This window comes from Lissotriton helveticus, chromosome 8 (assembly GCF_964261635.1).
Source record: "Lissotriton helveticus chromosome 8, aLisHel1.1, whole genome shotgun sequence".
NCBI classification, from domain to species: domain Eukaryota; kingdom Metazoa; phylum Chordata; class Amphibia; order Caudata; family Salamandridae; genus Lissotriton; species Lissotriton helveticus.
The window spans coordinates 928,278,078-928,422,256 of NC_136069.1; the positions used below are offsets into that span (position 1 = coordinate 928,278,078).

Consider the following 144,179-nt stretch of genomic DNA (forward strand, 5'->3'; position numbering starts at 1 on the left):
TGTCCTGCTCTAAGAGCACTTGCAGGAAACACTTATATCCCTTCAGATAGCGATAGCGCTTTAAGTAGGTGCTGAAGAGCTAGAGACGCCTTGTAATTACTTCCTTTTTTATGGTACTGAAATGTGTCATTGTTCGTCACTTGCGGTGTTTATTGTAACAGATACACTGGTCATTGTTCCTCATTTGCAAGCTGGAAGTAAACGTCAGCGGCCCGTCGTCTAGCGGGGTTTGAATGCAGTCTCTTTTACCGCTGCAGTAGACAGGAGAGGTGCTAGCAGTCTTTCGAAGACAAAAGTTTATAAATTCAATGTATGGTAACTTGAAGGAAGAAACTCATTTAGCGCGCTTGTCTCTGAAATCATTCTGCCTACAAGCTACGCACTCACTCTTGAACCGGGTTACAGAGCGGAGTCCTCCACTGCGGCTTCCGTAGAAAAGCTACGGGAACGGCTTGTTCCACATTCTAGTAAGTATATCACCTGCGTCAGATTTTCTTTATCATTGACTAATTAGCTGTTCTGCTACGCTCGAATAGTTATGTATGTATAACAACGACAATGAGATCTGTATCAAAAATGTAAACATGTTTTATCTTCCTGTCGAATAATAAACATTCTCATAGGGGAAGCGGTCGTGTTAATGGGAAATTGCCTCATGAAAGCTCGACGGCCTCAAATTAGCTCATATTCGGGAGGGAAGCTTTTATTTGTGTGGAAGGGGTAATGCGCGCTAAGAGGTGTATCACCTTGGCCAGAGGAGGGACAGTCACGGGCGGTTCTAGTATTTCTAGCCTCCCCTGGCAGGAACAGAATGTCCTAGGCCCCTCTAGTTTGCATACAATGACATCAGAGGACGAGTCATCAATCGAGTGTTAGTCTTTATGCATGGAAGCCACTTTGAAGAAGTTATTTTCATGGTGCAGCAGTAAAACATAAAAAATAGCACTAAAATAAGGACATATATTTTAAAGTTCCATTAAGTGGAAATACATATATTAATCCCAGTGGGTGGAAAGGGTTGGTGTTGGTTTCTCCAAAACATATGTCTTTAATTACATTTCAACAAGTTGTTTCCAGATCAGTGCATTGCTATGTATATATGTGGTATTTTTATAGTACAAAAATATCGGGAATGAAGCGGGTTGCTGTGTAGGGTGAAAACTTAAGTCAGTCAACAAGCATTAGAGGTAACTGGTCTGTGGACTTCCCTGCATTATGATGTAGTGTTCTTTAAAGAGTTGAGTACAAAGCAGTTTCTTACATTTCTTACATTTGAGCCATTGGGGGCTATCCAGATAGATATTGGATTCTCACTCTAGATCCTTGGTGCATAGATGAGGAAATACTTTTTTCTTTTCTTCATTTTTTGTACTTCTCCATCTTCCGCCTGAAGGTCTCCTTGCAGCAGCTGTGCAGAGAGTCACCGGAGAGGGTGAGTTTGTCATTCACTTAGACAGGTGTGCCAGTCGAATCTAGTGGTATTTATATGATACAAACCGGGCGAAAATGCTGCAGAGATCTGTAACAGGTCAAAAAAAACATAAAAGTCATTGGGTGATGAGAGAAGTAGCTGCTTTGTGAACTGTGTTAATCCATTACGATGGCCAGTCATGATGGCTTTGTAGATAATGCGGCTGGTTTTGAAGGTGGACCTGGCTGGCAAGGGGAAAGTACAGAGTTTCATCAGGTTGGTGGGTTGTGGTCATATTTCTTCTGTCCCTATTGAGATGTGCTGCAGCATATAGGATGCCCTTAAGGGGCAGCAGTGTGAATTAAAATTCCACAATAGTTTCTCAGGTACCTAGTGCAATAGGAGGTGTGTAGCACATAAGATGTTTGAGCAAGAAAGATATTAAGCGAACAAAATATTTGAAAATAGCTTGACTTCTGTTGAAGTCCTCACTCAAGTCAGTTAATGCTAGTTCGTTGAACATTACTGATTAGTTACTTCTTCACACCAAGAAAGCAGATCTTTGTTGAAATGGCAAGGCCACGTGCAATCTGAAAAGTCACTGTGCAACAAACTGTTGAAACCATTTTGCACACAGCTGGATTGGGATCTGGGGATATCAACAGCAGGTTGCATACAGGAAAGTAAATGGAAAAATATTCTTCGAACTTTGGAAAGCAACCCTAGGCCTCCCTTCTCCAGCCATCACAGTCTTGACCAAAGCGATGAGGTCCAAGGAAGGAAGAGCCCTCCCCTGTGTCACATATCCATTGTCCAGTGCTGCAAGGCTATGCTATGCCCCTCCCTGGTACTTTGCAGCACTTGGCTATGGCTGTGGGCTCAAGGGAGGCAGCACCTTGCCCTAGCATTCAGTCTATGGAATCAATTCTAACTTGTAAAAGTGAAGAACAGGCTCCACCCTAACCCACGCTATCACTAGGGTTCCCGCCTCAGTATCACATGCTAATTGTCCTGAAAAGAGATAATGAAAAATTGGCTGTTTATGGTTTCAGAAAGATGTTTATATAGCGGTTCATTTCAAGGGTTTCATCTCATTACACCCAGTCCTCAATCATCCCCTCTTCTCTTGAACTGATAAAGCATGTGATATTGAGAAAATGTTGTGTCTTGAAACATTCTGTCCAAAGTGGCAAACTTGGTTCTCCAACTTGACCAACCTGTTTGATCTCGGGCAAGTCATGTGCTTCCTTGATCTTTTTATTCTTATCTGCTATTCAGTGGCATCCGCTGCAAAACTCAAGTGGGGGCGCAGGGGGTGGGGCAGGGAGATTATCGAAGACAAAAATATGTACATACACAAACATCAATGTAAAAATATCGATAGTCAAAATATGGACATCCTATCTTTAAAATGTAAATAACGAAAATATCGAAAAAAATATAGATGTAAAAAATATCGATGCTCAAAATATCGTTTTTTTATATATAAAAATAATGATAAAACAAATATATTATAAAATAAAATAAAAAATAATTTACTTGGATATAATATACATTAAATAAATGTAATAAACACATTTAATTTAAAACAATTTAAATGTACATATATAAAATTTGATATATAAATGGATATTTTCTTGTAAAATAAATTAGTTATTAGTTTAATTATTTTCATTATGAATATATATATTAACTATTACATATATATATATATATATATATATATATATATATACACCTATAACATAAAATATAATAATAAAACATTAAATTATAAAATAAATTACTAAAATATTTATACATTTTCAAACTAACATTTTGCACTCCTTTGAGTGCAACAGTAGGAGCATTGTTGAATGGCGTAAAGGTAAACATTTACTATTCCCACTCCAGTGAGTACAACAGTAGGGAAAGTGTTAGATAGCGGAGGGATAACATTTACTATTCCCACTCCAGTCAGTGCAATAGTAGAGAAAGTGTTGGATAGCGGTGGGCTAAAAACGACTATTCGCACTCCAATAAATGTAACAGTAGGGAAAGTGTTGGATAGCGGAGGGGTAAAAATTACTTTTACCACTCCAATGAGTGCAATAGAAGGGAAAGTGTTGGATAGCAGAGGGGTAAACATTACTATTCCCACTCCAATGAGTGCAACAGAAGAGAAAGTGTTGGATAGCGGAGGGGTAAAAATTACTATTCCCACTCCAGTCAGTGTAAGAGTAGGGAAAGTGTTGGATAGTGGCAAGGTAAAATTTACTATTCTTTCTCGAATCAGTGCAACAGTAGGGAAAGTGTTGGATTGCGGAGGGGTACCAATTAATATTCTCACTCCAGCAAGTTCAAACTGTAAAAACAATCAAAATATTAACAACAAAACTATTTAGAAAACAAAATGAATAAAAAAATGCAGAAATGTTAGTCAAACTCAGGAAGCATCAATCATACAAATTGGGCAATCTACGTCAAGCGTTCGAAACCTGGCGCAGAAAAATAAAAATATGATTAATGTTCAACAGCTTAATGTGATTGAAAAAGTATTCTTAGAAAAGTTGTCATCAAGTGAGGCAATGCGGGCACAAAATACATAAAAGTGTTCTAATGCTCAAACAGGATTAACAAAAATGGCCAGAAAAAGGCTCAGAAAGGCCCAAAATAAATCTAAGTAATTAGTAACAACCACACAAGAAGATAAGATGAAAGTTTGCTCCTCAATCTTTAAATGTAAACTCCATAATAGTTGTTAAACACAGCCAAACATGGTAGCAATGGGTGTTGATTGTCCTGAAAGCCACATACAGATTGATACCATTCAGGCAAGTTGCATTATATCGTAACTTAGACAACAAATAGGAGGGAAACCATCCCAAGATGAGATGATAAAAGCTGTAACTCTACTAATTAATGATGTGGAATTTCAAATAAAAACATCTATGATTTTAATTTAAAATAATGGCCTGGAGAGCTTACAGAATAGCAACTATATCACATTGGCACCTATTCATGTTAATCATCAACAAATGTTATCTGTGGAACGGACCACCTTGTTGACTCCCTGTTTACTGTCAATCAATAGGGAAACCCAAGTAGTATAATGCCAAATGGTTTATTAATAGGTTCATGGCTCAAGACAATGGACTATATGAAGAAGCAAGATTATCCAAATATTCGACTAATCATCATGCCAAGATAATTTTTATCCCAGTGTACATTCTACAGGTCCTCATGACATTCTTCATCAAAGAAATGAAATGAAAAATTCCACTTATATAGCGCATAACCACCCGGAGGCCTCGCAGCAAAGTGCTCTTTTAAAACTGTTAGCATTGATCCTAACCTTATCTGGTCTTACGGCCGTAGATATTAAGGCAATCCAATTTAAGCAAGATCCTTCTAATACCTCTCAGGATATAACCCATGCCATGTGGTCAACCCCTGAAATTGCAAATAAAGTATTTGACTGTAGAGCGCAATTCGAAGAGTGGTGCATTGAAGACCAGAAATATGCCCTTTCATACTATGCAATCATTATAATTCCGTCTATGACTCCTAAGAGGGATGGGTATCCTATACCTCCCAACAATTCAAAACTACCTTCTTGCCTCCTACGTGGTGTTATTTGGCCCTTCTCAAATTGTCAAAAATGTCTTGTTTAACAATAACAAATTCAGCCCCCGAATCTCGCATTTGTGAACAATCAGTTAAGAGGAAAATGCTAAAGGATGACTGCACCTGGCTTCTTTCTGTATTATCAGGAACTACAGTCATCAATGGTGATTGATGTGAAGCTAACCTTGACAAACCACAATTGCCTGAGAGAATTTGCTCCTGGAATGTTCACAGCCTTACAAGACTTCTGGAAGTTCCAGAGGCAACATTATATCTGCAAAGCTTTGAAATACTGATGCTCCAAGAAACATGAAGAGAGCAAGGTGCACCAATCATCGGATTACAAGAATTTGCCACCAATGCCGCACGCACATTTCACAAGGTCAAGCTGAAGAAGGGCTAGCAATAGCTGTAGGAGCAGAATTAGAAGTTAAGACCCAAATAATTCCTTTGAACTGACATGGTTGCAATGTGTAAACTTAAAATGTTCCTCTTTGATCTTTCTATTAAACATTTACTTAAGCACAATGAGAAATAGTAAGATAGCCCATATGTCCATTTTGTGAGAAATTGTTAAATCATTGACTTTTCAATATCCAAATGCAAACTTAGTTATCTCTGGTGATCTCAATATCTGACTAAACTCTGGAAACGCTCTAACAACAAAATCATCCGGTAAGTCCAACTTCATTATTACTAAAATTTGCTGTGACCAATTCAAACAATTTGGCTTATTGATGCACAACAAAATAGTTCTGAAGGATGTATCACAGTTTCAATATTTAGCTCCTCCCATCACAGTTTTGTAATCAATTATACCACCATTTAGTCGTTTATGCTATAAGGTCCGACTTGAAAGTGACTAGAATCTGCAGTCCAATCAACAGGAAGAGATAATGCATCAATCAACCAATCAATCAATCAGGGAATTGTAAGCGCACTACTCACCCGTGACGGTCCCAAGGTGCTGAGAGGGTGGTCCAAAGATCTGTTTAGCTGTAGAGCCAGGTCCTGAGGGTCTTCCTGAAGGTGTTCAGGAAGGGGGTGCGTCTGATGTCTGCTGTAGCTCATTCCAGGTCTTGGCTGCAATGTGAGAGAAGGATCTTCCTCCTGCTCTGGATCTGTGGATGCGCAGGGTTTCGGCCAGTGCGAGGTTGGTAGATCGGAGATTTCTTTTGGGTAGGTGGAAGTTGATTCTGTTGTTGAGGTATTTGGGTTCGTTGTATAGGCATTTGTAGGTGTGAGTGAGGATTTTGAAAGTGACTTTTTTCTCCACAGGGAGCCAGTGGAGACTTGGTAGGTGTTGGCTGATGTGTTCGTGTCGGGGGATGCTGAGGACGAGTCTAGTGGAGGTGTTCTGTATTGTCTGGAGTTTGCGGAGTACGGACTTGTTGATGCTGGCGTAGAGTGCATTTCCATAGTCCAGTGTGCTGGTGATGAGTGCGTGGGTTTCTGTCTTCCTTGACTCAGGGGGGGGTCCACTTGAAGGTTTTGCGGAGGGTGTTGAAGCAGCTGGAGGTGACGGCGTTGACCTGTCAGTTCATGGTGAGTGATAACGATGCAGAGGTACTTGGTGTGGTCTGAGTAAGTGGATGGGCTTCTGAGGGCGGTTGGCCACCCAATGCTGTCCCATGCAGAAGGGGTGGTACAGAGGATGAGGACTTCTGTCTTCTTGGCGTTCAGCTTCAGGCAGCTGTTGGTCATCCAGACTGCGACATCTTGCATTCCTTTCTGGAAGTTAAGTTTGGTAGTGGTGGGGTCTTTGGTGAGGGAGAGGATGAGCTGGCTGTTGTAAGGGTAGGATATGATGTTGAGGCCATGTTGTGGGATGATGGGTGCAAGGGGAGCCATGTAGATTTTGAAGAGGGTGGGGCTCAGGGATGAACCCTGTGGGACTCTGCAGGTGATTTTCGTGGGGTCTGTGAGGAAGGGTGAGAGTCTGATCCTTTGGCTTCTTCCGGTGAGGAATGACCAGATCCAGTCAAGGGCTGTTCCTTGTATGCCTGCATCGTGTAGTCTGGTGACTAGTGTGCGATGGGAGACGGTGTCGGAGGCCACTGATAGGTTGAGTAGGATGAGGGCTGTGGAGTGGCCTTGGTCCAGGAGGGTGTGGATGTCATCTGTGGCGGCGAGTAGGGCGGTCTCTGTGCTGTGGTTGCTTAAGAATCCGGATTGGTACGGGTCGAGTTCGGGTTCTCTTCAATGAATTGTGTCAGTTTACTGTTGACTGTTTACTCTGCAACTTTGACTGCAAAGGGGAGGAGCGAGATGGGCGGATAGATCTTCAGGTTGTTGTGGTCAGCTGTGGGCTTCTTGGGCAGGGGTCTGACTTCTACGTGCCTCCAGTTGTCTAGGAAGGTGCCTGTTTTGAAGGCGGTGTTGATGGTGCCTTTTAGTTTGGGTGTGATGCGGGCCGTGGCTCTGTGGTAGATGTGAGGGGGGCAGGGGTGGGTGGGGGCCCCCAAGTGGATTCGTTTCATGGTCGAGGCGGTGTCTTCGGCCGTGATCAGTGTCCAGTTGGAGATGGTGGGTTAGCTGGTGTTTCTGGAGTTGTACAAAAGGGGGTGGTGATGGACGGAGCATCTGATCCAATCAAACACTCACACCCAGTCAACAGATCTGGGTTTAATCCATCACCGTTCTTTAGCCCACTCTGCCACCCCAGTTCAGACATGGCTGATGGATTGAGACTCAAGTTCTAAAAGAGATACTAGGAGCCACATGGAAGAAACATAATGTTTTGTGATTTGCAAACAGCGAATCTGTAGAAATCGCTATTAGGGTATCGCAACTTAGATGTATGTAACAGTGGAGTCCCCAGATAGTGATTTTTACAGATTTGAATTAATAAATTGATGAATTGAAAATCACTATTTAGGAAATAACAAAATTGAGATTTCCTAATTAAAAAATCGCAAATTAGGAGATGTTGAATTTTGGATGCCGAATGATGATGTCAGACCAGGAAGTTTACAAATACAGGGTGTGGCCACAACCCTGAATCCTAGCAAGGTGCTACTGGCTCACTACCAAAGTGTTTTTGGCAATATCTGTATAACACCATGTCCAAGGAAAATGGGGACAAGGATTCTGGCAGCAGGAAGAGGAAGGTCACATTTTATGAGAAGTTGGAGCTTCTAATAGAAGAATGTGTGGCACACATGGACCAGCTCTCTAGAGTGGTCCAGGCATTCTTGAACAGTAAACAAAGATATGGAACAGCATCCTGGAGAAGGTAAACTCCCTTGAGTTGACCCAGAGAACCATACGTGATATCAAGAAATGCTGAAATGATCTGAAGTCACATTCAAAAGAGAAGGTGGCCAGCACAATGGCTGAGGGTTCTGGCAAATGTGGTGGACCCTCCAAATATCCCTCTCCCCCCAGAAGGTGTGGGGGGAGTGTCAGACATTGACACCTCCCATCCTGCACACACCAGCCAGGGTAAGGGAACCCCTTTACTTACTTGACATAGCATAATGTTTGCAAATCCCCAATTAAACATCAAACATAAATAACTCAGATGCTTGCCTTATATTGGCAGTGCATCATGGGGGTTGTAGTACACCAAAGTTGCATGCTGCATTTTGTGCTGATGACTACACCATGCATATCTAAACCTCACAAACATGTCACAAACATATAATGCACAGTTGTAACAATGTAGTGAACAGACATTAAGCATTTATTCACACTAGCTATATACATGCATTTCCACAGACAACACCCAGGATGTGTCAGAAACAATGTTGGCTGAAAAAGCTAATGGCACACATGTGATAATGGAGGACGACACATTACCAGCTCCTATTCCCATCACTCCAACACCAACAGCTATGACAGCAACCGTTACACGACTGCCACACTTTGTGGATGGTGATAAGGAACAATTCAAAAACAGGTATACAACAACATTTGTGGACAGGACACACAGACAGCTTAGAAGCCTACCAGCAACAGTCCAAAAGGAGAATGTGTCAGATGACATGGCAGAGATGTTCTGTGTTTGGTGTCCTGGAGAAGTCCATCATCTCCGCACAGCACCTTTAAACCAAATAAAATAGGACTGTCAATAGTCATCTGCTAAGAATGTCAAGCTCCATTTAGCAATTGCCGAAAATGCAAGACCTGTGGATTGCTGCCATGGTGAAGGAGCACCATCTGCAGAGACAGAGGCACAGGAAGTACCTTGATACCTTCATCAATCTCATAAACCGATTGGCAGTAGCCACAACAACTCCAGCAAGGAGAACTTTGGATAATACAGACCGAAATGGGGCACTGCTGTTAGGATGTTGCGCTTGGGCTACTTCAAGTGATTACTTCCCTTGAAAATATAAAGACCAAAAACCTTTGTGTCCCCAACATTCTGCCTCCACCTGAGAGCGAAGAAGGCTCTAGCCTCAGTGGCACATATATGCAGGAGGCATGCAGTACCAGGCGTACACCCCCCATAACACTTTTGGGTCTTACATGTCCACACTTCCACAGGGCAATGTTGCTGACAAGGAACCCAATCCCAGAGGCTGGAAGAAGGGAATCCACTGAAGAGTCATAAGTCTACTATTTTGTTGTTTGCAATTACATAGTTTGTTGCCTAGTTGACACAGTGTTACATCCTCAATGGATACTATTGATGTAGGAGAGATACATTATGGTCACAACCTGAATAAAAGGTGTTCTTTCAGTTGTGCACCATGCATTACCATCATGTGTGATATCTATGTCTTAGGTGTTGTAATGACTCTTACCCCATAAATAGTTGTTGGTGGTCTGTGTGTGTGTGTGTGCATGTGTCCTATCCTGCTGCACCTTTAGTGATGGTAATTCTACATCTGAGCCAGATTCATCCTCAGTGGAGATGTAGTGCTGGCGCTTCCTCATTGAGATATTGTGCAGTATGGCACTTGTGGCAACTATCTTACAGCACATCTTGCGTCTCTACAGTAGTGCTACGCAGGTCTTGTGGAGGCAGCGGAACCTGGAATTCAGTATCCCAAAGTTCCTCTCAATGATGGAACATGTTGTATGTGTGCCCTGTTGTACTGCCTTTCACTTCTTGTATTGGAGTCAGGTAGGGTGTGAGAATTTAGGGACGGAAGGCATATACATTATCTCTTTCAGGTTATGAGAAGGAAAACCATTAGGTCACATTATACAATATAGGTCTGGCCACTGTATTCATTGAGCCAACAAATCTCTTGCCTAGTAAAAACACATCACAAAATTCACCCTGTAACAGTTGTTAATGTGGTGCCACAGTGGAATACAAAACCAAGTCATTGGTGCTTCCTGGGATTCTGGCCACAAGTTCTGTTATGATACTGGAGGCATTCCAAACTACCTGCATATTGAGTGAAATTGAGCATTTCCTGTTTCTGTATATCAATTAATTTCCTGAGGGGGCACATATGACAATACATGTGCCATAAGAACAATCAATGGCATTAGGAAACTGTGCTACCCGGTAGAACATTAATTTGGTCAATTACAATAATTGAGGGGTATTTGGGAAAAATATGTATTGGTTAACTTTGCTAACCATAATGTCTAGAAACCTTGAAAAGTCAATTCATGACCACTGGCCCCCACCACTGCTTGACCCTCTGGTAAAAGCCAAAAGCTAAGAGGTGTGGTCAACACAATACCTGTACATGTGGTGGGGTTGCATTTTTTTTTTTTTAGTGTTGGGATCCGAAGCAGAAGTTGTAATTCAGCCATTAAATCCAGGACTTCTTGAACTACGGAGTCTGTACTTCTTCAAAAATCTCCTCCTCTGTCTGTTCAAACAGGGTGACAGTGACCCTAAATATTCTCACCTGTCTCCTACTCCTCTGCCTGATGGTCAAAATCTTTATACTCATTGTCAAAACAAAGAGGGCCACCATTCTGAAAGAGCCAGATGCATTTTGGGTGCCATTTTATAGTTTTCATCTTTTTACCACCTGTCCAGATTGACATTAATTGCATTTCCTTAATGGCAATTTTGCGACTCATCACAATTAGGAAATCCTCTGTACATGCAGTTAGTGATTCATTATTGGAAAATCCCAATTAGCGATTTCCTGTTTAGCGATTACCTCACTACTAAGTGTGTACTTTCCAAACATTTGCTCCTGTCTGTTCAAACAGGGTGACTTTTATCCTAAATATCCTCACCTGTCGCCTCCTCCTTCTCTGCCTGCCAGCCAAAATCATTTTCCTTCTTGCCAAAACATAGAAGGAAGCCATTCTGAAATAGCCAGATGCATTTTGATTACCTTTTTATAGTTTTCATCTGGTTACCACCTGATCCGGATTTATGGTAATTGCATTACCTGAATGGCAATTTTGGGACTATTCACAATTAGGAAATCTTTTGTGCATGCAGTTAGTGAATCACTATTTGGAAATCCCTATTAGCGATTTCCAAAATATGATTTCTACTAGATAGAAATCGAATGTTGTACCACAGCAAATGCCTTTCGTACATACTAAAATACTATTTTGCATTTCCTAACAGCCCGAAATTGAAATTCGCACCATTAGGAAATGCAAAATGCCTTTCTACATATCTTAGGACCAGTTCAACAAGCAAGATTAGAAATCCCTCACAACCATTCTCTTTTTTTTTTAAATCTAGTGAAAGCAAGACTATTTGCCATCTTACAGTTTTGACTGCCATGTAAATATAAAGGTGTACAGTCATAATATCGAGTCAATTATTTCGACTGGACAGAATATCGAGTAAAAAATATAGAATGGACATAATATCGACTAGACATAATATAGACAACAAAAATATCGACTAGAGAAAATTAATATCGAATAGAATGGACATAATATCGAATCAAAAATATAGAATGGACATAATATCGACTAGACATAATATAGACAACAAAAATATCGAATTTAAGGTAAGTTAATAATAATTTTTATTTTTTGTGTAATATAAGTCTGTAGCGGGTTGTGGGTTTATAGGGGAATAGGGTGGGAAGTAATTTAATTCTAATTAATTAAATATGTTAATTTATTTATTGATATATATTTAGAATTAATTGTTAATTAATTATTAATTGGTAATTAATTAAAATATAATTGGTAATTAATTATAATTGATTAATTGATAAATATTTTAATTTTAGTAATTTATTTTCTGTAGCGGGTTGTGGGTTTATAGGGGAATAGGGTGGGAAGTAATTTAATTATAATTAATTAAATATGTTAATTTATTTATTGATAATAATTTAGAATTAATTGTTAATTAATTATTAATTGGTAAATAATTAAAATATAATTGGTAATTAATTATAATTGATTAATTGATGAATATTTTAATTTTAGTAATTTATTTTCTGTAGCGGGTTGTGGGTTTATAGGGGAATAGGGTGGGAAGTAATTTAATTATAATTAATTACATATGTTAATTTATTTATTGATATTTTTACAAATTAATTGTTAATTAATTATTAATTGGTAATTAATTAAAATATTATTGGTAATTAATTATAATTGATTAATTGATAAATATTTTAATTTTAGGGTTCAGGGTCAGTTGTCAGTTTTTGGGTAAAGGGGTATTTTTAGGGTTCAGGGTCAGTTTTCAGTTTTTGGGTAAAGGGGTATTTTTAGGGTTCAGGGTCAGTTTTCAGTTTTTGGGGTAAAGGGGTATTTTTAGGGTTCAGGGTCAGTTTTCAGTTTGTAGGTAAAGGGGTATTTTTAGGGTTCAGGGTCAGTTTTCAGTTTTTGGGTAAAGGGGTATTTTTAGGGTTCAGGGTCAGTTTTCAGTTTTTGGGTAAAGGGGTATTTTTAGGGTTCAGGGTCAGTTTTCAGTTTTTGGGTAAAGGGGTATTTTTAGGGTTCAGGGTCAGTTTTCAGTTTTTGGGGTAAAGGGGTATTTTTAGGGTTCAGGGTCAGTTTTCAGTTTGTAGGTAAAGGGGTATTTTTAGGGTTCAGGGTCAGTTTTCAGTTTTTGGGTAAAGGGGTATTTTTAGGGTTCAGGGTCAGTTTTCAGTTTTTGGGGTAAAGGGGTATTTTTAGGGTTCAGGGTCAGTTTTCAGTTTGTAGGTAAAGGGGTATTTTTAGGGTTCAGGGTCAGTTTTCAGTTTTTGGGTAAAGGGGTATTTTTAGGGTTCAGGGTCAGTTTTCAGTTTTTGGGGTAAAGGGGTATTTTTAGGGTTCAGGGTCAGTTTTCAGTTTGTAGGTAAAGGGGTATTTTTAGGGTTCAGGGTCAGTTTTCAGTTTTTGGGTAAAGGGGTATTTTTAGGGTTCAGGGTCAGTTTTCAGTTTTCGGGTAAAGGGGTATTTTTAGGGTTCAGGGTCAGTTTTCAGTTTATGGGTAAAGGGGTATTTTTAGGGTTCAGGGTCAGTTTTGGGTTTTTGGGGTACAGGGGTACTTTGTAAAAATAAGGTAAAATTACATTTAAATTACATTTATTTAATAAAAATTAAATTATATTAAATTATATTATAATATTTTTTATTAATTTATATTCAAAAAATTATTATATACTTACCAATACTTATGTTGTAATGGTATGCGTTGTAAAGGTATATGCGTTGTAAAATCTTGCGTTGTAAATGTATGCGTTGTAAAAGTTTTTGCGTTGTAAAAGTTTTGTTGTAATGGTAGGCGTTGTAAAAGTATGCGTTGTAACGTCATACATCCCTGGAGTGGGAATAGTAATTTTAACCTCTACGCTATCCAGCGCTTTCCCTACTGTTTCACCCACTGGAGTGGGAGTAGTAAATTTTACCTCTACGCTATCCAACACTTTTGCTAATGTTGAACTCACTATAGTTGTAACAATAAATTTTAAACATTTTCTAAAATGTTATATATGTTTATTTAATAATATGTTTAAATAAATATATATATATATATATATATATATATATATATATATATATATATATATATATATATATATATGTGTGTGTGTAATTTTTGGTGATATAATTTTTTTAATTATATAAATTATTTATTAAAATTATATTTTTTAAATAATTATTTCTAAGTTTATATTAAATATATTTATTACTATATTAGTTTTAACTTACTTTTAAGACATTTTAAAAAATCGATATTTTGACAGTCTATATTTTTGTAAGTCGATATTTTGGAGTCGATATTTTGGTACTTACCTGTTTGAAGATAGGGAGTCGATATTTTGTCAATCGATATTTTTGACTCGATATTTGTGTATCTCGATATTTGTGTCGTCGATATTATGTCAGTGATCCAAATATAAAATGAACAGATTAGACATTGAGGCCCAGATTTAAGAAGCCTTTGTGTCGCCTTTGTGTCACTTAAGGTGGAGCATGGCAACCCAGGGGCTTCAGTGAGATTTACTAAGCCATGCAAAGCCATCTGCTTGGCTTTGCATAGCTTAGTAAATCCAGAGTAATGCAACACAGCACACAATGCTGCCTTGCATTATTCTGTTTTGGGAAGGCATTCTGTGGGGGTTCCCACTCACCCACCAATGGATTTTGGTGCATTCTTAGATATGCTAATACTAGAAAACATGGGAATGCATCAAAATGCTATGCCTTCTCAACATATATGCAGCAAGGAGAAGTACCTTTATTTCTCCTCGTTATTTCCTCTTTCTATACACAAAAACAACCCTGCCTGCTATTCCAGCACCCTTGTACCACAGATTCCTCCTGAGGCGGAAAGTCGGGAGAGTTGCTAACGATATTTTTTTATTCATTTTAAACCATTATTGTGATACTGTGTCTGTACCTACCTGCTCTTGGCATTGAATCGCTGCAAAAAGCGAAGCACCCTCGCACAGCCGATTAAGCGCTGCAGCGGGTGAGTGTTTGTTTGGGTATTTTGCCGCCATTCCCCGATCCAGCTGACACGCCCACTCGCGCTGGCCACGCCCCCTGATCCTGGCTATTTAAACCTCGCGCTGACTACCAGCGCTTCTACCACAGATTCCTCCTGAGGCGGAAAGCCGGGAGAGTTGCTAACGATATTTTTTTATTCATTTTAAATCATTATTGTGATACTGTGTCTCTACCTACCTGCTCTTGGCATTGAATCGCTGCAAAAAGCGAAGCACCCTCGCACAGCCGATTAAGCGCTGCAGCGGGTGAGTGTTTGTTTGGGTATTTTGCCCTCATTCCCCGATCCAGCTGACACACCCACTCGCGCTGGCCACGCCCCCTGATCCTAGCTATTTAAACCTTGCGCTGACTACCAGCGCTTCTACCACAGATTCCTCCTGAGGCGGAAAGCCGGGAGAGTTGCTAACGATATTTTTTTATTCATTTTAAATCATTATTGTGATACTGTGTCTCTACCTACCTGCTCTTGGCATTGAATCGCTGCAAAAAGCGAAGCACCCTCACACAGCCGATTAAGCGCTGCAGCGGGTGAGTGTTTGTTTGGGTATTTTGCCGCCATTCCCCGATCCAGCTGACACGCCCACTTGCGCTGGCCACGCCCCCTGATCCTGGCTATTTAAACCTCGTGCTGACTACCAGCGCTTCTACCACAGATTCCTCCTGAGGCGGAAAGCCGGGAGAGTTGCTAACGATATTTTTTTATTCATTTTAAATCATTATTGTGATACTGTGTCTCTACCTACCTGCTCTTGGCATTGAATCTCTGCAAAAAGCGAAGCACCCTCGCACAGCCGCTTAAGCGCTGCAGCGGGTGAGTGTTTGTTTGGGTATTTTGCCGCCATTCCCCGATCCAGCTGACACGGCCACTCGCGCTGGCCACGCCCCCTGATCCTGGCAATTTAAACCTCGCGCTGACTACCAGCGCTTCTACCACAGATTCCTCCTGAGGCGGAAAGCCGGGAGAGTTGCTAACGATATATATATATATATATATTTTTTTTTTTATTCATTTTAAATCATTATTGTGATACTGTGTCTCTACCTACCTGCTCTTGGCATTGAATCACTGCAAAAAGCAAAGCACCCTCGCACAGCCGATTAAGCGCTGCAGCGGGTGAGTGTTTGTTTGGGTATTTTGCCGCCATTCCCCGATCCAGCTGACACGCCCACTCGCGCTGGCCACGCCCCTCTTGGCTCCTCCTCCTCCTCCATAAATTATGTGCATCTATAGGAAGCGCTGCGGGCGCGACGATTGCGCGCCGAAGGCGCGCTTAAGGCAAGCTCGTCTGCGCTCGTCCGCGCCAAAGTAGCGCTATGGGCCCCCTACGCTGCCAGTTTTGATCCTTCTCTTCAGGAGCATCTTCCTCCTGGGCCCCCTTACTCTAGAGAACAACTCATTCTACTGGGTCAGAGATATGCAGATAAAGGAATACTCTCCCTAGCACCTACGGCACATCCTCGAGCTGATGTACTACGTAACGATTTTTTTAATTGTGGCCTACTCAACGTCAGGTCCCTGCCTAAACATTGTACGGAGATCCAACTTCTAATGGACTCTCATGAACTAGACATCCTGTTCATGACAGAAACATGGACTCGTCCAGACTGTCTGGTTGACCCTGGCTTCGCCTGCCCTCCCGGTTTCAAATTCCTCCACTCCCCTAGGCCTGTGGGAACTGGCGGAGGGGTGGGAGTGATTTTTAGAGCCTCCTGCAGTATTAAGATTCTTAGCTTAGACCCAACTTTGGGTACTGAGATGCTGGGGCTCTCCATCCAGACCTGTTCAGGGACTACTGCCACTGGACTAGTCTGCTACCGCCCTCCAGGGACGTTTAACCTGCTACAGCAACAAGCTCTAATCACTACCCTGACCAATATCGCCCTATCTCACCGTAAGCTTCTTATTCTTGGTGATTTTAATCTTTGGCGTAATGGCACACTTGACTTAGCTCTTGGTAACCTTCTTCAAGCATGTGAAAGCTTTGGTCTCTGCCAACTGGTCTCCAAGGACACCCACATAGCTGGCCACCTCCTGGACCTGGTCTTTGCGGCACCTGATCTGGTGGTTATGGGGGAAACTCTACCAATGGACTGGACAGACCACTCTTTAGTTAAATTCTTTCTCTTCAAGAAGTTGAACTCACATAAGGCACCTGCCCCGTCCAGGGAAATCAAGTGTAGAGACTGGAAGGCACTCTCACGACTACACCCTTCTGGTGACGCGTTCCACCTGGACTCGCTTTTTGATGAGAATAAATGTGCTGATGACAACTACAATTCTTTTTACTCCAGCATTTCTCTGGCTGTTGACACCTTTGCTCCTCTAAAAACTCGGCTCATTAGGGGCAAAGACTCTGCCCAATGGTTTAACGACGACCTGAAAACTTTAAAATTGGAATGTGAACAAGCTGAGAGAAAGTGGAGACGCGACTATAGCGAAATCTCCAAAGTTTCGTGGAAGACTAAGATTCTGGCTTATAAAAATCTCATTAAAAAGTCTAAAGCTGACTATTATTCCTCTCTGATTTGCAACTCCACCTCTAACTCTAGGAGTATTTTTAACATCTTAAATAGCATCACCAATCCGGAGTCTTGCAAGAATGTGATTGTCCCGTCCCAAGATCTTTGTGACAATCTGGCCACATTCTTTAAAGAGAAAATAGAAATGATCCTGAAAGACTTGGACACCCCTCTTGACACGGACTCCCCTTCTGATCTTGGTCTGGCTCCTTCAGTAGACCAACTACCTGATTCGGCTCTGGTGCTAGAAATGTCACTGTGCAGGTTTCTGCCACTTACATTTGACTACTTTACCAAGGTAGCTAGAGGGATTGTTTCCGGCTCCCCTTTGGACCCGGTGCCTCCCAAAATCTGGAAGGAATTTGAAGATGAGTTTTTTCCCACACTCCATCTTATCTGCAATCAATCCCTGGTGACAGGCACCGTCCCTGCTCACTGGAAACGGGCGTTAGTCTCCCCCTTGTTAAAAAAACCTTCCTTGGACCCCGACTGCTCCAAAAACTATCGGCCCATTTCACTGCTGCCGTTCCCCGCCAAGATAGTTGAGCGGGTGGTTAGTAACACTCTCTCCACCCACCTGGAACATCATTTCCTACTTGACGAGGACCAATTCGGCTTTCGGCCTGCTCATGGAACCGAAACAGCCCTCATCACCGCTTTGGACGAACTGCAAAGGCGTGCAGACAGAAGACAGGCCTCTTTTTTGATCCTGCTCGATATGTCTGCCGCCTTTGACACAGTAAACCATAAGATCCTACTGAGGCGGTTGTCTGAGGTAGGAGTGAGAGACTCGGCACAGCAATGGTTCCACTCTTTTCTGCATGATAGGCAGCAGGCAGTTTCTATGCCTCCTTTCCAATCATCTCTTTCCCCGGTGCTGCACGGAGTTCCTCAGGGCTCTGCTATCAGCCCAATTCTTTTTAATGTGTACCTCAGGCCGCTAATTATTCTTATTAAAGGATTCGGCATTAGCATTATTAATTATGCCGATGACACGCAGATGATCCTCTCCTTGGAAGGAGAGGATTCTATCTCCGTGGAGGTCTTACACAATTGTCTACGGAACATGTCAAGTTGGTTAAAGGCTAACTCACTTCAGTTTAATGTCGGGAAAACCGAAGTACTTTTTAGCGCTGGAACGAGGATCCCACGCCCATTTCCTACCAACTTCTGGCCCCCGGAAACAGGCTCCATTGTACGGCCTGCGGAATCTGTCCGCAACCTAGGGGTCATGTTAAACCAGGGGCTCAGCATGGACACCCATGTACAGAAAACATCGGCTTGCTGCCTCGCCATCCTTCGCTCACTTAGGAAGGTTCTGCCCCTCTTACCCACTCATGATCACGCCCAAGTGGTCAGATGCACTATCCTGAGCAGGCTGGATTACTGTAATGCCATCCTGCTCGGGGCCCCTGAGTATCTACTGGACAGGCTTCAAAGGGTTCAATCTGCGGCCGCTAAACTGGACTTGGGGTTGCCTAGAAGATCGCATGGACCATTTGCCTTGGCAAAACTACACTGGCTTCCGCTTAGACAAAGAATCCAATTTAAAGCCCTCTGTATAGTTTTTAAGGCTCTTCACGGATGCGGTCCAGCACCTCTACAATCCAAGTTTGTTTGGTATACTCCTTCCAGACACCTTCGCTCATCGGATGCTAGACTGGTAGTCGTTCCCAGATTCAGGAAGGTCAGAGCTGGAGGTAGATCCTTCGAGGTGACGGCCGCCAGACTCTGGAACTCCCTCCCCATCGAGCTTAGGTCCACAAAGGAACTCCTGCAGTTTAGAAAAAAGGTGAAAACCTGGCTCTTCCCTTGCTAGCCTCTCCTACGGTATCTGATTTTCACCCCTCCCCGGTTTCTATCAGCGCCAGGATGCCTGCAATGGTGACAGCTTGCGCTTTATAAAATCTCAAAATAAATAAATAAATTGTACCATGGCACAAGGGTGCCTGCATTGGCAATAGGTTGCACTGTGTGTACCAACACAGAGAGCAAGCAGGAGTGTGCCACATATTAGTAATTATGGCACATTCCTGCTCTCTCCCAGTGCAGAGTTGTCTTGCTGCATTGCGTCAAATAATGGTAAATCTATGCTCACTATACACATGATGTCCCGGTTAGCAACCGATTTGACAACCTTCAAACCTTTGAGGAGGTAGACTGACTAAATATGATCGATCTAATTGTCTAATGTATTAAGGAATGTAGTCAAATCATAACAACAGAGTCACAAACGTGCTTGTCCAACTCCGGACTAATCCCTTAAGGAGGAATTAACTTAGATACTTTAAAAAAGTTCCCACCTTTCTTCTATCCAGTAGCTGGTACCATGTCCCCAACTGATGGTACAATAGCCACCCAAGAATAGTGTCGAAATCTCGTAACACTTCCCATTCCTACAGACCAACCGAATAATGATATTGACATGAATTACACAGGCAACAGCAACATGGATCTTGGTCATTTGTTATTTTGGAACATTGCTGGCATATGCTCAAAGCTTGCCAATCTGCTATGGCTGGACTTTATATGGAAATTTAACATAATGTGTTTTCAGGAATCTTGGACAGAGGACATTGTGCACATCAACAGCTATACACCCTTTCATACCGCCGCATTATCATCGTTACATGGGAGACCTAAGGGCGGGCTATCCACATGTGCATCCAGCAACATGACCTTAAGCAAAATTGAACTGAAGAGTATCAACCTATTATATTTCACATTTAATTGTTCTGTTAAATTTCTATAATAATGTGCCAAAAGATCAGATAGTGGGGGTAATGAGGAAATTAGGTAAAGATTTAAAACTAATTCGGAATGATGCTGTAAAAGATGTGTTTACAATATTGTGTGGGGACTTTAACTCTGCTTTGTGCCCACACAATGGGGTGGGATGTGTGTGGGTTTACGTCTGATGATGGGAACAGTTATAAGCACTTCCGCATACAAACTATGGGGGAACTTCTAAACAAAGTCATGTTTGCTTCAGATTTACGGGTTTCTAACAAGCTATGTACACCGCCAGTCCCCCTCAGCTTCACTTTTACCAGGCGAGGGTCTTACTCAACCATTGACTATCCGTTGATGTAAACTAGACATTTAACTAGACTTAAGTATTTTACTACCCATAGAAATGCCCTCAATACCCATTTCCCATTAAGCATAACCTTTATATTATCAAATACGGCATTAAACACCAAGGGTAAATAGCTCCATGTCGTTTAGAACATAGCTTTAAGCAAAATAAACAGCTACTCCCTGTGTTGGAACTATGGTGGATCCGTTCGAATTCACAAAGAAAGTAGTGACTAATTGCGAATCTGCCTTGATGGCTTGCCTTGACGAGACAACCCCGCATTGCGACAATTTTAAATCCTTCTCACAGATAACTGGACATATAACAAAGGCGTTATTTGTGGAGAATAACAACTTGCCTATTAGGAATCAAGGCTGGTTTGATGCCAAATACACCCAAGCATATTCTAGACTGAAACACAAGTTACATGAACCAACCAGATATACCCATGATATCAGAACGGCTAGGGGAGGGGAACACTAATGAGCACTTAAAGAGCACAAAGGTACGCTGAGAGAAGAGGCATGGTCAGCTTTGCATGAAGCCTCCCTAACTAAAGACAACACAGCATTTAGGAAGGCATCTTATAGATTTCCAGTTTACACTTGAAGAGGTCAACTGCGCGATTATGGCAAGTATAGGTGGGAAAGCCCCTGGACCTGACGGAGCCTCCGTAGATCTTTACAAATCTAATCTGTTGCTATGGGGCCCACTTTTAACTAAAGTAATAACAGCATGCTGCTCATCTCATTTGATAACGACCTAGCTCGAATCAATCCTTGTCCCAGTCTTTAAAAAAGGTGACCTCCAGAATCCCGCATGCTATCGGCCTATATCACTGTTAGATTCCCTAGTCAAGGTAGTGGGGCATATTATACTCAGTAGATTACACAACTGGGCTGAAGACAACAGAATAATTTCAGAACTACAGTTTGGTTTTCGTCACGGTCTAGGTACAGTCAAGCAGATTCTAAATTTAAACATCCTTCTCCGGAAGTACTCTCTGGCCAAGCAAGGTAGACTGTACTTTGTAGATCTTACAGCGGCCTTTGACTGTGTCATGGATGATGAGTTATGGAGGATCTTGGAGGACTTAGGCATGAAAAACCTCACTTATACATTTTTAAGGCAATTATATAGTGAAGCACAGGCAAGGGTGGGGTTTGGGGCCAGTGGGGAGTGCATGGCCATGTTCAAATTACCGAGAGGGGGAAGAGAAGGTTGTGTGTTGTCTCCCTTCCTATTTACACTTTATATCAACGAACTGGGTTAATCCATGTGAATGAGTGCGAGGACCTGCCACAAATTGGCAAGTGTCCCATACCTGCCCTATTGTATGCGGACGATGCCGTATTGAGGTCACACAAACAACTGGGGCTTCAAAGGGTAGTGACTAGTTTTTCCACATTTATGAATAATTTGGGTCTTAGAATGACCACCTCAAAAACTTTTATCATGAAATGCAGGGGTGGTAGTACAAAATGTAGAGACATTTATATAGACAACAAAAAAGTTGAATTTACAACAAAAAAAATCCTACCAAGGTATCCTTTTCGATCAGAAGGGGACATGGTCTCAGGAGGTCCAAGCAAGAAAATTAATGATCATAAAAGCCACTGCCGCACTAGCTAATTTCTTTAGAAAGCTGAGTAGACCGCCGCCTCTAGAGGTATTACATATCTACCAGGCAAAATGTATCTTTACCGCTATGTGCGGTTCAGGCGTCTGAGGCTATGTAGATTCACAGCTACTACAACTAGTCGAGAAGCAGAAGTTACTAATTGTGTAACGATATATCTGTAAGAGACATTAGTTAGTGATAGATTCCTTACCTTAGAAATATTCCTCAGGCGTCAGACTGGATCCAGAAATTTTCTCTGCTCAGCAGCACACCTGCCCGCAGGTAGGTGGCGTCGTGCGGCTCCGCATTAGTCACTGGCATTGAGAGCGCCGAGATGATGTCACAGAGACTACTTAGGTGCCACCCATGCGTGCTGACGTCAGTTCTGTACACGACTCTCCGCGCCGAAATGCAGTGCCATGCAAGAAACTGTCCATTGGTGCATAAAACTAGGGCCCTAAAAAGGGGACGACCTTAACCCTAGTAATCAGTTCGCAGAACGGGGAGGATGGGTGGGGCGGTAAGGAATCTATCACTAACTAATGTCTCTTACAGATATATCGTTACACAAGTAGCAACTTGTGCATCTGAAAGAGACACGTTAGTGATAGATTCCTTACCTTAGAATAGATACCCCAGCAATGCCAACCCCCGTAGGTGAGTCTGCGAACAGGATTACACCAAAAAGTCACGGAGCACAGAACGGCCAAAGAAGCCATCTCTCCGGACCGGACTGTCAAGGCAGTAGGGCTTTGTAAACGTGTGCAGCAAGGCCCACGTAGCTGCCTGACAAATGACCTGCAAGGGAACGCCGCGTCCCAAGGCAGTAGTGGCTGCAATTTCCCTAGTCGAATGGGCACCAGACCCACAGGAGGCTCCCTCTTGGCCAAGGAGTAACATGCTTTGATGCACAGAACGACCCACCTGGAAATGGTCCGTTTGTGCACAGCCCGACCTTTCTTGGCGCCCAAGTAACCAACAAAGAGTTGATCTTCCACCCGGAACTGTTGTGTACACTGCAGATAGAAAGCAAGTACACGTTTTGGGTGCAGACGGTAGAGCCTCTCCCCTTCCCTGGAAGGATGTGGAGGCGGAAAGAAAGTGGGCAATGTGATGGTCTGCCTGATGTGGAAGGTCGTGACAACCTTCGGCAAGAAAGAAGGACAGGACCTTAAAACCACAAACCATCAAAGGGAGCACACATCAGAAAAGTCAAGACAAGGTTCAAGTCCCACTGAGGCATTATGAAAAGCACAGGAGGAAGGTGTGCAACCTTTACAACGCAACTTTTACACCGCACTACCATTACAACGAAACTTTTACAACGCAAAATCCATTACAACGCATGCATTTACAACGTAGTCATTACAACGCATGACACTACAACGCACACCACTACAACGCATGACATTACAATGCAGTCATTACAACGCTTACCATTACAACGCATAGCATTACAACACATAGTACCCTTACACTATCCAACACTTACCCTACTGTTGCACCCCCTGGAGTTAGAATAGTAATTTTTACCCCTACACTATCCAACACTTACCCTACTGTTGCACCCCCTGGAGTTAGAATAGTAATTTTTACCCCTACACTATCCAACACTTACCTTACATGTAATGTAAAATAATGCGTTGTAATGGTATGCGTTGTAAATGTAGTATGCGTTGTAGTGGAATGCGTTGTAAAGGTAGTTTAAAAGAATTCGTTGTAATGGCATGCGTTGTAATGGTGTGCGTTGTAACGGATGTTGCGGTGTAAAAAATGCGTTGTAAAGGTAGGCGTTGTAAAAGTATGCGTTGTAACGTCATACATCCCAGGAGGAAACCTGTGTGTAATGCCTTTGAGGAAACGGTTAACAACTGGGGACTTGAAAAGAGAAGGCTGATCAGGAAGCCTCAGAAAGGTGGAGATGGCAGAAAGATAGCCTTTAATAGTTCCCAGAGTAGAGCCCTGCTGAGCCAAAGACAGAAGAAACAGAAAAACCCCAGAAAGAGGGGCAGAAAGGGGATCCGCAGCTTTTGCTGTGCACCATGCCACAAATCTGTTCCATTGGCAGGTGTATACCGTCTTATTGGAGGGACGCCTGGCTGCCAGAATGACATTACAGACCTCAGGAGGAAGGTCGAAAGCCATCAACTGTCGCCGCTCAATCTCCACGCATGGAGGTGGAGACAGCACAGGTTCAGGTGGAGGACCATCCCCTGCTGCTGCGACAGGAGATCCCCCCTGAAGAGGCAGACGGATCGGGGGATTGATGCTCATACTTAGTAGCTCCTGATACCATACTCTTCGAGCCCAGTCCGGAGCCACAAGAATAACTTGGGCCCGGTTGCGCCTTATCTTCCTCAGTACTCTGGGCAGAAGTGGTATAGGTGGAAAAGCGTACAGTAGACCGCAACTCCACTCGAGACGAAAAGCGTCTCCAAGCCAGTGCCGCCTTGGAAATTCCAACGTGCAGAACCAATGACATTCGCGTTCTCTTTGGTGGTGAATAGATCTAACCAAGGCTCTCCCCAATGCAGAAATAGACCTTGCGCCACGTTCGAGTTCAGACATCATTCGTGATCCATCATGCACCGGCGGCTGAGTTCGTCCACTCTGGCGTTCAGAGAACCTGCCAGGTGTTGAACCACCAAGGTAATGCCTTGATGTTCCAGCCATGTCCTGAGGCGCAGAGCTTCCTGACATAGGGCGGGGTGAGGTCGTGGACCCTGTTTGTTGAAGTACCACATGGCAGTGGTGTTGTCCATGAACACCTGCACAACACTTCCTCTGACAGAGGGAAGGAATGCCTTCAGCACAATTCGGATCGCCCGCAGTTAAAAAAAGGTTGTTATGGAGCCGGGACTCCACAGGAGACCAGAGGCCTCTGATCTCCGCCTCTCCCAAGTGGCCCAGAAGGGACGCATCCTTCACCACTGTGTGCTCCGGTTGGGGAAGGGAGATGGATCTGCCATTGACCCAATCGCGATTCGTGAGCCATCAATGCAATTGTTTTGCAGTGCCCTCCAAGGCCTGTACATGATCGGACAGGTTGTCCTGATGCTGTGCCCACTGGAACTTCAGGTCCCTATGCAGAGCCCGCATATGCCATCTGGCATGTTGCACTAACAGGATTCAGGATGCCATCAGGCCAAGAGCCGGAGGGTCATCCTGACTGAAACCCGGGATAGAGGCTTAAAGATCGGAATCATAGCCTGAATATCCCGGACTCATTGCTCGGGAGGATAAACCCGAAACTGCATCGAATCCAGAACCGCTCCGATGAAGGGGAGCATCTGAGAGGGACTCAGGTGCAACTTTGACACATTGATGGAAAATCCCAGCAAGTGCAGGAGGTCGGCCGAAGTCTGAATGTGGGTGATGACTGCCTGGAGCGAGCCCGCCTTTAACAACCAGTAATCAAGGTAGGGGAAGACTGACACCCCTGACCTGCGCATATGAGCTGTGACCACCGCCATCACTTTTGCGAACACCTGAGGGGCGCTGATAAGGACGAAGGGGTGCACGGTAAACTGAAAATGCTCCTGGTCTACCATGAACCGCAGGTAACGCTGGAGGGCCGTCAAGATGGGGATGTGAAAGTATGCGTCCTGCAAGTCCAACGCTACCATCCAGTCTCCAGGGTCGAGGGCAGCCAAGACCTGAGCCAGAGGGAGCATCTTGAATTTCTGCTTCTGGAGGAACTGATTGACGTCCCGAAGGTCCAAGATGGGGCGCAGGGTCCCTTTGTCCTTATTGGGGACCAGAAAGTAGTGGGAATAACAACCACAACCTACTTCTGGCCCAGGAGCGCACTCAATGGCCCCCTTGGCTAGGAGGGTCAAGATTTCCTGACGGAGAAGACTCAAATGATCGCCCGACATGCAGTGGTGCTGGGGCAGCATGGCAGGAGGGGAGGACAGAAAGGGGAGCGCATAACCGTGTTTTATTATCTGCGGCACCCACTTGTCCAACAGGAAAGGACAGCCTGGACCTCCTCAGAGCACTGAAGCAGAACTTCCGCCACCGAATCCCACACTGCGTGGGTGTAATGGCCCAATAAGCAGGCGGTATTTACCGACCTCAACTCCAAACTGGCTGAGGAGAACAACCTCTTGCCGTATTGGTCCAGCCTCTTAGAGTCCTTATCCGGCGGACCCGAGGAAAGGCACTCTGCGATGTTGAGGCCTGAATGATCAGGCTCTCAGGCATGGGGTGAGTGGTCAAGAAGGCGGGATCACCAGGTGCCGGGTGATGATGCCTAGCGACATTCTTATCCACTGGTGCCCCCGAGGCTGTCTGCAACCAAGTACCCAGCACTTCGGTAAGGGCCTCATTGAAAGGGAGCAGTGGCTCCAACGATGTAGACGCCTCTGTAGCACCTCCGTAAGGAGGTTGGTCTTAAGGGCGACCATAGGGAGGTTGAGATGGAGAGCCTCCGCGGCGCGACACAGCACCATAGTGTGGGAAGCACCTTTCTCCATAGTAGGGGTGTCAGAAGACACATCAAGTTCACCCGCATCTTGAAGGTCATCCAGCCAATCCTGCTCGCAGTCACATTGCCCCGCAAGGGGGTCTTCGGAGCCGTCCCAATCCTCATCTGGCTCTGGAGTATAAGGAGACGGCCGCTGCGGCAGGACCGGAGAAGGGGCAAGCGGCGCTGGTGGTGGCACCGGGAGTGGCAACAGGAACAGCGCAAGCCGGGGCCGAACTGGAGCCGCATCCCAATGTGGGTCCCAGGTCAGAACGAAATGGTCCGTGAACCGGGGCAGGGGCGGGATAAACAGCCCCCTGTGCGACCCCTGTGGCAGAGCCAGGGGCGGTGCTGGGGCCGGAGCCAAGGGCAGCGCCTGAGCCGAGCAAGCAGTGCTGCACCTTGTGGTGCCAGGGCCAGAACCGAGGGAGCTGGATCCAGTGGCTCTGAGGCTGGCGCCAGAGGCAGTGACGCCGGGCCAACAGGATCTGCACACGGGAGGTTGCGCCGGCGGAAGCCCGGGGCCTGTAGGTGGTCCAAGGCAGCAAGGAACTCTTGCATCTGTTCGGGAGTCGCCAACTGACCCGGGTATGGTGGGTAGGCCGCGGGACTCCTAAGCTCTGGAGGAGCCGCAGCAGAGCCCCTGTCCCCACGCCTGCCTCCGGGGAGCGACTGGGGGACGTCGGAGAGCGAACACGCTTCTTGGACTTCTTCTTATGATGTTGCTTACGGGAATCTGAAGGTGAAGTCTTAGAGTCCGAGGAGCGACGGTTCCGGTCCCGCGAGCGATACCGCGAAAGGCCCCTAACCGGGAGCGGCGGTGAGAGGCGTGCCGGACCTCCAGCAACTTCCTGCGCCGCTTCCGCAATGCCTTCGGGGCCATGGCACGGCAGACCCAACAATCCCGGGAGTCATGGTCGTTCTCCAGGCAGTAGAGGCAGACATCATGGGGGTCCACCACGACATATTACGGTGGCACAACTCACAAGACTTAAAGCCGGGCATCCCTACGTTCATAGTCTCAAAAAAGTGGTCAAAAAATGACCGAGGTACGGGCTCAATCTGGATCTGCCCTTTTGGCACTGATAAAGAAAGAACTGACGTCAGCGCGCATGGGTGGCGCCTAAGTAGTCTCTGTGACCTCATCTCAGCACTCGTGATACCAGTGACGGATGCGGAGCCGCACGACGCCACCTACTGACACACAGGAGTACTGCTAAGCAGAAAAACATTCCGGATCCAGTCTGACGCCTGGGAAATATTCTAAGGAAGGAATCTATCGCTAACATGTCTCTTTCAGATTGTCTTTGTAAAAAATTTTTGGGGCAGTTCCATGCAGTATTTTCCTACATATGCCATTCTGAACTAGGGTTGCCATTAATTTCTGACCTTATACAAACAGATCCCATCTTACTATCGCACAGGATCTGGATGATCACAAAACTACATTTAATCGGCACATTTTAAACAACAGTCTTAAGCTAGAGCAGGTTTTCACCATCCCATGGCAAAAGTACATTAAAAATTTCATGAACAACCTTGGTCATCCTGAATATTTTAATGACCCTACTACTATGACTGCTGTCACAAGAAAAATATCTTAAGGGGAACTGTCTGACATTATTGGACTTAATTCGATTTTACACAGAAATAGTGAAGCCAACTGTATTGGCGAACCAAATGATTCTAACCACCCATAGCATCCAACCTCATCTTTAAATCATGCACGGCGGATACATTATATTCCTACTGACCAGATTTAGATTTGGGATTATTCATAGATTAACAATCTTCCCTATTATAAAGGATTGGTCCAGAGTCATGAGCAGGTGTCCACGTGATGATGTTTCCCAACAATCAACTCTGCATGTCATTCTCTTTTGCAATTTTTACTCTGTACAAAGAAAAAGGTGTATTTTACCAATTTTCAAGTTACTCTGCCTTAGACAATGTCGCCCTGCATTTATAGCCCTGCAATTTTTAGAGAATAATTATTTTACAAGGACATTATCTGTTAAAAATATATATATATATTAAACATAGAAAAAACATTTTTATATGAATTTTTACAATACTCAACTTCTATTGTATGCATATAGAAAGCCAGCTCAACTTTTTGATTGTACTTTTTAAAACAGCTTTTAAATCGGTGTTGATAAAAATTATGTATATTATTATGTGCTTTTATGATTTTCTTTAAAGAAATCAAAAAAACCTTTGTTGAATTGAATTGGTAAATCGGTGCTAAATAATGGTAAATCTGGCCTGAAGTTGTCCCCATCACACCCTTTATACATGTCAAGAGATAAATCTTGTCTGCATACATTTTGAAATCAGAATTAAGGCTCAAGTGAGGATTTTTGTGGGAGAATGCAAAGTCCTTGCAGAAGGGTCTTTCATGATTTCATGTGGAACTTCAGAGGCAAGGAAGTGACACTTGAGTCTCATGTTGAATCCAAAGAAGGCAACTAGCGCACACTGATTCACTAGAGAAGAGTGAAGGCTCTGGATATGTTGGATGGAGGCTTTGTGGTCGACTGAACAATGGTAGGTTGTAGAGTGTAGTACACAGATTGGACTTTAAATGCTGAAGTTCTTCAGTAAATACAAAATCACTGGGCAATTAAAAGCTTTGTAGACCATTATAGCATATATCTCTACTTTGGGCTAAAAGCCAACCTGGCCTGGTGTCATTTAGGGCTGGATTGCAGAAGTTGAACAAAGTGCTTGTGGCAACGTGTTTCTTAACTTTGTACATGAGTGTGAATGCTGTTTGTAAAGAGATGTTTTACAGAATGCTGAATATGCTGAGGAGCTGCAGTAGGGTAGCAACTGAAATGGAGATAATGAAGGTGGGCAGGGTAATTTGGATTTCAAAGTGCAAACAGATGCCCAAGGGGGAGGGTATGCCAGTCCCCGGAGATGTGGAAATGTGGCGGCAAAGAAAAAGGAGAACTAGCTACTCACATATTTACTAAAGTTATTACTGTCTAGTAATATCTGTATGCAATTTTTAATACTAGAGTGAGGTTGAAGGTGGGACTACAGAATGTGTTCTGTGTGTCAGCAGTGAAGAGGTGGCATGAGAAACCATCAAACGATGATGTTGCCTAAACGTCTTGATGTACTTATACCAGAAGTAAGTTATGAGTAAATAATGGAGAACCAAGAGACAGTAAAGAAGGACTAAAAGAGATCAGATGTGGCTGAACCAGAGTGGGAAGAGCATCAAGGAATATGTAACAGTTTACTGTGTCAAGGAGGAGAATGAGGATAGACACAACTGGTTGTTATATGGGGGCAATAAGGAGATTAGAGGCTTGATTAACAGAGGTTCCAGCAGCATGGTAAGTATGGCAATTTGATTAGTGTCATTGGATTAGGCAATGGGGGGTAATAAAACAGTGTGAGTGGGAGCTGACCGAAGACCAGTAATTCCAAGGTTTTAAATAGGAAGGACACTGGTTAGACTGAGGAGCATATTTACAAGCCCCAATCACTGTGGGAACGTCACTGTTCACGACATTCCTGTGGCGATAGGGGCTTCACCTTATTTACAAGGTAGCCACGCCCACCGCCCACGGAGCATAACAGGCGGGATCTCCTACTAGCAAGCGGGACCCTTTTCCTTGCTGTTCGTTGTACCAAACTGCTTCTGCAACTGTCTTTAGCCTCAAGCCTTCCTGCCACAGGGACCTTTTTAATAACCTCGCCGGACCCGCTACGCGGGTCCCGCAGCGCGGTATCTGCAAAGGGGCTGCTGACTCTGGGCACTCTCCATCTGACCGGCAGGGCTGCGAGCACGAAGCAGGGACTCCGTGGACCAGGAGTCCCTGCGAGCCCTATTGACACCAGCTGGGCTGCTCTCCCTGCCGGCCACGCCCACCGCCCACAGAGCATAACAGGCGGGATCTCCTACTAGCAAGCGGGACCCTTTTCCTTGCTGTTCGTTGTACCAAACTGCTTCTGCAACTGTCTTTAGCCTCAAGCCTTCCTGCCACAGGGACCTTTTTAATAACCTTGCCGGACCCGCTACACGGGTCCCGCAGCGCGGTATCTGCAAAGGGGCTGCTGACTCTGGGCACTCTCCATCTGGCCGGCAGGGCTGCGAGCACGAAGCAGGGACTCCGTGGACCAGGAGTCCCTGCGAGCCCTATTGACACCAGCTGGGCTGCTCTCCCTGCCGGCCACGCCCACCGCCCACGGAGCATAACAGGCGGGATCTCCTACTAGCAAGCGGGACCCTTTTCCTTGCTGTTCGTTGTACCAAACTGCTTCTGCACTTGTCTTTAGCCTCAAGCCTTCCTGCCAGAGGGACCTTTTTAATAACCTCGCCGGACCCGCTACGCGGGTCCCGCAGCGCGGTATCTGCAAAGGGGCTGCTGACTCTGGGCACTCTCCATCTGACCGGCAGGGCTGCGAGCACGAAGCAGGGACTCCGTGGACCAGGAGTCCCTGCGAGCCCTATTGACACCAGCTGGGCTGCTCTCCCTGCCGGCTACGCCCACCGCCCATAACGCTAATTGGTATTTTAAGACCTCAGTATACCCTCTGCGCGGGAGCGTCCCGGGAGAAGCCCGGGACAAGGGCGGGGCCGTCTGTGGCCGTCAGGGGCCGAGGGAGGCCGGGCTGGGCCAGCCCTCTGACGTTCATATTCACGGTACTTAGCTTTTAACAGAGTTTTATGTAACTTGTATTGTTGTGTAAATTGTTCCCTGGTTCCTGTTCGTGGAAAAAGCCCAGGTGACCTCACATCATGCCCTTATCACTTACTAGCACCACTTTGGTGCCTGAAGCAGGGCCTGCTATCATGGGTCCATTGGATAAATATTTTAATCGATGTACCCAAGACATTGACAAGGACATTGCCATGGCGGAAAAACGCGCAGAACGTAGGTTATCCATCGAGCTTTTAAAAATTTCAGTAGAAAAACGTACCCCACAAAGCTTTCCGGCATTGGTTACCCCTCTATCTTCTACAACACTCCCTGTTGTATTGGAAACATCTTACCCCTTCCCTCCAATTATAGAGCCACTGGTCGTTTTGTCTTTGGAACCCGATACTTCCACTTTGCCCGAAATCCCTTTTAATATTTCTACTGATTCATCTATGGGTCAGCCAAATATGGCTCAATCCAGTGTACCATCTCATGCTGTAAAAACCAAACCCTGTTCCAAGAGGAAGAGGGGTATGGCTCCCAAGAAAAGTTATGTCCCAAAACCCCCGAGAAAAACTAGAAAGGTGGGAATATGTACCTCCCCTCCGAATCTAGTTGGAAGCAGCCCTGTTAGGGCAGTGACGGGACTAGGGGAAGTCGTTCCAGTAAGTCTAGCCCCCATAGCGATAGTGCCATCTGAGGCACTATCGTCCATTCCGCTACTGGTCTCTGAATTAGAGAGACTGTTAAAGTCTCTTCTCGCTCCTTTAGAGGATCGAGTTGCAAAACTAGCGGATCGTTTAGATCGTTTTGAGCAGGTTAGTTTGGATAACTTCTTCTCCACAAAATTATTAATTAAGTCTCAGTTAAGGATGGGAGAGAGTAGTAATATCCAGCACTCTGCAGGACAGGATGAAAGTATTCCCACGGTGGAATTGCATCCTTCCGTGGCTAGCACTGTAACTGGGCCCAAAGGAAAGGGAAAAAGTAGTAAGATTAATATTGAACTGCCATTGCCCCTATGTAGTACCACTGGGGGGAAAGCAAAGCTTCCAAATGTTGTGGCAAATGGTAGTAGGAAATGTCCTAAAAATACCACTCCCCTAAGTAATGGTGCTCAAAACTTAGCTAGTACTCAGACACTTGTTTCTGGCTCGGTGGTTGATAGTAATAACGGCCACGGAAGAAGCAATGGTGTACTGAATAACTCCCGGCCTGTACAAAATGTAACAAAACCCCGTCCTGTGGTTCCAGACATTAACCGCCCTACATTCCCAGTGATGAAGCCTCCCCCCAAGATACCCCCTATGAACCTTACCCCAGATTCCTACCCCTATGTGGCTGTCCTAACCAATGTTCCACCTTTATTGTCAGGACAAAGAGAAACCTACCAGATGTTGAAAAAGAAGGTCATGCACTGGTTGAGGGTTAATAGGCCATTGCCTGGGGAAGTTGATGGTTTGATCATTGGGGTAAGACGGATTAGTTGGATAGGTTGTACCCCTAAAAACCTGGTGGGGGAATGTATTGTAATAAATTTCCAAGATCCAAGGGTGGCAAGTTGGATAACAAAGCCAGGTTGGGGCACCACTAGTGGAGGGGTTGGCATCGTGGATCTTACCTTCTTTTATCTAAGATCAATGGAGGTAAAACATGTTGTGAATAATGACCAGGGTAGTTTTAGCTACTTTCCTCTGTTAGGGAGTGTTCCAAACCCTGTCCCAATGTTACGCCCTAATTTCTACAACGGTCCAACCTATAACTGAGGTACTGGGTTTTTAAGAACCGGTACAGAACCGGTAACCCAGCGGTGCCAGGGGATCAACACCCAGAGACCTCGGGTTCTCCTGAGTCAGACCTACAGAAACTCGGAGTCTTCTAGGTGAAGTCAAAGATTAGTTTATTGGCTGCAACCAAGGTAACAGGGTCCTAGAAGTATAATACGAGTATATTCTCAGGAGACTGCACACTTTCACGAAGTCAGGCTTCTCTTCTTATACGTAATTTTCAGCCTTGGGCAAAACATTCCTAGGATTCGTGGTATTTCATTTATAGTTACTGATTACAAAAGAATAGCAGAGTCATGATGACATGTACATATTTCACGTCGTGCTGCCCATAACAAATCATCCGGCAAGGCCCAACATTTCATCAGATATTGCTGGACCCCTAATAAAAACGGTCACCTCCCCATCATAAAGTAAGTGAAGAAAAGGAGTGGGGAAAGATGTGAGCGAGATATGGCAGGTGTGCGCGCTGAAATGGTTTTATGGCTGGTTGAGCCTAGATGCTATCTTGCTCGGCCACTGGGAGGGAACTGACCTAACGAGTTCGGCCTGGGGCAATGGTTCTAACTTGTACTGGGGTCAGGGAGAAGTCGATTAAGGAGTATGTGTCCTTGAGGAATCAAATTCAACTGGATTAAGGCCTATGAAAAGGGCAACATGTAGCTAAGGGTTTTAGAATGTAAATGACGATTTCGAGGTGAAATCGTCACTCGAATACGCCGAAAATACATGTACTTGATGTACTCGTCATTCTCGGACTTTTGATACCAAATTCGTCCTATTTCGACGAAGTTTTTATTCTCGAGTCCAGTACTATTATATGAATCCAGATTTTTCAGAACCACAGACCCTCCTTTTGCCCTTACATAGGCAATTAATCTATCCTTATGTTAATCTGAGTCCAGATCTATATTCCTAAAGTCATTGAGATGTTGCCGCAACATCATTCTAGTGCTGAGTTCATTTCTTGACACAGGCTTCCTTACACATGATGTAGCACAGAGGCCACATATTGCAGGAGCACACTGTATGCATAGACAGAACAGGAAAAGAATGGCTAAGACCATCCCAATGACCATCAGAATTTTCCATCCCCAGGCAGATATCAGTTCCCAGAACCATCCCATTAACGACCAATCTCCTTTATCCACATGAATAGATTCGGAAATCTTATGTAGTTTGGAGATGGCCCCGTACACTGTCGGAGCATTATCTGGAATAAAAATGCAACAACTGGACTGGATCAATTTGCATACTCCACCTCGGTCCGCAAGTATTACATCCAAAGCGACCCGGTTCTGAAGGGTCATAAGTCGATCCGACTGGAGCTCAGCAGTCAGGTTACTAAGGGGAACCAGCAGTTTCAATCACGGTGGATTCAACTACCCTTGTCAATTGCCTTATGTTTCTGCTGTTAGCCATGGCTCCCCAGAACGGCAGAAAACCCATTGCAAAGTCACCAAATTCTTGACCTGCAGTGTCTTCTTTACTCAAAACACCTCTAACTACCCTTGTCCGATGGTAATCAGCCGCTGCTGTGTAGGTGGGGGGTAACAGGAATGAAACAAAACATGAGCCCGAGAAGTCAGGGGGCAACCATGTATAGGCTCTATCATGGCAGATGAAATAAGTACCCATAGCGGCTAAAAAGGCAGGGGAAGTCTGAGATCCAAAAACATACGTTTCTGTACAGACACTCTTCCCTAACTGAGCTCTGGGATTCCTGCCAATACCTTGCAGACACAGGTGACCTTGATGCGGTACGATCCAGATAGGGGACGATCTTTTGGCTTGCTGTTTCTCACTTAATGTAGTGCCATATCCGGTCACATTCCAACCTACGTATGCAAGTATCTCATCATCCGGGGTATCTTCGTAAGAAGTTACTTCCTTGATCATGTCAACTATACCTTTGACTAGGGCGCTAGTCTTGAGATTGTCTTTTACAGAACGTAGGGGTTGGATTTCTCGTGCATATATGAACATTGTCCTATATGCCCATACTGACCCATTGCGACTAAATGGCAGGACCAAATAGGGGATACCTCTATCCGTGGTGTGGGGCATGAGACCACACACCCAACAGTTAGTTGTGTTCATTACAAGTTGGTGTTGGTGTAATAACTGAACGAAGGAGTTATTAATGAACTCTAATCTCCTATTTGATTCGTGGTCAGGCAAAGGGTGGAAAGAATGAGAGGAAACAGTAGGAGGAGGTATGGGTGATGTAGTGGGCGCAAATGTCACATGAAAAGAGAATAAAACATAGCTTATCAGAAAGACCATTACGCTAAATAGCATAAAAATACACATTATTATAAAAATTTTCTTCGTCATCGTTTTCAAAAGTCTCTGCTTAAAGTTCATTTGTTTGGCAGGCCTCTCCACATCAGGAAACTCCATCCTCTCTAAGGTGCTGCCCGCGGTGGTAGGTTGTTTCTGCTAAAGGATGCTTCCTTCAGTCTAGGGCAGCTCCCTTGGACCAACCGGAACCAGCGACCTAACGTCGTCAGCTGCACCCAAAAGTCTTTAATCAACCGCGACCCTAGCAGCGGAACCCGGATGGCGGTTCGAGAAAAACAAAAATAAGCAAGTTACCTAGATGGGAGAATCTGCACTTTCAAAAATAGGATTTGGGGAAAAACACATTTTTTATTAGTCCACAGGTTTTTCTCTCGGATCATAAAATAAATCACTTTTTACTTTAGTCTCTTTTTCTTGGTCGCAAATTGTAGCGTCTTTTCCCGGGTACTGTCTGGTCCAAAAATAGTAGTTCAGGTTCCACAGAGTTCAATTGTTCTGGTGGTGGTGCAGTTTCTTGAAAAATGTTCCCACTTTCACAATCAGGATTGGCTTCTCTTACACGTTCATCAGTTGTGCGCTCTGAGTCAGTGCCTCCTTTTCGGACCCATTGGTCATGTGGCAGAGGGAAGGGTATTTTCTTACAATGGATCCCGTGGACCCAATTGGCCTTCCCCTCCACCCTAACAGCCGACCTTGTAGACAGGAGGACGAGGTGAGGCCCAGTCCATCTGGGCTGGTCGTTTCTCGTTCTTTGGAAGTTTCTGACAAGCACCCAGGAACCGGGGTCAATGGAGTGACCCGGTGTCTCAGAGACCGGAGGCAAGGTGTTGTGGACCTGTTGATATAAAACACGCAATTTAGCCGTCAATTCATACAAATAGTCAAGCAAAATGGGGTGTTGCAGCTCGCTAAACTTCGTGGGCCTAGGCACTCCCCATATGTTGGCTGGCCGACCAAAGATTATTTCATAGGGGCTGAGTTTCACTCGCGAATGCACAGTCATTCTGGTGGATAGGAGTGCTAAGGGTAGAGCGTCAGGCCATTTAAGACCTGTGCTCGCTTGGAGTTTGGCCAATTTAAGTTTAAGCGTGCCATTGTAACATTCCACTAATCCAGCTGATTGGGGGTGATTTGCAGCGTGGAACCTCTGTCTAATGCCTAGCCCTTCACACACTTTTTTCATCACACAGCCCACAAATTCACTTCCGTTGTCAGACCAGACCATTCTAGGCATTCCGAACCTGGGGAAGAACTCTTTCACAAGGGCTTTCGCTGTGGACAAGGCAGTATTGTCCCTTAGGGGATAGGCTTCTACCCATTTTGAGAAGGCACAAACAACCACGAGCACGTATTTTAAGTTGTTGCACCTCTCCATATGTATGAAATCTAGCTGCAAAACCTCGAACGGATACGTAGGAGATGCAAAATGACCAGCTGGAGTTGGGGTTCCCCTACCAGGATTGTGCTTCAGACATACCATGCAATTCTTGACAACATTCTCTGCACACATGGGAATCCCTGAATTCTTCCACACTGGGGCCAACAACTCGCAAATCCCTTTCGCGCTGATATGGGCCATTCCATGAGCCATTGTAACCACTGCAGGCACATATGCATCGGGTAACAACCATCTCTGTTGCTCTGTCAATTCAATCCAACAACCATTTGCATCCATTCTCCCTGTACTTTCTCTCCACATGCTTAACTCTTTCTCCGTGGCCTCAGCTTGGATGGACTTCACACTTTCTATCGTGTCTTCACATATTCCAACATCACCAGTCCATCTTTCTGGGCTCGCAACATACATTCGGCTCATCACATTCTTTGCAGTTTCCTTAGCAGTTTCATCAGAGAATGCATTTCCACGACCAACATCATCAGTCACTTTCTTGTGAGCACTACATTTCACGATCGCTACTTTCAGGGGCAACGTCAGTGATTCAAGAACTCATTCACCAACTGACCATGCTGAATCTTAGCTCCATGCGAAGTCAGGAACCCACGTTCTCTCCACAATCGTCCAAAACTGTGAGCCACTCCAAAAGCATACTGGCTGTCGGTATAGACAGTCACTTTCATTCCTTTAGATAACACACATGCTCTCGTCAGTGCCACGAGTTCAGCGGCTTGAGCTGAACCATGTGGTATTCGCGCAGTTTCAATGACTGTGTGCAAAGTTGTGACAGCATATGCTGTAGTCACGTTACCATTTGGGAGTTTAAAGCATGAACCATCCACCCATAATGTACCATCACATTCAGCAAGAGGAGTGTCGAACAAATCAACTCTCCCTTTCGTCTCTTCCTCTGTTCTAAGGAAACAGTCGTGCTGTTCTGAAGCATCCGATTCCTCTGCAATTGGTAACAATGTGGCTAGGTTCAAGGTACTGCACCTTTTTATGTGCACATGGCTCGCTAGTAGTGTCAATTCATAACTGGACAGTCGAGCACTAGTTAAGTGCTGTGTCTTGGTCCTATTTAACAACGTGTCTACTGCATGCGGGACTATCACGATTAGTGTATTATTCATTACTAGACCTGCAGACTGTCGAATAGAAACAGCTGCTGCTGCTGTGGCCCTTAAACAACTTGGCAATGCTCGTGCTACCGGATCCAAAGTTGACGAAAAATAGGCGCATGGCCGCTGTCTATCTCCGTATAACTGAGTCAGCACAGACAATGCACAGCCCTCCTTCTCGTGGACATATAATGTGAAAGGCTTACTGTAGTTGGGGTTACCTAACACAGGGGCCGAACATAATGCTGTGCGTAATTCAAGAAAACTTTTCTGACACTCATCAGACCAAGGAATGGGATTGGGTGTATTTGTACACGTTAGTGCCAATAAGGGTTTGGCTAATAATGAAAAATTTGGAATCCACTGTCTACAGTACGATGTAATGCCCAAGAAAGCACGCACTTCTCTCTGTGTTCTTGGCACATTCAATTTAGCTATTGCCTGAATTCTTTCTGGGGTCAGTTTCCTTCCCTCCTTCGATAAGAGATGACCTAAGTAGGTCACTTCTTGTCGGCAATATTGAAGCTTGGAAAGTGACACCTTGTGATGCAGATCACATAGATGACGCAGTAATGTCAAAGTGGCCATTTTACAGATTTTCTCAGTATCCGCAGCGATGAGCAAATCGTCCACGTACTGTACGAGAGTGGCACCTTCGGGCAAAACCATTGTGTCAAGCTGACTTTTCAGAGCTTGACTGTATATTGAGGGGCTTTCACAGTAGCCTTGAGGGGGCGCGTTTAAAGCGGAAACTGCGACCTCCTAAACTAAAGGAAAAAATATCCCTGCTTTCCTCAGCAATCGGGATACTGAAGAAAGCATTCTTCAGATCAATCACCGAAAACCAAGAGGCAGAGACTGGAACCATAGTCAATAATGTTGTAATGTCGGGGACAACTGGGAATTGTGGCACCACTATCTTATTTACTTCTCTAAGATCAATCACGAATCTATACACAGGTGGCTGAGAAGGGTCAGTTCGTTTTAAAACAGGCAGAACAGGACTATTGCAAACATTGCCTCGTGTTTCTTCAATTACGTCTTTTTCAATCAATTCGTAAACAATCGCTAGCAAAGCTTTTTCGCCCTCATTGGATATTCTGTATTGGGGAATTCGTGGCATTTTGACATTCGACTTCAATGTTACAACATATGGTGGAATTTCTAAAAGACCTACATCATTCGGACCAGTAGCCCAAAGAATATCTGGGAGAAGTGCCAATTCTGCTGGAAGTGCATTCCTCGACAAATACATGGGAGAAACCACTTTCTGACCTAAAGTAAGTTGTACTCCTGAGGGAGAACGGTACAAAGTCGCATACAATCTTTTTAGCAAATCCAATCCTAGCAAATTTTCACCACAACCTGTTGTCAAAATAAGGGGTGCTTCGAATTCACAAGGACCAACAGAAAGAGATAAAGGGTCAGAAATCGGATTTCTAACCGGGGCGCCAAAAAAACCTATGGAAACGTTCATTTCGCCAGACAAAGGTGCGCCAGGGAGTTTGGAGTGCATAATAGAACTCTTTGTAGCACCAGTATCCAACAGAAAAGGTTCTGACACACCCGATGTAATCACCTCAACGTAAGGTCCACTCTGATCTACTGGAACTGAAACGACTCCCTCTCCTTGTCTAAGGCTGTCCTAGCAATCATTATTCTCCCACTGCTCATCTTCTGTGTAATACTCATCAACGTAGTATTGAGCTGTCCTGTCAGATACGTTATTTTGCTGGTCAAACCTGTTCATAGAGTTTTGTGGTGGAAGGGGACGTGCGTCCTGAGGGGCGTTTCCACGCCCTCTACCTCTAGGCGCTTGCTGACTGCCACGACCTCTTACGCTAGAAATTCCATTTGCACGTTGTGGTAGGGCAGGACAGTTATATTTGTAATGACCCTCTTGTTTGCAATATAAACACTGGTTGGGACCTACGCGGTTTTGATTGTGATCAAATCTTTGCAAGTTTCTCTGATATTGTTGAGGCTGCTGAAAAGTGTTCTGGTAGTGATTCTGACCATTATTATTTTGATTACCACCACCACTTGGCGGATAGGCTTGCTGTAGCAAAACCTTAGTTTTGAGTTCTCTAGTTTTCTTTTCTACTTTATCTTTCTCATCTTTGTCTCTATTCTCGTAGTACTGTGCGGTAGCTAATATCTGGGCTGAAGATGAGACTGCCCAAGAACTTTCCGAATCTTTTAATTTCCTACACAAATCTGGAAGCAGATTGTGCACAAATTTATCGACAAACAGTCTCTGACCACCTTCTGTGGTCATATCTTGACCGCTGTGGTCAATGAATGTTTCTTCAAATCTGGTGAAGAAATCTGAAACTGTTTCTTCTTTCTTTTGCTTGCATGCAGATAACTTATCCCAATTTACGCGTATTGCAGGCATTATCGTTTTCATGTAATCTACTATTCTACCAGGTAGTTCCGCTATCAGAGGCTCAGGCTTGGCACCACCAACTTGTCGTGCATCTGCAGCAGTAATATTAGCCCACGTGTCACCTAATTCCTGGTCATGATCTACATGACGAATTTTTCCCCATAAAGGCTGTGGAACAACGTTCCCGAACAACATATCGATATCGGCCAAGTTCATTATACATGACCCAGCAGTTTGCGACAATTCTTTATAGTACCCTGCAGGATTTTTACGCGGATCTGGTAATGTTTGTTTGAGTTCTAAAACTTCAGCTCGCTTCCATGGGACATGTACCCATACACGGTGAAAGTGTGGCAGGACAGGTGGGACAGCTGTCGCGTCACCCTCCCTCCACTGTGGGGGAACCTCTCTCATAGGGTATTGTCGTGCCTTTTTCCTACTAGATGCACTAGATTCCGATGGTGACCCAGAACTGCTTCCCTTACTTCGATATGATAATAGCATTTCAACTGCTTCTTCCACATCGGGACCTACAATCATACCCTCTCCAAATTTAAATCGTACACGACACATCTCTTGTGGGATGCATTCTTGATCATTGTCTTCTAAATCTTCGCCAAGAAAGACGCACATCTGTTCGAACACATATCTCTGTGTCGCTGCTTCCCATTGGTGGAAGACTTCCATGACAGACTGTACATCATATTTTGCAGTGTCCATGACCCATTTCCGAGCTAAACTATTCAGGGAATCTCTCTCTTGATAATCAGGCAGTTGACTTCGCAACTGTCTTCTTCCTATGTTAGGGGTCGTAGCGGGCGACCCGAAAAGAGGTAAAAGAAGATTAGTAACAGTGCTGGCCATTTTCTGCCGAATGGAAGGTGAAACTGAAGGACAAACAGATGAACAAACGGGGTGAGGTAAGGCGGGGGTAGAGATGGCAGAAGAGGTATCAGGAATAATAGATGTGGTACTAGGCAAAATCATAGAGGGGGCATTAGGAGATGTAGAAAGTACAGTAGGCAAAATCGTAGAAAACACAGATGAAACAGAAGTGGTCGGTGGGCCTGGAGGAGGCTGCACCGAAGAAGTAGGAGCCAGCTGAAGAGCAGCTGGTGGGTGCTGTGGAAGAGCCGGAGGCGCAGTTTGTGCAACTAAAGGTTGCGGGGTGCTGTGGCATTCTGCGCATAGGGGGGTGGTGAAGTTAATAATTGCGACATTAATGGGTCTTTTTCACGCTCTTTTCCTGTCCCTTGCTGAAAAGACGGCAAAACTGGATAACACTTATCTATTGCCATTTTACGTTGCCTGTGCAACTGCTCATTTATCTGCTCTTCCTCATTATCTTTAAACTGCACGGCAGCTTGCATTACTGAAAGTCCCCCTTCTCTCTTATTTTTCTTAACTAATTTAATTTATTTTTGCTTGGCTTCTTTGCGCCATAAGCGGAAAGAGTCAAACATCGCCGGCCGGGCTTTCTTTTTGAAGAGTTTAACTTCAAGGTTGTCTAAGATTTCAGAATCGAAGCTACCTTATTGGGGCCATTTTAAAACACCATCTTTCCTAGTGTATTTAATCCATACCTCGTTGTAAACGATGGGGCCTACCCCATGTTTAACGTATAGTTCGTAAGTTGGAGTTCCAACTGGAGGAACCGGACATGAGTCCTCCAATCGGGAGTCCCTATTATTACTACCAAGACAAAACCAATTCCCGAGTCTAAGACTAGGCATCCTCGCTCTCTAGTCTAGTTCCAAAACTTCAAAGGATTTATCGATTACGATATTTCTCGTGAATACACGAGTCCTTCGGTTATGGTGCTTGCAAGAACCAATAAAAACCTTTTGTATCTCCAAGATACCACAAAGTAAGTCCAACTAAGGACTGGGAGACGCTCCACTTATACTTAACTGAAAATATCGATGGCGTCACCAGAAGACTCGTCTCAGCGTTTCGCTCTACCGAAAATTTCAAGGGTCCAACATCAGGGCGATAGCCAGGGCAGCAGTCCTTGTAGCCGTCGGGAAGCGGGGAACCTCGCAGCAAAGACCTTCGGACCACGTCGACATGCAGGGGTCGATGAGGTGGTGGGCCCTCCTCCGGAATTTCCACACGAAGCTCCTCACGATCTTCAGGCTGACTGGTGCCACTGGAATCGCCCCAAACGCTGGGCGCCAACTGAGGTACTGGGTTTTTAAGAACCGGTACAGAACCGGTAACCCAGCGGTGCCAGGGGATCAACACCCAGAGACCTCGGGTTCTCCTGAGTCAGACCTACAGAAACTCGGAGTCTTCTAGGTGAAGTCAAAGATTAGTTTATTGGCTGCAACCAAGGTAACAGGGTCCTAGAAGTATAATACGAGTATATTCTCAGGAGACTGCACACTTTCACGAAGTCAGGCTTCTCTTCTTATACGTAATTTTCAGCCTTGGGCAAAACATTCCTAGGATTCGTGGTATTTCATTTATAGTTACTGATTACAAAAGAAAAGCAGAGTCATGATGACATGTACATATTTCACGTCGTGCTGCCCATAACAAATCATCCGGCAAGGCCCAACATTTCATCAGATATCGCTGGACCCCTAATAAAAACGGTCACCTCCCCATCATAAAGTAAGTGAAGAAAAGGAGTGGAGAAAGATGTGAGCGAGATATGGCAGGTGTGCGCGCTGAAATGGTTTTATGGCTGGTTGAGCCTAGATGCTATCTTGCTCGGCCACTGGGAGGGAACTGACCTAACGAGTTCGGCCTGGGGCAATGGTTCTAACTTGTACTGGGGTCAGGAAGAAGTCGATTAAGGAGTATGTGTCCTTGTGGAATCAAATTCAACTGGATTAAGGCCTATGAAAAGGGCAACATGTAGCTAAGGGTTTTAGAATGTAAATGACGATTTCGAGGTGAAATCGTCACTCGAATACACCGAAAATACATGTACTTGATGTACTCGTCATTCTCGGTCTTTTGATACCAAATTCGTCCTATTTCGACGAAGTTTTTATTCTCGAGTCCAGTACTATTATATGAATCCAGATTTTTCAGAACCACATAACTCCCATGATGAGATAAGAAATCTGGGTTGGGGCAGGTGACCGAAACCGGATTATTCCCTGAGTACCGGGGGAGATATGATACAAAAGGGGGATCTGTGTGGGAACTCAATTGCGCCTAGTTTGAACACAAGAATGTCTCTAAATGAGGTGAACACCGGTGGGAAGACTGTGAATCTGAGGGCAAATTATGGGGCCTGTATGCATAGTATGGGGCGAGAGGAAGTATTTTCAGTAAATACTAGCAATTCCCAAGAATCTGTTAATAACTCTGTGGACGTTGGGTTAGTCCATGAAGGGAATACTGAAAGCCCAATTAATCTATCTCCCACATTAGTCCCCGAGGCCAGAGCCAGAACTGGCCCAACCCCGGGGAAACTCCTATCATGGAACATCGCGGGATTGTCTAGCCGGATACTGTCCCAAAACTGGATAGATTTTATCAAGGGGTTCGAAGTATGCCTATTTCAGGAAACATGGGCGTGTGACCCTATTTTTTTTACCAGGGTATCTAAAATTTTCAATCCCAGCAAGTAGAGGTGCAAGGGGCCGACCTATGGGAGGTTTAACAGTTTGGGTAAAACAGGGAATACAGGCTAAAATAAAAGTCCTGGACTTGGGTTCCAAGGACATCCAATTGTTAAGAATGACATCGGACAAGAGGGGTGCGGTAGATATCTATAATATTTATGCCAGGGGTACCAACACTGGGAGCTCACCGACCCTAGAGGCCTTGTATACTTTCCTTGAATCAAAGTCCCTGGGAAATCAAGTGGTGGTGGCTGGTGACCTAAATAGGACATTCGAACCGTTGGACAATACTGAGAACCCATTGGGACAGGAGGAGGATAATTTATGGGGTGTTCCACCCGTAAACTTGGTTCCAGTGAAACGGTGGACGAAGGACATATTGTTGTTAAATGCTATGTGTCTGGAATACGGGCTGAGGGCCTTAAATGGAAGAACTAGGGGCGACCGGGAAGGTGCCTGTACATTTGACAACGGCCATAGTAAAAGTAGAATAGACTACGTTATTTGTTGCCTCAATCTATGGCAGGGTGTATGTGATATGGAAGTTGAGGGTAGATTGGAAAGCGATCACAATCCCCTCTGTGTCACCCACAATTGGTGGACACCCATGACAGGTAGTTCCCAACATTGTGGTGGAGTGTTGCCCGACATAGCCAACGACACACGTAGACTTAAATGGGCAAGTGTGTTGGCGAATGTGGAGTCCATGGACTTTATAATCTCAGAGGTGGATTCTGCTATTGGCGCCATTGAGGTAGTAAGTCCTATAACTCCAGGGTCTAGGCTAATTGCAGATATACATAATGAGTTCTTCTCCCTTTTAAAACCTCATTTTACTAGACCTCTTAATATAAATAGGAAAGTTGTACCCAAACTAGCTAGGTGGTTTAACAAGCAGTGTAGGGTAGCCAGACTAGCATTGGGTAGAGCAATTAGAACTAGGGACAAGGTCGCGATCTCTGCTGCCAGGAAGCAATATAATGGTAGTGTTCGATTGGCCAAGAAAAAGTGGGATGAGGATCACTGGGAAGAACTGTTAGAGGCCTCGGGGGCCAAAGACTCCAGGTTTTTCTGGAATATTATAAAATGGGGTAGAGGTGGCACCCCTAACAAACCAGACAATAATGTCGACGAGGATGCCTGGGTGGAGTATTTTAAACCCCAGTATGCAGAGGCAAAGGAAGTCATGGTCGTGGAAGCAATTTCACCTGTATTTTGCACTGAAAGTCTGTTTACCCCGAAAGAAGCAGAACTTGTAATTAGTAGCTTGCAAGGGGGCAGGGCACCGGGTATAGATGGGATACCCTCCGATGTTTTTAAAAACGACAGAGTACGATGGGCCAGGTATGTGACCCTACTGGGAAATGCCATCTCAATGGGGGCTGCAATCCCAGAAACATGGAAGGGAGCAATTATTATACCCATCTTTAAGAAAGGAAATCGGTCACTCCCGGCGAATTACAGGCCAATAAGTTTGATTGCCACTGTCCAAAAAGTGAACGGGAAGATGGTGGTAAACAAACTGATGGACTGGGTCGAGGAGAATAATGCTTTGTCTCCCTACCAGGCAGGCTTCCGGCGGGCGACCAGCACGGTAGACCAGGTATTCCGTTTCACCATGTTGTGGTGGGGGACGGTTTTGCTTGGCGAGGGCAGCCTATATGTCGCGTTTGTCGACTTGCGGGCTGCCTTCGACCTGCTCCCAAGAAGTAAGCTTTGGTCAGTCTTGAGCAGAATGGGGGTACCATCCGAGCTGCTCACCTTGATCAGGAGGTTGCATGAGTGCAACTTCGCCAGGGTCCAGTGGGGGGTGAATGGGGAGTCCACTGCCAGCTTCCCTGTTGAGCGGGGAGTACGACAGGGGTGTGCAATGGCACCCTTGCTCTTCTCTCTATTTATTAATGGAATTGTGGATAGGATGTTGGATGCAAGTGTGGATGCTCCATCGTTAGCGGGCCTCAGGGTTCCGATCCTGATGTTCGCTGACGATACTTTAATTTTGTCCAAGACTCCGGCTGGTTTACAGCGTGCTCTCAACATATTTGATGGTTTCTGTCAGGAGCACGGCCTTGAAGTTAACGTTAACAAGACCAAGCTGATGGCTTTTACCCCAAGGTGTAGATCTCGCCCTAGGATTTTCCTAAACAACAGTGAGCTTGAGGTAGTTAGTGTTTTTATTATCTTGGGGTTGAGATATCAAGTAAGCCAGGTTGGTCTCAGCATATAGGCAAGGCGGTTCTGAGGCACCAGCAGATTTCGGGGGCACTACGGGTGGAGCACTCAAAATCCAAAACTAACCTGGTCTTACCCTGACGAAACATGGAGAAATGTTTAATTTCTCCTCGTTTTTGCTGTTTTCATGTGTGCTGCATTGTGCAGCACACATTAAAACAGCAAAAGACCAATGATTGTTTACTTACAGGAAGGTCCCCCTGCAGTAATCACTCTACGGAGTGTAATTTCTCATGCTGCTTGCCATTGGTCAACTTCTACATTGGTTTTATTTCCTGCCTTCTTATTGGCTGTTGCTCCCGATGCATCAGTTTCGCTTTTAGGCTAGGAGCAGCGGCCAACTACAGTTTTTCTACACTGTAGGTCTACATGTTTTGCTTTATGGACTACTTATTTTTTTATTTATTTATTATGTCGTCCGCTTCACTTGCAGCAATGCACATACACTTTGGGGTGCCAAGCTTCGGAGCATGGGCTCTCTGCAGCCCACGAGAGAAAGGGAAAATCCGCTGCACTTTATGTTCTTTTCTTTTGCAGGGCATGGTTCGCCTGTTTTTTTTTTTATATAACTTACAACTATTCAGCGTTGTGCCCATTACACAAGCACCGTGCTTTCAGCTTCAAAGCTCCACCTCCCTGTTGTGTGCCTTGCCTCCCATCACCAGAAACAGGCTGACTATTTAACTCTCCTTTCACCCTCACTACCGGGTTAAGCAGTTCATCATTGGTCGGGCTCAGCCTCCCCCGGGATCAACTCTGCAGCTCAAGAGCCACAATGATCAGCTGCTGAGCCATCCTCAGACCTGCCCCCCTCCCCCTCCTCCCCTGCAGCAGCTAATCAGCTGACCAAGAACTCCGGACTCCGTGCAGTAAGTATTGGATTGACTATGTTTCTTTTTTTATTGCTAACTAATTGCTGAATTAATATTACTATTCACTAAAGGATTCCACGTTTTGCTTCCCCTTTCTGCTTCATCATAAGCCCTCCCCCCTATCCTCTAAGCACAAATGTACCATTTCCCTCCTTTAGAGGGCTCTGCCTCCCCTGCAAAAATTAGTCTACAGGATACAGGAAAGGGGAGAACTGTGCTTACGCATACAGAGGAAGGACTAGCCTAATGTCTAAACCCTCTCATGTTACCGGGGTGTGGGAGCTGATGCACCTCTGTGCTGGGGCCCGTAACCTACTTAATGTCCACTTGTTACTGATTTTAAGCCTCACTTTGACTTTCTACGGCATGTGGAATGTTACCCTTCACTGTCATACTGTAACCGATTATTCACTTCATCAATAAGAAGCTTTTTATTTGTAAAAAGGCCGAAAGGGTTACTGTGCAAGCACCTCATGCACGTCCTTAGGGGTCCAGGCTTTCGTTCTTCAGTTCACAAAGGTTAGCAGCAAGTTACTGACCTTCAGTAAAGATATATCTGTAAGAAACAAAGATTAGTTATAGATTCCTTACCTTAGAATTACCCCCAACATTAGACTGGACCCTGAGAATTTTTTCGTCAGCAGTACCCCAGCACGTCAAAAGTTGTCGTTGGTTGGCTCCACGCTCGGGGTTGGTGTTGTGGTCACCAGAATGACATTGCGGTAGCTTCTTAGATGCCGCCCTCACGCGCTGACCTCAGTTCTTTTATACGACATTCCACGCCAGAAGAGCAGAGCCATGCAAGACACTGACCACTGGTGCACAAAACTAGGGCACTGAGAAGGATTCCCTGACCCTAGAAGTAATTTCACAGAACGGGGAGGACGGGTGGGACGGTAAGGAATCTGTAACTAATCTATGTCTCTTACAGATATATGGTATCTGAAGGTAAGTAACTTGTTAATCTGAAAGAGATGATTAGCTATAGATTCCTTACCTTACAATAGATACCTCATCAATACCAACCCCGGACCACACCAGAAATTCCTGGAGAACAGAATAGCCAAAGAAGCTGTCTCAAACAAAAATAGAGAGGGACCCCTTCGCCTCACCAAAGGAGTAGGGTACTCTATACAAGTTAAAAGATAAATTTGTCCTGTGGTACCGATACACTTGCTTCTACATGCATAGTTTGAACATAACCCATATCACTCAAGCCTTTCATTCAAAAGTCCATTATAGCCCCAAAAATAAACAAAAAAATCTTTCAAAGTAGAAATTGATGCAAGGTTTTTATTAAAAGAAATGCACAATAATTTCTCCAAATGTAATTCCTTTAAAAATATTAAAACTTAGATAAAATATGTATCTGTCCTAATGACAAAGAAGCCGTCTCTCTGGACTTGGCTGTCCAGGCACAGTAAGGTTTGGTGAATAAGTGCAGAGATGCCCACGTAGCTGCCTGACAGATGTCATTGAGGAGAACTCTGTGTCCCAAAGCAGTGGTAGACGCCATCGCCCTGGTGGAATGGGTGCACAGTCCCACTGGAGGCTCCTTCTTTGCCACATATTAGCAAAATTTAATGCACAAAATGACCCACCTAACATGGTCGGTTTGTGCACGACCCGACCTTTTTTGGCACCCACGTAGCCAACAAATAGCTGGTCATCCACCCATAATTGCTTGGTGCAATCCACATAAAAGTAACATGCATGTTTTGGATCCTCTCTTCCTCTTTAGAAGGATGTGGAGGCGGAAAGAAGGTGGGCAAAGTGATGGTTTGACCAATGTGGAAAGAAGTAACCACCTTGGGAAGAAAGGAAGGTCAGGTTATGAGGGAGACCTTGTCCGTCTAAACAGTCAGAAAAGGAGGCTTGGAAGAAAGTGCTTGGAGCTCACTCACCCTGCGAGCAGAAGTGATGGCAACCAGAAAGACCGTCTTTAAAGTAAGAAGTCTGAGAGAACAGTTATGAAGCGGCTCAAAAGGGAGGACACATAAGGTAGGTAAGAACCAGGTTCAAGTCCCACTGAGGCATTACGAAGGTAACAGGAGGAAAAAGATCAACAGTGCCCTTAAGTAAGCGATTTACAACAGAGGACATCAAAAGAGAAGGCTGATCAGGAAGCCTAAGAAAGGCTGAAATGGCTGAGAGATAACCCTTAAGAGTGCCAAGAGCAGAGCCCTGCTGAGCCAAAGAAAAGAGGAACATGAGAACCTCCGAAAGAGGGGCAGAAAGGTGGTCCACAGCCTATGCTGTGAACCATGTCACAAATTTGTTCCATCTGCAGGCATATACCGTCTTAGTGTAGGGACGTCTGGCTGCCAAGATAACATCACAGACTTCAGGAGGAAGGTCAAAGGCTGTCAACTGTTGCTGCTCAATCTCCACGCAAGGAGGTGGATGCTGGACAGGTCGGGTGGAGGACGGTCCCCTGCTTCTGCGCAGAAGATCCTCCTGTAGAGGCAGTCAGATAGGAGGATCGTGGCCATGTGTAACAGCTCGGGATACTAGACTCTTTGTGCCCAATCCGGAGCCACAAGGATGACTTGGGCCCGGTTGCGCTTGATCTTCTTCAGCACCCTGGCCAGAAGTGGTATAGGCGGAAAGGTGTATAGAAGACCGCAACTCCACTCGTGATGAAAAGCGTGGCTTATAGAGTGCCGCCTTGGAAATTCCAACATGCGGAATTGCAGACATTGCGTGTTCTCTTTGATGGGGAATAGATCTAACTAAGGCTATCCCCACTTCTAAATAGAGAGACATTGCGCCACCTCCGAGTGAAGACACCATTTGTGATCCATCATGCACCTGTGGCTGAGTTCGTCTGCCCTGGCATTCAGGGAACCTGCCAGGTGTTGAACCACCAGGGATATGTCCTGATGTTACAGCCATGTCTAGGGACGGAAAGCCTCTTGACGGGTACCGAGCCCACCCCGCCCTGTTTGTTGCAGTACCACATGGCGGTGGTGTTGTCTGTGAACAACTGCACTACTCTTCCCCAGACAGAGGGAAGGAATGTGTTTAGTGCAAGACAGATCGCCCAAAGCTCCAGAAGGTTGATGTGGAGCCCAGACTCCGCCGGAGACCAGAGGCCTCTGATCTCCGCCTCTCCCACGTGACCGCCCCATCCCAGATGATGCATCGTCATCACTGGGAACTCTGGTTGGGGAAGGAAGAGGAATATGCCGTTGACACAATCCTGGTGTGTTAGCCACCACTGCAATTTGTGTGCATTGCCCTCCAAGATCTGGACATAATCTGACAGGTTCCCCTGATGTTGAGCCCACTGGAGCTTCAAGTCCCACTGAAGAGCCCGCATCTGCCATCTGGCATGGCTTACCAGCAGGATGCAGGAGGCCATCAGGCCCAGTAGCCTGAGGGCCATGCTGTCCGAAACCCGGAATAGAGGCTGAAAGATTGGAATCATAGCCCGAATATCCAAGACTCGATGTTCGTGGGGATAGACCCGAAACTGCGTAGAACCCAGAACTGCTCCGATGAAGAGGAGCTTCTGAGAGGCAATCAGGTGCGACTTCGGAACATTGATTGAGAACCCCAGCGAATGCAGAAAGTCGGCTGTAGTCTGGAGGTGAGAGACGATAGCCTGGGGGCGAGCCCACCTTCAACAGCCAGTCATCGAGATAAGGGAAGACTGGACCCCCTGATCTGTGCAGATGAGCTGCGACCACCGCCATCACTTCTGTGAACACCCGTGGGGTGCTGGTAAGGCCGAAGTGGGGGCACGGAAAACTGAAAATGCTTGTGGCCCTCCGTGAGCCATAGGTAACACCTGTGGGCCGGCAGAGTGGGGATGTGAAAATAGGCGTCCTTCAAGCCTAACGTTACCATCCAGTCTCCTGGGTTGAGGGCAGACAGGACCTGGGCAAGCATCAACATTTTGAACTTCTCCTTCCGGAGGAAGCGGTTGACGTTCCTGAGATCCAAGATAGGAGGCAGGCCTTAGTCCTTCTTGGGCACCAGAAAGTAGTGAGAGTAGCAACCAAGACCTACTTCTGGGCTTCCTTGGCTAAGAGAGCCATAACTTCTGTTGGAGAAGGGCCCGATGATCCCACGACATGCGATGGTACTGAGGTGGCATGGATGGAGTGATAGTCCGAAGGGTCTACTCCCTCCCCTTCGAGACTATTTGCAAAACCCACCTGTCTGACGTGATGGTGCGCCAGTGGGAAGGTGATGGCGAATCATGCCCCCTACTGGTGATTGGTGGCCCTGAAAGGTCAGACTAGGAGGGTTTTGGGGCCTGCTGCAGAAGGGGTTGTAGTGGACTGGCCTGCCTGCTGGCAACCGGAACCCCAGCGGTGGTTCCTCTTTCACGCAGGGGCAGGTGGGATGTGCCGGGCACTCCTTCGGTGGCCACGAAAGGGGCAAAAAAGAAGACTGACCAGGGCCTGGTGTTGGAGAGGCCAAGGGACTTGGCCATAGCCTGAGAGTCTTTAAAGCACTCTAGAGTGTTGTCTGCCTTGTCGCCGAACAGGCGATGGCCATCAAAAGGCATGTCTATAAGAGTGGATTGGACATCCCCTGAAAAACCAGTCGACCTCAGCCAGGTGTAGCGTCGAAGGGCTACTGACATGGAAATTGTCCTGCCTAGCGAGTCGGCTGTATCCAGTCCGGCGGTATCCAGTTCACAGCGATTGTAAACTTTTCTGCGTCTCTCCCCTCGGCAACTGAACGGGAGAGTACAGCCAGGGCCTCCTCCTGGTACTGGGGCAGCACTTGCACCACTGTATCCCACACGGAGTGGGTTTAATGGCCCAACAGGCATGCAGTGTTTTCTTCCACCAGCTTGGGACTACAGTCGGTAGACATCTTCTTCCCAAGATGATCCAGCTTTTTGGATTCCCTATCAGGTGGTGCGTTAGGGAATTGACCTTTGGATGTGGAGGCTTGGACCACCAAGCTCTCAGGGGTGGGGTATTGGGAAAGAAAAATGGGGTTTCATGGCCGGGCGGTGGCGTCGGGCAATCATCCTATCCACAGGAGCACCTGTGTTGGGCATGGATAATTTGCCCAAAAGGATGTCAGTGAGGGTTTCATTAAACGGTAGCATGGGCTCCGAAGAGCTCGCTGCCAGTTGAAGCACGTCTGTTAGGAGGTTAGTCTTGACTGCCACCGTAGGTAGCTTGAGGTTGAGAGCCTCGGCCGACCTACGCAAAACCACGGCGTAAGACGCTCTCTCCTCCGTAGCCACAGTAGAAGGAGACAACATGCAAAGGTCTGGTGAGCTATACAGACCACTGGCTTCCTCCAGTTCCTCTCTCCAGATTGTATCTGTAGATTGTATTTCTGACAGCTGCTTCCACTGCCATAACGGTTTCTCTGATCTAAGCACCAGGATACCTGTAGGGTGACAGTCATGCGCTAAATAAGTACCTTCTTTTATTTCATTTCCTTTCATTTTTCCAGTCTGCCTCAAAACCTAGCTGGTCAGTCAAAGGGTCTCCCGACCCCTCCCAGTCCTCCTCACCCTCCTCTGGCTGCCAATCTGGTCTCAAAGAGCCAGGTTTGAACAGGGGCACAAAAGTAACCGTTGGCGCTAGATCCAGCGTGGGCTGATGCCAATCCGGCTCCGTGTCTACATCGGGGTAGAGGCTAGGGTTGACGCCGGCCTGGGACACAACCAGAGTCGGCTGCAGACGTGGTGCTGTGGAATCGGCGCCAGGGGAGGTGTAATCAGGTCAACTGGTGCAGATCCGGATTCAGGTCTGGATCCAAGGGGGCCCTGCGGTGCCGGGACCGGAGCTGCCGGCGTCGAAGGCCCAGGGACCCCAGCTGAGTCTGCGGGGCCCGAAGGTGCACCGGTGGAGTCGGCCTGCCCAAAGATGGCATGCATCACTTTGTAAAAGGTGCGAAGCTGGGCAGGGGTTGCTCTGGGTCCCAGGAAAGGGAGGGAACTCAGAGTCGACACTTGGAGCTCCGCACGCAGAGCCACGGGAGGGGCACCACCAACGTCCCTCTTCACAGTGGCTGACTGAGAGAAGTCGCAGAGGGACAGTGCTTTTTCGACTTCTTCTTTTGCTTTGACTTTCCTGAGGAGTGCAAAGACTTTCAAGAAGACTGGTGGTGGTGGCTCTGAGACCGGTCCCTCGACCTCCCACTCAACCGGGACCTCGAACGGTGCGGAGCCGAATGCTGGGCCTCGAGAAGGTTTCGGGACCACTCCTTCAAAGACTTCGGATTCATGGTCCGGCAGTCGGAGCACGACTTAGGGTTGTGGTCGCGCTCCAGGCAAGAAAAAGGCAAATGTGGTGCGGATCCGTCACCAACATCAGCCGGCTGCAGGAACTGCAGGCCTTGAAATGGGAATCCTGACGTGCACCAGGAGTCGAAGACTCAATCAATGTCGACAAAAGTCAGCAAAAAGTCAGTCAAAAATTGACTGATCTGTGCTAGCTGGCGCGGAAAAAAAAGAACTGATGTCAGCGCGCAAAGGCGGTGTCTAAGTATCTACCACGACGTCAGCCCGGCGACCATGACACCAACGACGAACGAGAAGCCAACCAAAGCCAGCTTTCATCGCACAGGGGTTCTGCTGACAAAAAAAATCTCCGGATCCAGTCTGACACCTGGGGGTAATTCTAAGGTAAGGAATCCATAACTAATTGTCTTTCAGATTGGTAAATCCATAAGTTGTAGTGTCTCACCTTCGGCACAGCTGTTCACCTAGCCTTTGACACTCAAGCAAACAAAGGAAATAACTTGCTTATTCTGTTGCAGTGTCAGTCCTCTGCTTCAGACGAAAGGTTACTAACAAGTGTACTATTTATTTAATGAGGAAGCTGGAGGGAAGAACTATAAGAGTGTGGGGGAGGTAACAGGGTAAACATATCCATTTGCTTTGTGGCAAATTTATAATTTTACTTGTGTTACTTTATCCATGTTGTAGTCCTCAAAAGAGGCTCGAGCTCGTAAGCCAATGGGCCAATAATTTTTATTACTGACTGCACAATGTAAATGACATAATTTGCAATCGCTCTACATGCCAGTTTACAAACCACACTATTTCCACAGTCTGTGTTCAGTGCCTCTTAAGTAAAAACTTCCACTCACACTCGCTGGGATAATATCTCTTTCAGTCAGTTCGGGTTCAGCACGCCATGCACATGCACATGACACACCAGCATTCACACGACACCACAGGGCACAGATTGCCTGTGTACACCAGATTATTTCTACGGTCAAGCCACAGTTGGCCCTTTCAGTCGGATACAGAAAATAGTACACACTGGATTCACAGTGCATTAACTACATTTTATATTCACAATGTGACGAAAACATTAGATAACGCAAACAACAAGGACTTTGCAACTTAATGTTTGCTCATGATATTAATGAGGGTACACAAGGGGCTCGTTTCCCTTTTCATTCCATCCTGCTGCATGAAAATGTACTTCCTTTTGTTTCTTTGGGATACCCTGACTGGAATAAGTTGTAGTTAAACACAACGCAACAGGAGCATCAAACCCAGTCTCCACAACCAACAGCCCATCAATGGAAGCAAAGCAATCCACTGCAGTGTTACTTTACACATTGCAAAGAGATGATAAATGAATTTCTGGCAGGAATACACATTTTACTTTGGGTGCAAAGCTCCCTAAATACAAGTGCCAGTTGAGTGAATAAGATAATTCTTAACTAGACTTTCCATTCATGGCACCTACATACGTGTACCTCTAATCGCATTACTGGGACCTGACATGCATTATCCCCGACCCTTTACAACAACTCCTTCCCCTTTTTTCATTTGTGGCATTTATTTTCTACCTCTCCTCTCTCGTAACCTATTTCCAATGTTCTGGTTCTCCCACACTGCGAGGTCATACAAATGGCAATAGTGTTTTGCAAATATAATCACTCCACTGCAAACAGAAAACAAAAAGTAAAAAACATTGTCATTTACAATGGCAGTGGCTCTAACTTTCACAAATGCGAGACCCATTGCATTGCAAATTCTTGTTTTAAAATGCTATTTTGCAACTTCTATGCATGCTCCGTTAAGCAGCACACATAGAAGTTACAACATGGCATTTAAAGATTGTTGATGTGCAGGAAGGGGGGCCCTCCTGCACGTAAACAATCTTCCCCTGCACGCAGACACCCTTGCACTATGTTGCAAGGGTGCCTGTGTTGGCGCTAGGCTGCTAAGTGTAGCACAAGCGCAGGGGGAAAGGCAGGGCTGCACCACATTCTTGTAAATATACTGCAGTCCTGCGTTTCTGAAGTGACGGAGTGAGGCTTTAAGCCAGGAAGGCTAACGCCTCACTCCGCCACTTCCCTTGTACATATACCTCAAATGCAAAAAGCTTGCACTAAAATCAACCTTTGGCTGTCTTGAAGAAGTCACAGTCAGTGCTGGAAATGAGTAATTGGCTGAAATATTTAGTGATTATCATTTTTACCAAGTGTGGTATAGTCTGTAAACAATAAAACCGTGTATTTACTTTATTTCTTATCTTTCTGTTTTGCAGTGCTTCAAATGGCGACTATTTCAAGAACGAACTGTACCAACCTGGAATTGGAGCCATCAGTGAGACTATTTCAACTGATTATTTTCATCCCAACGCTGATCTTTGGATTGGCCTTCAATGGACTGGCCTTGTGGGTCTTTTTTTTCAGGCTTAAGAAATGGACTGAGACCAGGGTGTACATGATCAACCTCATCATTTCTGACTGCAGCCTGCTCTTTACCTTTCCCTTCCGTTTGTACGCCTACAACATTCCTTGGAACTTAGGAAAAGAGATGTGTGGCATCTTAACGTTTATCTATTTTTTGAACGTATACATGAGCATTCTGATCATTACCGCGGTAGCTGTTGATCGTTATGTAGCAATTAAGCACCCTTTGAAAGCAAAGGTTTTAAGGTCTCCAGTCAAGGCAGCAATAGTGTGCATTTTTTTATGGATTATCGTAATTTCTCTTCACACTTATTTACTAGTGCACGATGCTCAACGAAACTCAACACAAGAAAGTGTTTATTGCTTTCAACAAAGCGTTGATCGTCCTATGAAGCGAATTATCTATTCCTCTGTTTTTGGGTTTTTCCTGCCCTTCTTAATACTGAGCTTTTGCTCCATTCAAGTAATGAGAATTCTCAAGAGGAAGATATCCGAGAGTGAAGATTGTGAGAGATCTGTTCGGAAAGCCATCCAAATAGTGGCTGCCAATCTGTCTGTTTTTATCATCTGTTTTCTGCCAGACAATGTAGGGAAAATGATCAGGTTTGGCCTATGGTTCTCCTGGACGTCCTGCGCCATCAATCAACGAGTCCACACATACATACACATTGCTACTTGCCTGTCCCACTTGAACTGCTGCTTGGATGCCATTTGCTATTACTTTGTGGCTAAAGAATTTTGGAAAGCTTCACATCTTCCTTTCACCTCAAAATATCTGCAAAAGGCAAGAAATCCAACACAAGAAACAGACCCAAAACAAGAAATAAATCCGACACAAGAATTGAGTCCAACATAAGAAAGATATCTGTGATTGATATCTGCCACCTTCGCATCTGGGGTTCACCTTAAAATCTCTGCAATGATATCTGCCACCTTGGCATCTGGTGTTCTACTTAGAATCTCTGCAATGGCCAAGAAATCCAAAACAGAAAAAGACCCAACAAAAGAAACAAATCCAACACAAGAAATAAGTCGGCAGTGTCCACCCTTTCAGGGAAAAAATGTAAAAGACAGAGAGAAAAAAAAATAGCGACAATTTTTTTCGATGTTTTTTATTATGTATTCTCGAGACAGGACCCAAAGGCACTGATCAGTTTCACAATCAATCTGTCATGTGTAGAAAGAAAATATGGTTCATTTTCTGGTTGGTTGCTAAAAATAGTATTGAAACGTGCTTTTTGATTTGTTTTAAAATCGATGGACTTTTTAAAAACACATGTTCTTGGCTGTATAGCACTTAACAACATAATTTTTTTTTTGTGTTACAATTTTTTATTGACATTTTGAGCAAATTACATCATAAGTACAATAAAGTTATTAATAACTTACAATTTGACTATGAATAAATATACGAAATATATGGGGAAAAAAAAAGGAGAAAGAAAAAAAAAGGCATATATGACAATTACTAAGCACCAACAAATAACACAACTATAAAGATACATAGCAAGGTATACAGTTGAATAAATATGGTGTGAGAAACGTTAAATATTTAAATAATGCAAGCAACATATATAAGAATTATAAAAGTCTTAAAGAATGAATCCTATGTTAACTCATTAGATATATAAATCGAGTATATAAATTAAGCATTATATATAACTACAAATATAGAAAATAGTACCATAATAAATCTCCTCAGTCCTTGGAGTAATTCATCTGGAAAGTCGAAAATTGTAAAATATATCAAGAAAAATGTATTGAATAGAATATAGAAAAATAGTTGATATAAGAACTAACAAAGCGTATCAATAGAAGTTATATGAAGAGAAACGAGAAATGAGATGTTAATAAAATATATTATGAATAAAAGAGAATTAGAAAAGATAAAATAATAAAATAATAATACAACACAACTACAAGTTAATATAATAATAGGAAAGCATGAAAATCAGGGGTGAAAGGAGGGAAGTAAAAGAGAAAGAGGGGTATATTGTCAAATATCAGATCAAGGGGTATTGGTATCCACTCCTGGAATGTTATCATCAATATCCATGCCACTATTCAGGTTCAGGAAAGGTGACCAAACACGAAGAAATACGTCAGTTTGATTTTGAAGATTATAAATTATTCTCTCATGAGAAGCTGTTTGGAACATAGTTGTCAACCATTCCTCTTGCGAAGGAGGAGATGGAGATTTCCAATGGCGTAAAATACATATTTTTGCTGTGGCCATTGCTGTGTGAAAAAGACGACATTGAGGTTTGTTGAGTTTTGGAGATAACTGAAGGTCATGAAGAATAATAACAGCAGGAGTGAAAGGAAGGTGTAAAGGCATTGTAGAAGATAAGATTTTTCCCACATATGCCCAGAAAGGTTGAATCAACGGACAATCACATATAATGTGTGCTGAGTCACAGTTAGTGTTATCACACCTCCAGCAATTGGCATGGGAAATTAAACCAGCTTTCTTTAATCTTGCAGGAGACCAATGCCAGTCATGAAGAATCTTAAATAGGCAAAATTTAAGTCGAGCTTCACGGGTTCCTTTATCTAGATTCTCCATTATTATCTCCCATGCATCAGTTGTGTAAGAAATTGAAAGTCGTGACTGCCATTTAAATTGTAGTGTCTGTGTTAGAGGTTGAGAAAAAAGATGTGATGTAAAAACTCTGTATAAACCAGATATCACTCCTTTATGCTTACCCCAAGTATTTAGGTAGGTTACTATCTGTGAATTTAACAGCACCGGTGAATGTGAACCTAATTGTTTTTCCAAACATTGCTTGAGCTGATTATATTGTAGGGATTGATGCGATGGAAGACCGAATTCTTCTTGTATTTGTGTGAATGTTTTAAAGTCACTATTATAAAAAATTTGATCTAATGTTTGAATACCTGCTGCTTCCCATACTGGCCATGATAATACCTTCTTATTAATACGAATACCGGAATTATTCCATATGGGTGCCTTTTCATGAATATGGGAGTTTAAAGCCAATAAACGGTGTGCTCTTTGCCACGATTTGGACATAGCCGATAAGATTGGGTTTGTGGGTTTTTGACGTGCAATTTTAGTGCCATAAAGTGCAGAAATATCAGAACCAGAAGAAAGAAGATGGCGTTCTAAATGGACCCATTGCGGAACATCAGAGACTCCCGGTAACATATATGATAATTGAGAAATCTGCAATGCTAGGTTATAATGTTCAATGGATGGAAGACTCATACCTCCAGAAGAATGGTGAGCCTTTAATTTCGTCACAGCCAAACGAGGTTTCATTGAGCCCCAAATAAAAGTTTTTATTTTGGAATCTGTGAGTCTCAAAGTAGACAAGGGAATATGAAGAGGGAGCATACCTAAGGTATATAGAAAACGAGGAAGTGTAACCATTTTAACAGCTTGGACTCTACCCCACATGGAAAGATTCAAAATTTTACACTTGTCAAAGTCACGCTGCATTTGAACAATTAGTGGGTTTAGGTTATCTGTAATCATACCTTCCATACCCTTATTCACTAAAATACCCAAATATTTAAGACGTGAGGGTTGCCAATGAAAGGGGAAGTTGTGTATAGCCGCTTTAGTGGTTCCATCAGAAATAGGTAAAGCTTCACTCTTATCCCAATTTATTTTATAACCCGAGAATGAAGAAAAAGTGTCTATAATTTGAAGCAAAGATGGCAATGAGTTAGGGAGGTCTGTTAAGGTGAGTAAAATGTCATCTGCGTATAGATAAAGTTTTGATTCACTTATAGGGAGGGATATGCCTGTAACTGCTTCTGATTGACGAATCGTGGCTGCTAAAGGCTCCATTGCTAAAAGAAAAAGAAGTGGGGATAGAGGACATCCCTGACGTGTTCCTCTTCGGATCGGAAATGATTCTGATATGAAACCTCCACAGTTAACTTGTGCGGAAGGATTATCATATAATAGTCGTACTTTCTGAATAAACTGGTTTCCAAGTCCGAAACGCTCGAGCACTTTAAAAAGATAGTCCCATTCTATGCGGTCGAATGCCTTTTCAGCATCTAGTGATAAAGCTAATGCGTCTTGAGGGAGATTTTTAGCATAACATAGGGTATGTGCCAATGTACGTAAGTGATTCCTGGAGGAACGTCCTGGAACGAATCCTACTTGAGTTGAGTGAATTAAGGAAGGTAATACCTTTTTAAGACGAGAAGCCAAAATGCTAGCAAATATTTTAATATCACAATTCAGGAGTGAAATGGGACGGTAACTGGTACAAAGCAAAGGGTCCTTTCCAGGTTTAGGGAGTACTGCAATTATTGCCTTGTTAGAAAGAGGATTTAAGGAAGTATCTCGCTCTGCTTCTTGAAAAGCAGCATAAAGGGAATCAATTATATTATGTCCAGCCCAACGATAGAATTCAGCCGGAAACCCATCTTCCCCAGGAGCTTTATGGTATGGCAATTTTGATATCGCTTGCGCAATTTCTTCCCTGCTAATTTCTCCCTCAAGAAAAGCCCTTCCATCATTGGAAAGGTATGGAAGATCTACTTTTGAAAGAAAGTCGTTTAGTCTATCAGTGTTTACTTGTGTGTCTGGTGTGTAGAGGGACGAATAAAAGGAAGCAAACTCATTCACTATGTCCTGTGGTCTTGTAAGAATTGGACCGTGAGATGATTTAATAGCTGGGATAGCCATGGCTGCTTCTATTTGCCTTAGTTGTGCCGCTAATAATCTACCAGCCTTTTCACCTTGTTCATAATGTCTTGTTTTCATTTTTTTAAGGGCAAATTCCGCCTTAGATGTGTAAAGCTCATTTAGCACCATTCGAGCTTGCTCTAGAGATTTACGATTGTGCAGTGTTGGTGCTATGGTATAGTGACGGGTATAAGACTGAATGTTCAGTTCTAATTCTTGTTGACGTGCAGCATTTCGTTTGTTGGCTAATGCTGCCTCGCGCATCAATTGACCTCTGATAGTAGCTTTAGCCGCAGCCCATAGCACTTTACTTGAGGTTACCGAGCCCTGATTCATAGAAATATAATCTTGAAAAAATGTTTGTAATTGGTGTTTACCCTCTGGAGACTTGTGTCGTTGTATGTTCATGCGCCAGGGTTTACGCCCTGGTCTGGGCATGCCTACTTCAATGGCTAAAAGGACCGGGGAATGGTCAGATAATGCTGCTTCCAAAATACAAGGGGGTATATTATCAAGGGGTTTTATCTCCGCTTTTTTGGCTTTAAAAGCCAAGAAAGCGGAGATAAAATTATCTCCCTATTACCAAGCTGTCGCTAACACCAGTTAGCGACAGCTAATAGGAGATAGCGACCATCATGGGCCCCACTTTGCATGTCAGTGATATTTATCACTAATGATATGCAAAGTGGGCGTGCCAAGATGTTAGCGACTGGAAACAGTCGCTAACATCGCTATCTCCTATTACCAACTTTTGGAGATATTTGCGCTAAGGGCGAATATCTCCAAAAGCTAACACCTGCCCTGAGCAGTTCTTAGCCATGTTATCCAATGGGAGGTGGATAACATGGCTAAGAGCATTTGCTCGATAATGCATGAATATCGCTGACTTTTCAGCGATATTCATGCATTGCGGCCGTTTTTTATCGCATTTGCGATAAACCTTGCTAATAGCAAGGTTTATCTGCGATAAAAATCGCCGATGTGCGGCGATAATTTTTGTCTCTAAACAAGTTAGAGACAAAAATTATCGCTAGTTGTTGGTAATATGCCCCAAGATTCTTGAATGGATTGAACTAATCTTTGCGATACTAAAAAATAATCCAAACGAGAGAGGGTACCATGTGTTGGAGATGAAAATGTGTACTCAGTATCTGACGGATGTGAAAGACGCCAGTGATCAATTAATCCAGTATCAGATAAGATGTCGTCCATTAGTGCCCTGTCAGCATTATTACTTTTATCTAAGGGTCCTGTTCTATCTAATATTGGTTCCCTTACAATGTTCCAGTCGCCGCCTATGAGATATTGTGATGCACCTATCTCAACTAACAAACGATTTAAATGATGAAAAAATGCTTTTTTTGATCCAGTTGGAGCATAAACAGAGCCAACACAAATGTAGGTATCTCCAAGACGTAACTTGGCAAATACATAACGTCCTTCAGGATCTGTCCATGTTTTTGATATTGTGACTTGGAGAGATTTACGGATTAGAATTGCTACTCCACATTTGCGTGTGGGGCCTGCAGTTGCATGTTCATCCCTTTGTATACTACTGTGAATTACTTTGCCTACCCAATCTCTACAAAGTTTCTCTGATTCCAATGTATCCAAATGTGTCTCTTGAAGTAATGCCACATCTGTCCTTTTGGATTGAAGATATGACAGTACTTTCTTTCTTTTGATGTAGTGAGTAAGTACATGCACATTCCATGTAATTACAGAAAGAGGGCGTGTGGTGGGCGTGTTGGACATGTTTACGAGGTGCCAATGAGTTTAAATAAAAGTAAAAAAAAAAAAAATTATAAAAAAAAAAAGGGGGATTAGAAAGGAGGGGAGGGTAGGAAATAGGAAGAGAAACCCCTTTAGCAGAGATAGACACAAAGGGAGGAGAAGTTGTGAGAGTAGGAAATTTAAAGAGACAGTAAAATTAAGAAAAATAAGGCAAATATAACTTAGATATTGGTAGAAAATAATGTAAGTACCAGAAATACTAAACTGTGAACCGCGGGTCTATCTCCCGAAGCTCCACCGTGGAGAGGAGCCCCGAAGGGACAATAACTACTGCCAATCCATATATTATACACATCATTGCAGAACATGGATTATCTTATTATGCTGAATCTATAGGAAAGCGCATAGTGCAAATACATATATAAAATCATATAACTAGGTCAATTGAGCATGGTCTATGTTTCATCTCAAAAATTCAATAGATATAATATATATTAGATATGAAAACACTCATTGCTATATATAAATGCACACAAATGAAACATTACTCGATCTATTATAAAAAATATATAAAATAGAACAGATAAAGTAAAAAGCTGATGTAACTATTAAATATTATAGTACGGTAAAATGGATCATGCTAATGAAACAGTATAAGTCAATACATATTATAAAATATGGAGAATAGATAGCATTCTAGTATGCAAAACTTGAATATCTTCCTTCTATATCCATCTCTATCGCATAGATTTACACTCTCTAATCAATTCAACTCTTCCAATCAAAATATATGTACTGCAGTACCTATCTTATTTTAAATTAAATTTCAACAATATGAATACTTATTTAATAACTAAATTTGTCATATTACAGTTGTCAGTCGTCTTCTGAGGCAGGTTTCAAAGGGGAACAAGACTTATTTCTTCTCTATCATACGTACAAACTAGTAGAAAAGGAAGGGGAATAGGTTTGAGAGAGAGGAATATAATATAATATAGTGTAATATAAGACACTATAATATAAGCCGATACAATACATTAAACTATACTACGTAATGAACATAATATTATGAGTAATACAAAACAGAAGAAATAAATATTCAGATAGTCATCAGGTCGAAGTTTAGGAGATAGCGAAGTAAGTGACTTCTAACTGCTCTACAGTGATAATCAAAATAGAGAATAAGCCAAAGTTCAGGAAACACCGTCTTCCGATGATGGAAGAGATTTTAGAGGAGATCGCGATTTGTCTCTATCTCTTTCCTGTGTCAGAGAAGCTACTTCTTGTAGGACTTGAGCTCGGTCTCCAAAAGAGCGTATGTGTCGATCTAGATCTCTTCCTCTGCTGTGAGAGCGATTTGTATTGTGCTGACGTTCGTCAGGAGTTTACTTAGATATCAGGGAAGAAAGTGGAGATTGAAGTTCTGGTATGAGCAAATTACATTCCATATTTTGAGGAATAAGAGTATCTAAAAAGAGACAGAGATCTTCTGGGTTAAAGAAGTCTTTAGAGATGCCATCCTTAGTGATCCTTAGACGCGCTGGTTCAAAGAGGCCATATTTAATGTCTAGTTGACGTAAACGGGGTCTGAGAGAAAGAAAGGCTTTACGGCGCTCATTTGTTTCTTTTGAGAAATCTGCTGTTATTCGGATCTGATGACCCTCAAATTCATATGGACCATGCGTACGAGCTGCAGTAATTAGTTGACGAGCCTGTTCATGTCTTAGGAAGCAGACAATAAGTGTACGTGGGTGTAAGTTTTCCCCACTTTTAAAAGGTCCAATGCGATGTGCTCTCTGCATTTCTAACGGTGGATCAAAAGCAAGTCCTGTAATTTTTGGGAGGGCTCTTGTAAGAAAGGATTTGGCGCCTGATCCTTCCATTCCTTCTGGAAAACCAGAGAAGCGTACATTGTCACGACGATGTCTGTCTTCCAAATCTATCATTTTACTTCTGAGGAAGAGAAGTTCTCGATCTCGGTCTGGTATGGTAGTAATACGACTCTCAACTGCGGTTACTCGTTCATTAAGTCCATCTAGCTTATTCTGAAACCCAGCGATATCTATGCGTATTGATTTGGTCTCAGTAGTTAGGGCAGATATGGACGCCTCCATTCTCTCTAAACGTCGTCCAACTGCAGTGATTTCCTGTAATATCTTTTCCATGATGGGGTCTAGTACAGTTGACATCAAAGAGTTGGATGGTTTTCGGGCTGGGAGAGTGGATTTCCAAGTTTCTGAAGTAGAACGGCTCTGATTTGGGATTTCGGAGTATGAGTGATTTTTAATGGATTTAGCAGGCGCTTTACCAGAAGGCATTCCCAATTGCTCACTTGACAGTAGGCAGAGTCTAATCAGCACTCTTGCAGTAATAAGTATTTTCACTGCGCCAATAATTAAATAAATTGAAAAGATATTTCCCAGAGAAAATATGTAGCTTACTGCGGAGTTATTAATATTTGTTGAAGAAAGCTAAGATCGTTAGCAGTGAGTCTCCTCAGGCAGCTTTAAGATTCGAAGCTGCGCACTGTGTATCAAGGAGGCGCAAAGTCGGTCAGATGTGTTCTGCCAGTCCTAAAGAATCTCAGCTAGTAGTGTTTCCCCGTAACACCGGGCACATAGGCGGCAAGACAAATGTCTGTAGAACCACCAACCTTCACTTCACCTTATCAGCAACACGTAGAAAGACCGAGAAGACTGCGCAGAGCAAAGATTTATGAGGTACACAGGACAGTGGGTTGTGTCCAGTCAACAGTGCCCCAATCACAAGCACCTTCACTCTGCCAAGAATGACATGAGGCGGAAAAACACTCCAGAGAAATAATTTAGCTTAGTACAAAGCAAACATTTCTATTGAAGAGAACAAACCTCACCAGTAGCAAAATCTCCTCAGGTGACTTTAGGATTCAGAAGTCTGCATGCCACTATCCAAGGAGACACAAGATCTGACACCTATATCTTGTGAACGTTGATATGTTGCAGCTGATAACAGTTCCCTCTGACACATTGGGCTGCTCCAAGGCAATTCAGTTGAGTGAGTCTTCTCTTTATTGCCAGAACATCACAACATAGCAAGCTGTCTGATGTGAGGGATACCAGACAGGACCATGTTCTGTCAATTAGGCAAACAAAGCGGGACTTGAGCAGAACGACCGTAGTGTTACAGCTCAACACTATACCGGTATTCTGAGGGGCATGAGATAAGGCAGCTGACCCCTACCAAGACCTCACAGGATTGCAGTAAATAACTAAAGCCTCCTTGCCTCCCCTGTCAATATAAAAGTCAGAGCTGCTCAGCACACTCCAAGAGGCATAAGTTCAGCTGTCCCCCACATTACTGAAAGTAGCGCCGTAAAAAATGAAATTGTGGCATACCATGTGTTCAGGACAGTAGTCAGGCACTTTCATATCAGGAAGTCTTTGTCCGAGGAAAGCAGCGCCACTCATTGCATTCCTGAGAGCACGAGCACGGACAGCTGGTTTCTGTCATTAGTATCGCCGTAAATAATGAAATGGTGGCATACTATGTGCTCTGGACAACAGACAGGCGTTTTTAAATCCAAAAATCTTCATCCGAGGAAACCAGGAAACCAGCATGAATAAACATCGAAGCATTCCTGGAGGCGCGGTGACAGACATCTGGTTTCTGTCAGAAGTGAAAGGCTGCAGCTGAAAATGGAAACATCCACTTAACTTGGAGAAGAATTGATGTATTGCACTGAAACTTTCACATCAGCGAGCGCGGCTGCTGAGACGATGTTTGATGTAAAAATACATTTAAGTCCATGATGAAAAATGCTGCTCAGTGCCATCCGGGGCTCCCCTCAGCACGGAGCTCCGGTATTAAGCGGCCATCTTGCGTCGTGGCCAGACCACGCCCTTAACAACATTATTAACAGCTCCGGGTTTGGAGCTGCACTGTGAATACAAATTGAGCACAGAAACACCCACCCTACCCGCTCTTTTGTTTGACATAGTACCATCCTTCACCCATCCTCTTTTGTCTCACACCCTTCCCATACTAACAAGACTTACAAAGCTGGTAGGCCATCTAGGGCATCTCTACACAGGTCTTATGCAGATTGAGAAAAACAGAATAAACAGTGGCTTTTTGTTAATCATTTTACACGTATCATGAGACCTGCTGAATAAACCTGTAAATTGCCATCTAATGTGTAATCCAAGATAAGAGCATCTGGCTTGTCACTCGTGCTTAACACTAAAAATCTTTCCACATATAGTCACAGCCTACTCAACACCCTGCCTGCCAACCAAGCACTTTCCCAAGGGAGTAACTCGCTAGCCTTTGTAGGTCGAGCCTGAGCCAGCACGCACGCGCTGTGGAACTCATTGCAGAGGAGTAGCGAATAGAAGCCCTACCCACTCTCCACCCATGTTTGCCATTGACTTGTAATTACAAAAAGGGGGTGGTGATGGACAGAGTATCTGAGTTAATCAGAACACTCCTACCCAGTCAACAGATCAGGGCTTGATCCATCACCGTTTTTTAGCTCATTGCACCATCCCAGTTCAGAACCTGGCTATATGCAAATTAGTCTGTCCCTGGCCCAGTGCATCATGGGAACAGGGCAGACCAAACTACCAAGCCAATTCTTCACTGGAAAGGAAACAAGCTTACGGGGACCGGTTTCTGGCATTACAGCCGTCTTCGGCCCGGCTTGCTTGAATCCTGATGGTGCAATGAGCAAGGGACTCATGTCTGAGCATACCCTTCCACACTCATGGTGGCCAAAATAATTACAAAAAGGGGGTGGTGATGGACAGAGTATCTGAGTTAATCAGAACACTCCTACCCAGTCAACAGATCAGGGCTTGATCCATCACCGTTTTTTAGCTCATTGCACCATCCCAGTTCAGAACCTGGCTATATGCAAATTAGTCTGTCCCTGGCCCAGTGCATCATGGGAACAGGGCAGACCAAACTACCAAGCCAATTCTTCACTGGAAAGGAAACAAGCTTCCGGGGACCGGTTTCTGGCATTACAGCCGTCTTCGGCCCGGCTTGCTTGAATCCTGATGGTGCAATGAGCAAGGGACTCATGTCTGAGCATACCCTTCCACACTCATGGTGGCCAAAATAATTACAAAAAGGGGGTGGTGATGGACAGAGTATCTGAGTTAATCAGAACACTCCTACCCAGTCAACAGATCAGGGCTTGATCCATCACCGTTTTTTAGCTCATTGCACCATCCCAGTTCAGAACCTGGCTATATGCAAATTAGTCTGTCCCTGGCCCAGTGCATCATGGGAACAGGGCAGACCAAACTACCAAGCCAATTCTTCACTGGAAAGGAAACAAGCTTCCGGGGACCGGTTTCTGGCATTACAGCCGTCTTCGGCCCGGCTTGCTTGAATCCTGATGGTGCAATGAGCAAGGGACTCATGTCTGAGCATACCCTTCCACACTCATGGTGGCCAAAATAATTACAAAAAGGGGGTGGTGATGGACAGAGTATCTGAGTTAATCAGAACACTCCTACCCAGTCAACAGATCAGGGCTTGATCCATCACCGTTTTTTAGCTCATTGCACCATCCCAGTTCAGAACCTGGCTATATGCAAATTAGTCTGTCCCTGGCCCAGTGCATCATGGGAACAGGGCAGACCAAACTACCAAGCCAATTCTTCACTGGAAAGGAAACAAGCTTCCGGGGACCGGTTTCTGGCATTACAGCCGTCTTCGGCCCGGCTTGCTTGAATCCTGATGGTGCAATGAGCAAGGGACTCATGTCTGAGCATACCCTTCCACACTCATGGTGGCCAAAATAATTACAAAAAGGGGGTGGTGATGGACAGAGTATCTGAGTTAATCAGAACACTCCTACCCAGTCAACAGATCAGGGCTTGATCCATCACCGTTTTTTAGCTCATTGCACCATCCCAGTTCAGAACCTGGCTATATGCAAATTAGTCTGTCCCTGGCCCAGTGCATCATGGGAACAGGGCAGACCAAACTACCAAGCCAATTCTTCACTGGAAAGGAAACAAGCTTCCGGGGACCGGTTTCTGGCATTACAGCCGTCTTCGGCCCGGCTTGCTTGAATCCTGATGGTGCAATGAGCAAGGGACTCATGTCTGAGCATACCCTTCCACACTCATGGTGGCCAAAATAATTACAAAAAGGGGGTGGTGATGGACAGAGTATCTGAGTTAATCAGAACACTCCTACCCAGTCAACAGATCAGGGCTTGATCCATCACCGTTTTTTAGCTCATTGCACCATCCCAGTTCAGAACCTGGCTATATGCAAATTAGTCTGTCCCTGGCCCAGTGCATCATGGGAACAGGGCAGACCAAACTACCAAGCCAATTCTTCACTGGAAAGGAAACAAGCTTCCGGGGACCGGTTTCTGGCATTACAGCCGTCTTCGGCCCGGCTTGCTTGAATCCTGATGGTGCAATGAGCAAGGGACTCATGTCTGAGCATACCCTTCCACACTCATGGTGGCCAAAATAATTACAAAAAGGGGGTGGTGATGGACAGAGTATCTGAGTTAATCAGAACACTCCTACCCAGTCAACAGATCAGGGCTTGATCCATCACCGTTTTTTAGCTCATTGCACCATCCCAGTTCAGAACCTGGCTATATGCAAATTAGTCTGTCCCTGGCCCAGTGCATCATGGGAACAGGGCAGACCAAACTACCAAGCCAATTCTTCACTGGAAAGGAAACAAGCTTCCGGGGACCGGTTTCTGGCATTACAGCCGTCTTCGGCCCGGCTTGCTTGAATCCTGATGGTGCAATGAGCAAGGGACTCATGTCTGAGCATACCCTTCCACACTCATGGTGGCCAAAATAATTACAAAAAGGGGGTGGTGATGGACAGAGTATCTGAGTTAATCAGAACACTCCTACCCAGTCAACAGATCAGGGCTTGATCCATCACCGTTTTTTAGCTCATTGCACCATCCCAGTTCAGAACCTGGCTATATGCAAATTAGTCTGTCCCTGGCCCAGTGCATCATGGGAACAGGGCAGACCAAACTACCAAGCCAATTCTTCACTGGAAAGGAAACAAGCTTCCGGGGACCGGTTTCTGGCATTACAGCCGTCTTCGGCCCGGCTTGCTTGAATCCTGATGGTGCAATGAGCAAGGGACTCATGTCTGAGCATACCCTTCCACACTCATGGTGGCCAAAATAATTACAAAAAGGGGGTGGTGATGGACAGAGTATCTGAGTTAATCAGAACACTCCTACCCAGTCAACAGATCAGGGCTTGATCCATCACCGTTTTTTAGCTCATTGCACCATCCCAGTTCAGAACCTGGCTATATGCAAATTAGTCTGTCCCTGGCCCAGTGCATCATGGGAACAGGGCAGACCAAACTACCAAGCCAATTCTTCACTGGAAAGGAAACAAGCTTCCGGGGACCGGTTTCTGGCATTACAGCCGTCTTCGGCCCGGCTTGCTTGAATCCTGATGGTGCAATGAGCAAGGGACTCATGTCTGAGCATACCCTTCCACACTCATGGTGGCCAAAATAATTACAAAAAGGGGGTGGTGATGGACAGAGTATCTGAGTTAATCAGAACACTCCTACCCAGTCAACAGATCAGGGCTTGATCCATCACCGTTTTTTAGCTCATTGCACCATCCCAGTTCAGAACCTGGCTATATGCAAATTAGTCTGTCCCTGGCCCAGTGCATCATGGGAACAGGGCAGACCAAACTACCAAGCCAATTCTTCACTGGAAAGGAAACAAGCTTCCGGGGACCGGTTTCTGGCATTACAGCCGTCTTCGGCCCGGCTTGCTTGAATCCTGATGGTGCAATGAGCAAGGGACTCATGTCTGAGCATACCCTTCCACACTCATGGTGGCCAAAATAATTACAAAAAGGGGGTGGTGATGGACAGAGTATCTGAGTTAATCAGAACACTCCTACCCAGTCAACAGATCAGGGCTTGATCCATCACCGTTTTTTAGCTCATTGCACCATCCCAGTTCAGAACCTGGCTATATGCAAATTAGTCTGTCCCTGGCCCAGTGCATCATGGGAACAGGGCAGACCAAACTACCAAGCCAATTCTTCACTGGAAAGGAAACAAGCTTCCGGGGACCGGTTTCTGGCATTACAGCCGTCTTCGGCCCGGCTTGCTTGAATCCTGATGGTGCAATGAGCAAGGGACTCATGTCTGAGCATACCCTTCCACACTCATGGTGGCCAAAATAATTACAAAAAGGGGGTGGTGATGGACAGAGTATCTGAGTTAATCAGAACACTCCTACCCAGTCAACAGATCAGGGCTTGATCCATCACCGTTTTTTAGCTCATTGCACCATCCCAGTTCAGAACCTGGCTATATGCAAATTAGTCTGTCCCTGGCCCAGTGCATCATGGGAACAGGGCAGACCAAACTACCAAGCCAATTCTTCACTGGAAAGGAAACAAGCTTCCGGGGACCGGTTTCTGGCATTACAGCCGTCTTCGGCCCGGCTTGCTTGAATCCTGATGGTGCAATGAGCAAGGGACTCATGTCTGAGCATACCCTTCCACACTCATGGTGGCCAAAATAATTACAAAAAGGGGGTGGTGATGGACAGAGTATCTGAGTTAATCAGAACACTCCTACCCAGTCAACAGATCAGGGCTTGATCCATCACCGTTTTTTAGCTCATTGCACCATCCCAGTTCAGAACCTGGCTATATGCAAATTAGTCTGTCCCTGGCCCAGTGCATCATGGGAACAGGGCAGACCCCCGGAAGCTTGTTTCCTTCCCAGTGTAAGAATTGGCTTTTGTAGTCTGGTCTGCCCTGTTCCCATGATGCACTGGGCCAGGGACAGACTAATTTGCATACAGCCAGGTTCTGAAACTGGGATGGTGCAATGAGCTAAAAAACGGTGTTGGATCTAGCCCTGATCTCTTGACTGGGTGAGAGTACTCTGCTTAATTCAGAGACTCTGTCCATCACCACCCCTTGTTGTAAATTATTTTGTCCACCCTAAGCGTGGAAGGGTATACTCAGATGTGAGTCCCTTGCTCATTGCACCATCAGGATTCAAGCAAGCCGGGCCGAAGATGCCTGAAATGGCAGAAACCGTTCCCCGGAAGCTTGTTTCCTTCCCAGTGTAAGAATTGGCTTTTGTAGTCTGGTCTGCCCTGTTCCCATGATGCACTGGGCCAGGGACAGACTAATTTGCATACAGCCAGGTTCTGAAACTGGGATGGTGCAATGAGCTAAAAAACGGTGTTGGATCTAGCCCTGATCTCTTGACTGGGTGAGAGTACTCTGCTTAATTCAGAGACTCTGTCCATCACCACCCCTTGTTGTAAATTATTTTGTCCACCCTAAGCGTGGAAGGGTATACTCAGATGTGAGTCCCTTGCTCATTGCACCATCAGGATTCAAGCAAGCCGGGCCGAAGATGCCTGAAATGGCAGAAACCGGTCCCCGGAAGCTTGTTTCCTTCCCAGTGTAAGAATTGGCTTTTGTAGTCTGGTCTGCCCTGTTCCCATGATGCACTGGGCCAGGGACAGACTAATTTGCATACAGCCAGGTTCTGAAACTGGGATGGTGCAATGAGCTAAAAAACGGTGTTGGATCTAGCCCTGATCTCTTGACTGGGTGAGAGTACTCTGCTTAATTCAGAGACTCTGTCCATCACCACCCCTTGTTGTAAATTATTTTGTCCACCCTAAGCGTGGAAGGGTATACTCAGATGTGAGTCCCTTGCTCATTGCACCATCAGGATTCAAGCAAGCCGGGCCGAAGATGCCTGAAATGGCAGAAACCGGTCCCCGGAAGCTTGTTTCCTTCCCAGTGTAAGAATTGGCTTTTGTAGTCTGGTCTGCCCTGTTCCCATGATGCACTGGGCCAGGGACAGACTAATTTGCATACAGCCAGGTTCTGAAACTGGGATGGTGCAATGAGCTAAAAAACGGTGTTGGATCTAGCCCTGATCTCTTGACTGGGTGAGAGTACTCTGCTTAATTCAGAGACTCTGTCCATCACCACCCCTTGTTGTAAATTATTTTGTCCACCCTAAGCGTGGAAGGGTATACTCAGATGTGAGTCCCTTGCTCATTGCACCATCAGGATTCAAGCAAGCCGGGCCGAAGATGCCTGAAATGGCAGAAACCGGTCCCCGGAAGCTTGTTTCCTTCCCAGTGTAAGAATTGGCTTTTGTAGTCTGGTCTGCCCTGTTCCCATGATGCACTGGGCCAGGGACAGACTAATTTGCATACAGCCAGGTTCTGAAACTGGGATGGTGCAATGAGCTAAAAAACGGTGTTGGATCTAGCCCTGATCTCTTGACTGGGTGAGAGTACTCTGCTTAATTCAGAGACTCTGTCCATCACCACCCCTTGTTGTAAATTATTTTGTCCACCCTAAGCGTGGAAGGGTATACTCAGATGTGAGTCCCTTGCTCATTGCACCATCAGGATTCAAGCAAGCCGGGCCGAAGATGCCTGAAATGGCAGAAACCGGTCCCCGGAAGCTTGTTTCCTTCCCAGTGTAAGAATTGGCTTTTGTAGTCTGGTCTGCCCTGTTCCCATGATGCACTGGGCCAGGGACAGACTAATTTGCATACAGCCAGGTTCTGAAACTGGGATGGTGCAATGAGCTAAAAAACGGTGTTGGATCTAGCCCTGATCTCTTGACTGGGTGAGAGTACTCTGCTTAATTCAGAGACTCTGTCCATCACCACCCCTTGTTGTAAATTATTTTGTCCACCCTAAGCGTGGAAGGGTATACTCAGATGTGAGTCCCTTGCTCATTGCACCATCAGGATTCAAGCAAGCCGGGCCGAAGATGCCTGAAATGGCAGAAACCGGTCCCCGGAAGCTTGTTTCCTTCCCAGTGTAAGAATTGGCTTTTGTAGTCTGGTCTGCCCTGTTCCCATGATGCACTGGGCCAGGGACAGACTAATTTGCATACAGCCAGGTTCTGAAACTGGGATGGTGCAATGAGCTAAAAAACGGTGTTGGATCTAGCCCTGATCTCTTGACTGGGTGAGAGTACTCTGCTTAATTCAGAGACTCTGTCCATCACCACCCCTTGTTGTAAATTATTTTGTCCACCCTAAGCGTGGAAGGGTATACTCAGATGTGAGTCCCTTGCTCATTGCACCATCAGGATTCAAGCAAGCCGGGCCGAAGATGCCTGAAATGGCAGAAACCGGTCCCCGGAAGCTTGTTTCCTTCCCAGTGTAAGAATTGGCTTTTGTAGTCTGGTCTGCCCTGTTCCCATGATGCACTGGGCCAGGGACAGACTAATTTGCATACAGCCAGGTTCTGAAACTGGGATGGTGCAATGAGCTAAAAAACGGTGTTGGATCTAGCCCTGATCTCTTGACTGGGTGAGAGTACTCTGCTTAATTCAGAGACTCTGTCCATCACCACCCCTTGTTGTAAATTATTTTGTCCACCCTAAGCGTGGAAGGGTATACTCAGATGTGAGTCCCTTGCTCATTGCACCATCAGGATTCAAGCAAGCCGGGCCGAAGATGCCTGAAATGGCAGAAACCGGTCCCCGGAAGCTTGTTTCCTTCCCAGTGTAAGAATTGGCTTCTGTAGTCTGGTCTGCCCTGTTCCCATGATGCACTGGGCCAGGGACAGACTAATTTGCATACAGCCAGGTTCTGAAACTGGGATGGTGCAATGAGCTAAAAAACGGTGTTGGATCTAGCCCTGATCTCTTGACTGGGTGAGAGTACTCTGCTTAATTCAGAGACTCTGTCCATCACCACCCCTTGTTGTAAATTATTTTGTCCACCCTAAGCGTGGAAGGGTATACTCAGATGTGAGTCCCTTGCTCATTGCACCATCAGGATTCAAGCAAGCCGGGCCGAAGATGCCTGAAATGGCAGAAACCGGTCCCCGGAAGCTTGTTTCCTTCCCAGTGTAAGAATTGGCTTTTGTAGTCTGGTCTGCCCTGTTCCCATGATGCACTGGGCCAGGGACAGACTAATTTGCATACAGCCAGGTTCTGAAACTGGGATGGTGCAATGAGCTAAAAAACGGTGTTGGATCTAGCCCTGATCTCTTGACTGGGTGAGAGTACTCTGCTTAATTCAGAGACTCTGTCCATCACCACCCCTTGTTGTAAATTATTTTGTCCACCCTAAGCGTGGAAGGGTATACTCAGATGTGAGTCCCTTGCTCATTGCACCATCAGGATTCAAGCAAGCCGGGCCGAAGATGCCTGAAATGGCAGAAACCGGTCCCCGGAAGCTTGTTTCCTTCCCAGTGTAAGAATTGGCTTTTGTAGTCTGGTCTGCCCTGTTCCCATGATGCACTGGGCCAGGGACAGACTAATTTGCATACAGCCAGGTTCTGAAACTGGGATGGTGCAATGAGCTAAAAAACGGTGTTGGATCTAGCCCTGATCTCTTGACTGGGTGAGAGTACTCTGCTTAATTCAGAGACTCTGTCCATCACCACCCCTTGTTGTAAATTATTTTGTCCACCCTAAGCGTGGAAGGGTATACTCAGATGTGAGTCCCTTGCTCATTGCACCATCAGGATTCAAGCAAGCCGGGCCGAAGATGCCTGAAATGGCAGAAACCGGTCCCCGGAAGCTTGTTTCCTTCCCAGTGTAAGAATTGGCTTTTGTAGTCTGGTCTGCCCTGTTCCCATGATGCACTGGGCCAGGGACAGACTAATTTGCATACAGCCAGGTTCTGAAACTGGGATGGTGCAATGAGCTAAAAAACGGTGTTGGATCTAGCCCTGATCTCTTGACTGGGTGAGAGTACTCTGCTTAATTCAGAGACTCTGTCCATCACCACCCCTTGTTGTAAATTATTTTGTCCACCCTAAGCGTGGAAGGGTATACTCAGATGTGAGTCCCTTGCTCATTGCACCATCAGGATTCAAGCAAGCCGGGCCGAAGATGCCTGAAATGGCAGAAACCGGTCCCCGGAAGCTTGTTTCCTTCCCAGTGTAAGAATTGGCTTTTGTAGTCTGGTCTGCCCTGTTCCCATGATGCACTGGGCCAGGGACAGACTAATTTGCATACAGCCAGGTTCTGAAACTGGGATGGTGCAATGAGCTAAAAAACGGTGTTGGATCTAGCCCTGATCTCTTGACTGGGTGAGAGTACTCTGCTTAATTCAGAGACTCTGTCCATCACCACCCCTTGTTGTAAATTATTTTGTTCACCCTAAGCGTGGAAGGGTATACTCAGATGTGAGTCCCTTGCTCATTGCACCATCAGGATTCAAGCAAGCCGGGCCGAAGATGCCTGAAATGGCAGAAACCGGTCCCCGGAAGCTTGTTTCCTTCCCAGTGTAAGAATTGGCTTTTGTAGTCTGGTCTGCCCTGTTCCCATGATGCACTGGGCCAGGGACAGACTAATTTGCATACAGCCAGGTTCTGAAACTGGGATGGTGCAATGAGCTAAAAAACGGTGTTGGATCTAGCCCTGATCTCTTGACTGGGTGAGAGTACTCTGCTTAATTCAGAGACTCTGTCCATCACCACCCCTTGTTGTAAATTATGCCATTGACTTGTGTCATTGTCTGTCCTAAATGCTGGCTTCTGGTTCATCAATAGGCTTGTTAGTCCCTCCTTAGTACCACCTCCTCTTCATTTGTTACCTCACATGGCGACTGTCCCCTTCACTTAGAGTGTTACACGGTAGTGTTATTTAGACTGTGAGCACTATTTTCTTTAAGGAGGTTCTCCTACTGCCTTCTTTACTCCCCTCCCTCCTGTTGTCGGCCCTTCTCTTCCCCCCTCCCGCCCTCCCGTTGTCCATCTGTTCTTCCCCCGTCCTCCCTCTCGTTGTCCGTGATGATTACCATTTGCATTGCAGTATGTCTCGCGTAAATGCGAGATGTATTGCATTGCAAATGCTTGTTGATAATGTGCTCGGGCACCTCACTGAAGGGCACGAATCTCAATATAACTGGTATTACAAATCCCAAGATAAAATACAGCACACTGAAACCACATTTCATGGTGCTACTTTGAAGCTCTGTCTCCTGAAAAAGCTCTCCGACCAACTGTCTATTGCATCCACGTGGAACACTTTCTTTCATACAAACGTGTCTATCAAACTTCACGCCCAGGACATGGTCTGACACAGAGTACTTCCTCGTTGTACATACACAGTCGCTAAATACTGAAGTGTTTGTCATGCAGAGGGTACTGACTCTTGCACACACAGCGTCCTCCTGGTACAGAGCCGCTCACTGTAAATCTACGTATATCCTGCATGTATGATAATTTCGAAGTCAAGGTTATCCATACCGCGAAAATTGAATGATGTTTTGTTTTAAGCTGTTTTAAACTGTTACTGTTACTTTATTTACAGACTTGCTTCAAAAACTAGAAACTAGGTATATAAAGTGACACACGAAGGGCCACAGTATTGCTCATCTGCTTCATGGCGTCCTCTGCTTCCATAATTCTTCACTTTGATGCTTTATTTGAACTATCGAAGCCATGGGTGTTTCATTTGAGTTATTATGAAACTGATTTCTAATCTAAGGTCAATAAACTGATTTGAAAAAAAAAACGAGAAAAGTCTGAATGAGTTGTGTGCCGCTAAGTCTTCAATGGACTCTTGATTTGAAACAGTATACACTATATGTGGGTTAAAACATGTCTAATTTAATGGATTTTTTTGCTTATGTTCGAATGAAAATATTGCATTGGTCTACATGTTGCGTAATCAAGAGAGAGAGGTAGGACCAGAAAGCTAGTCCATGTCCCCGGTTAATATATGATTAAATCAAAAAGAGACTAGCTCAAGTTACTTTTAGGGGAGGGGGAAGACTCTGATATGTTTTGTCACGGAGTGTGAACACCCAGCAGGTGTGTTCAAAAAGCCCTCACCCACCAACCTGGTTGGTGGCATGCTTCATCATCGGGCCCACCTAGTGGCACCTAGCGTGCCCCGGGTGTGCTTCAACGCCTGACTACAGCGGAGCTGGTATTTTACTGAGTGTGCGGTGAAGATAGTTAAGGAAGTGATGTTAAAACGGCTGAACGGTGGTCCCAGTACCCGAAGGTAAAATTAGACTTTAATACCTGGGCCTCCGTCAGCGGTTAAAAATAAGGCAAGGGGATGTAAGAGGCGAGTTACGACCTCTCACATCCAATGGGTCAACATGTTTCAGCCAGTGCCTTATGACTAGACTGGCTTTCTTCAGGACCTAAAATAAGTGAGTGCAAATTACCTAGTGGGGGTGTAGGGGAGACTATGTGTCTACACGCCCTAAAGTGTATCTACGTGTGAGAGGGGGATTCCCTTCTCAAGACCACCTGTACACATAACATGGAAGGACAAAACAAAACAAAACATACAGGGAGAAGGTAGAGTCATTAGGATGTACAGTTTTACGCACATCTGATGCCGTCACTATAGCGAGTGATGGTGGGCTATAGGCGGCTATGGTGTGATGGTATTGGTGGTACCATCACAGTGGGAATCGCACTGATAACTCGAAAGTGAGGTGTTTTAAGAGACGGAGTAAAACAGGGTGCATTAGTGAAAATGCGGCGCAAGGAGGGATTCTTACGCAAGTTATTTGCTCAGTCTGACCTCAAGGTTGGGAGGTGGCAAAAGGCTTGACCCTGGGGGGACAAACATTTACCATACTGATTAGGGAGACCTGTTAGGAAAGAAAATAGCGCTTACCAGGAGTCGTGATGGTGGTTTCTCATACTCACAGTACTTCTGGGTTGAGCCTGCTCTGGACCTGTAGTGCCTCCTTCGCATACCGGTGGGGAATGAGTGTTTTCCCAGGTCTTAAGTACTCTTGTTAATTGGTCTAATTAAGTGCACCTGTGATGGAGGGCAATGGTGAAAAGACTCACAGGCCTGAGTCATGCTGCCTGGAGTAAGTATGGGCGCCTTAGGTGCGCGCGCGCTGTAACGCCCTGTCGCGCTGGGAGGCATCGTTATGGGCCACTCGGGAACCACCCAGGCGCTCGCGTCTATAGTTAGCGCATGCGCGATAGGACCAAGTGCAAGCTCCCCAGGGGAACGCCCTGGAGGGTAGTGTTACTTGTACGCGCCTGCGCATTATGACCGGGCTGGTCTGCGCATGTGCGGCGTATGCCGGGTGATCGCCCGCGCATGCGCGATGTATTGTTCACCGGGCTCATTTTATTTCGTCCATTGGGTGGACCTGGGGCTTATAAATGATTTCGTTTCGTCCATTTCATGGGTGTTGGGCATATAAAAACATGTCAACAAGTGTATTATGAGTTAATGGGGGACAATCTTTAGCAATTTTCAGGAGAAAGACTGCATAGAGGACGTAGTCGTTTCAGTGATGCTGTGCCCAAACATATGATGATGGGGGATCACTGGCGGGTCAAGGAATTCCACGGGATAGCGTCATTCAATCCCTGGGTGGATGTGGAAAGGCGGTAGATCCACCGTTGTTCAGCCTGCAGTAGTTTCTGGTCATTGTCCATAGCGCCAGAGGTGATCTGCTCTATCACCGTCCATGATAGGTCATTTGGTGTGTGACCTTCGGTGATGAAATGGTTGGTCATCTTGCTTATGTTCTTTTTGCATCTGATGGTACTTCGGTGTTCAGTTATGCGGGTTTTTATTTTCCGTGTGGTCATCCCAATGTATCGGAGTCCACATCTACATGTAATTAAGTAGATGACATTGCGGGAGTTGCAGTTAGTGTGGCAATGTTGGGTCCACCTCTTGTTAGGTTCCAGATCCAAGGTTTTGGTGTGGGAGGTAAGGTGGCACACGCTGCAGTCATTGCACGGATAGTGCCCGCTGACATTGGGGAGGCCCCATATGTTGCGGAGGGTGTTGGTGGCAGATGCCGGTGGTGGTCTGGGACGGGTATTGACAAGGCGGTCTTTTAGATTGGAGTTTCGCTTGTATGCGAATCTTGGGAGGTCCCATTTCCTCTGTCCTGAAGTGATGATTTTCCAATGTCTTTTTATAATTTTCGACACCTCATTCGATGCTGTGTTATAGGTCGTAACACAGGTGATGGGTGGGTTATCTTGGACTCTGGTGACAGTCTCGAGGAGGGCCTCCCGATTTTGGTTTCTTGCTCTTTTTTGTGTTTTATTGATGATTGGTCTTGGATAGCCCCGTTGTGACAGCTTGTCGGTCAAGTCCTTGGCCTGTTTTTTGTAGTCAGAGATGTTCGTGCAGTTCCTGCGTATACGCAAGAACTGTCCATAGGGCAGGTTCTCTCTGAGGGGGCGTGGGTGGAAACTGGTAAAGTCAAGTAATGAGTTCCTTGCTGTCGGTTTGTAGTACGTGGTAGTGGTCAGAGTGCCATCTTTGGCTCTGATATCCAGATCTAGGAAGGGGAGATGGCTGTTGCTGGCCGTGCTGGTGAACTTGAGGTAGGGGTCCCTGTTGTTAAGCCACGTCATGAATTCGTCCAGGTCGGAGTGGGAACCTTGCCAGACCATCAGAATATCATCTATATACCTGCGCCAACTTAGGATGTGGTTAATGTAGGGGTTGGTGTCTGTAGTTATATGGCACTCTTCAAAGTGGTGGACGTATAGTCCCGCCACGCTTGGAGCGAAGACACTGCCCATCGATGTCCCGTTGGTCTGTAAGTAGAGAGTGCCGTCGTACTCAAAGAAGTTTTCTTTGAGTGCCAAGGTTGCGCATGACAGTATAAAGGCTCTTGGCGTGTGGTATTCCCAGTTAGTAGCCATAAGGATGTCATGGAGTACTTGGAGAGTGGCATCTTGTGGGAGGCTGGTGTAGAGGCTCTCCACGTCTAGACCCACCAGCAGTTGTGTGGTGGGGTTGAATTCCTTGTTGTTGAGGACTTGTAAGAGATGCTTAGTGTCCTTGATGTATGTCGGGGTCGACTGTACCAGGGGGTTTAGGAAAAAATCGCAGTAGCGTGACAGTGGTTCCAATAGGGAGTTGATCCCTGATACTATGGGTCTTCCAGGGGGGGGAGTGACCCCCTTGTGAACTTTGGGCACAGTATAGAAATATGGGGTTCTGGTGTTCTGTGGGCATAGGTAATCTGCTTCCTGTTTGGATATGTGCTCAGCGTCCGCCGCCCTTTTGACCAGTGCGTGGATCGTGGTCCTCAGTTCGTCGGTGGGGTCTTGTGCCAGCCGGCGATAGTTCCTGTTGTCGCTTAGTAATCTGCGGCACTCAGTGTCATAGTCCTGCTTGTTTTGGAGGACAATGCCTCCTCCTTTGTCCGCCGGTTTTTTCCGAGTTATCAGTGCGATTCCCACTGTGATGGTACCACCAATACCATCACACCATAGCCGCCTATAGCCCACCATCACTCGCTATAGTGACGGCATCAGATGTGCGTAAAACTGTACATCCTAATGACTCTACCTTCTCCCTGTATGTTTTGTTTTGTTTTGTCCTTCCATGTTATGTGTACAGGTGGTCTTGAGAAGGGAATCCCCCTCTCACACGTAGATACACTTTAGGGCGTGTAGACTCATAGTCTCCCCTACACCCCCACTAGGTAATTTGCACTCACTTATTTTAGGTCCTGAAGAAAGCCAGTCTAGTCATAAGGCACTGGCTGAAACATGTTGACCCATTGGATGTGAGAGGTCGTAACTCACCTCTTACATCCCCTTGCCTTATTTTTAACCGCTGACGGAGGCCCAGGTATTAAAGTCTAATTTTACCTTCGGGTACTGGGACCACCGTTCAGCCGTTTTAACATCACTTCCTTAACTATCTTCACCGCACACTCAGTAAAATACCAGCTCCGCTGTAGTCAGGCGTTGAAGCACACCCGGGGCACGCTAGGTGCCACTAGGTGGGCCCGATGATGAAGCATGCCACCAACCAGGTTGGTGGGTGAGGGCTTTTTGAACACACCTGCTGGGTGTTCACACTCCGTGACAAAACATATCAGAGTCTTCCCCCTCCCCTAAAAGTAACTTGAGCTAGTCTCTTTTTGATTTAATCATTGGTCTACATGTATCAGGAATTCCAATTATACTGTTGTGCCCTACCAATAAACACCTACAAGTTCAACAAAAGCAACAAAATGTTGCTGTGAAATTGTGCAGTGACTTAGTACGCATTCAACATCAAAACGATCATTGCAGCGCAATCAGACCAGCATTTTGAAAGTTAGAGCTATTGGCACTGTAAATTACATTGTTTTTTACTGGCGGAATCTAGAGGACTAAGAATAAGGAATTACCACTGGGAAGAGCGACACAGCTGAAGCACTGCCTAGAGGAATTAGATTGAGGAATTACTGACTGGACCAGTGAAGCTAAGCTAGCAGCACTGTCTAGAGGACTTACGGCCACATGCATCAAGTGATTTTGGAGTAGCAAACGGTGCGATTCGGAAAAATCGTCCGTTTGCGATTCCAAAATCACTTTTTGGGATGCATTAAACATTTTTACAAAACCCGCAATTTTTTGCAATTCCTAAAAATGCGATTGCATTTAAGGAATCGCATTTGTGCGATTCCTTAAATGCAATGCATGAATTTTAAAAAAAATGCAAATTTGGAAATAGGAGGTGCAAATTAACACGAGGTTGACCCTCGTGTTAATTTGCGAAATCTTTCAAAAATACTCAAAAAAGCATTTTTGAAAGTGTCATGTTACACACACACATGTCCTTTGGACATGTGTGTGTGAAACTTGCACTTAAAAAAACATTTCAAGGGTGCAGGGGGGGGTCCTTTGGACCCCCCTCAGCACCCTTGAAATGCATCAACAACTTGTTATTCGCAAAATAGAATTCGCAAAAAGCTAATGCCTTTCAATTGATTCCTATGGGCCTCTAGGCCCATAGGAATCAATGTAATGCCATTCCTTAATTGCGATTCGCAATTAAGGAATCGCAAATACCGAAAATTAAGAAATCCTAAAAACTTTTACGATTTCTTGATGCATAGGATTTTGCAATTCCTAAATTGCGATTCCTTAATTTTCGCAATTTAGGAATCGCAAAATCCTACTATGATGCATGTGGCCTCAAGTTCTATGGCTACTTCTCTGGTCCTGTCGGTAATCCCCACATTTTAAGACCTCTAGGCAGTGCTGCAGCTGCTTCTTTGGTTCTGGCAGTAAATCCTTATTCTAAGTCCTCTAGACAATGCTGAAACCTTCTGGTCTGGTCTCATCGGTAATTCCTCATTCTAAGTCCTTTAGACAGTGCTGCGGCTGCTTCCCTGGTTCTGTCGGTAGGCTTTGAATTAGTGCGTAAAGTTGTTTTAAAGAAAATAGAAAAAAGGATTTTATCTACAAAAGTGCATGCTAACAAATAATGTTTGTCAACGGCTAATAGGCTTTGAATTAGCGGGTGAAAGCGGTTTTAAATAAAATGGAAAAAAAGGATTTTATCCACAAAAAGTGTTTGCTATACTATATGTCAGTTAAAACAGTGCAATTAGTGTACAATACATCATGCACATCGCGCATTGGGTTATGTAACTAAAGAGACCAAAAAGGAATTCTCTTTAAAAATGCTGCAGCCTGCACAAAAACAAAATAGTGCACAAACACAAAGGTAAAAAGCCTTTAGAGAGGACACACATAAAAGGCCAATACTCCAGGGGACGAGCGAGAACTGAAAATGTTGGACAAATAAAGGTCATAAACCCTAACAAAGCAAGCCTTTATGAATGGCACACATTTGAATGAATCGCCAATGAGGGGCGGAACTAAAGCTATAAATCAATGGAGGAAGGAAGATCGAGATAATTTACAGAGGTCCTACACCCTAGCTCCTCCTGTAGAGTAGTACATTATTTCTCACAATAAGGTTAACTAACCTTATTCTGATAAATAAAGGGCAGAATTAAAGCCCACGTACCGAACACAGCATGCCTCACAGAGTAGCGTATGTACTGCCTAGGCTCAACATAAAAAGCTGTCAGTTAACTTTCCTCATTGAAATACATGCCATGGCAATGTTCTTAAAATTGACAGATTTTTAGAGGAATTCAATGCAATTCAGAAAAGAACTGCACCAAAACAATTTTTGAAGACTTCAAATTATCCATTAAACAGTAAAATTTTGTAGAGTAATCCACTGAGCTAAAAGATGCAAAAGCACAATACTAATGTTAAACTCATAGGAGATAACAATAAACTAACCGTTTTACTGTTGATCAGAAAGGGAGTCACTAATATGAAAAAAATATATATATTTTTCAATGTTCAAAGCATTATTTTTTATATTTGAAAGGACTGAAAATCAAAGATAAAAAAAAATCGGGAAACTCAGTTTGCAAAGTTCGATTTTAAACAAGAACAGGTTTCCCTCGTCGAAACTCTGCATGAAAACTTCCAGAATCCTTGAAATGGGTGCATTTCACTAGTTAGGACCAAGGAAGCAGCAGGCTGTAATTAGAGTCCCCAATAACCACGTTTGCAAGCCTAAAAAGCCAGCATAGTAAAGAGTATTTGTAAAAATTAGCAAAATATATTAAAATACATCATGTTGCTTTGCATGTTAAAAGAAAACTATTGAGTGTAAAAATTATATTTAAGCTTAAGTTACTGATTAAAAAACAAAATTGAAATAAGTTTTTTTTTTGATTTTTCAGAAAACCTTTATTGAATAATTCAGCATCAAAGCATTGTACATATATGCATCAGTAACATGGCACAACACCAGAGGGAAGAAATCAAAGAATTTAGGCATTATCCTGTACAGTACTAGAATCACATTGAAAAGCTAAATAGATCAGGGATACTGTAATAGCGGCACCTCAGAGGAATGAGCCTGACTGACTCCAGAGCACTGGGAATGGAATGGGAGACAGCTACTGACCAGTACCGGGAGCCTGAAGTACCGAAAATAAATAAATCATATAGAGCTATACTTACTAATAGCCCCCAATACCAATTACCAATAACCAGTCAGTTGGCAGTGAAGAAGGTTCAATCGTTTATTAACCAAACAACTCTGCCAGAGGAGCTTCTCGCGACCTAACCCCTCGAGGTCCGCCGAGAAGACTGCTGGCATATTATCAAGAGGTCACATATATACTGTTACATTTCGAAACCGTTACCTAAGAAGGAAAAAAACAAGTTGGTACAGGTTGGTGCAAAGGAAGGACCATATATGGTACACAAAGCATCTTCAGTTCAGCTCAGCTCGTTATAGCAAGGTCGATGAGGGTAACTCCCATCTGCCTGTCTTAGAAGGGTTGGCACAGCGCCTCCTGGAAGGTGCTTATCCAGCCTACCCCCACCTATAACCTTGACGGGCCTAACACACAGGAGTAGCAGTTTGTTAGAGTTGTCATGCTATTTCTCGAGAGAACGACTCTCACTGACTATATTATTTGGATTCTGTTAATGCTACAAGCAGGCTAGGCCACAAAGATGGCGCTGGTCGGGTTAATTTATAATACCCGTAAAGAGACAAAATATTCATATAGGGTGTGTAGTGACACCTAAGTTACTATGTATACAAAGTCTACTAACACACAAGCATCTAAACTGAACTAAATAGGTACATCACGCTAATTTCTAAATAATACGGTACTTACAGGGCCTAATGTAGATTTCAGTTCCTCAAACCCTCCTTTTAGCGTGATGTAGCTAACTAATTACTTTAGGAATTAATCCTGGAAAACCTCCTCATCAATGGCCATTAACTCACGGATCTCCTGTTGGAGCATCTGAGTCTTAGCAGGGATAGGAGAAGCGACGATCAAAGCTGTGATCTTGGTAGAACAATAGGGGCAACAGGCTGGACCACATTGCATACAAAGGCAGCAAGTGAATAAAATGCCTGCAGCCCCAGCCACTATCATTAGTAATTTCAATCCCCATGTTGATAGGAGTCCCCAGAACCAACTAGAGAGTGACCAGGACCCATTATCAGTGTGTATTTCTGAGGCGATGCGATGTAGCTTCTGGATCGCTAAATGGATGGTAGGGGCGGAGTCTGGGATGTAAACACAGCAGGAGCTGCCGATCACGCGGCATGACCCTCCTCGATCAGCTAAGATAGCGGCCAAAACCATTCGGTTTTGAAGAGTAACAAGTCTCGCAGCCTGAAGCTCTTCCGTCATATTTGTCATAATATCTGTAGTGATATTGATGACATTTTCTACTACCCCGTACAATTGTCTCACTTCTCTACTAGTGAATATTGGACCCCCAGATCGGGAACAATCCTTTAGCCACATCATAAAACTGTTGTAAGGAGGTATCAGTCTGATCAACTTCAGTCATCCCGAGCTGCCTCCTCTGTCTACTAGGAACTACCTTAGAGTCATACAATTGGTGAGTCTTGTGATAGTCTGATGAGGCTATATACACTGGGGGGTACAAGAAAGATAAATAGCATCGACCTGCCCATCCCCGAGGCAACCAGGTGTAAGCATTTTCCCCACAAACAAAATAAGCATTCGGAGGAGTTAGTAATGGTGGACTGCTAAAAATGTTCATTCTATAAGTATAATTACAGACACTATTCCCAACCTGCACATGTCCCATCCCTTGTACACAGAAAGCAAAGAAGTTATTCAGAATAGGTATAGGCATAATTTGTTCGCTAGTGATGTTCCTGGTAACAAACTGCTCGAAATACTGAGAATGATTGAAGTTAGCAAAGTCATAAAGTTCATTTTGCAACCAAGTACTGTTTTCGTGAGTAGTATATAAGTTCATGCAGGCATTTGGACCCAATGATCCCTCCCCCTCATTTCCTGCTGGATCAAAACCCTGGTGAGTCTCTATATAAGCTAAGATCATGTTATAATCTTTCTCCGTGTACTGCTTAGGGTTCTCCACATAATGGTTGTACATGGCAGACAACATCTGGAACCATGCCTCACAGCTTCCTAGATATGATAGAGGCAAGGAGAGGAATAGATCGTGTTTATGCATAACTGATGGCAAAAGCCCACAAACCCAACAATCTGTCATGTTCGTGGTGCTATGCGTTTGATGGAGCATTTCTACAAATACATTTTTAGCATAGGTCTGACGATACCTTTCCTTATGGGGGGCTAAGGAAAACAGTAAATGCTCTGAAGGAGCTACAGTAGTTCCCATCATTGTTTGCATTGGATGCTGATATTCCAAATATATGAATATGCTCATAAAAGTTACCAATATAACTGTTATCACCACCACAAAAGCTATTGTTACACGCATGGTCCAAGCAGAAAACATTGGTTCATAAAAGGGTAAATATCGTGGAGACAAAAGGGCGTTCTTCTTCGGGCACAATACGACCAAAAGGGTATATTCCTAGCTAAAAGTCCAAAACTACACTGGGCCAAAGCAGACCTTCCTGCCAGAGGGTTCTTCTTCCCTGTGTCCGTCTAGAGTCTCACAGGCAGACTCCTATCGTTCATCTCAAGAAACAAAGAAATCATCAACTGATGTTCTGAAAAAAAGGGGGGGAGAGAATGGGTTTGGATAGATTAAGGAAGAAGTGGCGCTCAGCGTGTTCCTTTAGTGTGATTGAAAATTCAAGTTCGGTGCATACAGGTCAGGGGAACAAACCCAACGGAAAACAGCCCCTGCTGAGGTCAGGAGACGTATCTCCTGTTCCATAAATATGAATAGAGTCCCGTGCACACGTTAAACTTAGTGGTTTTCTAGTGAAAACCTAAATGTCGCTACAATAGTTCAAAAAGGATTCAAGAGTCCGTTGTAAATAGGTATGGATGTTTTAATAGTGGGGTGCTAATCAGTACATCCAAGACATGATTCGCAATGTCTCGAGGAAATCAGACGTACAACCTGGCCTTGGTATACAAAAGTCTTTCTTTCTGAACAGAGCACAATATCACAGTTCCAGCTCTCAACGTGTTCAGTCCAGTGTCTCGCTCCGTACCTCAGACAAGAATCTAGCAAACCCTATTTATTCAAGTCTTTCCTTATCTCCTAGCTGCGTCGTCTGAGGTACTGTGATGTTTTCTTGGCCGCAGGTTGTAACGGACATGACCCGGCACTTCCTGATCAGAAAATAACACAAGAGAAGGTGTGTTTCCTTCATCAGAGCCACTGCTAACAGGAGTGACAGTGACAGGATATGGGGCAATTGCGGATTCTGCTGTTGCTGCCTCTCCCAATCCCGCCACTCCTTCTTCTTGCCTCTGCTCCATTTCACAGGTGTCGGAAAAAGGAACAAATCTGGTGGCTCGCTCACTTTTCTGTGTCAGAATTCCATCGGGATGCTGCTGATCATAAGGAAGCGGGAGGGTTAGCTTTTTCAGATGAGACCCATGGATCCAGTGTCTCTTTCCCTCCACCTTTACTGTTGTCCGTGTCGCCAGGAGGATCTGATATGGCTTAGACCACCTCGGAGCCAGGCTGGTGTCTTGCTCGTATTTCTTGACCAGTACCCATTGGCCAGGTTCCAATCGATGTCCGGGGCCCTCTGGCAGGGGCTGCAGTACAGATGCTACCTGCTGATGAAGAGAACGGAGATCTTTAGTCAGAGTATACAGGTAATCTATTAACATAGGATATTCAACATCAGTAAATGATCTCGGCCTAGGTACTCCCCATATATTAGCGGGCCGCCCAAAAATTACTTCATAAGGTGAGAGGCCAGAACGTGAATGAGGGGTGACTCGCAGCGACATGAGGGCCAATGGCAGGGTGTCAGGCCATTTTAAGCTAGTACTCTCTTGGATTTTCGCCATCTTGAGTTTCAGAATTCCGTTATATTTCTCAACCAATCCTGCTGACTGGGGGTGTCGAGCTGCATGGAATTTTTGTCGTATTTGCAGTCCATTGCAGATATGTTTAACAAGGGTCCCATGGAAATGCCCCCCGTTGTCTGACCAAATCAAACGGGGCAATCCATATCTTAGGATAAACTCCTTGATGAGGGCTTTTGCTGTTGCCAAAGCAGTGTTCTCCTTAGTCAGGTAAGCCTCAACCCATTTGCTAAAGGCACAAACCACCACCAAAACATATTTCAATTTGTTGACGCGCTCCATGTGGATATAATCCATTTGGAGCAACTCAAACGGCAAGGTCGAGGGTGCAAAGTTCCAACTCAAAACAGTTTCCATTCCATTTCATAATCTTTATTTCGGCAATACATGCCCTAAAAGACATGCATACAATCATAAAAACAACATTTCTCATTTTAAATAACATTGGATGAAGAAACAAATTCATGCTGGTACAAGATCTGTGTGGTAAATAATTAAAATCAATCAATAACCTCTACATCATCAGCTGTTAAGTTTTCTATGTAAAGTGCATATGCATTAGCAAAATTATACAGTGTTCAGCACGCCCCTGCGTTTAAGCCATATCGCCGCAAGAAATTTTGCAACAGCAAAAACAACTATAGGTGACAAATCAGTTTTAAGAATGCGGTAGGCTTGCATGCAGTGTGTAATTCGCATGTTTTTACATAAGGGCACCAGCCAGTGCCTCCTCATTTTTCGATAAGAAGGGCAGAAAAACATGATATATATTTCACTTTCCAGATCACAACTGCAATTAGGACAATTTTTCAGAGCAGCTGGAGACCAATTACATGTAAAAGCTATGATTGGTAATGTGCCATACCTCCACTGCAAGTACAGTTTCCTCATAAAAACAGGGAAGATATCATCCATGACAATTTCAAAATGATAAAAATCATTTTCCTTTAAGAAACAATCTGTTAGAGTACCGCTGTGTACACTACATATGGAGGCAGTTAATTTAGTTTCATAAAAGAGTTTGGACAAGCTTTTTCTTGGGGTCCCAGGACAAGCAATTTCAGAGTTGTACCACATTTGCGGGAGCCCTAGCTTGATAAATTCATTTTTAATATAAGCGAGCCACATGATTTTCCACGCAATTGGTAAGCTTAGAATTTCTAATAATTCCTGTCTATAAGCAGAGAGCTCCGTAGTACACCATAGTCTCCGCCAAAACGCTAGAGGCTTCAGGCCCACAACCTCATCTATTGGCCTAAGTCCCATATCAAGTCTAATAGGTAGCACGGAAGTACTAGGGGCAACGTCAACAGTTGCCTGAGGAATTTATTTTCTATAACAATAATCTCAGGCCTGCAGGCATACCCCCAAAGTTCACCCCAATGGGTGACCGGCCCTCTCACTTGTGTTTTATAAATCTCCACAACTGGTCGAATAGGTTTTATTGTAGAGGTGTTAGAGAGCTTTAGAATGGTGCACAGACATAATATCGACTCCAAAATATCGTTTGGACAGAATATCGAGTTTTAAATATCGTTTGGACAAAATATCGACAGGACAGAATATCGACAGTCAAAATATCGTTTTTAAGGTAAGTGAAGTAATATCGACTGTAAATAATATAGAAAGTGAAAATATCCAAGTATATAATCTAGATAGTAAAAAATATCGTTTTTTAAATAATATTTAATTATTTATAGTGTTTTTATGTTATAATATGTGTGAACAGTGTCATTTTATGTTATAATTATTTTTAATTAATGATTTTTTTTTAATTATTGTGTAATTTTATTCTGTAGCGGGTTGTGGGTTTATAGGGGAATAGGGTGGGAAGTAATTTAATTATAATTAATTAAATATGTAAATTTATTAATTGGTAGTAATAATTAATTAATTGGTAATTAAATAATATTTGTTAATTATTTAAAATTTAATTGGTAATTAATTTAATTTAATTGATTAATTGCTAATTATGTAAATTAAAATAATTTATTTCCTGTAGCGGGTTGTGGGTTTATAGGGGAATAGGGTGGGAAGTAATTTAATTATAATTAATTAAATATGTAAATGTATTAATTGGTAGTAATATTTAATTAATTGGTAAATAAATAATATTTGTTAATTATTTAAAATGTAATTGGTAATTAATTTAATTTAATTAATTAATTGCTAATTATGTTAAATTAAAGGGGTATTTTTAGGGTTCAGGGTCAGTTTTTGGTTTTTGGGTAAAGGGGTATTTTTAGGGTTCAGGGTCAGTTTTTAGTTTTTGGGTAAAGGGGTATTTTTTGGGTTCAGGGTCAGTTTTTAGTTTTTGGGTGAAGGGGTATTTTTAGGGTTCAGGGTCAGTTTTTAGTTTTTGGGTAAAGGGGTATTTTTAGGGTTCAGGGTCAGTTTTTAGTTTTTGGGTAAAGCGGTATTTTTAGGGTTCAGGGTCAGTTTTTAGTTTTTGGGTAAAGGGGTATTTTTAGGGTTCAGGGTCAGTTTTTAGTTTTTGGGTTAAGGGGTATTTTTAGGGTTCAGGGTCAGTTTGGGGTTTTTGGGTAAAGGGGTATTTTTAGGGTTCAGGGTCAGTTTTTGGTTTTTGGGTAAAGGGGTATTTTTAGGGTTCAGGGTCAGTTTTTAGTTTTTGGGTAAAGGGGTATTTTTTGGGTTCAGGGTCAGTTTTTAGTTTTTGGGTGAAGGGGTATTTTTAGGGTTCAGGGTCAGTTTTTAGTTTTTGGGTAAAGGGGTATTTTTAGGGTTCAGGGTCAGTTTTTAGTTTTTGGGTAAAGCGGTATTTTTAGGGTTCAGGGTCAGTTTTTAGTTTTTGGGTAAAGGGGTATTTTTAGGGTTCAGGGTCAGTTTTTAGTTTTTGGGTTAAGGGGTATTTTTAGGGTTCAGGGTCAGTTTGGGGTTTTTGGGTAAAGGGGTATTTTTAGGGTTCAGGGTCAGTTTTTAGTTTTTGGGTAAAGGGGTATTTTTAGGGTTCAGGGTCAGTTTTGGGTTTTTGGGGTACAGGGGTACAGTGTAAAAATAAAGTAAAATTAAATTTACATTAATTTAATTTCATGAAATGAAATTAAATTAAATTATATTAAATTAATTTTAAATAATTTAAATTATAAAAATTATTATATACTTACCAATACTTACGTTGTAATGGTAGTGCATTGTAAAAGTTGCGTTGTAACGTCATATATCCACTGTTGCACTCCTTGGAGTGGGAATAGTAATTGTAACCCCTACGCTATCCAACGCTTTCCCTACTGTTGCACCCACTGGAGTGGGAATAGTAATTTTTACTCTATTGTATTTGTACGTTAATAATATTGGCTATTATTTAATTAAATTTTGTTACTATATATAGATATGTTTTAAGAAATATGGTTAAAAAAATATTATTTTTTTACTTTCATTAATTATTTAATTATTAAAAGTTATTTTAAGTATTGTTAAGTATATTTTAGTAATTAATTTTTTATATTAATGTAACTAAACATTGTTTTTATTAAAGTCGATATTTTTTACAACTATATTTTTGTAAACGATATTTTTAACTCGATATTTTTGTACTTACCTGTTTGTAGATAGAAACTCGATATTTTGTCAACGATATTTTTGTTGGTCGATATTCTGTCCCTCGATATTATTTCAGTGATCCCTTTAGAATACCCCCTGTAAGCTGGGACTGCCTGAGTTGAGACTTAATTTGATGCGGGGCCCACGTCATGTTTTCATTGAGGGTTACCCTAGATAGTCAAAAGTCTGAACTCTTTCCAGCCTGATTGTTCCAATTACGGGGTTAGGTCTCGTGGGTACAGGGGGATTGAAAATCATGAATTTAGTTTTCAAAGTGTTGATTTCCAAGCCCCTTTCCTCGCAGAATCCCACAAAGCCATCCAAAACCTTCTGTATCCCCATTAGGGATTTTGAAAGCAGCAGGGTGTTATCTGCGAACATTATTGCAGGCACCCTGCTGCCAGCTAGTTTGGGGGTGTCAGTATATTGTCCCATTTAAGTGAGGAATTACCCCGTTGACATAAAGGCAAAATAGGGTAGGCGCTAGGACGCAACCCTGTCTCACCCCCCTGCCAACGGGGAATTTTGCTGATAGGAGACCATTTCTTCCACACCTGACCCGTGCAAAGTTGTCATGATGGAGCCGTACTAAAATATAAAAAATTTGATGGGGAATGCCCAATTCGGCAAGTACAGCCCATAACTTGCATCTTGGGACCAAGTCGAAGGCTGCTCGCAAATCCACGAAAACCGTGTAGAGGCTTCCCCCTTCGATCTTAACAGATTTCCAGAACAGCATGTTCAGCCGGAGAAACTGGTCCATTGTAGATATATTATTTCTGAACCCTGCCTGGTAGGGGCTTAGTATGGAATTTTCCTCCATCCAGTCCTGGAGGCGGTCCAATATTAACCTGCCAAAGATATTTTGCGGGACATCGATCAAGCTGATTGGCCTGTAGTTGGCTGGAAGCAGAGGTGAACCCTTCTTGAAGATAGGCACAATCTCTGCGCCAAGCCGAGTACCAGGTATTGGCATCCCTCCCAGGACTGCATTGCAAATAACTAAGAGGTATGGGGCCCATACTACGGGTTGATGATAAAAGAGGTCACCCGGGAGCTTATCCAGCCCCGGGGCTTTTCCGCTGCCAGTTTGGAGATTACATCACTGACCTCTATCACCGTGAAGTCAATAACATCTGACAGTTTCCCATTTTCCTGGATTATGTTGCAAACAGACCATACAATATTGGACTAAATGGACAGCCGTCTTCTGAATATTGGGGTTATTCAATACTGGGTCCAATAAAGCACAAATGCCTTTAGCCACAATATGAGCTGGGCCATGAGCCATAGTTACAACGGCCTGTACCAGAGCATTTGGCAACAGCCATCGTTGTTTTTCAGTTAAATCAATCCAACAGTTATTCTCATCCAACCTTCCCACCTCCTGTTCCCATCGAACTTACTCAACTGGGATAGCCTCTTTCTGTATTTCTTGCACGCTTTCTATGGTGCTATTAAACAATTCAGATTCCTCCACCCATCTTGCAGAAGAGGTTACGAACATAGAGGAAAGTGTGGACTGAGCCGTTTGTTTAGCGACTTGGTCAGCAAAAGCATTCCCCTCACCCACTTCATTCACCACTGCCTTATGTGCACTGCATTTTATTATTGCTACTTTCTTAGGTAAAGTCAGGGCCGTAAGTAATCGCAACACCAAGGGACCATTCTGTATCTTCTGACCATGAGAGGTGAGAAAACCTCGTTCTCTCCACAGCCGCCCAAAACTATGGGCCACGCCGAAGGCGTATTGGCTGTCAGTATAGATGTTAACCTCCAACCCCTCGCTCAATTCACAGGCTCGCAGTAATGCCACTAGCTCAGCAGCTTGGGCTGATCGATAGGAAACTCGAGAAGTCTCAACTACTGTTTTTAGCGTTGTGATTGCATATGCAGCTGTTGTTGTGCCATCTGTTAGCTTGAAACAAGAACCGTCCACATACAATTCCCCTTTGGGGTCAGATAGAGGAATGTCTGTGAGGTCAATTCTCCCCTTCGTTTCTTCTTCTGTCCGAAATATACAATCATGGACATCGTTTTTAGTTTCACCTGAAGGGAGAGGTAGCAATGTGGCAGTATTTAAAGTGGCACATCGCTTAATCGTGATATGCGGGGCAAACAGAGTCAATTCGTAACCAGTGAGGCGTGCACTTGTAAGATGCTGTGTTTTTGTTTTATTCAATAATGCATCCACAGCATGAGGCACCATTACAGTCAGATTGGAATTTAGAACGAGCCCCTCCGCCTGTCGGATGGCCACCGCCACAGCCGCAGTGGCCCTCAAACAGCTAGGAAGTGCTCTGGCCACATTATCCAATGTGGCCGAGAAGTAGGCACAAGATCTTTGCTTATCACCAAATCCTTGTGTTAACACTGAAAGCAAGCAACCGTCGACCTCATGCACGTATAGTACAAAACGTTTACGGTAATCAGGAATACCAAAGACAGGTGAAGAACAAAGAGCAGATTTTAGAGAGTCAAAAGAATGCTGACATTCATCAGTCCACGGGAGAGGCTCATGCACATCTTTAGTGGTTAAATGTAACAAAGGTTTAGCAAGAAGAGAAAAATTAGGAATCCATTGGCGACAGTAAGAAGTAATGCCAAGAAAAGCACGAACATCACGCTGGGTGCAAGGCACAGACATGTTAGAGATAGTAGTAATATGTTCTGGAGTCAAACGCCTTCCCTCCTTCGATAGTAGATGACCTAAGTAGGTCACCTCCTGTCGACAATATTGGAATTTAGACAAGGACACCTTATTACCTTTTGCCGCTAGATGGTGCAACAGTTTGACAGTGGCGTCTTTACAACCCTCTTTGGTGTCTGCAGCAATCAACAAATCGTCTACATATTGCAAGAGCACATTACCTTCAGGCAAAATCAAATCGTCTAGAACTGCTTTAAGGGCTTGACTATAAATGCTAGGACTCTCAGTATAGCCTTGAGGTGCGCGGAAAAATCTAAAGCTTCGGCCAGATAACGAGAAGCCGAAGATCTGACGGTTATCGGGGTGGATTGGGATGCTGAAGAAAGCATTCTTCAGATCAATGACTGAAAAATACTTTGCAGTTGGAGGGATCATAGTAAGTATGGTAGTTATGTCAGACACCACTGGAAACACAGGCACTACAATCTTATTAACCTCCTGCAGGTCGATCACAAAACGATATGTATCGACATTATCTGAATTCCCAGAATCAGAAGCCTTTTTCAAAATCGGGAGAATAGGGCTGTTACAGACATTTGCCGATGTTTCCTCGACTACGCCCTTATCAATTAAGTCCTGTATAATGGAAAGTAAAGCTCGCTCACCAGATGGCAAAATCTTATATTGAGGTATCCGTGGCAGCTTTACACCAGGTTTCAGTGTGATATGGACGGGAGGGATGTCTAACGTACCGACATCCGCATACCCTGTCGCCCACAGAGTAGAAGGGACGGTGTCGAATTCGGGTGGAAGAGGTTCATTTTTAGCAAAGTACTGTTTCATGTCTACATTAGGAGGTTGTATTGTCAGGTAAACACCATCTGGGGAGCAAAGAATTTTCGCATTCAATTTCTTCAACATATCTAGACCCAATAGATTTTCACCACAATGCGAAGTCAACAGGATGGGGGAGTCAATAGTAACTGGACCAATAGTGAATGAGAGTGGTCTAGAAATGGGGCTTACCACCGAAACTCCTGAAAATCCCACCGAAACATTATTTTGCCCGGACAGAGCAGCCCCTGGGACCAGAGATCGAGCAACAGAACTATTCATTGCTCCAGTGTCAATTAGAAAATTCTCGGAAGTCCCCATCAATTCTCCCTTCACATAGGGTCCTTGTTGATTGACTGGTATCGACACCTGGCCCCTACTCTATCCTTGGCTGTCCTATGTATAAATATACCCATCTTGGTCTCCGAACGCATAGTCCTCATTAAAGTATTGCCTACATTGAGGATTATCGAAAAGGTTTTGTTCGGACTGTCTTTGCGCTGCTCCTTCTCTACGCATGTCACTTCGGTCTGGACCACCTCTACCACGTCCTCGGCCTCGGACAGCTCCGTTCTGCACTAACAGTAGCGGACACTGGGCTCTCAAATGTTCTTCCTGTTTACAGTATGTACACTGATTTATCCCCAACGACGGGACTGGGCCTCCACCCCTTCCTGTCCCCATCCCTCTGGACACGGGCCCTCGGACGCCTCTCCCTCCTCCTCGTCCTCTTACAACTTGCTGCAATAACACCCGAGTCTTGAGGTCCTTAGCTTTCTTTTCTATTTTTCCTTACTCTCATTTTCCCTATGCTCATAGTACTGGTCCATACTCAGTATAACCGAAGGGGTGGACGTAGTCCAAGTGCTCTCAGTGGCTTGTAGACGGGTAGAGACTTCTGGTAACAAATTAGTCACGAAACGATTTACAAACAACCGGATCCCACCCTCTGTAGCAAGGTCCTGTCCACTAAAATCAATAAATGTACCTTCAAATCTAGTGAAAAAATCAGAAACACTTTCGTCTTTCTTTTGTTTACAGGCGGTCAGTTTATCTCAATCGACCTTGCGAGGGGGAATCAAGGTATGCATGTAAGCAATGATTTTGGCAGGGAGAGTAGTAATTTTGTTCCTTGGCTTGTCCCCGGGTTTGCGGCCCTGATCCCATTCTTTCAGCTGTTCCCAGGTTCCCCCTAATTCAGCTGCGTGATCAGTGTCATGAACCTGTCGCCATATATCCACAGGAACTAACAACCCAAAAAACAATTTAACATCGGCTAATGTCATTACGGCTGAGGCCGCGGCTTCAGTTAATTCCTTATAGTAAACTGTGGGATTCTTACGGGGATCAGGAAGTTGCGATTTGAGAGCCAGAACTTCACTTCTTTTCCATGGAGTGTATACCCATTGCTCCTGAAACCGAGCCTCTACTCTGTCTCTTGTAACTACATTCTGATCATTGCGTAGTTCAGGTATTTCAGGATGAAAAATGGGATGCACTTCCCTCATGGGATGTTGGAAATCCCAATTAGGACATTTCAAAAACATTCTTCCTCAGTATTTTACCAATGTCTCCACGTTCTTATACACTTCTCCTGGGTTTAAATCGAACTTGTGAGTTCGATCCAAAATATCATACAGTATCTGAGGAGCCAACCCGTCCCGAAAACATTTCTCCCAAATGTCAATAAGGTAACGAGACATTTGATGCAAAGCATGCTGTTGCATAACGGGTTCAAGATCCCTTATAGTACTCCATAAGTCAGTCACAGTATACACATTTTTCTGCATCCATTTAATTGCCTGTTCTGCTATTGCTTCCTTTTCACTATATCCCAATGCTGCTCTTGTGAATAATCGCCTAGCGTTTAGCCCGCTTGGATCCCGTAACGGAGTACGATCCCCAGTTTCAGGTGTCGCGCCAGCCGATTGCGAGATCCATATGCGACTCGGACTGGCCAAAATTACATGAGAGCTCCCCGGGGGTTGCTGTGTATGAGGAATTAGGGTAGCCGTGTCTCTTAGTGAGGTAGGTGTGGCATCGAATGTACCCGCAGGGGCTAGAGACGCAGCTACCTCTGGGGCCAAGGCTAAAGGAGCAGTGGCCGTCTGAAGGGGTACAGCGGGGTATATACGTTGCGGTGCATATGGTGGGGGAGGTCGAACATCTAATAAATCCTCTATTTCATCTTCAGCTTCATTTCGAGTAATATAACTTTTATCTACCTGCAATCTAAACTGTCTATCCAAACAATCAATATTCTGTTCAGTCTGGTTTTCATCATAGGCGATGGCCTTCTGAGTAACCATCTGTCCTTGTTTTATGTTTATTAATTTCTCTGCTCTAATGCGCCTTCGCTTCGCTTCTTTCTGCCATTTATTAAGGGTGTCAAACATGGCCTGTCTGCTGCGTTTAGCGAACAGACGATCTTGCAAACATTGTATCTTCTTTTCATCAAAAGACCCTGTCAACGGCCACTGTAATTCTACATTATCTTTAGTGTATTTATGCCATAAAGTATTAAATAAAAGTGGCGCAATCCCGTGCTTGCAATACATATCTTGACTAGGGCTCCCCTCTGGAGGAGCCGGTTGGCTTTCATCCAGTCTCGTGCCTCTCCGGCAAATACAGCCGAAACATAGTTTACTGAAGCACGGCATTATCTTTCTCCAGTCTAATTTCGTTGGCTGGAAGGAAAAAAGGTTATTTACAATACTCTCATACACATGGCCATGTTCAAACGACTTGAATTATGCACATACAATAAACATACAACAATCTTCAGACGACATAAAAGACAAAACAAATTTAGACTAATCAAAAGGCAGAGCCCGTCGACTCCTGCCTATGGAGAACTCGTGTACTTTCCAAGTCTTTAACAGAAACCCAAAATCAAGTAGTCTTGTCCTTAGACTGCCTAGAGATAGCCACACAGGTTCTCAAACCACAGACCGACCTACGGACCATCCAGCAGCCTTCTGGGTTCACCTCCCGGACTATTCTGGCTTAGCCCACTTTTTCAAGCGTAGCCCCAGATCTGTCCAAAGGCTACCCAATCATGACTACCACCATTTCCGAGAGCAGTCCGGCCGGGTGTGAACTTTTTCACAAGTCACACCTAGGCATCTAGATCGTATCTCTATTATTCACCAAATTTGCTCAAAACAGGAGCGTCTGCCCGTGCAGTCTCAGTACTGCCCCGTCGGACCCCCTTCAAGGTCTCCGTGGTCTCAGACCACCAAATACTCCAAACCAAAATCAAAAAGGATATCCAACACAAACAAGACGAATCACTCACCTGGTGCACTCAGGTTCGATTGCAAGTTTCTCCACTGCCAACTCCTAAAGACCAACACGGTCTGCTTCTGGGTTACACCCTTAGGACTCCGGCGCGGGGTCACTAGCAGCTGAGGCTCTCCTGATCGGGAGAGTGGAGTAACCCTCAAATTTTTGGTCAGTTCTCCCCCTCGACCAAGATTACCATTCCGAATGTCCCGTTCTTTTCTTATTACGAAGGGACGACCCCAACACGGAGTCCCGGCGGAGTCGCCAACTGAAGTACCAAAAATAAATAAATCATATAGAGCTATACTTACTAATAGCCCCCAATACCAATTACCAATAACCAGTCAGTTGGCAGTAATGAAGGTTCAATCGTTTATTAAACAAGCAACTCTGCCAGAGGAGCTTCTCTCGACCTAACTCCTCGAGGTCCGCCGAGAAGACTGCTGGCATATTATCAAGAGGTCACATATATACTGTTACATTTCGAAACCGTTACCTAAGAAGGAAAAATACAAGTTGGTACAGGTTGATGCAAAGGAAGGACCATATATGGTACACAAAGCATCTTCAGTTCAGCTCAGCTCGTTATAGCAAGGTCGATGAGGGTAACTCCCTTCTGCCTGTCTTAGAAGGGTTCGCACAGCGCCTCCTGGAATGTGCTTATCCAGCCTACCCCCACCTATAACCTTGACGGGCCTAACACACAGGAGCAGCAGTTTGTTAGAGTTGTCATGCTATTTCTTGAGAGAACGACTCTCACTGACTATATTAGTTGGATTCTGTTAATGCTACAAGCAGGCTAGGCCACAAAGATGGCGCTGGTCTGGTTAATTTATAATACCCGTAAAGAGACAAAATATTCATATAGGGTGTGTAGTGACACCTAAGTTACTATGTATACAAAGTCTACTAACGCACAAACATCTACACTGAACTAAATAGTTACATCACGCTAATTTCTAAATAATACGGTACTTACTGGGCCTAATGCAGATTTCAGTTCCTCCAGCCGCCATGGGTGTAGTGCAGACGGGGGGCGCGGGAGGGGCAGACTGGCTGGGAGGAGGACGGGAATAAAGGTATGTCACCAAGGGGCCCCATATATCATAAGGACGAGATCTGGCAGGCATAAGTCCCAGAATTCCGAAAGTAGGGTCTGACACCTAGAGGCGACCTTTAGCCACTGGGCAAATTTAGGTGCCGGTCTGCGCCCCCAACACATGGCCACCCTACGCCGCGCGAGAACAAGCAGCAATGCAGTCAGACGGCGAGTGGCGTCCAAGCAGAATTTAACGAAGCCCAACAGGCATAACAGTGGGTCATGCCGAACCGGCGAGGAGGTGATCTCAGAGATAGCTGCGCAAACCTCCTGCCAGAAACCCGACACTCTAGGGCATAGCCAGACCAAATGGGCGAAGTCAGCAGCAGAGGCAGAGCAGCGCAGGCATCTATCATCAGGGATGAGTCCCAGATTGTGTAGCTGAGCGGGGGTGCGGTAAACCCTGCGTAAATATTTGAAGTGTATTAGACGAAGGCGGTAATTGGGTGATAACTTTGTAGTTTGGTTGCAACAGTAGAGCCCGTCAGCTTGGGAAAAGTCCTCACCAAGGTCCTCACCCCACACCACACGAGCACGATCAGTGGAGATGGAGGCAGTCGACAAAGTGATAGCATATAATTTGGTCACCAGCTTCTTGGGGGAGGGGGAGGAATAGATGAAGTCCAGGGTAAGCATCGACAGAGGAGGCTGGGGGAACAAGGGATGTAACTCCCTGCAGATAGCCCGCAGCTGATAAAAGAACAAAGTATCCAGAGGGCCTGAGGAGGCTGGAAGAGAGTAGAAAGAATTACCAGGATATAGATCTGCGAGTGTCACAAGTCCAAGACGGGCAGCATGCCTGGACATGCCAGATGGTTGGAGAGGAGGGAATGTAGGGTGAAATACAATCGGCATGGTGTTGGCAGATAGCATGGGGGAATTAGAGAGGCGACGCAGACACAACCAGGCCCAGCAAAGTGTCTCAACGTGTCAGCCTCAGCCCGTGGGCGGGAGGGCGGGCGGCCGGGGCAAACAGAGCAGTATTCAATGGCCAAACGGAGAGGAGTGAATCCAGAAGTGAAGAAAGCCGGCCTGAGCACATAAGGCATAGAGTTTGAAATCGGGAGCGCCCATACCGCCAACTGACATGGGGAGTGTAAGAATGTCGTAGGCAATCCCGGGTTGCTTGCTGGCCCAGATGAGAGATATGATCAGGGAGCTGAGTGTATAAAGAATTGCGAAGTCAGAAGTAGGGGGATATTCAAAAAGAGGTAAAGAAACTTCGGGAGGAGCACCATCTTGGCGATGGCGATCGACCAGCCAGGGATAAGGGAAGTTGGTTCCAGTGAGGTATTTTAGACTCTACCAATCCACCGCCCACCCGAAAATGGCACGCCATAGATCATCCTGGTCTCTACTCAGCCAAATACCCAGATAGCGCATGAGGCCGGAGGCCCACACAAACGGGAAGTCAAGGGTAAAAGGCTTAGTAGCATCTGTAATAGGGAACAGAACTGACTTGTTCCAATTGATCTGTATGCAGGACAGACCGCTGAACCATATTATCTCACGCTCCAGAGGGCTGAGATTGTCTTGGGGGTGGCGGACGTATAGCGCAATGTCATTCGCATACCTAGAAACCGGAAGGGCACGGGTAGAAAAGCCAATACCCCTCTGAGTGTGGTGTTACCGGAGCCTAGCAGCGAGTGGCTCCATCGCAATGGTGAAGAGCATAGGGGAAAGTGGGCACCCCTGCGGAGTACACCGCCCAACCGGAATGGAATCGGAGATCTGGACGTTTATCTGAAGACGGGCAGAGGGGCTGGTGTAGAGGAGTGATACCTTACGAATAAAAATGTCACTGAAGCCAAGGCGGGGTAAAAGAAAGAATAAAAAGGGCCACTCAAGAGTATCAAAAGCCTTGGTGGCATCGAGAAGAGCAGCGACAGCTGGAAGGCTGGGGTTAATCTGATGGAGGACAGAGAAAATAGTTAGAAGATTATGAGAAGTGGCGCAACCGGGAATGAAGCTGGACTGGTCCGGAAGCGCAATAGTGAGCATAAGGAGGAGAAGTCGGGAGGCCAGTAACTTAGCAAAGATTTTGTTGTCTATGTTAATCAAGGACAGGGGACGATACAAATCGCGGCAGTCTGAAGGCTTATCCGGCTTAAGTAGGAGAGTTGTCATTGCTTCACGAAGCGATTGAGGGAAGAGGCCATTATCAAAGGAGCCACCATACATAGCAGACAATTGCGGCTCAAGCAGAGATGCAAAGGTTTTGTAAAATGAGGCAGGGAGACCATCCAAACCAGGGGTTTATCATCAGGTAAGCTATTTATGGCTGCAAGTATTTCTTCCTTAGAGAAGGGCTCATCTAAGAATTTGCGGTGGTAGTCCTCTAGCCAGACTAAAGCAATGGTGTCAAAGTATTGATTAAAATCATCACGCGAGGGAGTAGTGCCCGCGATATATATTTGCGAGTAATAGTCTGTAAATATGGTCTTAATTCCATCCGGAGAGGTAGTTCTGGAGGGGCCGCCGTCCCTTAGAGCAGTAATATAAGATGTAGCCCGAGTGGGACGGAGAAGGTTAGCCAGGGTCTTACCAGGCCGGTCACCCTCAATGAAACGGCGAGCCCGGGTCTCCCTACCAAGGAAAGGGAGTTCCCGATCAGCCTCCTCCGCAAGCTCAGTATGTTTTCCGGGCAGAAGAGCTAGATTCTCGGGGCTTGGATGGGTTGCTGGAACAACGTCCAGGGCCTTAATCTTGGCCTCGAGCCTGCTTAAAGAGGAACAGATGGAGCGAAGGACGCCAGGTTGTTTGGAGATACACTCGCCTCTGATGCCGGTCTTGAAACCTTCCCAAAGGGTGGATGCCGAATCGACGGAGCCGATGTTCAAGTCGAAATAGTTAGTCATAGTCATAGTCAAGTTTATTTGTTTGATTAATTAAAATCTTACAAAAATACATTTTAAAAATATAATCGGCAGTAAAAAGCTTAAAACACCATGCACATAATTATTCTAGTATTATATAATTTAAAAAAGAAAAACCTAAGTAATGTTTTCCTTAAGGTGTTTGCCAATCACAGATAAAATTTTTACAGATGCAGAATTCATTAATACATCATTCGGGTTTAGACATGCCATTAGCGCTTGTCTGCATGTTCTTACTCCTCGAGCATTAAATAATCTCTCAAGGGTAAGTTTCCTTTCCACCTCTATTGCAGGGCACAGACATAGCAGATGCCAATTTTCTTCTTGGCCACATTTACATAACCTACATATCATATTGTCCTCAATAGTCTTCCATAGTGGCCGATGGCACAAACCTGGCCAAAGACCAAAACGTACTCTTATAAAAGTTCGTTTACTTTGCTGTGACCAAGGAGTTTCAAGATATTTTTTAACTTGCTTTTTTTTGTATCCATTTATAATTGGCCATGCGTGCCTTCTTTTTACCAATAATTCCTTGTCTTTTATCAGTGACAGATGAATAGTCAATTTATTAATTGTTCTTTTGAAGCTTTCCTGGGTAATTGTATTATCCCAAATTGGTATTATTCCAAATTCTTCTTTTGCTTCATTTAAATATGCCCAAGCTTGCAGTTTCCGGTTGTCTTTTACTTCTTGCATAATGTTTGAGATAATTGATTGTCAAGGTCATTTTTTATACGATACTAGACTTTCAGAATTTGACCTTTCCAGGCATATTTCTGATTATTTTTCCCAAACTCCAACTTCACCTGTGCTTGCGAGGCATTATCTGGTAGGTGGAATAATATCTTGTAGGTTTTCGCCACTGCGTTGTTGATTATCTGTGCATCTTTACCATTTAAAACTTCAGAGCCATTGTGGTTCTGAAAAATTCTGGACTTGAGAATAAAACTTCGTTGTAACATGACGAATTTAGAATCAAAAGACCGAAAATGACGGGTACACTATGTACAAGCATTTTCGTCATACTCCGGTGACGATTTCACCTCAAAATCGTCATTTTCGTCTTGAACCCTTGGCTTCCATTTTGTATACGGCAGCCATTTTGTGAGTTGCCCTTTACATAGGCTTATGATACAGCTAAATTCGATCCCAAAGGACACGTACACCTTAATTGACTTTCCTGTGACCTGGGCAAGTTGGAACCATTGCCCCAGGCCGAACCTGTTTGGTCAGTTCCTCTCCCAGTGGCCGAATGAGATAGCATCAAGGCACAACAGGCCATAAACCCATTTCTCATCGCACACACCCAGCCGAATCTTGCTCACACCTGTCCCTGCTCTTTTCTCTCTCACTTGCTTTATGATGGGGAGGGGCCCATTTTTATTGGGGGTCAAGCGATATCTGATGAAATGTTGGGCCTTGCCGGGTGATTTGTTGTGGGCTGGACGAAGTGAAATATGGACATGTCATCATGACTCTGCTTTTCCTTTGTAACAAAGAATGTGAATGGTGTACTGTAAATTCGAAAAATGTTTGCCTAAAGCACAATATTTTGTATAAAAAGAGAAGCCTGACTTTGTAAGTTTGAGCAGTCTCCTGAGAATATACATCCCATGTGTTGTACTTCTAGGACGCTTGTTACCTTGGTTGTAGCCAATAAAATCGATCCTTGACTTCACCTAGAAGACTCTGAGTTTCTGTGGTCTGAATCAGGAAAGAACCCGAGGTCTTTGGGTGTACCCTGGCACCGCTGGGTTACCGGTTTGGTACCGGTTCTGAAAAACCCAGTACCTCAGTTGGCGCCCAACGTTTGGGGCGATACCAGCGGTACCAGTCAGCCAGAGGTACGTGAGGAGCTTCGTGTGAAAATTCTGGAGGACGGCCAACCACTTCATCGACCCCTGCATGTCGACGTGGTCCGAAGGTCTTTGCTGCGAGGTTCCCCGCTTCCCGACGGCTACGAAGGACTGCTGCCCTGGCTATCACCCTGATTTGGACCCTTGAAGTTTGGTAGAGAGAAACGATAAGACGAGTCATCTGGTGACGTCATCGATATTTCAGTTAAGTATAAGTGGAGCGTCTCCCAGTCCTTAGTTGGTTTTAATTTGGAACTTGCAAGTGCCAAAGCCGAAGGACTCGTGTATTCACGAGAAATATCGTAATCGATAATCCTTTGAAGTTTGGAGCTAGACTAGAGAGCGAAGATGTCTGGTCTTAGACTTGGAAATTTGTTTTGTCTTGGTTGTAATAATAGGGACTCCCGATTGCAGGACTCATGTCCGGTTCCTCCGGTTGGAACTCCAACTTACGAGTTATATGTGAAACATAGAGTAGGCCCCATCACATACAATGAAGTGTGGATCAAATACACCAGAAAAGATGGTGTTTTAAAATGGCCCCAATATGGTAGCTTTGATATCGAAATCCTAGATAACCTCGAAGTTAAACTTTTCAAAAAGAAAGCCCGGCCGGCGATGTTTGACTCTTTCCGCCTATGGCGTAAGGAAGTCAAACAGAAGGAAATAGAAAAATAAGAGAGAAGGGGGAATTTCGATAATGCAAGCTGCTATGCAGTTTAAAGACAATGAAGAAGAACAGATGAGTGAGCAGTTGCACAGGCAACGTAAAATGGTAATAGATAATTGCTATCCAGTTTTGCCACCTCCTCCGCAAGATGCAGAAAAAGGGCTTGGAAAAGATCCCTTAATGTCGCATTTATTAAGTTCGCCACCCCCCTACGCGCAAAATGCTACGGCACCTCCGCAACCTTTAGTTGTGCAACCTGTGCCTCCTGTTCCTCCACAGCACCCACCAGCTGTTCTTCAGCTGGCTCCTGCTCCTTTGGTGCAGCCTCCTCAAGGCCCACCGATCACATCTGTTTCACCTGTGCTTTCTACGACTTTGCCTAGTGCACCTTCTATCTCTCCTAATGATCCCTCTGCTATTGCTTCTGCCCCTGCCTTATCTCACCCTGTTTTTGCACCCGTTCTTCCGTCAGTTTCTCCTTCCGTTCGACAGAGAATGGCCAACACTGTTACTAATCTTTTCTCACCTCTTTTCGGGTCGCCTACTACAACCCCTAACATGGAACGAAGACAGTTGCGAAGTCAACTGCCTGACTATAGAGAGAGAGATTTACTGAATCGTTTAGCGCATAAATGGGTTATGGACACTGTAAGGTATGATGTAGAGTCTGTCATGGAAGTCTTCCGTCAATGGGAAGCACCGACGCAGAGATATGTTTTTGAACAAATGTGTGTTTTTCTCTGTGAGGATTTGGAAGACAATGATCTGGAATGCAACCCGCAAAAGTTGTGTCGTGTGCGGTTCGAGTTCGGAGAGGGCATGATCCTAGGTCCAGATGTCGAGAAAGCGGTTGAGACATTGTTGTCATTTTGGAGTAAGGGGGGAACTTCTCAATCACTATTTGAGCATGACGCACCCGGTAGGAAAAAGGTACGACAATACCCCATGAGAGAAGTTCCCCCACAATGGAGAGAGGGTGATGCAAATGCTAACCCACCTATTCAGCCACACTTCCAGCGGGTGTGGGTACATGTCCCATGGAGGCGAGCTGAAGTTTTAGCCCTTAAACAGACATTACCTGATCCCCGTAAAAATCCCGCAGGGTATTACAAAGAGTTGTCACAGACTGCAGGGTCATGTATCATGAATTTAGCCGATATCAATATGTTATTTGGGAATGTTGTTCCACAGCCTTTATGGGGTAAGATTCATCATACAGATCATGATCAGGAGTTAGGTGACTCATGGGCTAATATTACTGCTGCAGATGCCTGACAAGTTGGTGGTGCTAAGCCTGAGCCTTTAGTAGCTGAACTTCCTGGTAAAATAATTGATTACATGAAAACGATAATGCCTGCAATACGTGTAAATTGGGATAAGTTGTCTGCATGTAAGCAGAAGAAAGATGAAACAGTCTCAGATTTCTTCACCAGGTTTGAAGAAACTTTTGTCGACCACAGTGGTCAAGATATGAGCACAGAAGGTGGTCAGCGTTTGTTCGTCGATAAATTTGTGCACAATCTGCTTCCAGAGTTGTGTAAAAAGTTGAAAGATTCAGAAAGTTCTTGGGCAGTTTCGTCTTCAGCACAGATATTGGCTACTGCACAATATTACGAAAATCGAGACAAAGACGAGAAAGACAGAGCAGAAAAGAAAACTAAGGAATTGAAAACAAAGGTTTTGTTACAGCAAGCATATCCGCCACGTGGTGGTGGTGGCCAGAATAGTGGTGGTCAAAATAATAGTGGACAGAATAACTATCAGAATAATTATCAGCAGCCTCAACAGTATCAGAGGAACTCGCAAATAGTCGAGTATACTCAACCACGTGTCCCTGTAGGCCCCAACCAGTGTTCGTATTGCAAGGAAGAGGGTCATTTTAAGTATAGCTGCCCTATTCTGTTACAGCGCGCGAATGGTGTTTCAAACACAAGAGGTAGAGGTGTTCAGCAAGCGTCTAGAGGTAGAGGACGTGGAAATTTCCCCCAGAACACACAGTCTCTTCCACCTCAAAATTCGATGAATAGGTTTGATCAGCAGAATAACGCATCTGGTAAGACAGCTCAGTACTATGCTGATGATTACTATGCAGAAGATGAGCATTGGGAAGGTAATGATTGCTAGGACAGCCATAGACAAAGAGAGGGAGTTGTTTCAGTTCCAGTAGATCAGAGTGGACCTTACGTTGAGGTGATTACATCAGGTGTGTCAGAGCCTTTTCTGTTGGATACTGGTGCTACAAAGAGTTCTATTATGCACTCCAAACTCCCTGGCGCACCTTTGTCTGGCGAAATGAATGTATCAGTAGGTTTTTCTGGCGCCCCAGTTAGAAATCCGATTTCTGACCCTTTGTCCCTTTCTGTTGGACCTTTTGAATTCGAAGCACCCCTTGTTCTGACAATAGGTTGTGGTGAAAACTTGCTAGGATTAGATTTGCTAAAAAGATTGTATGCGACTTTGTACTGTTCTCCTTCTGGAGTACAACTTACACTGGGTAAGAAAGTGGTTTCTCCAATGTATTTGTCGAGAGATAAACTTCCAACAGAATTGTCATCTCTCCCTAATATTCTTTGGGCTACTGGTCCTAATGATGTAGGTCTTTTGTAAATACCACCATATGTTGTAACATTGAAAGCCAATGTTAGAATGCCACGAATTCCCCAATACAAAATCTCTAGTGAAGGTGAAAAAGCTTTGCTAGCGATCGTTTACGATCTATTTGGAAAAGATGTCATTGAAGAGACAAGAGGCAACGTTTGCAATAGCCCTGTTCTGCATGTTTTAAAGCGAACTGACCCTTCCCAGCCACCTGTTTACAGATTCGTGATTGATCTTAGAGAGGTCAATAAAATAGTTGTGCCACAATTCCCAGTTGTCCCCGACATTACTACATTATTGACTATGATTCCAGCTTCTGCCACTTGGTTTTCGGTGATTGACTTGAAGAATGCTTTCTTCAGCATCCCGATTGCTGAGGAGAGCAGGGATATTTTTTCCTTCAGTTTAGGAGGACGAAGCTTCCGCTTTAAACGCGCTCCTCAGGGCTACTGTGAAAGTCCATCAATATATAGTCAAGCTCTAAAAACACAGCTTGATACGATTGTTTTACCTGATGGCGCTACCCTCATTCAGTATGTACATGATTTGCTCGTTGCTGCAGATACTGAGGAAATATGTAAGAAAGCCACGTTGTCATTGTTGCGTCATCTGTGTGATTTGCATCACAAGGTGTCACTTTCCAAATTGCAATATTGTCGATAAGAAGTGACCTACTTAGGTCATCTCTTATCGAAGAAGGGAAGGAAACTGACCCCAGAAAGAATTCAGGCAATAGCGAAATTGAGTGTGCCAAGAACACAGAGAGAAGTGCGTGCTTTCTTGGGCATTACATCATATTGCAGGCAATGGATACCAATTTTTTCGTTATTAGCCAAACCTTTGGTGGCATTAATGTGTAAAGATACACCCAATCCTATTCCTTGGTCTGAAGAGTGTCAGGAAAGTTTTTCTGAATTGCGCACAGCATTATGTTCGGCTCCTGTGTTAGGTACCCCCAACTACAGTAAGCCGTTTACATTGTATGTCCATGAGAAGGAAGGTTGTTCATTGTCAGTTCTGACTCAGTTGTTTGGGGACAAACAGCGTCCATGTGCATATTTTTCGTCGACTTTGGATCCAGTAGCTAGAGCATTGCCAAGTTGTTTAAGAGCCACAGCGGCAGCAGCTGTTTCTATTCGACAGTCTGCTGGTCTAGTAATGAACAATACGCTAGTCGTGATGGTCCCACATGCAGTAGACACGTTGTTAAGGAGAACCAAGACACAGCACTTAACTAGTGCTCGATTGTCAGGTTACGAATTAACTTTTTAGCTAGTCATGTGCACATAAAAAGGTGCAACACTTTAAACCTAGCTACGTTGTTGCCAATTGTAGAGGAATTAGATGCTTCAGAACAGCATGATTGTTTTCTTAGAACAGAAGAAGAAACGAAAGGGAGAATAGATCTTAGGGACACTCCTCTTGCTGAATGTGATGGTACATTATGGGTGGATGGTTCATGCTTCAAGCTTCCGAATGGTGACACGACTGCAGCATATGCTGTCACGACTTTGCATACAATTGTTGAAGCTGCACGTATTCCATATAATTCAGCTCAAGCAGCAGAATTGATTGCACTTACAAGAGCATGTGTGTTGTCTAAAGGAATGAAAGTGACTATCTATACCGATAGTCAGTATGCGTTTGGTGTGGCTCATAGTTTTGGACGATTGTGGAAAGAACGTGGGTTCCTGACTTCGCATGGAGCTAAGATTCAGCATGGTCAGTTGGTGAATGAGCTTCTTGAATCACTGACCATGCCTCTGCAAGTGGCAATTGTGAAATGTAGTGCTCACAAGAAGGTGACTGATGATGTTGGTCGTGGAAATGCATTTGCTGACGAAATCGCGAAAGAAACTGCAAGGAATGTGATGAGCCGAATGTATGTTGCAGGCCCTGCAAGATGGGTTGGTGATGTTGGAATGTGTGAAGACACGATAGAGAGTGTGAAGTCCATTCAAGCTGAGGCCACAGAGAAAGAGTTGAGCATGTGGAGAGAAAGTACGGGTAGAATGGATGCAAATGGTTGTTGGATTGAATTGTCAGAGCATCAGAGATGGTTGTTACCCGATGCATATGTGCTTGCAGTGGTTACAATGGCTCATGGAATGGCTCATATCAGCGTGAAAGAGATTTGCAAGTTGTTGGCTCCAGTATGGCAAAATTCAGGAATTCCCAAGTGTGCAGAGAATGTCGTCAAGAATTGCATGGTGTGTCTGAAACACAATCCTGGTAGGGGAACCCCAACTCCAGCTGGTCATTTTGCACCTCCTACGTACCCGTTCGAGGTTTTGCAGCTAGATTTCATTCACATGGAGAGGTGCAACAATTTAAAATATGTACTCGTTGTTGTTTGTGCCTTCTCAAGATGGGTAGAAGCATATCCCCTAAAAGACAACACTGCCTTATCCACAGCTAAAGCCCTTGTGAAAGAGTTCTTCCCCAGGTTTGGAATGCCTAGAATGGTCTGGAGTGATAATGGGAGTGAATTTGTGGGTCGAGTGATGAAGAGAGTGGGTGAAGGGCTAGGCATTCAACAAAGGTTCCTCGCTGCAAATCACCCCCAATCAGCTGGATTCGAAGAATGTTATAATGGCACGCTTAAGTTAAAACTGGCCAAAATCCAAGCGAGCACAGGTCTTAAATGGTCTGATGCTCTACCCTTAGCACTCCTATCAACCAGAATGACTGTGCATTCACGAGTGAAACTTAGTCCCTATGAAATTATCTTTGGCCGCCCGGCCAACATATGGGGAGTGCCAAGGCCCACTAAGTTCAGCGAACTGGAACACCCTGTTTTGCTTGATTATCTGTATGAATTGACGGCTAAATTGCGTGTTTTGCATCAACAGGTTCACGACACCCTGCCTCCGGTCTCCGAGACTCAAGGTCACGCAATCGACCCTGGTTCCTGGGTCCTCGTCAAGAACTTCCAGAGAACCAAAAACGACCAGCCCAGGTGGACCGGACCGCACCTCGTCCTTCTTTCCACAAGATCAGCAGTTCGAGTGGAGGGGAAGGCGAACTGGATCCACGGGATCCATTGCAAACGGATCCCTCTGCCTCTGCCATATGACCAGTGGGTCCAGAAGGGTGTCGCCGACTCAGAAACTGAAACCGTGCCACGTTTTCTGCCCTTCAGTGATGCACGAGTAAAAGGAACACTTACTGAACAAGAGAGCGATAAACTTTTGCAACCAGCTGTATCACCGTCAATTCCATTGGACACTACAGAACCTGAACTCTTGTTCCAAGATAACACTATACCAGGAAAACAACGGTATAATTTGAGGCCGAGACCTATGGACAAATAAACATAATTCTTTTTTTCCTTCCAAGTACTATTTTTGAAAGTGCAGCTCTCCCATCTGAGAAACTTGCTTATTTTTGTTTTTCGAACCGCCATCCGGGTTCCGCTGCTAGGGCCGCGATTGTCCAAAGTCTTTGGGGTGCAGCTGACGACGTTAGGTCGGCAGTTCTGGTTGGTCTAAGGGAGTTGCCCTGGACTGACAGAAGCATTCCTTAGCAGAATCAACCTCCCATCTCGGGCAGCACTTTAGAGAGGATGGAATTTCTCGAGATGGAGAGACCTGCCAAGGAAATGAACTTTAAACACAAGATTTGTAATATAATGACGAAGAAAAGCTTTTTGATATTGTGCATTTTCATGTTATTCAGTGTGATGATATTTTTAATAAGTTATGTGTTATTCTCTTTTCGAGTAACATTTGCACCCACTACATCGCCTATACCTCCTCCTTCTACTGTTTCCCCACACTCTTTTCAACCCCTTCCTGAACACGAATCAGCTAGGAGATTAGAGTTTATTAATAACTCCTTTGTTCAGCTCTTGCACCAACACCAACTTGTAATGAACACAACTAACTGTTGGGTGTGTGGCCTTATGCCTCACACAACGGATAAAGGTATCCCTTATCTGGTCCTGCCTTTCAGCCACAATGGTTCTGTGTGGGCATACAGAACAATGTTCATATATGCGCATGAAGTCTACCCCCTACGTTCTGTAACAGACAATCCTAAAAATAGTGCTCTAGTTAAGGGTATAGTAGACATGATTAAGGAAGGTATTTCTTATGAGACTATCCCGAGAGATGAGACACTAGTATACATAGGATGGAACATAACCGGATATGGAGCTACTCTAGTGACAAACAGCAAGCTAAGAGATCTTCTCCGATTTGGATTGGACCCCATCAGGGTCATCTGTGTCTGCAAGGTAATGGCACGAATCCCAGAGCTCAGTTAGGGAGGAGCATCTGCACTAAAACGTATGTTTTTTCAGCCCAGACTTCCCCTTCGTTTTTAGCAGCTAAGGGTACCTATTTCATCTGCCATGATAGAGCCTATACATGGTTGCCCCCTGACTTTTCGGGCTCATGTTTTGTTTCGTTCCTGTTGCCTCCCACCTACACAGCAGCGGCAGATTACCACAGGACAAGGATAGTTAGAGGTGCCTTGAGTCAAGAAGACACTGCAGGACAAGAATTTGGGGACTTCGTAAAGGGTTTTCTGCCGTTCTGGGGACCGGTGGCTAACAGCAGGAACATAAGGCAATTGACAAGGGTGGTTGAATCCACCGTGATTGAAACTGCTGGTGCCCTTAGTAACTTGACTGCTGAGCTCCAGTCGAATCGACTTATGACCCTTCAGAACAGGGCCGCATTAGATGTCATACTTGCAGACCGAGGTGGGGTATGTAGATTGATCCAATCGAGTTGCTGTGTTTTCATTCCAGATAACGCTCCAACAGTGTACCAGGCCATCTCTAAACTGCATAAGATTTCCGAATCTATTCATGTGGGTAAAGGAGATTGGTCTTTAATGGGATGGTTCTGGGAACTGATATCCGCCTGGGGATGGAAAATTCTGATGGTCATTGGGATGGCCTTAGCCATTCTTTTCCTGTTCTGTCTGTGCGTGCAGTGTGCTCCTGCAATATGTGGCCTCTGTGCTGCATCATGTATAAGGAAACCTGTATCAAGAGACGAGCTAAGTACTAGAATGATGTTACAGCAACATCTCAATGACTTTAGGAATATAGACCTGGACTCAGATTAGCATGAGATTAGGTTAAATTGCCTATGTAAGGGCAAAAGGAGGGTTTGTGGTTCTGAAAAATTCTGGACTTGAGAATAAAACTTCGTTGTAACATGACGAATTTAGTATCAAAAGACCGAAAATGACGGGTACACTATGTACAAGCATTTTCGTCATACTCCAGTGACGATTTCACCTCGAAATCATAATTTTCGTCTTGAACCCTTGGCTTCCTTTTTGTATACGGCAGCCATTTTCTGAGTTGCCCTTTACATAGGCTTATGATACAGCTAAATTCGATCCCAAAGGACACGTACACCTTAATTGACTTTCCTGTGACCTGGGCAAGTTGGAACCATTGCCTCAGGCCGAACCTGTTTGGTCAGTTCCTCTCCCAGTGGCCGAATGAGATAGCATCAAGGCACAACAGGCCATAAACCCATTTCTCATCGCACACACCCAGCCGAATCTTGCTCACACCTGTCCCTGCTCTTTTCTCTCTCACTTGCTTTATGATGGGGAGGTGCCCATTTTTATTGGGGGTCCACCGATATCTGATGAAATGTTGGGCCTTGCCGGGTGATTTGTTGTGGGCTGGACGAAGTGAAATATGGACATGTCATCATGACTCTGCTTTTCCTTTGTAACAAAGAATGTGAATGGTGTACTGTAAATTCGAAAAATGTTTGCCTAAAGCACAATATTTTGTATAAAAAGAGAAGCCTGACTTTGTAAGTTTGAGCAGTCTCCTGAGAATATACATCCCGTGTGTTGTACTTCTAGGACGCTTGTTACCTTGGTTGTAGCCCAAAAAATCGATCCTTGACTTCACCTAGAAGACTCTGAGTTTCTGTCGTCTGAATCAGGAAAGAACCCGAGGTCTTTGGGTGTACCCTGGCACCGCTGGGTTACCGGTTTGGTACCGGTTCTGAAAAACCCAGTACCTCACCATATGTCAAAGTTGGTAATAATTTAGCAGATATGATCTTTAGTAAAGGACCATATGACAGTGTAGTTAACTTCTTTTGTATAGTTCTAAATGCAGTCACCAAACTATTTGCTTTCCTAGTGATATCTTTCCTCTGTGGGAGAAAACTTCCACTATCATTAAATAAGATGCCGAGATACCGATAATTATCAACCTGCTCTAGCTGAGTTTGTTCCAGCATCCATTTGATTTTTTGTTTTCTGTTCTTTGTAACTACCATTATTTTTGTCTTTGCCTCATTTATTACCATTTGATTGTCTTTTGCGTATCTCGATGTTCGATCAATTAGTCTTTGCAGCCCCACTTTGGTCTGACTCAGCAGCACAACGTCATCCGCATACAGCAAATTTGACATATGTTTTCCTGCTAGCCTCGGTGGATGTGAGTTTACTTCATTTAGTGCAATGGTGAGGTCGGCTATAAATAGGTTAAAAAGTAGTGGGTCAAGGACACAACCCTGCTTTAATCCTCGTGTCACCGGTATTTTATTGGACAATGTTCGGCCATCACCAATCCTCACCCTGACCCAGTTTTCGGAATATAATAATTGGATACTGTTTAGTAGTGAGTCCGGAATTCCATAGTCCTCAAGTTTTTTCCATAGAAGATTCCTACTTACGAGATCAAATGCCGATTTGAAATCGACTAAACAAAAATAGAGGGACTCTTTTGCTAGAAGAGCTGTATCCATTAATACTGATAGGGTTAATATATTTGTTGAAGTTCCTAATCCTTTGATGAACCCGGTTTGATTTGGGGGTAAAATTTGCCTTCCTTCGACCCAACCTGATAAATTTGCTAATAAAATACCCGCAAATAGCTTTGCGTCCGTGTCCTGGAGAGTAATCAAATGGTAATTCTCGGGTAGTTGCCAATTACCCTTTTTGCAAATGGGAGATATTAATGATCCTCTCCAGGATTCCGGTATTTGCCCTGTTCGGACAACTACATTATACACCTTTGTCAGATAGGTAGCCCATAAATCGGGATCCTCCTTGTAGAGTGCAAACGGAATTCCATTAGGTCCCGGTGCTTCATCCTTTTGTCTCTTTATTAAATTAGCTACTTCGGTATTCGAGAAAGCATTTACTAGTTCAAATTCTTGTTTTTTTATCGACCTTCATTGTCTGTTTGTCACCCTGAGGCTTAGGTTCCAATTCAGCGTCTAGGATCTTTCTGAGGAATTCTGTCCAGTCCTCTTCCGTTATTGGTGAAGCTACCACAAGTTTATTAGGTCTATTCAAGCCATTGATAATTTTCCAAAATTCCCTGGAATTTACTTGATTACTTGCGTGAAACATTTTTGTCCATAACTCTTGCCGGATTTTATTTTTTTCATTCCACAATAATTTCCTCAAGTTACTGTTGGTGCTTTTAAGTTGGTTTCGAATTTCTTCCTTATTCGGGAGCCTGGTTAACTGCTTCCTCAGTTTATTACGAATCCGTCTAACTTTTTTAATTGTATATGGAAGGTTAATACTAGTGTCTTTTTTTCCATAGTAATCTGTTGATTTTTCCTACTACTTGGAGTAACCTCATTCAATTGGACTACCTTCTGTGTGAATTGTTCCCATTGCTTAAGTGCAGACTGCGTAGAATGTTCTTTAAAACACTCTTGAACTCATTTTTGGGCCTTTTTTTCCATGTCATCTTTATTGTCTGGTTTCCAAATAATTTTTCTATGGTTGATCGTATCGATCTGGCCATTTGTAGTTAAATAATTTTGGTGTTTTGAAAGTGCCATTTCCATTTCTAATATTTGTTGGCTATGGTCACTCTCGATCACTTTTTTTAATCTATAGGAGACAATTTTTTCAAAAATATTTATAGATAACAATGTAAAATCTATTCTTGATTTTGATTTTTGCGTTTGAAATGACCAGCCAGAGGGTTGATCGGTTGGGAACCTGCCATTTAGTAGTCTTAATCCCAGTGCTTCCACATCCTTCAATAGTTTTGTTCCAATAAGATTTTGTTTAGTATTTATGCTAAAGTCGAGCGTTTGTTCCGGGATTGACCATTCATAATTTTGGGACTGGATGAAATCGTCCCGTGTTAATTGTATCAGCAAGTTTATATTAAAGTCCCCTGTAACAAGAAAGTTAGCAGTCGGGTCAAGTATTGTTTGCTCCAATAGATACACAAATACAAAAAAGAAGACCAGGTCTATTGTGGTGTGCTGTAGTGTGCGGCAAATAGGATCACATGGATGCATGTGTGACAATTGTTGAGTCGCACTGGGCTATTCAGTTTCCCTTCAGACCACCCTCGTGGCGGAATTTCATCATATGGGAAAAAGCATTCGCTCCAAATGCCGCCCAACCGTCAACTGACGGTGCGGAAGAAGAAAGCGACGTATTGGGCCACAGTGTGCTCAATGGGAAATGCTGAATGGGTGCAGTGCTCTAATGATAGTGCTAACTAAAATTAACTACCCAAACTCAAGATAATAATTAATAAAAACAAGTGTGGGTGCCAAGATTAAAAACACGCCTAGTAGTTGAGGAGTAAAACTACTCTATGGCGCTGTGCAGAGTGGTCAACTAGTTTACAGCTTGATGGAAAAATACTCCAGCTTTCGTCAGGACCTAATAAATAATAAGCTACTGCAACAAACTATACTCAATATGTGAGATTACAAAAGAATATATTTGAATCAAAATCAATAACGTGATGTGTACTTGGAAGAATCAGTATCTGCCAGGAACTTGGAGCCCCAATGTCTGCTGGAGACAGGAAGGTAATCTTCTTCCTGTTAACAAAATACAAAAAGTACACACCGTATATTAAATTGTACACATAAAACCACATAACTCCACAGACACCGCCCAAACAAGACACACCTGCGGAGACAGTTTGCGTTCCACATAGCAACTAACATATTAGCTCAATCACACGGAGGCATTTCCTCCTAGTGATACTCACCCAGCTTTGTGTGGGTGACGACCTCACTTCACCCGGCAACCGCTCGGGAAGTAGAGGCCCCGCTCTGATCTGTAGAGAAGAAAAGGCACAGTCAACGCACAAAGCTTCTGTGTCCCACCAAATTGTACTACACATCTACCCCAAAAAACGTGTGATAGACACCAGACTGCCCCTCTATATATATACCTCAAAAAACACGGCCCATACCAGTAGCTCAGAGTTGACAATTAGCTCCAATAGATAACCTGCTAGAGAGGCACTTATATTCTTCAGTGATGAATGCTTAGATGGAATATATATGTTAAGTAATATTAACGTATTTCTATTTTTTTGCTCACTGGTTACATATTTTATCTTAACTGCTTGAATATTTGAGTTATTTGTGTCCAACTGTTCATGTTCAATTTGCAAGTCAATCATAATAAATATTGCCAATCCTCCGCATGGACATACAAATTTGCAGTATCTAATTGCAGGCACATAGTACCCTTTGTACCCTTGTAGAAAGAAAGGGTCAGTTTCACATGTCTCCTGCAGTGATATGATTTGATAGAACTTTGACAAGGAATCTATTCGAGCATTTTTAATTTTTTTGCATAATCCATTTATGTTCCAGGAACATATTCCTATCGGTTGCAGATCGTCCCTCCCTTGATCTATTTTGTGTTGGTTTCTATCCTGTCAGTGCTCATGTAGTGCTACCCCAATCCAATTTTCGTTTATTTGTTTTATTTCTACGGCTTTTATTTCTTCCATGTATTTTTCATCATCCCGATGTGTACTACCTAGGGTTTTTTTTAATATTGAATACACTGGGTTGTTCTTTATCTCTTTAAAGTTTTTTGTTGGAAGTTCTTCCTTTATAAATGGACTCGGATAAGGCTTAGACACAGGTTGACTGATTTTAATCCCCCAACTTTGAAAAACTTCTTGTTCCTGCATGATTTGATCCAGTAAGGAGACTGTATGTACAGTTAAGAGTGTAAGTGGTTGGGTGCCTTCCGGATTTTGTACAAAGCCTACAGTTTCAATATCTTTTGTTGTTACTTTTTCTAATGAAGGTATTGATTTCATTAGTTGTAGAATATTACTTCAGAATGTCGCTATTGCCTCTTGAGTCATATAATGGTGTAAGAATTATTTGGGGCGTCATCTTTAAAGGTAACGAGTCTGTCTTTTTTATGTCACCATTTTGATAGCTTTTATAAATAATTTGCTTTTCTTGACCAACTTTTGTAATAATTAGTTCTTCCTTGCTACATTTGTAGCCTTTAATGTCAGTCTCTTTTTTTTTTGTTAGAACAGTGTTAGCCACAGACTCACCTAACTGTTGTTCTATAGGATCTGGATGATTTCTTTGTTGCAGAAGATTTGTGGTTGAGTTCAACAAGTTATTTTGGTCTTGTCGAATTGTTCTCTGTAGTTTTAAATCTGAGCGATTTTTATCCCCATTTAATAAAGTCTTAGATTCTACTGAAGTCAACTCGTTCTTTTTTTCCTTCAGGTTACTTTGGATATCACTTACTTCGCTCCAGGATATACATCCATTTCCTTTTTGGCCGCATATTATTTTTACATCTTGAATTCTTTCATCTTGGTGTTGTTTTTTATTACATTTGGTTTGCCTTTGGGTCAGCTGTTGTTGATCCATAGTGTCTACTAAAGTAGTTGTATTGATTGCATGTAGTTTATTATCTATCTGGACTTTTGCCGACTTATTAAAGATGTCATAGTATCTTTCATTACTCTCCACCTTTTCGGACTGGATCCCCAGTATCACAATATTTTCTATTCCTGATTCTTCTTGCATTGATCCTTCATGGTTCATTTCTACTGAATGCTCCAAATTAGGATATACTTTTACTATATTTTCATTATTTACCTTATTTCTTGCCTTACGAATTTTTTTTCTTTGTCTCTTCGTTATTGATAATTTTCCTTATTTGTATTTATCTTTCCATGGGTCTCTTGCTTAGTTTTAGTTATTGATTCAATTTCCACATTCTGGGCTATTCTTTTTTCTATTTGCTTCGATTTGTTACCTTTCACTAATTCCAATTGGTTTCTTCCAGAATCATTAAGATGTTGACGTTTATTGTCCAGAGAGTAAGATACCTCCTCTTTATCGTATTTTTTGAGTACTAAGTCTTTGACGTCTTCCAGTATGGTGTTTACTACTTCTGGGATAGTTGAAAGTTTGTTTATGATTGGTTCACACGCGCATTCAAAGTAGTTGGAAGCTGTATTTTTTTGGACTTTGTTAATTAAGTTGTTTAATTCCGACAATTTTCGCTCTATTCCGCTGACTGCATTGGCCATTACTCCAAGTATTTCAATTTGTGTATCCATTTTGTTTGACTGATATGTCAATGCCCCTAATGTTAAGGTTGATGTTTGATAAAATATATCTCATGTGGCTCCTAGATCTTGACTTATTTTATTTTTTGTGTTTTGATCAAATTTTATCTTAGTAGGATGGTTTTTATTATCCATTTCATCAATGTGATGATCTCCTTCCAACTTTTTCTTTTTAGCTATACCATATGCAGTGTGTTCACATTGGCCTCCACTTTCAACATTTGTTCCCTTTGAGATTGTACGCTCTGCTTTTACATAATTCACGTCCTCATTTTTTTCCGTGAAGTTGAAAAGTTTTGGGATGAGACATTCTTGATTTCCGTCTATTAGTTCATTGCTTTTTCCAAATATTTTTAATGGTGTGGACTCCACTACTACCGCATACATTGTGTCGGTGTTAATTGCATTTACTAGTTTCCGCTTTTTCGTTATCTCAATTTTAACTTCTAATGGTATTGGAATGTCCCTCGTTGCTGTTCCTGTAAAATGTTCTTGTAGTTGCGAGTTTTGTGTTATCTCTTCCATCTCACTTTTATCCATATTCATTCCTTCTGCTTGTATTGGCTGCGATGGGCTATGATCTAATAATTCCCTTTTTAGGTCACTGATTTCACATAATGAGTCCTTTTGTTTTATCTTACTTATGATATTATTTTCGTCACTGGTTTCTAATGTTTCACTTTTTCTTCCTTCTAAGATATTTATTGGATCAATTGGGGTCTGTTATCGGTTTTTGATTGTGTCTGATTCCATTGACATGAGTACTCCGGCCGGATCAACCACGAAGTCGAATTTCTGTGGTATTTTTGTCGATCTTTCGAACATCCGAGCAATTGGTGAGATTAGGGTTTGGTTTCATCCTTTTAACTGTGCTTTTACCTTTTTTTGCACCTTAGGTGCTTGAGTTTTCCGGGTCCGCTTTGTCAGGGGACCTGTTGTTCTTTCCTTCCCAGAACGCATCCCCAGTTAACTTTTTATTAGTATGCTTGCCAAAGAATTCTGTACCGCTGATGTAATAGTTGGTGTGTCAACACAAGATGTTTGTTACAATGAAAACCGTTTTTATAATAGTGGTAAATCTTTAGCCTCTCACTTGTGCTAGTTTCATGACCAATGTCCCGTTTATTCAATTTGAGCCTGAAAGGGAGTTGTCCAAAGGGTGTAGTTCCACAATTGGTTCCTGTTTCCCTCTGGGCCCACTCTGCCGTGGCACCGTAGTAACACACCCTCAATAGGTTCCCTCCACTTGCTAAAGCCTGTATGCTTGTTTCCTCTGTGAGCCCAAAGCCCAAAGCCCAGATCCTGTCACACAATTTTATTGCCAATGCCTACTCCAGTACTAATGTCATTAGTGCCGCTATCACCAGGCTGCCCAGAATCGTTGCCAATGTCAGCACAGCTCAGCACAGCTCAGCGCAGAATTAAACAAGCAGCCGTGTAACATTCAGTTGGCAAATAGGCAAGTTGGCAAGTTGGCAAATCACTCAGCTCCAGGGCAATAAGGGCAATAAGGGCTATTAGGGCTATTACAGAGGTATAAAACACCTGCCGTCGGAGACTGATAGCGGAGGGCCTTAGGTGCAATGCAGTTAACCTGGCAAAGGAACGCAAACAAGATAGTCAAGCTCAAGTTACCTCTTCACCTCCTATGGGTATTCCAAGTCCTTCTATTCCCTTTTATTCCCTTTCCCTTTCCCTTTATGATCTGTTCCGGGGGGGAGCTCCTAAAGGGGCTTAGCACTCGCAAATCAGAACTCACCCTCGCTGCTCCGCTTCCTCCATTCCTATACAGGGAAGGGCAGGTCTGCTGGTATGCTGCTGCCAGGGCTCATTCCACACTCCACACTCCACAGCTACTGTCAAGACTCGGGTCTCTTCCGCTGAGCTCCGTAAATCGGTAGGTTGACTCACTCCTCCGCTCCTCCGCTCAGCTCCGTTCCACTCTCCACTCTCCCGCTCTTCTGCTGAGCTCCGTGGAGCGAGCTTTTTCCCGCGGGGATGGACGGAGATGGGCGGCGAGGGCCAGGCCCGGGGGTTTTCTTTCTCAGCTCCCTCCTCTCCCGCCTTCTACCTCTCTCTTGTCTGCACCGGAGCTGTCAGCCATCAGCTGAGGGAGCTTTGCGAAGTCGCGGGGGGACGATGGGCCAGGACCAGTACCGGGACTCAGAATCACTGCGCACTGCGAGGTATTACACAGTATCGCATGAGCGCGGTATGCCAAAAGCCGCCGCCGCTGCCGCGAATCTCCTCTGCTCCGCGACCACAGCTCGGCTCAGCTCCGGCTCAGCTACGTGGTCCGTGGTCTCCTGGACACAACTCGACTGCTCACGCTTCAAACTGCTCACTAGCGCCACCTGTTGCTCGAAATAGTTAGAAATAGCTGTTTGGATTTCAGCACAGAAAACAGAGTTCCGGAGAGCATTCGGGAGGAGCCTCCAGGAGAAAGCACGCTGATAGGAGTGGGGAAGGCGGAGACCAAGCTGAACTGGCGCATGATCAGAGAGAGTACGAGCCATGTTAGTAGCGGAGTGTGGTAAATTAATTCAATATTACCTCATCTCAGAATTTCTATACTTAATAATCATAATTTCAGTCAAAGCAAAGAGAGGAGTCTGTGGTACTTGAGTACAAAAAAGGGTCCAGTAACTCGAGTTAAGGGGAGAGCTCCAGCACCAAGCGGGTACAGGAGTGGTCTGCAGCTTTATTCACACATCAGAGTATTTATACAGTTTTCAGTCAATAGGCAAAAGAAGAAAAGAGAAGTGACAAGAAAAAAGGAAGTGACAAGCAGTAATTTCCAACAGATGTGTCAAGGTAGGGGCGTGTCTTGTGTCTCGTGAGAGGGCAAGCGATGTGTGGAAATGTGTTCTCGTTCAGTTGAAGGCCCTTCCTCATTCGGGGGTATATCTGTGGCTTAGAGTCAAGAACAGGAACCATCTTGTGTAAAACAGGAACTATCTTGCTGGTTCTGGGAATTGGCTGAACCACAAGAGTCAAAATGAGGAACTATCTTGTGTAAAACAGAGACCATCTTGCTGGTTCTGGGAATTGGCTGAACCACAAGAGTCAAAAAGAGGAACTATCTTGTGTAAAACAGAGACCATCTGCTCTCTGGCTTGCAGTCAAGAACAGGAACTATTTCTTAAAACAGGAACTATCTGCTGCTGGTTCCCAGACTTGGCAGAACCATAGAAATGTGTGGTCAATGAACGGGGGTGCCAGAGGCAGGGTGTCTTGCTTGTGGGGCTGAAGACAAAATGGATGTCACACACAAAATGGGTGCTTGTCTAAATGAGAAAAATAGCTGTCAGGCAGAAACAGGGAAATGATGGGGCACAATTGTCAATTTTATTTCCACATTCCCTCCTTGCCCCAGAGTGTACCTACATTATATCTCAATTTGCATGAGATCATCTATACATTCTTGTAGCATAATTCTTTCCCTTTCTCTCTGCTGGACAAGTGGTTTAGGAATGCAGTTTGCAGCGCATAGACCGCACAGGGCAGGACCATATTGGATGCAAAGGCAGCATACAGTTATTATCAGGAATATTATACCTGCTGCTGACAGCAGTTGCCATCCCCAGGACGATATTATCTTCCAGAACCAATCAGACCACGTCCAAGTGCCAGGTTCTTGATGTAAACTTACGGCTATCTTGTGTAATTTTGTTATGACCGTGTATACAGATGGGGAATTATCAGGAATAAATATACAGCAGCTAGAGCCTATAATTTTACAGGCTCCGCCTCTGTCAGCCAGGATGATGTCAAGGACAAGGCGATTTTGGAGAGTAACCAATCGTATGGCGGACTGCTCCTGGATTAAGCTCCCCAGGGCAGACTCCGTCTGGTTTACAACAGCCTCTAAGGTCCTTGTCAACCTGCGTATAAGCTTGCTTTTCTGTACAGGGCCAACAAAGAAGAAGAACCCTTTGTTAAAATCTGTATACTGTTCCCATGAGGTTTCTGTTTGGTCAACCAAGGAGGTATTGATCGTTCTTTTATGTCTGACATGGGGCACTAGGACGTCTCGGTGGTAAGTGGAGGGGGCCACAAAGACAGGGGGTAACAGGAATGCTATATAGCAAGTTCCCCCCCAGTTTAAGGGCAGCTGCACCTAGGCCGTTTGGCCACAGATGAAATAAGTATGGCGAGATGCTAGAAATGAGGACTTTCCTCTGTCTTCAAAACTTATAGTGGTATGACAGTCACTGTGTCCTAATGGAACAGAGCCATTTTTCTGGATGCACAGGTGTCCTTTTACTGGTGAGACCGAGATGGAAGGGGGACCAGCATTCTTTTTAGGTTTGGTATTTAAGATCTTGTAGGACATGGTCATGTTCCCATGCTTGTATTCTTCACTTTCTAGGACTGTACCTGTCGCCTGAGGATTTCCATCCTCATTTGGGTAACAGGCAGCATTAAGTACCTTGTTTAAGTCCCCCCAAGGCCACCCATTCTTGCATGAATTATTTTCGGCAGGGCAGGAGGTGGGGGTAGTATTGTCAGCTGTTATTAGGGCGAACCAGGCTTCACAAGTTCCATTATAGGAAAATGGAAAGGGGAAAAGAGGCATCCCTCCCTGGCCTGATGAGTGTAGTGTAACATCGGTATAAAGGTATTGTTTTGCAAGGCTAGTCTATGGGCTTGTTCATGAGGGGGTAGGTCATGATATGTGTGTTCCTGAGTGCTGTTGGGTGCATGAGAGGTGTGTGGTGTTGGAGGAAAAACAGTGTGGCGGATCCAACCAAGACACGTCATAATGGTTATGAAGAAAAACAATATCATTAAACATATGATAGAACCACTACGCAATTTCTTAAAGTTCTTGTTTCTGCGTTTCATGCTATCTTTTTCCCACATAGTCAAGGTGTTTAAATCCATCCCCATGCTCCAACCACTTCACCACTGGACCTGCGCCCAGTGGACTTAATTAGCCAGAGTCCGGATGGCAGACCTCAACTTTGATTTATATTCTTGTTGTGGGGTCAGTTCCAAGGGCACAAAAGATTGTTCTGTTACAATGTCACTAGGGTTGGCAGTGTCGCCGGCAACAGTGTCTCTTTGTCCAAAATATTTCCGTCAGTGGCTCGCGTGTAGCCAGCCCTTCCTGCCTTCGACCTTCACCGCCGTCCGCGTGGTTAGGAGCGCGAGCTTCAGAGTCTTCCACCTGGGCTGAAGAGGACTGGTCCTGTCGAAGTTTCTTATCATCACCCAGTCGCCGGGTCGGATGGTGTGTTCTCCAGGGGCGGTTTTGTCAGGGAAGGCTGCAGAGACCTGTGAACAACAAGATTGGAGTGCAGACATCAAGGAAGCCAGGTAATCAGTCAATATTCTGCTGTCTACATCAGTAATTCTTTTAGGCACTGGCGTACCCCACATATTTGGTGGTCTGCCAAAGACCACCTCATATGGAGATAAACCAGTTCTGGAATGTGCTACCATACGCATGTAGAAGAGGGCAACCGGTAAGGCTACCATCCAGTCCACGCCTTTGTCTGTACATATCTTGGCCAATTTTGTCCTCAAAGTCTGGTTGTGTCTCTCTACTAGACCTGCTGCTTGAGGATGTTTTACACAGTGAAATTTCCAAGTGTACTCTAACAGAAGAGACACTTGCTTCATGAGTTCAGACGAGAAGGGCTGGCCGTTGTCTGAGTAGATGACGCGGGGCAACCCATATCTCGGGAAATATTCTCTTACTAGTTGCTTAGCAGTTGTCGTTGCAGTGTAATCTGGGACGGGATAGGCTTCTGTCCATCTGGTCAGAGCACATACTACAACTAGCACATACTTGTAACCTCTCCATCTCTCCATCTGGATATAGTCCATTTGGAGAACTTCAAATGGATGGTCAGGGGGTTGGAAACCACCCTGCTCCACCTTTGTGCCTTTACCTGGGTTGAACTGATTACAAATCATGCACGTTTTAACTTTTTGTTTGGCTGCAGCTCTCAAATGTTTATTGTGCCATATGTTCTGTATGCTGTCTAACATTGCTTTTTCTCCCAGATGCGCTGGTGCATGTATGGTGTTTATTATAACCTGTACCATAGCATCCGGCAGAAACCATACTGCTTTTTCAGGTGTCATCCAACCCTGATCTGTAAGGACCCCTCCTTTGTCCTTCCATTATAGCAGTTCCTGTGGTGTGGTGTGACTTTGGACATCCTGGATGTCACAAAAGGGGTCTCGTATTGCGTATTGGCGGTGTAGTATTTTCAATTCTGTCTTTGCTGCTAATTTGGCTGCACTGTCTGCGGAATCATTTCTTTTTGATATTTCATCGGTTCCTTTTGTGCGCGCTTTACACTTTAATACTGCAACTTTCGCTGGTAACTGACTGGCCTCTAAGAGGGCAGTGATGAGTGTAGCATGCTGTATTTTAGACCCGTGTGATGTGAGGAATCCTCTCTCTTTCCATAATGTGCCGAAGTTGTGTACAACCCCGAAAGCGTACTGTGAATCAGTGTAAATGTTAACTGATTTTCCTTTTGCTAAGTGACATGCTCGTGTTAGTGCTATGAGTTCGGCTGCTTGTGCCGACAGTATCTCTATCTTGTGTGCTTCCAAAGTGTTTGTACCATTTGTGATGGCATAGGCTGCTGCTAGTTCTCCAGTGGGGAGTCTCATGCAAGAACCATCAACAAAAAGTGTCATTTCTGCCTTAGAAAGGGGAGTATCTTGTAAATCTGGTCTGGGTTTGGTCACTAAATCAATTATGTCAAGACAATCTTGAAGTTGTTCAGTAGGAGAGGTCAGTGGCAACAGTGTTGCTGGGTTTAAAATGTTGCATCGTCTAATCTCAATATGTGGCTGAAAAAGCGTCATCTCATATCCGGTGAGTCTGGCTATTGTCAGATGCTGTGTTTGCGTTCTGTTTAGCAGAAGTTCTACAGCGTGTGGGACCTGGACTATCAGATGATGTCCCAATACAATAGCATCGTTTTGTCTAATAGCTTGTGCAGTAGCTGCTACTGATTTTAAAACATGCAGGTAATGCTTGTGCTACTGGATCTAATGTACTTGAAAAATAACCACATGGTCTATGTCTGTCTGCTTGAAGTTGGGTCAGGACTGATAGTGCTGTACCTGAGTTTTCTGTTACAAACAAGGTAAAATATTTGGTGTAATCAGGTGTTGCCAACACTGGGGCTCGACACATAGCCTTTTTAAGAGACTGAAAAGCTTGCGTGTGTTCATCTGTCTAGGGTAATTGTGGAGTAGCGCCAGCTTCGAGTGTTGTCAGTTGCACTAATGGTTTAGAAATTAGTGCAAATTGCAGGATCCACTGTCTCTGAACCTGTCTAGTGCATCATTTATAAGTTCTAGACTAGTGTGGTCGGATGCGGAATCTAATAAGTCAAAAAGTGAAACTGGTACATTTCTTTCCTCTGCTTGTATGTGTTTTATGAAACAGCAAAGGAGGACCCTATACATGTGCATTTTTACAGGGTGTGATCTTCTTGTAGTCATAGCGTTAATGGCTCGTGAGTTCTCTCCAGTACGAAGAAACTAAGAGGCCGCTTGAAGAAACGTGTCAATTGCTGGTAGATGTCTTATTTCTTCCCAGGAGTCATGAAGTATTTTACTTATTCGGCCCGCCTCCCCTGTGTTGCTCGGAGTCGGGTCATTGGGCAGTCGGGAATTGTTTTACCTGGGTCTGGACCTACGGCACCCCCTTCTGGAGTGAGAGGTGGTGTGTTATGTTGTAAAAGGGGCGGCGGAGGCAGAGGGTGCTGAATTACTGGAACCTCATATGGAGGTGGAGTATCTAAGAGGAAATTGGTGAAAGTATCCTCTGGTGATGGGGCGGTAGGTTGTGTCTTAGGTGGTGCAATGTTAAGGTTTTCAGGTGCAGATGGCAATACAGGATAAAAACCAGTAGAAATGGCTGATTGTTCCCTTTTATTCCTTTCACTAACTACTTCTTTCCCTATTTCTTGTAACTGTTCTTTCTTGGCCTGCTCTGACATTCTCTTACCCTTTTCAACTTTATGCAATTCCTTCTGTTGCCTCTTATGGGCTTCTTTTCTCCATAATTCCACCGAGTCACTTTGTGACTGGCGGACTCCCTTTTTCTTCCACAACTGTTCCTCTAATTTTATAATAAATTCCATGTCAAAAGTACCATTTTCAGGCCATCTATATCTGTGTTCTAGGTCTTTAGTATAATCCACCCATAAATCACAATAAATAATTGCACCAACACCATGTTTTGCATACATGAAGTGTCCTGGAGTATCCTGAGGAGGAAGGGAAATTTCCTTCTCAAGAATACTCCTTTTGGTTGCTATCTTACGTATTTTCGAGAAAATAGGCATGATGGCAAGACTTTTCAAAGATTTAACAAACAGAACATATATCTTTACCGTTCCCACGAAAGTGGTGAGTCCGTCTTTTATACTAGTTTAGCAGTCCTCACAAAATGAGTGAGAAACCACCAAAAACATGTATCTTTACCGCAGCCACAAAGTGGTGAGTCCGTCTTTTATACTAGTTTAGCAGTCCTCACCAAAGATAGGTTAGAAACCAACAAAAACATGTATCTTTACCGCACCCACAAAAGCTGTGGGTTCGTCTTTATACTTTTCAGCAGTACTCACCGAAAAAATAACTGGAAGGCCTCTTGAAGATCTTGAAATGCACGCAGCTTCTAAGGTGGGGCTCGCAGAACCTCGGACTCGTCTCTTCACAGGTTGGGCTCTGGGTCAGGACGTTCTGCAATTTTCCTCACCGCCTCGTGTGGATGCCGGGCCGCAGTCGGTCCCCCTCTTCGCCTCGAGGGAGTTAGCGGGAATTCCCCGCGTTGTGCACTTTGAAGTCCGTCAAAGGTCAGGAGGGGACAGTACCGGGTCCAATATCGCCGGCGCGTGGGGAAAAGGGAACGTCTCTGTTCGGGCACCAATTAATGTGGTAAATTAATTCAATATTACCTCATCTCAGAATTTCTATACTTAATAATCATAATTTCAGTCAAAGCAAAGAGAGGAGTCCGTGGTGCTTGAGTACAAAAAAGGGTCCAGTAACTCGAGTTAAGGGGAGAGCTCCAGCACCAAGCGGGTACAGGAGTGGTCTGCAGCTTTATTCACACATCAGAGTATTTATACAGTTTTCAGTCAATAGGCAAAAGAAAAAAGAGAAGTGACAAGAAAAAGGGAAGTGACAAGCAGTAATTTCCAACAGATGTGTCAAGGTGGGGGCGTGTCTTGTGTCTTGTGAGAGGGCATGCGATGTGTGGAAATGTGTTCTCTTTCAGTTGAAGGCCCTTCCTCATTCGGGGGTTTATCTCTGGCTTAGAGTCAAGAACAGGAACCATCATGTGTAAAACAGGAACTATCTTGCTGGTTCGGGGAATTGGCTGAACCACAAGAGTCAAAAAGAGGAACTATCTTGTGTAAAACAGAGACCATCTTGCTGGTTCTGGGAATTGGCTGAACCACAAGAGTCAAAAAGAGGAACTATCTTGTGTAAAACAGAGACCATCTGCTCTCTGGCTTGCAGTCAAGAACAGGAACTATTTCTTGAAACAGGAACTATCTGCTGCTGGTTCCCAGAATTGGCAGAACCACAGAAATGTGTGGTCAATGAACGGGGGTGCCAGAGGCTGGGTATCTTGCTTGTGGGTCTGAAGACAAAATGGATGTCACACACAAAATGGGTGCTTGTCTGAATGAGAAAAATGGCTGTCAGGCAGAAACAGGGAAATGATGGGGCACAATTGTCAATTTTATTTCCACAGGAGGTGAGTCAATTTAGGACATCCAGGGAGGTGATCCAGAGATCTATGCGTGACCAACAGCTGCGGGCGCAGGTGCCTCGGGTCATAAGTAACGCCAGGCATTGAATAATGAGTTGTTGATAAGGAATGATTGAAGGAGAGCGGAGGAGCGGGTGGGATAAGTCTCCCCTCAGAGAAGCGCTGCGGGACCCAAGGACGAAATAAGGTGCCATACGTGAGGAAGAAGTCAGGGTCGTCTGAATTAGGGCTGTACACGGCTGCGATTGTCATGGGCTGGGACAAAAGAGAGCCATGTAGGAGAACATAACGCTCTTTGGGATCCGTGATAACCTGCGTCGTGCTCCTTGGTGGCCCCTTTTGTATCAAAATTGATACCCCGCGGGAATAAGAGGAGGAAAAGGAAGAGTGGGATTCCCCCCAGTGGCGAGATTGAAGTCGGTGCAGGACGTTGATAACAGATGGGTTTCTTGTAATAGGCATATGTCCACTTAATGGCGGATTAAATGGGAGTGAATTAGCCTGGCCTTGCGAGGGTCATTGACAACGCGAATATTCCAGGTCCAGCATATAGTGTCAGCCATTAAACGCTATTCAAAGGAGGAATGGAGCGGCAAGTTCAGTCCGTGACCTAGATCTGGTTTGTGTAGCAATAATAGGTGTATCTACATAAACAGTTTGCTGAGCAGCCACAGTGAAGTGCAATTGAGCCAGCCAGTGCCTACATGTGTTGAGAGTCTGTCCATGAGGAGCGTCACTGAAATGGAAAGAAGGATAAGACCAACAACGTCGAACCAAAAGGTGCCAGCCTACAGAATAGTGAGGTGCATTGTACAGGCATATAACCATAACTGAACATAAAAGTACAGTGTTGTGTGCTGAAGAGAAACACAAAATGAGAACAGAAAAACGTAGGCAACCCACAAACCCAATCTTCTCCCACGCATCCAAGAAGAAGCAATACAATAGTCCAAAAAGGAGAAGAAAATTTCCTGACGGATCCTTAATCCCACCCCCACAACCAAAGATCATTACCAAGAGACCCTCTACCCCGCACCCACTCCAACCCCCCAGGCTGAGACTCCACCCATTTCCACCCCAGGAACCCACAACTTGGAAAAAGGGAAACCATGGTGAATAAGGGAATCATCCCGTGAGGGCATGGCAGGACTCCCCAAACTCCCCCGCAGAAAAGCAGGGTGGCCAAGCTACCGGAGCTTCAGACAACATAGTGAAATAGATAGCCATAGCAATCTAGGAGCTAGAAGGTGAGGTGCGATGAGTTTTATCGAGTTTCTTGGCGAAAACAAGAGCGTCTCTAAGATCTGAAAAAACATGTGTCTTTGCACCCTGCCGGACCCTCAACTTTGCTGGGTACACCAATGAGTAGGTGACTTCGTGGTTTTGCAGAATTCTCTTGGCTGGAAGGAATTCACTTATACTGCAATGGTGTAGTCTGGATAGAATGAGAGCAAGCTGCCCTGGTGACTTATTTTGCTCTTTTCTCTGGCTTCGTGTAAAATAACGTTGCGGTCTCTGAAATTCAAAATCTTTGCAATTATGGGGCGAGCAGGCAGTCCGGGTCCAGGACAGGGGCCGAGGAAGCGATGCGCCCGTTCAACAATAAAGACGGGGGAGAGAACGTCACCAGTGAGTTCCCTGAGGAGCTGGTCCACAAAGTCCTCCATGCAGGAGATATTGGTGGACTCGGGCACTCCTGTGATGCGGAGGTTGCTCCACCGGGAGCGGGCTTCCAAATCCTCATTTTTATTCTGAATAATGTCATGGATTTTGTCCATTTACAGCAGCTTCTGGCAATCCTGAGTTGCGGCGTCTTCAGCGTCTGACACCCTGGACTCAACATGTAGGAGGTGGGAGTTGTGAGAGTCCACCGGGCCTTAACCAAGTCCAGACATGCAGACAGTTGGTCCAGTTGAGCCGCGATTCCAGTGACAGTGGACTTGACATCAAGCATAATTGCAGTCAGGTCGTCGTCACGAGCCGGGGGGCCTCCATGTTGGCAGCAGGATCAGCGCAATCTGATCCCGCACTGTCCTGGCGCGCATATCTGCGCTACTCGAAGGGGATTGCGAGTTGCTTTGGGTCAGTCCTCCCCATGGCAGGTTAAGACAGAAAAAAAAAGTAAAACCCGGGAATAGGAGAGGAGAGGGGAGCCAAGGTGTGCAGGCGCAGTTAGCACAGATTGTGAGGGCAGTCGCCCATCAGACACTAATGGTAAGGGTGGCAGGATCTCGGTCTCTAGGGGGTGGCAGCAGTCAGTCCAGGCCACTGGAAGACGATGTTTAATGGCAGAGCGGTGTGGCGAGCGTCTCAGGATCCGAAACGACAGCCCGCCAAGATAGCACAGGTAGGTTAGAATATATGACCAGGGGACGCACTTAACAACCAGTGGGTAGAGCAATAGATCACTGAGACAGAGGGAGAAAATTGGATTAGCGAAGAAAGCTCCAAAGGGTGCCCCGCAATACCCGCTTCAATAGACACCAGCAAAGTTATAGGCCTCAGTACCACAGCAGCTTGAAACAGGCAGCGACAAAGAGGTGTCACTACAAGCAGAAGGCAAGGCAGGCCCTAAAATTCCAGGTTGACAGAGCAGCCCCCGTAAATAGCCACACGCCAGCAGATGTCAGCAGTGAAGAGGAGGGGCAGGCCCCGGGTTATGCGTGACGGTGAGAGGAGCTCAGGGCAAGGTCCAAGGCAGAGCAGGCACCAGACCCCCAGGCAGCAAGTATGGTGAATTTGTGTTGAGGGCCTCTGGGGTGGGGCGCAGAGTTCCAGGCCCGGGATCAGCCGTGAGGCCCACCGGCTGATGACTAATCACAGCGCCGAGGCTGGCAGGGACTGAAGCATTGGAAAACACAACTGGTGCAGGAGGTAGGCACAGCAGGAAGGCCCTTGAAGAACGGGGATGACGCCAATAAGTGTGTGTCCTGGGTGGCGCGATGACGGCCTGGCAGGCCTCTGAAGGTATCAGCCGGGGTGGATGCATGGGGGAGCTTCGTTGGGCAGCAGTGCAGGGACGCCGCCGGGGTACGCGACAGGCAGGGGCAGGTGCAGAGGGGGGGCAAGGGAGGCACACGGCACGCGTCGCGAGGCCCAGGAGCCTGTAGCCAGTGGTGCCAGAGCCCGAGGAAGTTTAATGGGGCGTTAGATCAGCACAGGGCCCTGGCCAAAAGGTACTACGCATGGGCTCCCTTCCCCGCCGCAAACAGCACTCAGAGTGCGGCCATCTTGCAGCTGGCCAAGCCATGCAACCCCAAAATTGAAATAAGTTAATTTGTTTCTTTTTTTACATTTATAAGTGGTGAGCATAGGTAACTGCGCACAAAATACATATTATATAAAATGCAAATTAAGAAAAATAATAGATTGATAATTGCTTTGGTGAGTGCTCATTAAAAGTTCATTTTTCAGAACGGTGGAGAAGGCCAGAATCAGTGGAGTTAATCTTAGACATTTTGGCAAGGAGTTCCTTATTTGTGATGCTTACATGAAGAATGACTGATGTGCTGGGATTTGGAGTTTTCAATGCTCAGACAGGATCTACTTCTGTGCTGGGATTTGAGGGGTTCCTTACCCGACAGGTTTTACTTTTGGTAACCAGGGTTTCGTCAAGAATGGTTATATGAGTTGACCTAATATTAACAGAGTAATAAAGTGTGTTCCACTAGTCATCATGATCTTTATTTGTCAGAGGCCGTCATAAAAGTTCACACATGGATACAGTTCACATAAAAACATAAAACAATTACATCAATAAACCTTATTAAAATCATTGGATCATTACTTGAGTATCAACTCGAGAAATCATCATAAGTCACAGAGTTTTGCAGTATGGCCGGAGGCATTGGCTTATATTCTTGAGTTCCAGGAGCACCTCGTTAGGAAGGCACATTAAGTTAGAGGGTCGAGCTAAAATACTTGTGGACATCACATTGCTAACAGCAATAAACAATACAGTGCAGATCTCAGGGCCAAACACTACTCTGTCGGATTCTCCATACCCCCACTGAAAAACGGGACAAAGCAAAACAAGTTGAGGGTGTTGTGTTAGATCTCAAAACTCTGGAGACAACCCTATAATTCCTGACCTGCATACAAAGTGGAAGTTTCAACTTCTTTTTATTATTTGGATAATGTTGACAGAAAAATAATATGTAATTAATGCATTTTTTCACCTGAGGACAAAACGGACAGTTCCACCAGCCAAATACATAATCATTCCAGTGCAGCGTGCACAGAAACATTCAAATACCAACTTTGTCTTCACCTCCCATTTCAACTGCTAAACTAGCAATTCCTTTTTGGCTGCATCTTCAACCCAGTCTTGTCATTATTTATTTTCCTTATTCGTGTGTATATTTGCATTCTAGACTAACTTAAGAATAAGTTATTTGGGACTTTCATTTTTTTTACAGGCAGTGTGTGTGTGTGTGTGTGTGTGCGCGTACATATAAATACATAAGTGACTCCTAAATTGCTATATGGTTTCCCAAGCTGCCCTCATATACTTGACTAGTGCAAATTAATTTTCTTGAAGATCAGAATTGAACAGAGTAATAATTCACTCCAATAAAATCATTCTTTCAAATACCTTTTTCTATGCCTATTGTACAATCGGCAAAACGACAATATGCAGCTCAATAACTCATACATGGTGCTATTGTGACATACATTGTTCATAAATTGATTTTCATACACCAGGCTTCTTGGTGCGACTCCTGCTAATGGCTATGCACCCAAATTCCTAAATACTACTGGATGTACTAGTTCTAAGCAAATATCCAGCTGCTCTGTAGATTTAAATCCCAGATATCTTTGTACCAACATACTTTTACATACTTTACCCACATCGTGTTGTCATCACATTCCCAGCAACATTTCATGATTTTACATTAAAAATATAGTGCCAGCTGTTGCAGGATCATCGAATTGTAGGCTAGACCTGTGCTATCTTTGGCGTCTTGCATATGCATTATTCGTGGGACACTACTTTTTTAAAGATCTAATAGGCTATCCAGTTGCAGTTTTGTTACTCCAGTTTGTCAATAGCCTGGCTCAAAAGATCACCAGGAAAACTGCTGCTTGATATTCAGGGTCCTTTGAGCAAAGATCCCACATTAAACATGCTATGTGAGTAATTCTGGGAAAGCCAACATTGGGTGTGAAGGGTATCAAAATCAAACAAACCAAAGTACCCATGGCTTTGCCACATATAAGGTGGTAGAGAGACATTCAGTACAATATGCTTCAAGAGACACTGAGACAAACCATCCTCCAAATCTACCATTCAACTTGGACAGAGCTCCAGTCTACTGGCAAAGTACCAAACTACTCATATGTACCCGAGGGAAGGGGGCGTGGCTAACCAGCAAGCATGGCGGCCACAAACTGACAGAGCTCCCATGCAGGATCCAATTATCCTTCAATTACTGCTGAAACCTGGGGCTATCCACCTATAGTCTTTCCCCCTGCCCATGCAGGACACCAGCGATGACACGCAGCAGCAAGGGTGACCTTGAGGAAACACACAGTGCTGTACATGAGAAAGCAGCACCATACTGAGTATGCTGCACGTGGCTGGTGGTCGCAGCCTGGCCTGAGGATCCCGCCTGAGGTCTTATATCGGCTGGCTCTGGGGCCCTGTCCGCGTTCTCGCAGGGGGTCCTACCGAGATCTACAGCCTTGCACTTGCCATTGAGAGAGGAGGGCTGTGGTCTGTGGCGACATTGACGGAGCCCGCTGAGATCCAATGCCTGTGCCCTGATTAGACTGGTGTTGGAGACCAACTGAGGCTGGCCCAGCCTGGAGACCCTGTTGAAGGTGATCTGGAGATGGCTCGGAGCCCCATTGGGGGCGTCCTTGTGTGCTGGAGACCCCTGGTGTGCCTACTGGATAACGCTGTGGCTGACCTTGGCTCCCGGCTGCTCGCTGGTGTTCTGCTGCGGCTTTGCTGAAACTCGGGAAATTGCCTCCACTAACGAACATTGGAGCATCCGACCTGTGGCCTTGGTAGCAACTCTGCAGACAGTAGCTGTGAATCCCTGAAGCACTTCTGACGTGGCTATCGTCGGCATTGTTGCTGACCTTGGCCCCCAACTAAATACCAGTAATCCGTCACAACCTGCCTGAGACCTGAGGAGCTGCCTACAGTGGCGTGCATTGGAGCACCCTGCCTGAGACCTCCGCGATGTCGTTGCAGACTGTGGCTATAATCCCCTGAGGCCCTCCAGGACAATTGATCAGAGGTGAGGTGGTGCTGTCCCGGGGCATCGGAGTTGATATGCTGTGATTGCGGCTCTTCCCATTTTGAACTGGGAGGCGAAGGAGCCCCAGGGGTAACCAGAGAATGGGGCATTGGGTTGACCCCTGGGCTCACCACTAGTAACACTGACACTGGGAGCCTCTCCTGCCTTGGTCAATGGAATAGATTGCATGAAAGTGGCTCCAAATGTTGTAATAAGTGGAGCGTCAGTGTTGTCCTTTTGTCCATACACATACCTGATGGAGTCTAATAGATAGAGGAAGTCAGAGCGTATGGCACTACATCACTAATACATCTATGGTGTAATAGAATAACCTTTCCCCCATTTTGGTGCTGAGAACTTTGGAGTGGATGATCGGACTATCATTTACCCTGAAACAGTACATTCCCAGTATGTCCTGAAGACAGTAACGTTAGTAGACCACCAACTGGGCGGCTCAGGGGACAACCCATTAAAGAGAGAATATATGAACCCACAGGCTCCGGATGGGTCCAACTGCATAACTGAGAGCTACTACACTACAGCAGCAATATCCAGCATTGGGGACACATTATCCCTTTGGGTGTGTCATTTCCACTGAGATAATACACGGGCTGATTACCTAATACACTGGTGACATGTGAAGCACTCTCATAGTGTAGAGACCTGAATTAGGCTGTGCCGAATGAACAAGGGGTAGGACAGAAAACACACTCTATTGATGCCACCCCATTGACAGCTCTAATAACACTAAGCATTCACTACATGTGATAAAATGGGGTGCACAAAGTGGAAAACGTCTGAAATGCCACCAGTAGAACTATCGTCCCAAGGAGACCCAGACTCAGCCTCTCGAACGTCATCGACAAGCTGTGTCCCAGGACAAATATGACGCCCGCACCAGACAAATTAGACCTAATCCTACAGGAATTAAGAGACTCATGTCAATCTATAGAGCACCAAATTGGCACTCTTACCACCAGCTTCACTCTCCTGAGGGCTGACCACAACAAACTATCAGAAGCGGTCAAAAATAATAAGCAGACTCTGTTACTACTACTACCACAACATAAAGAACATGCAGAACATATATCCCAAATACAAAGACAATTAGCATGCCTCCTTGATAAGGCTGAAGATGTGGAAGGCAGGACTAGACGCAAAAATGTCTGTATAATAGGACTGCCGGAACACAGTGAGGTCCCCAATATGACCCAATTCATAGAGCAATGGCTATGGGATCAAATAGCCCCAGAGGGACTGTCACATTTTTTTTGGGTGGAAAGAGCACACCGGATCCCGTTGGGCAGGCCCACATCTGGGACTTCACCTAGGCCAATGATAGCCCGTATTCTAAATTACAAAGACAGCAATCTCCTACTCCAAAAAGCCAGAGAAAAAGCACCGATACAATTAAAAAACCATTGGATCTCCCTCTATCCAGATTATACTGTCCTAGCTCAATGACTACGGGAGCAAGAATTGGCATTGGCGGCAGCTGCTTCCATACGAGAGACTAATCAAGCATTGTCACCGGAACACTCAATTGATAATCTGCTATACTCTGAAAGTAAAGACATTTTATTGCCCTCGATTACTCCACAAATAGTGCAGGACTTATTTGGTTAAAGATGTGCAGAACTGGAAAACGAAGTCCTACGATCATTGAAGCATGGCCCTGTGTGCCGAAGGGAAGTGAGGCATTGTTAATGAGCATGCATTTTGTCTTTTTTCTCCCCAGGTTTCTCCTATTCCTTTCGTATCAAGGGGTACTGACACAAGTGTAGCTCTGTCTGACAATGAGACATTATAAAAAGTATAGTAACCATCCCCGCCTGCAGTAACTGCATATTGTAACTGAATGGAACCTCAGTTTGTTTTAAATGATGTTTGGACTAGCATAGTTCAAGCGCTAGTCCTAGAATTGGGTGTTGTAGTTCAGATAGATCTGTTAGGTTCCTGGCTTGCCCCACTCCATAATGCACACACTACTTATCGTACACACCTGAGCTACTGTATCACAACCACACAAAATTCTGTATGGCTATGTTGGGTAAATACAAAGTGATAACATGGAATGTGAGGGGGATGGGCTCAGTGCATAAGCGTCATAGAATCCAAGCTCAATTAAAAAGACGTAAAGCACAGATTGCCATAATTCTAGAAACCCATTTTACCGACTCCGAAGCAATTAAATTGCGTAAAAAATGGAGAAGCCAAATATTCACCATATCCTACTCCGCATTTGCGAGGGGGACACTCATATGGATTAGTCACAGAGTACCTTTTGTTATTCTTGAGCAGCGCAAAGACACGTTAGGATGCTACATGCTTATACACGGTACACTAGACGGAATCCCTACAGTTATTGGCAGTGTATATGCTTCAAATTATGACCAGGATGACTTTCTTACTAATCTAAAGGTAGTGCTGGCGGACTGGACAGACATTCCATGGGTTCTCGGGGGGGGGGACTGTAACTCAATTCTGGATGACCAGCTGAATCTCTCCCACCCCCAGGTTTGGGGGGCTGCTTCCATAAAACTAGCAGAATCTCTACAGTCATATGCCAAAGGCTGGGAGACGAAGGACACATGGCGCCTCCAAAACCTACTAGCCGTGAATACTCTCTATTCTCCACCGCACAAACTACCCACTAGATTAGGCAGAATATTCTGCTCCTAGTCTCTCAAACACTTACCGACCATAATCCATTTTCTCCCATTCCACCCTGGAATGGGGGAAAATACCAAGCCGGTCCCAACCTGGAGACTATGGCTGCAGATGCTAGAGGATGCTGTGTTTCGTGATAAATTAGGAACGACCACTACCAATTATTTCAATGAAAATGATAACTCTGCCTCTTCTCCCCTAATAGAGTGGAATGTATTTAAATCAATAATCCAAGGTGCAGCAATAGGAGCAAAGGTGGGGGCCCGTCAGGAAATACATAAGAATCTTACAGCACTTGAGGCCTCTCTAAATAAACTTGAACGAGACGCGAGTAACGATCTCTCTAAACAAAAGAACTTATAAGAAGCATGAATACAGCATGCTGAACTTCTTGTGCAACTTATGTTGATTGACTATTGGGCGTACACCCAACATAGGCATGCAGAAGCAGATAAGTCAGGCACCCTATTGGCGCCTCTACTATGCAACACGCCCCCCCTGTCCCAATACTGGATATAGCATTATTAGATGGCACTATTGTAAGTACCCAGTCAGAGATAAACCTTGCATTCAGTACTTACTACGAATCACTGTATAGTGCCCCTATTGCTGAAACACCGCAGCATATAGAGGTTTTTTAGATAATCTAACTTGCCCCAAATTGACAGTGGACACCCAAAAAGAATTAGAGAATCCTATAACAGGAGCTGAAATAAAAGGCTATTAGAGAGCTCACAAGTAATAAGACCCATGGACTAGATGGTTTCCCTCAGAGTTCGATTCTACCTACACAGATAAATTAACTCTACACCTTGAAAGATTGTATAAGGCAGCTCACAAGGCCCACACCCTCCCATTGACCACCATGCCGGCACTAGTCACTTCCCATCCCAAACCAAGCAGAGCCCCACAATATATGTTAGGATTTCGCCCGCTCTCTTGTTAGGTTTCAAATTCCCCTTCCCGTTGTGCACTCACACATGCTATATTAGGTTAGCAATTTTTGGCTAAATAGACGCCATTTGTATTTACGTTATGCAACCCACTGAGTTATCCTTGCAACATGGAAGCTCTAGTTAACTTGTGTGACTCCATTTTGTATTTCGCAATCACTAGAAGACTGCTTGGGCTGTGCTCGTACTGGTCCTTATTTCTCTTCTGGCTTGCCTCAGCAAAACACTGTACTTCAATACTATTTTCTCTCCTGCTCAAGGCTGTAACCAGACTTGCTAATGAACTGATATTCTTTCTCTGCATTCCAATCTCAATGTGTAGCTCTGCTCCCACGTTAGGAGATGCTGAGACTCGGCGCAGTGGCCTTGGAGTACTGATAAATGAGCTAACACCTGCCAGATGGGCCCTCTCTCTGCACCTCCTTTGTTCATGCCTGACTCAAGCCGGTAACTTTCCATTAGAGGCGTGGCTGAAGTCTCCAGAAGGGTTTATTATGTATTAGTGTACCCTGGGGCGTCAGTCCCCTCGGCAGACATCTTAGGGTAAAGGCCTGACTGGGCTGCTCTGCAGAGTATATACTGAATAAAGTAAGTTTGCATTCTCTACTGTCTGACCGACTCTTCATTTTGGGGAAGGCATAGAAGGTGGTTGTATGTAACCTGCGTGGCCCTAGAGGGCCCGTCCTTCAGTTGGTGCCTGAAAAGGGACTCCGCAAAGTGATCTCCACACCAGTAATCGGGTTGTAGGGGCCAAGGTGGTGTCTGGCAGGTCGGGCAGATCGGGGCCCCTTAAACACAAGACCGAGCTTGGTTCTTGAAGCTGCCCCCACCCTTCTGATCGGGTGGATTCTTGGCTAGTGGACACCGGCTGGTGTCCTGGGAAGGCGAAACATTGGAGCTGACCGTTTGGTCTGAAGAGTCGGCAGTGAAGAATAACTTGACTTGACCTGCGTGAACGAGGTGAGTGACTTGGTTCTTGTGAAAATGGCATCATTCTTTGTGGGCACAGGCAAGATGCAGTCCTTGGACTGTCTTGTCTTCAGTTTCTGAACTGCCTTGCTTGAACAATAAAACTAGACGGGCTGTGTCTTGGTACTGTTTAATACAGTATTGGTTTGTACTTGGTGGGTTTGCGAACACTTGTAAAGGACACAGAGTGTTTGCGAGCAGCCTGGCGGACCACTCGGTAATTTGGCTTGCGATTTGAAAAAGGTCTGGGACTGTTAACGAACAATCTGCTGGGCCCTCTGGCAATTGGTATATATTTGAAAAGGTCTGGGGCTAAAACCTGTTCTCTTGAACTTGGAGTGGTCTTTAGACTGTCGTCCTGAATGTGAGGCAGCCTTTGGGCTGATGTGTGATTCGCTTCGGCGTCTGGGTGCTGTGGGGTCTGCGGACCGATGCCGATGATGGTGCTAGTGAAATGATTGGTTGAGTGAATGGCGACTATGCTCTGGACAGTTGGTTTTCACATTTTGAGTGACTATTTTTTTTTCTTATTATCAGTTGTTGGTGTTGTTTGTCTTTTAGGGACAGAGTGTGTGTCTTATATTAACATGCCTTGTTTAAGTAGGTGAGGATGTTTTGGATGTCGATGCTGTTCTACCAATGCTCGGTTGGGAGAGAGTCAGCCCGCACCTTCGGAGGGTACCCCAAATTTTGACATAGATGTCAAGCATGGCATTGGCCCTAATATGTTTAGCACATTGTGGAATAAATATACGAGGGACAATGCTGAGCTCCAATGGCCACTTACTGGTTCGTTAGATGAACAGAAAATAAATTTCCTGCAGGACAAGTTGTTTGCTAAAAGGAATAGGCAGTCCATGTTTGACTCTTTGCTTCGTTCTGCCACACTCTCAAAGCAGCGACGCATGTGAGCAGAAACAGAGATTCGAAGGAAACAGATACAAACTATTACGCAAAAGGCGGTAGCCTATGAAAGAGAAAAGATTGAGAAAGGCATAGAGTGGCAGATAGGAAATTCTGACTTCAGACTGATAAGTGTTATCTTACCAGGGAGGAGGATGAGCTAGTTGAGGAACTCTTGGATTCTCACCCTCCACCACCCGATGCTCCACAGCGGATATATCCAATGGACCCCACATCCCAGCCTTCGACTCTTGGGGCTGTTCCCTCTGATGCAGTCCTTTCTAGTACTACTGCCTCAGTCCAGCCCCACTTGCCTCCATTGTATTCCGGTCAGCCACAGGATCAGACACTGCTACTTCCCCTGTCCTATCTCTTCACTCTCCTGCTCTGTCTCTTGGCTCTGTCTTGTCTACTATGCCCCCTTTTACTCCTACCACCCTGTCTCCCTACATGATGGTACCTGTCTCTGCATCCGTCCCTTCCTCTGTGAGTGTAACCCCCCAAACACCATTGAATACTGAAACACCTGCACATGGAGTTCATGGAACCAACTGGGCAGCAGCACAAGATCGCATTGAGAAAGTGCTAGTGCGCTCTGCTGTCGGTTGTCAAAGCTAAGTACTTGCAACTGTCTTAACCACACAAGAGCAGAATGACGCTAAGTCCCAATGCCTTTCTCAGAACCGTCCCTGCTAGGTCTTAGTGTTCCATCACAGGCAAGTTCTATGGGGGTAAAGGGGTTGAGGACAGAGGAGAGACTGCTCCAAAATCTGCCTGTTCTGCTACGTCTTCTTTTTCTTCTTCTTACAGGACTGCCAACATTAACATTATCACTTTTAATTTACTGTAACTTTAAATTTACTGTTACTTCAATTTACATATAGATTACTTATCGTACCAGAGTATCTTTTGAAGCTTACTTCTCTTCTTACTTCTCATATTAAATCTGTATTGTAGTTATGAGAAGTTTTCACTCAGATTTCTTCTATTACTCGTAGATGCAATCTGCACTTGATTCTGCTATGCCTTAACACAAGAAAGATATGGTAAGTATGTGTTTATTTTATTCTCCTTAAATTGTATTGTCTGGGATTCTTTTACTCTCAAAATAACTCACTGTGAAGAAACTGGAGTGAATCTTATGCTGGGGCTTCTGGTGCTGCCTTGGGACAACCTTCTGTCTTTATGTTTAATTAATTATGTCTTTGTAAGTTGGTGAGGCTTTTACTGGACATGCCTTGGGAATATTTCCCTCTCATCGTCTGTACCATTAGTAAGCGGAAATTAAGGTTTTTCTATCCGCATTTAGCCCTGGTCTCATTTCTCCGTTTTAATCCTGAAGCGAGTCGGAATGCTATTCTGTCAGACGCAGCGTGTTGAAAGGTCACGCCTGCATCGGACTATAGAGAAAACAGATGCGTTAATATTCTATTTACAATTTACACACGGCATGTGAAAGCATTATGCCCATGTATTATCCTTTTCTTAACTTTAAGAAAACTCTGGTGGATGTTTTTTAGTGACTTCAATGCAGACGTGGCGATTGACAAAAACGCCAGCGTCTGACAGACTCTGAAGCAGCTGACTAAGGCAGCTGAACTGAAGGTTTACGTTTTAACGTTCACTGGGAGGAAATGGTTGAAAGTTGAAAGGAATTTTTAGTCAGCTGGCCATTCAAATTCATCATTCTTTGCTTCTAGACATTTTAAGTTAACTCATTAAATGTTACTCACTGTATTTTCACACATTTAATTCTGTATAAACACTAACCTGAAAACTGAGGGGAAATGTAGTGTCCGACGAAGCTAACCCCAAGTTTACCTCAAACTACCCTATCTAACTTCCAAGACGCGGGGAAAAGAGATGCTCTCCTCTTAATCTCTTCAGTGAAGTTCACAGTAGAATGTTGAAGCGCACTTCACCAGACATCATTAAACATGAACGACTAGACTGCTAACAGCAGTGTGCTATTGCAATGTCAGAATGTTGGCAGCCATCTTGAAGTTCCTGCAGTGCCAACTAGCACTCCAATTTAAGGGATTAGCTGTCTTTTGGTAAGTTTGTGGGAGAAGAATAGTAGTTAGCGTAGAGTTAGGAGGCCGGAACCTCCCGTGTCTCCTGACATCGGTACTGAGGAGAAAAAGATGGTGGGAAATCAGGCAGCTCAATGGGACCGGCACTCGATCTATAGTGTGGAGGATGTGTGGAGTGTTATGAAAGATTATGAGCCCTTCATACAGAAGCATGCCCTTAAGCACATGTCTGCCACGCTGATAAAATTGTGGGAACAGTGTTTCCAGGGTACCGCAGATTATCTATGACATATAATACAGAGTATATGTTATATACATAGCCCCGAATTATGTTTTTAGCAAAATGTCTTACTGGTGGGTTACCGAGGCAGTTTACCCTAAAAGGTTCCAATGCTAGAGACACAGCACCCCATGAGGGAAGTCCATCTCATTTATCACCCTGAAATACCGGAACAGCGCGACTCCACGGATACTGTAATAAGACCGCGAGTCGGCGCTCGGCTTCAAGAGCAATGGATCTTCACTCCTTGGAAAAGGAGTGAGGTCCTCTCCCTAAAGAGCCAGTTGCCAGATCCAAGAAAAAACCCCACTGCATATTACAAGAAATTGAAAGAGGGGGCCTCCTCCACAGTGATGACTCTAGCTGACATAGTTATTTTTCGGCTTGTTGGTACCAGTGGCTATATGGAGACAGGTCCACATGCAGGACCATGCGTTGGAGCTGGGTGGCACATGGAACGAGATCAAAGCATGGGATAAGGAGCGCAAGCACGGTGGGAGGCCAAAGGCAGAGCTATTGGCTTTACCAAGACGTATTATCGCCTATATGCACTCCCTTATCCCACCGAAGAGAGTGTGTTGGGATAAGTTGACTGCGTGTTGTCAGAAGGACGAGTGTGTGTCGGATTTCTTTACCAGATGTTTCTAGATTTTAGTGGTCTCGATCTGTCACAAGAGGGTGGTGTCCATTTGTTTGTGAACAGATTTGTCACTAATGTGCTCCCTGAGGTTGCAACTAGGTTGCAGGCCTCATTGAGTACCTGGACGACCTCCTCTCCATCGGTCATATTGAGTATAGTGCAGTAGTATGAGCATAGAGAGAATGAGGATAAGGAAAAGGTGGAGAAGTAGTTGAAAGACGTAAAGACGAGGGTGATGATGCAGCAAGTTGCAAGTGGAGGGGGAAGAGGAAGTGGCTTGGGTTCAGGTGCACGGCCACCTCGGGTGCACTTGTGGGACCCAACAAATGTGTGTACTGTAAGAAAGAGGGACATTGGCGGAACAAGTGCCCAGAATTGTTGCAGAGAGGTGGGGCTCCGAGGGGGTCAGGATTTCGGGGGACGAGGACATAGAGGAGGTGGCCTAGGGGGATGCAGTCAGAAGATATGTCTTACAATCGACAGAGCGGGAACTAATTTGACGACCCTGGGGAAGACAATACTACCATGACGTTAATGATACGGACAAAGTGACGGGGTTGTCTCACAGTTAGGACAGCCAGGGACAGGGCAAGGGACCAGTTTCAGTGCCTGTAGATCAGCGTGGACCTTACTTTACTGCAGATTTACAAGGTACTACCGAAAAAATTCTTGTTGACACAGAGTCTATGAATAGCTCTGTTTCTCGCTCACTGGTCCCGGGGGAAGCTCTGTCTGGCCAAAACAATGTTTCAGTGGGTTTTCAGGCATACCAGTTGTTAGCCCATTTCCAAGCCTCTTGCCTTGACTATTGGCTTTTTTACGGTTGACTCACCATTTCTACTGACGTCACATTGTAGGGAAAATTTACTTGGACTGGATCAGTTAAAAAGGTTGCATGCAACAATTTATTGTTCTCCCAACTGTGTTTATGTGACTCTTGGCCTGTCTCTGTAATGATGTCCCCCTTCCTACCGATGTGCCACAGATGCAATGGGCTATAAGTGATGCTGATGTGGGGTTGCTTCAGATCCCAATAGTCTTTATACTGATCAAGGGTAATACCAGATTGCCCAGAATTCCCCAATACAAGAGAGGGATTTGTTGCAAATAATACAGGAGTTGATTAAGTCTGGTGTGGTAAAAGAGACAGTAGTGAATATGTGCAATAGCCCTATTCTCACAATCCTAAAAAAGGCTCCCATGGACTCTTCTGATACCCATCCTGATGTTTATCATTTTGTCATTGACCTCAGAGAAGTTAATACAATTGTGGTTCCCCAGTATCCTGTGGTCCTTGGCATTAAAATGATCCTGACCATGATTTCCCGGTCAGCCAAATTCTTTTCAGTGATAGATTTGAAAAATGCTTTCTTTAGCATCCCAATCCATCCAAATAGCAGATATATGTTTGGATTTTAAATAGCCGGTCGGAGTATTAGATTCTGTCGTGCTCCACA

General features: G+C 44.5%; 1 protein-coding gene across 1 annotated transcript; it reads left to right on the forward strand.

The window, feature by feature from the left end:
* The first annotated feature begins 250 nt into the window (after window positions 1-250).
* Window positions 251-57,030, forward strand: LOC144771823 (G-protein coupled receptor 35-like). Its single transcript, XM_078656091.1, has 2 exons — window positions 251-467; window positions 55,378-57,030. Coding segments are annotated over exons 1-2 (1,005 nt in total). The 5' UTR covers window positions 251-466; the 3' UTR covers window positions 56,382-57,030.
* Window positions 57,031-144,179: the final 87,149 nt, after the last annotated feature.